The following is a 144,179-nucleotide window of genomic DNA, read 5'->3' as shown; positions in this document are numbered from 1 at the left end:
GATGATGAAGTTTTTCGGGAACAAATCAATTAAGATTGAATTTCCTTGTTGATTCGGTAGGATCGCGCGCGTCTTTATTTGTTCCCGTCGCATTTGAGGCAGGAAATTTGAATTAAATGGCGAGGGGATGAAGATGGAATGAAAAGCGTAGGATGAAAAGATCGCTACATCATCCATGTTATCAAAAGAAAGCGTAGGGAGCCAAACCAAGATGTGATACCCATTTTTTTTTCGTTCCTTTTCATTTCCAGTGTGGTAAGTATATCTCTAATTAAGAATGTTTTACAAGATCCTTCATGATTCAAATAATCTTTTGTCTGACCAAAAATACAACAGCAAAGAATTTTTTCTTTCATACTGGCAAACAGGCGTATTCGAAAACTGGAGCCCCTCCCCCCAAATGAAATACTTTTTGTTCAATCGATGTATTGTATATTCATATCTATCGAATTTGACGTCTTGATTGGATTTCATCATGTTCATCATGCCTTATCAATTTACAATATTATTACTACAGCATATCCGTAAGTACAAGCACCCTCTTTTCCCCTTTTTACGCCACTGGCAACCTTGCATAATGTCATACAAGAAATATAATAAATATAATATAAAATAAATGCAAATCAATGATAACAAAACATGCATCTTGTAATTCTGATTATTTTATACATGTATAAAAGTGTCAAAACTTTGAACAAGAATGAAAACAAAATTAGTCAAACAATTAAAAGGATTAAACGTGTGTGTCATCAATTTGATATCAATCTTGCATGATAGATCTAATTAACTAGCACGCTCACATAACTAGTATGTATAATAAAGCAAACACGTTATTAAAAATCCAAAACCAACATGATTTGATGAAATAACTGTATGTCTGTATGCTAATATTTAATGTGCAAGTGGGATTCTACAATTGATCTCTATTACTTCGAAATAGGACTTACACAAAAAATATAAATCAAAGCTTTACTGCATGCTATTTGTTAATTGTTATATTTATGATTTTTGATACCAATGAATAAAAGTTGACCGAAGACGGAATGTAATACTTTACAATTTCAAATAAATTTACCCCCGTATTTCTTATGCTGATAGCTTGCAAATGAGAATTTTCTTGCGATAAACTATAGCAAATTATTTTTTGATTGATTTAATTAGGCATGCATTCGAAAGAGTATACTTGACTACTTGAAAATGGCGACGTCACTGCTTGGAAACAAGTAATCGAAACATCACAGTGTTTACTGACATGCTTGATGAAAGCGACGATTTCATCGTTAGTCTCGAGCCATCGATCAAGTACAATAATCGTGGTTCTATGGAATGATTCAATTAAAAAAAAAATCATCTTCCGTCATTTATCTGATGTTGACGCAATTGAGTTTTTGCTTTCCGATTTTAGACTTTCCAAGCAGTGTTTGAGCGATCGAGGGTAAGCAGAACTGAAATTCCAAATTATAAGAGCTCCACATTTCGTTAAAAATATCAAAATTAAAGTTTCGTTTTCTGAAGATACGTAATGACTCTAAACACATTTATCTCCATTTGTTTTGATGTCAATCTCTTCCCCCTTTTTTTTCTTACATTAATCATCATCATCATCATCTTCAACATCATCATCATCATCATCATCATCATCACCATGCACCGACATTACCACTATCGCCAATACCGTCATTACCATCATCACCACCGTCATCACTACCACCACCACCAGCCAGAACCACCACTACCATCATCACCACCACTACACCACCATCATTATCATCATCATCATCATTATCATCATCACCATCATCATCATCATCATCACCTCCGCCACCATCATCATCATCATCACCATCGTCATCATCATCACCATCATCATCATCATCATCATCACCACCACCATCATCATCATCATCATCATCATCATCATCATCATCACCATCATCATCATCATCATCATCAACATCATCCCATGACCACCAACACCACCACTATTACCCCATCCTCTTCCTTACCACCAGCATCACAAATCTGTGTATCATCTATGCCGCCTTCTCCTCCAAACAATACATGTCTCCCCAATGACAACCGTCACCAATCACTAATCTATATTGAGGCATCACATTATCAACCCAAACTGCAACCAAATGAATTCTAAAAATCACACCCTCGTTTAAAACTGTCACTTCAAGTTTTCTTCCACAAACAAACGAAGCTCATCAATTTTCGAGTTTATACGCTCCTTCACTCTGCGAACAAAAGAAAACGATCTATTAATTGCACATGACCGTGTTGAAAACGTTCAGGTTACCCGAAGGCTCGAACCAAGTCTACGGCTCGACAAGAAAGGGCCGCCGCCTATTATATGCTTTTTGAAAGAATTAAGAAAAAGTGAAGTGTTTGTAAGGACCCCCTGTAACGCTCATGAAAGTCAATTTCTTTTCTCACAATTCACTACGACTTGGTTGACGGGAGCGGTGGATGACGCGTGCACGACTGTCTAGAGACCTGCCCGAACACGTGGGCTCCTTTCCTTCTTCATCCCGTAGAGCTGCACACAAAATGATGAACCGAAATTTTTATTGAGACATTATAGCGGACTAAACACACGTGGTATCAATTCGCATGGGAATCTGGTTACTGTTCTTTAATTAGTGTATTCATCCTTTCATTTCAACTACACCACAATTTTTCTATTTTTTATTTCATTTTTTTACAATAATATTCAATACTCTGCTGGAAATCGTTATTTCTTCGTTTCATTTCACTTTTTCCTCATGAGGATGTAAAATTCTTTCTGTATATTTCCCCTGGTTTTTGAAGTAAGATGATGATGATATTGATGATGATGGTGGTGGTGATGATGATGATAATGATAATGATGGTGATGATGATGGGGATGGTGATGATGGTGACGACGACGATGATGAAGATGATGATGATGATGAGGAATATGGCGATGATACGATGATGACGTAATAAAATTAATATTGTGAACCTGAGCCAGAACTATGCGCGTATCTTTTCACCATGCTGTCTGGGGGCGTTTCATCAATATTTTCGTCCGACAAGTTGTCAGATCTGACAACTTTCCTGGATTCTGATTGATTGAGAAGCACTGTTACTATAGTAACTGTCGGATAAAACAGTACTTGTCGGATGAAACGTCTGACAAGTCCTTTCATGAAACTCTCCCCTGATTGAGATTTTATTCCTCCAAAGATAATTGTCCAAACTTTGGAAGGAAAGAAGATGTTGAGTGATGAATTCGAAGTTCTTGTTGTTCAAGTCGAGTTTATGTTCAATTTTGTTTTTCAATTGAATGGGCAAGTGTCGCAGTGAGGCAAAACTTTGAAGAGGCAGCGGCTACAAACATTGCTTTTCATATTCGTATTTATGAATCTCCGCAGAAAATGATACAAAATGCTCAATTTAGCATAAATTCGATAGCATTACTGATAATAAATAGGTGTAAAAACGTGATTATTCTATTGTTCTTTTTAAGAATGTAATACGCAATGTAAAATTAAGATGGACATGGCAGTGGAAAAGGGGGATTCTACTGGAAGCGTGGAGCGTTGTGGCCCAGTGGATAAGTCTCCGGACTCTGAAACAGAGGGTCGTGGGTTCGAATCCCAACCATGGCGTAATTTCCTTCAGCAAGAAATTGATCCACAATGTGCTGCACTCAACCCAGGTGAGGTAAATGGGTACCTGGCAGGAATTTATTCCTTGAAACGCAGCGCGCGTAACAGCTGCACTGCTACCAGGGTAATTATGCTGCATATACTGTAGAGCGCTTAGAGACTTCTGACAAAGTAAGTATTAAGCGCTATATAAGCAAGTATAATTACTGGAAAGCATATAATGAGAATCCCACAGATATGAGGATATTTTGGATATAATCAATTGATTCTGAAAAAATCAAGAGCGAACCAAGCAAGCAAAGCGGGAAAATTACATTTTTTATAGTATGAATATAAATACTAATTGGCAAGAATTAGAGGAAAACCGATGAAAAACTATAATATTGAAAAAGAATTTTATTTCGCGAAATTTCAAATACACCTTTTGCGTGCGTGGGTGTGTGTGTTTTTTTTTTTTTTTTGGGGGGGGGGGGGGTGGGGGTGTTGTTGGTGGACTCGAGGGACTCCAGCTTTCTGTTACCCCCTATGTGGTATGCCTATAACAATCAAGTCTTATTGGAAAGCTCCCTAGCGAGTGGAGAAAGTGAAAAAATGCATGTGGGTATATCAGGGTCCGATTCATTAGGGGTTATAATGTCCGTCTGTAAAGCGCTTAAAAGATACATCGTTCCGATGTAATAAGCGCTTTATAGAGAATGATGATGATTATTATTATCAGTGAACCTACGCCAATATCACTGAGATAATGAAGAAGTGAATTATGATAATAAATTACAATATTATTCTTGCTAACAAGTAATGGGGATATAAAGTCTCGGCAGTTGAGAACAAAGCAGTGTTGATGTTATTATGTTTGGGAAATAATGCACGATAGAGATGTTCGATACGTTTACGTGCGAATTACGCAGGGTAATTTGTTCAGATTTTTTGTATTGACAAAAGAGATCGTTTTAATTCCGGTCACTTCCAAAACTGAAAACAGAAAAATTAGGCGTTATTTTTTTTGTCCAGAAATTACCGTCGTATAGCAATTGTAGTAGGTAAGATATTTCACGAGTCACAATCACTTGTTGTACTATAACACCCCCTACTGAGCGAGTTTGAGCAGTCAGACAGAGATATTTACAAGCAATAATTTGCAAGGGAAAAAAGTCATTTCTAGAAATATCTAGACCTTCCCATTTTGTCAGGTTAATATCCTCTTTTATACTTTTCAGCTGAAGCATTGGTTTGATGGAGATAACTCAATGAAGCCCCCTGTAGGGAGATGCATGCCGTGGAGCCCGGGAATCTCTAGGCGATGACCCGACCAAACTTCCGTCGACGTGGCTGAGGTTTCGACAATGAATACCGAAGATACGAAATAATTTTCTGCAGCTATATAGCTATCTTGTCTGAATAAGCATCACACACTCAAAATTCCGACATGATTTTATTCTAACCATTAGTCTTTTAAATGATTATTCTTTTAGTAAAGCAGAATATCGTAGACTGCAAATTAAGTTATGCAATATATTTCCATGCATTTTTCAAAATATCAATATATACTACCTAACTAAATTTAAACCTTCTCATCATACCTTTGATTAAGCATTCAATTTTCATTCACTCAGTAATATCGTCTAGATATTTCAGTCAACTCCTCAATGATTCCTTGAAAAACAACCGCCCATTTCCTTTAATACTTTGAACAGTTAAACAAAACACGTATCTGGAGGCAATCAGATGATTTATTTTCTCCCCATCGTTCTCTGAGCTGTTATGAAAACTGAATATACAAACACAGACATTTTTAAATATCCTTTAGTGTAGTCCAAAGATAGGAATCTGCAGGACTATAAGTGCGGAGTTTTTTTTAGAGGGAGGGGGGGGGGGGGGGTGAGCTCATTCAAAATTATTCCGTAAATTATATAGAAACTAATCCCTAGATGCCATATTTCCAATTCTGTCATTGCAATTATTGTTGTCGAGTTTCCTTGTAATTACGACAGATCTCTATTATTTTGGGCTCGATCCTATGTTTTTTTTTTTTAAATAGAAGTGCATTGTGTTCCCCAATCATCTCATCTTTGTCTCTCTCTAAAATAGGAACCGATAGATTCTTGTATTCAATAAGAGTCTCAATTTGCTTTTATTTATTTATTTATTTATTTATTCATTCATTATTTATCTATATCTTTCTTTCTTTCTTTCTTTTTTCATTTATTTATTTGTCGTTTTATTTTACCAGGGTGGTCATTTCAGTTATAACAACTGCTCGACCAAGGGGCTCTGTATATGTGATCGAGCGAAACGCGCGGGAAAATAAACTTTGCAAAACAAAAAAAAAATTTTGTGAAAAATTATGACATAATTTGTAGAGAAATTTCATAATTCAGTCTTTATTTTTCCTTTCAGTTTCTCTTTTTTTCCTACTTTAGGCCATGTAAATTCAGTGCATTTAATATTGTTTTATCCAATATCAACTATAGTTGCTAGGTTCATATTCAAACAAAGTTTATAAGTTGGTTAAAAAGACTGAAAGAGACTGAAAGTGCATACTAAGGAAAAATTGAACTTTTGTTTTCAACACATAAATAAAAAAAAATCCCCGTATACTGTATACACCGTCATATTTATCACCAAGGCAATGATGCGTGTTAACGGAAAGAAATGATTTGGAAAGGTTTATTCTTTGCTATATACTTAACAAAATTTCGAAGTAGAGGTACAATATGATATTCTAATGAACACATGTACGATGAGATTACTTCAAACTATTGAAGTATATTAATAGGAATGGGACAACGAAATTTAACGTTTGTCATGATGTGTCCGCAGCGGTATGTGAAAGAACAGAATGAGTAATTCAGGACTCAAGAGGACGCTATCACGATGGATGTGATGTTACAGCTTTGATCTTTGGATTTTTTTTTGCATAGTTAATCGATTCGTGGTCTTTCAAAACAAACACTGAAATAGATGAAACAGAATATACATTCAGTATTCCGTCTCACCAATGTGGATATTGCAAGGAAAATGAATTCTGATTGTACGATTTTAGTATACACCTGAGGCAGCGGGCCTAATTACGGTAACCTTACCAACAATCTTGTACGAGTACGAATTACTTTGATATGCCCCCCCCAAAAAAAAAGAGAGAAATGAATAAAAAAAAACCCTCACGCGTTTCATATGTGTTATTCTGTTAAATTACACCTGAAATGTACATAATATTGACTATGATTTAACAGTAAATTAACACATTTTCATGACAAAGCATATCCCTGTTTTTTTAATGAATTATCCAGCAATATGTTGCTGCTATGTCAGGACAAATTGTAAGCTCGTATATGAGTAATTCATATTCAAGTCGTTTAAAAAGTATCGCGTAAGTTAACTCAAAGCTTTATAGGAAATCACAACATACGTTAATGATGGATCAGTGATAACATTACTACCCCTTCACATTAAAACATGGTGCGATCAAATCTCTTTTACGATAATGAAGCAGAGCGCCCCCATACTATAGTTGCCTAAAAAATAAGCCGAATGGTATCCTGGGTACCGCTTCATGAAAGTTGTCAGCACTAAAGGCATGCACACCGGCCGAGGTTGTTGGAGCGGTCGTGGAGCGGAGAGAAAAAAATCATCACCGCTCGCTACCGTTTACCATTTTCGATTTCGATTGTTGTTGTCTTTCGATTTATGTTTTCAATTTTTTCCCCAATTTTGTGAGCGAAGTTCGACCCTCTCTCCTTCAGTATCGCTCCACGACCGCTCCATCAGCTCTGACAACTTCAAAGGACAAGTCCTCCCCAACAAAAAGTGGATTTGAAAAGCACAACACAGAAAATTTCATCAAAATCGGATGTGAAATAAGAAAGTTATGACAGTTATATTCACATGCTGGTCAGTATGCAAATGAGGGAACTGATGACATCACTCACTCTCTATTTCTTTTGTATTTTATTATATGAAACATTCTAATTTTCTCCTCATTGTCCTGTGAAACAAAGTTTTATTTCGCCCTGAATATGTGGAACTACCATTGTTTAACATATTATGTTTCAGTCAAGTTTCAGTTGTCTTTATTGTAAAATCTGTAAAAATTGAAATATTGTATAATTCAAACAATAAAAAAAAAATAGTGAGGGACATAATCCATTCTCTCATTTGCATGTGACTAAATTGTGCATATAACTATTTTGTGAAAAATAAGCGAAATTTTAAATTGTCATAACTTTCTTATTTTACATTCGATTTTGATGAAATTTTCAGCATTATGCTTGTCTTATTTTTCTCTATTGATTCAAATCAACATTTTCTAAGGTGGACTTGACCTTTATTGAAATACCAACCAGTTTCCCCGGCTCTATCTTATTCTCCCCTCTCTAATTTTCTTCCTTATCTCCTCTCTCCCATTCGTACGCACATTAACCTAACAGCTCATCACACATGCTCACAGACACTCTCACTCACATCAAAACCTCACTACCACCATGACCACCAACACCATCACCTCCTATACCCGTACGACCCCAACTTTCTCCGTCCAAAGCAGTCATGCGAATTCTAGAAGTATATGATTCAGCACAATTATACAACACGTAGCGATTGCTTTTTATCAATTACTTTAAGACACGATTTAGATCATTTCTTGTTTAGCCTTTTTTCTCATGTTGTTACAGAGCTGTATGATTTCAGAAAGAAGAGAAAATGAACGGCGATAGACTGGTATACACGGAAAGGTACGAAAAAGTTTCCTCTCTATCGCCGGTGTATTTTCATTCTTAAATGAAATTGAGAACATCTAATTTTGGATCAGAAAGTACTTTAAAGTATTATTCGAACATAAAGGTGGAGGAATACGCCCAATGTATTGTGTACACAATACCGGGACCAAAGGGAGATGCAAAAAGACAGAGGTGGGGCGGGGCGGGGTTGGGGGTAAATATAGGCTGACAGTTTGGTTGCAGACACAGAGAGTGAGTTCACTATCTATCAAGTCATTTATTAAATTATATTTCAGAAGCATTTGTCTATTAAACAACATCGAACATAATATAGGCCTCTCTTACATGTACAGGCTTAATTGTTCCATTTTCGACTCTCTGCGTGGAATGCCACCCTAGAGAGTGTAATGTTGCAATAAAAGGCCTAAATTATGTACAAGAACAAGTTTTATATTTCAGAATATCATGAATTATATATGATAAACGCCATCATCATCAATGTTGTATTTGGATTTTCTGTCCGAGAAAGACAAAAGTAGGTCTACATTCAAATGTACATTTTCAAAAAGCAAAGTACAGAAAAATGGCATGTCTACATAATTTTGATTTATGACATAATGGTTAGTCGCGTGCTTTGTGGTCCGAAAGTCCACACACACAGCTTCAACACAGGGAACAGTCGTTTTTACGAGCGTATTGCAAAAATTCGGGTATATCTTTATAACTATTAATAATGCCACACCAGATTGATAATAGTGTAAAAAATCTAATTCAATAAACTTGATGTAAATATTATTACAATTAATTCACTATTTACGTCTCTCTGTTCATTTGAAATGTCCATGTTCACAGCTCTTGCTATGGCAAACGGTCCGAAACCACCCATATTTTCGAGACACTGGCATCTTTGTTTTCCCACTGAAATATCCGTAAAGGTAAAAAAGGTCGAGATTAATTGTCATCTCAATGCTAAATAGATTACCTACGTGTTGATGTATAACACTTTATGACTGGTATGATGGTTACATCTCATTTTTCTCCCAAACTTTGAGATCAAGCAGGCAGAACATTGCATATTTCTGTGTACAACGTCACGTGACTGACGTATGATAGTTTCCGTTCCTAGACACTTTTTATTTGGAACAATATTAATACAATCCAAACAAGACTAACTAAAACACATTTAATGTTGAAAGTAACAATGTTCTTGCACTAAACAACTTTTTTTAATGATATTTATAATATAACTACAGTTTGAGAGGGCAAATAGTATCGAGTCTGGAACAGATTTTGATTTGCAATAGGGTCTGCTTACATATAGTATAAACTATTCAATTCAATTCTTTTATTTCATTTCCATTCAAAACATAATACAAGGTAAAATAAAATAATACAAATCAAGTACAATTTTACAGAAAGGCATTCTTACTTCGTAAAAAAACACAACAGTATATAGAGCATAAATGGAAATGGAAATGAGGGGATCCACTAAAAAGCACTAGCAAGCTGCAAGCTGCATCGTCTGCTACGTAAAACCAAAATGAGCAAACATGACCAAAACTAACCATTATGATAATTTCTTCGAGAAAGAGAATATAATCTTACCTTACTACAATTTATTGAAATGTTAGGGGACGACACACAAAAAGAAATACAAAACGAAACAAAGCAAAACGAACTTAGCACAACGATACAAAGTAAAACAAAATAAATTGAATTAAAACATTTCACATGTTTAAAGCCTTTTGTAAGTTGGTAAACCCCCTAAAGTGCTTGTCACCTTTCACATTTGATACTACATTATTTGGATGTTTATATCCTAAAACGATAAATTTTGAAAATTAACATGAGAATATATTCTAATTTGGTGTCCGTTAAAAAATAAAACATCTGCGTACTTTGTCCTTTTTTATATTAAAATCTTGTGATATGAATCTACTTCCCAAGCATGGAATGGACATAAAGTTTCAGGATATGACATTTTGTTGGTATAGTACCGATTTCCAATCAGCAAATCTGTAATTTAAGTGCTCATACTGCCCTTTTGTTAATAAGAATTTAAAATGGCAGAGAGATTGTGATAGATAATTATCTGCAATATTTCACACGGAATCGGCGATTGCAAAAAAGATACACAATTACACTTCCGTAAGATCGGTATGTTATTTGATACTCGAGTACTATTCACATTATACACAGCAAAAACTGTGGTGTTAACCGGTGTACATAGAGGACCACACCAGTTATTTTACACCGGTGTTAAATTGGTGGTGTTAGTTTTACACCTATGGGTGTTATTACAACACCTACGGTTGTTACATTTACACTCTTTGGTGTTATGTTCAATCTCTAGGGTGTTATTTTAACACTTCAGGGTGTGGTCCTCTATTAACACCAATTGGTGTCAGTTTTAGTTTTAACACCACAGTTTTTACAGTGTACATGTTATACGGATCCTACTAACCTTTAGACGGGCTTAAAGTAATTCCTTGAATGCTCGAGCGTCCGATCAGGATATCCGCGCTAAAGCCGGGGTAATACTATGTATCGCTCAGAAACATTTCTATGAAGTGCTACAAAAATTTTGCATATTATTATTAATATTATCATAATTATTATCAAGTAAAGAGTAGAAGACATATTCAAAGACTTGATATATAGCAGAATAAGTTACCATAATAGCGAGGTTTTGCAATTGCAGCGGAGATGGATTCTACAACATCGCAAATGCATTGAAAATACCCGTCATATCATAATGAACAGCTGAGAGGTCTTTGTCGAATATTGGTGACCCAGGACAACAGACCGTCCTAAGATTCTGAACTGACCAATAATTGCAAATATGCCGTTTGTCCAGAGTCCTGGAGAGCGTTTCATCAATATTTTCATCCGACAAGTTGTCAGATCTGACATCTTTCCATGATTTTGATTGGCTGAGAGGCACTGTTCCTATGGTAACTGTCGGATAAAATGGGACTTGTCGGATAAAACGTCCGACAAGTCCTTTCATGAAACGCCCCCTAGGACGACAATGCTGTTTTGATTCACCAACTATCGACAAAGGCTGCTTCGTAATTAAAGGCCTTTGACAATAGATTCTCTACGTTCCAGAAAGCGTGTCCGTGGCGGTTGCAAAAACTCGCCAATATCACCCTGCTCCTGAATCTATAATCTGAACAAATTCAAGAAAAAGATCTTAAAAAAGCAGATTAATCATATGGGTCCATGGTTTCATTGTTAGACTACTTCAAATCTACTTCCTCATGGAGAAACCTAATCGTATTTAAAGCCCGAATAAAGCTTCGTTTACGTGAATAATACTAGTACTTGAGTATCCTCTAACACGTCAATCTTACGGAAGTGTAGTAGCTCCTGATTTTTTTTTTCAACCTTCAATTCTCTTTAAAAATGTCAAATATTCAAATCTTGGATATCTAGCGCCATCTCTCGGTGAGGTTTTAATTTTCTATGACAGAGGCTTTTGACACGTATCTTACAAATTTAGTGATTGGACATCAGAAACATACATACTAGATTCCCATCCCATCACATGCGTTGGAACAAATGTCCATGTAAAACCATAAGATTAATCCTGTTAAAAACAATTTCATACAATATTTTCCGCGAAAGAATCTGTTTTTTTAGGACATGAATTGGAAAGTGATATACCCATGCACGCATTGGGGCGTTGGATTTATCATGTGCACAAAGTGACGGTCAATGTTAAAGTTAATGAAAAGTTCCTGATTATCTCCTGTTGCGTGTTCTAGCTTGTTAGTATATATATGGTTTTAGGAAGAGAGGAAGAATACAGCCGGATCATAATTATGAAGACAACGAAACAATACACCCATGTTATTATACCAGAGTTTACCATTCCAAAGCAGGAAACGTAAAATCACGATGGATCTGGAATCAAATGAAATAAACAGTTACATCAATTACACCAAGAAAACGGAAATAAAAGAAAAAAAGAGAATGAAATAAAGACAAGTCACATGGTAATGAACACGCAACAAAACTACTTTGAGATTTGTTTTATAGCGTAGGTAGGTTCAGGGGCCACGGAAACAGGGGGGAGGGGCTGCGGGTGCTTCAGCCCATATACTTTAATCTAAAACCGTTTACAAATAGGCAAAAATGATTCGGATTATGATTTTTGGCATGGTCAGCCCCCCACTTTCAAAACCGTTCCGCGACCCCTAAAGGTTGATGTTAGTTGCACTTTACCAGGCATGTATAATGGATTGAAAGTTAAAGAACTGCAAATATTGTAATCCAATTTCAAGTTTTTGATCTGCACTATTATAAAAAAATCTGCGAACTGGAACCCTTTTGTCCCGTTTTTGGAACCCTCGATAAAAATGGTTTCCCAAAAGATTCTACGTGCTCAAGAGCCTTAAATGGTTTTATAAAAACCTAAAAAAGTGGCTGTTCAAAGTTATTCAGAAACGAAATGTTCTTGTTGGGGACAATTAACCTCGAACCCCTTTTTGACGAGTCTTGATCTTAATGATACTTCTGTCATACAGACTAAAAATAAGTTACTTTGCATAGGCCAGCTACTTAAAGATAATACAGAAGCCTAAAAACTCAGCTCGTCTTCCCATTACGTACTTTATTTTCTCCCTCCATACTAGTTTGCGAGATGTGCAATTCTAACAGGGTGGGGGGGATGCTTTAGAGGCTGCAGCTCCCCCATCAAATTGTCCAAGCCCCCTCAATTTGTTGAAGGTCTTGTGTAACTCAATTTTCCTAAAATGAACATTGCAGTTGTCCTGGTGGTGGTATTTAATGTATTGAGAGATAAATAAAATCGTAATTAAAGAAATGTCACAATAATCCAGGATATCATCTTGATTATAATTTACAACCGTGAATCAAATGCATCAACGTTAATAACAGGTTCTGCACCTTCAGAATGTGACGTCAATCCAGCATGTGATTCATCACGTGATTCGAGAGGAGCTCCTTCTCGTTCAGTTGATAGACCTCCACTATCATCCTCCTTTCCGACATCTCTATTTTGAAAAGAGTCATCAATATTTTCAAGCTCTAAGTAATCATTTTCTACGCGCTCAGGAATGCCTTGATCATCAGACTCTGACTGGTCACGTGATTCGAGAGGAGTGTTTTCATTCGCCATGCCGATGTTTGTATGTTCTCCTTCTCGTTCAATTGCTGGATCTCCACTATCATCCTTCCTTCCGACATCTCTATTTTGAAAAGAGTCATCAATATTTTCAAGCTCTAAGTAATCATTTTCTACGCGCTTGGGAATGCCTTGATCATCAGACTCTGACTGGTCACGTGATTCGAGAGGAGTGTTTTCATTCGCCATGCCGATGTTTGTATGTTCTCCTTCTCGTTCAATTGCTGGATCTCCACTATCATCCTTCCTTCCGACATCTCTATTTTGAAAAGAGTCATCAATATTTTCAAGCTCTAAGTAATCATTTTCTACGCGCTTGGGAATGCCTTGATCATCAGACTCTGACTGGTCACGTGATTCGAGAGGTGTGTCTTCATTTGTCATGCTGATGTTAACTTGTTCTCCTGCTTGTTGTTCCATTGATACGCCCTCATCCTCTTTTCCCACATCTCCATTTTGAAAAGAGTCGCCAATGTCCTCAAGTTCTAGGTAATTGTTTTCTACTTGCTCGGTGTTGCCGTGGTCATGATTTTTCTTTGCAAAATGAGCATCTCCCTGTAAATCAATTGTTACCGTTTCGCTCTCATTCTCGGCATTGTCCGGGCCTTTAACTCGAGCCACGTAATCGTACTCGTGGGTGTTTTCATCGGTTGTCATGGTTACATCATCTCCCGCCTTGGAAGTCTTCTGCTCATCTCTTATGGTGTGGTAAATGGGATCGTCTTTTTTATCGGATTCGGTTACTTCTCTATCCGGTTCTTTTGTTTCATCAATGTTTGAAAGCACGTTATTAGATTCACCGGTACCAGACGACGCACCGAACCCAGCAGGGGGAACGAAGACGAACATGTTTGGATCAATGTCTGAGATGGAATCATTGCGGTTATCGGTGTCACTCTTGAGCTGTGAATCAAGCAAAAAGCATAAAACAAAATTAAACATCGTATTGTAGTGAGTGCCACCTTTTAAAAAAGTTTAAAAAAGTAAAAAAAAAAACGATAAGTGGCTGAAGGTACAAGCTTAACTAATATTTCTTTAGAGATAAACGAACAGTGGTGAGCCTACAATGGAATTGAAATGTAGAAAGATTAAAACAGGGATGTCTAACATTAACATTTCCAAATCAAAGCAACAACGATGATTCTAAAGCATACATCATGCAAAATATTACTCCAGCTCAGCAGGGGAACCCTTTTCAATATCATACCCACTTTCACTCCGGTGGAGCCTGTGGTGCCAATGCTTGAATATCCCGCCAAAATTCCAATTAAATACCCCATAATTCCAATTACAACTAAGTGAGCCTACATCAGTCACGCGTCACTCTAGACCAAAAGCTTTGGTCTCTGTTATGTTGGTTGTTCAGCTGAACTCCGTTGGCTTCACTCACCACATACAGAGGAGAAATAAAAAAAAAATAAAAAAAAATCCTCGAAACAGAAGGCTGCTAGTTGTCTAGCGTCACTCAAGCCCTAAACAGCTAAATGAAATGATTAAAATATCAGTGGCTACTCACGTTGGATGTGGTACTGAACACTTTGCTATCTGCATTGCTGGCTGTGTTACACTGATACACGTCTGTGTCATCCAATTCACCTCTCCTACAGCAATCTTTACATTTACAGTTTAGACTGAAGATACAACAGACTACGATGACCAGACCAAATCCAACACTGATCCCGGCAATGGCCCCCGTGGATAACTGTTCAGTTACCACTGAAAATGAAATAACAATAATAATGAAAACAAATCGCGATTCAGAACAAACTAATAATTATGGACGTGGGGAGTCTAACAGTTAGACATGGAAGGATAATGGTCATCAATCAAGACCTTTCAAAATGGACAAATTTTTGATGTTACTATGCAATTGATTTCTATAATATGCAACCCTAAGAAACCTTTGAAACAAGTACAACATCATTAAACATTGCATAACCAGGGTCCCGTAACACAAAGGAAAGCGATTAATGACACGGTAGTCAATGCAATCAATTGTAGAAAAATGTTCTACAATCATTGCTAAGCTTTTGTGCTACGGGCCCCGGGGCTCCATAACACAAAGGTTTGCAATCAATCGCTAAATACCAATGACCAATCAAGATCATCGTTGTACGCGCACTCTGTTTGAAATACTGACCGGGAACCAGTGAGTGCGGTTCTTTCATATTTGCAATACATCGCCAATTTTTGTGTTACGAAGTCCAGGAGCCCGTAACACAAAACTTATCAATGATCGTAGGACATTATTTCTACGACTGATTCCATTGACTACAATGAACAATCCATCGTAAAAATCAAGCGTACAATCAATCGCTATAACCTTTGTGTTACGGTACCCATAATATAAAAAACTAACAGAGGTGCTCTGGTAAAAACGCACCAGAAAAAAATTGTTTATAAAGGTCAGAACTTTAACTTCCAATCAGGCATGTCAGGGATGTCACTACTAACGTGCCATTCTTTCACAGCCCTACCTTCTGGATTCGGATTGCAAATAACCGTTGCGTCTTCCAAACCATCTGGACAAGATTGCGGGGCGTCGGGACCGCTTACAGAAGAACTGCATGCCATCACAGTATTTTCTGTCCCAGCACACATCAGGTTAACAAGGAACACAGCGCCACTGCCGCTCCCGAAACTACCCCTCGGTTCCTGGGCAACGGTCGGATATCCGACTACTCGACAAACGACGTCAGCTTCCCTTTTGTCCCAAGACGAACCAGCACAAACCCGGCCCCAGTTACCCCTGTAGTAAACTTCTACTCGACCTTCGTTTGGTGCTGATCCACCGGATAAGCGAAGATCAAGCTCTGAAAAGTATGCACAAACATTGAATTATTGTAAATCTTACTACAATCGTACAAGATGCTGGTTATTTAATCATTTTTAAAAATCATTTTGTAAAATTCTCAGGCATCTATTTGAGGGTGATATTTTTAAGTACCAATCCAAACATCGAAGAACGAAACACATACATTATAACACAATACACAGCATTTGGTGTGTATTTGATGATAACATTGATGATGACATTATTATAAAACATGTCCACTTTACTCACCTTTGGCGGAGCATTGAACCCCTGCATCTTGGGAATGCTGGCAGACATCCAAGGAAGAATCCGTTTTTGAACAATCCTGCAGCCGTTGTTCTCCACCTGTACACATGACGTTAGAATAGAAGATAGGTCCCACTCCTTCACCGTACATCACATCGTGTCTGATGGCTGTTCTGTTATCAAGCTCCCGACATAGCACCGAAGCATCTTGGGAATCCCAGGTGTCGTTACAGACTGTGCCCCAACGACCATTGACTCTGACTTCGACCCGTCCTTCGTAGCTCCCCCTTCCTCCAAAAAGACGAATGTCACGCTCTGATTGATGACCAGAAGAAACGAAATGAGAGAATAATCATTACAATTAGACGTTAAGAACACATTTTTCTTGATAATGAATTGGAAGAAAAGTACAGTATAGGGAATAGCATCCAAGCTAAAACGTAAGATAAGCGATGAATTTATGTCGATTGAAAGTATAAAAGTACGCGTTAGTGTAAAAGCACACGCAGCAGCAGTTTAGTAGTAAATAGTAGTACCGTAAAAGTATAAACAGCTGAAGACATAGAAATAGAAGTAGAAGTAAACGTAGAAGTAACTATTGAAGTAGAAGTGGAAGCAGACGCAGAATTGCAAGTAAACCTACATCATAATAAAAGTACAATAAGTAGATGCAGAATCAGTATTAGTAGTCGTCTTAGAAGTAGAAGTAGACTAAGAAGTAGAAGTAGAAATAGACGTAAAATGCATAGACGTTGTCGTAGAAGACGTAGATGTCGAAGTAGAAGTACACGTAGAGGGGGACATAGAAGCAGTCGTAGACGTCGAAGTACTAGTAAAAGTATATGAGAGTAGAAGTTGAAGAGGAAGTCGAAGTAGATTTAGAAGTAGACGTAGATGTAGATGTAGTAGTAGAAGTCGAAGTAGACATAGAAGCAGAAGTAGGCGTAGAAGTAGACGAAGCAGTAGAAGTAGACGTAAACATAGACGTAGCAGTTGAAGTAAAAGTGGATGTAGACGTAGACATAGACGTCGAAGTGAAAGTAAAGGTAGAAGAAGTAGACATAGCAGTAGAAGTATAAGTATAAGTAAAAATAGATACAGAAGCATAATTTGACGTAGATAATTATAGAAGTAGAAATAGAAATAGACGTAAAAGACATAGATGTATTCGTAGAAGTAGACGTAGAAGTCGAAGTAGGAGTAGACGTAGAAGTAGACGTAGAAGCAATCGTAGACGTCAAAGTCGAAGTATAGACGTAGAAGTACCAGTAAAAGTATATGTGAGTAGAAATAGAAGTAGATTTAGATGTAGACGTAGAAATACACGCAGAATGAAAAGAAGACTTAGAAGAATTATAAGAAGAGGCAGTCGTAGCAGTAGAAGTAAAAGTAGACGTAGAGGAAGTAGACATAGACGTAGCAGTAGAAGCAAAAGTGCGTTTCAGAAAAAAAGGTAATCCACATCTAGAGGGCTGATATTCGGATCATTTTTAATATTGTGAAATTATTTTGCATGGATATAAATGGGAAACTTATCAGCTTTCCATTGATACCCTATTTGAACAATTTGTGACACGCATGACCAAATCAATCGCTGTTGAAGACAACAGGTGCAGAGACCACTTTTTCCAAGTTTTGGTAAAGTGGGTAAAATGTGCACTTGATAGAATAAAATGTTTTCAAAAGTAATTTTTGGAATGAAGTTTTACCTGAGAAATTTCTCTGAAATGATGAGTGAAAAGTTTATGTCTTATCATGGACCTGGTCTTATTGACCCACACCTTCAACATGTCCTCCTCTCCTTTGAAAACAAAGACAGAAGCGTGGAAGGATATCCTGGACAGCTAGTCTTACCATGGCAAGCCGGATCATTGCGCAAAGCATCCACCTCATATTGAATTCGGCCCTGCAAGTCATCAAATACTTGGGGAAGAGTTGCAATAACCTTACTTTTAAGTGTCCCTAAAGGAAATAATCACAGGGCTTGTGGTCAGGCGCTCTTGGTGGCCTTTCAATACCATGGTTGAGGGCAAAAAAGGAATGTACAAAGAGTTTTCTGAGTCTATCAAGAATGAAGTGGAACGATGGGCAGGAGCGCCGTCCTAAGCCACCTAACTGACCTAAGATGCCTGCACACTCCTCACAACTGCGCGTCTCTCAAAATGTTGGTCCAACTGGGGTATGATCTCCTCGTTAATGGTGCGCAAGTACATTCACTTATTAACACTCTTTTGGAAGAAAAAGGGTTCAATCAAAAGATTTTTGCCAGCTCAGACATCGATGAAAGTATTTACATCAATATCCGCATTTTCATCAAGTTTTCAAAAACTTGGAAAAAGTGGTCTCTGCACCTTTTGTCGTCAACATCAATTAATTCGGTCATGCATAGCGCAAATGGCACAAATAGGGTATCAATGGAAAGCTGACGAGTTTCTCCTTTACATTCATGCACAATATAATGTCACAAAGTTAAATATGCTTCGAATATCACCCCTTTAGATCTGGATTACCTTTTGTCTGAAACGCACTGTAGACGTAGACATAGACGTAGAAGTGAAAGTAAAGGTAAAAATAGAAGTAGACAAAGCAGTAGTTGTAGAAGTAGAAATAGATGCAAAAGTAGATGTATAAGCAGAATTTGACGTAGATAATTATAGAAGTAGAAGTAGACGTAACGGTAGAAATAGACGTAGAATTATAGTAGCAGAAAGAGACGTAGAAGTAGATATAGAAGTAGAGTGGACGTATAGATGTAGACGTAGAAGTCAGAAATAGACGTAGAAGTAGATGTAGTCGTAGAATGAGAAGTAGACGTAGAATTAGAAGTAGACGTAGAATTGGAAATAGACGTAGGATTAGAAGTAGACGTAGAATTAGAAGTAGACGTAGAATTAGAAGTAGACGTAGGATTAGAAATAGACGTAGATGTAGCAGTAGAAGTAGACGTATAAGACGTGGAAATAAAAGTAGATATAGACATAGATATAGGCGTACGTAGAAGTAAAAGTAGATGTAGAAGTAGACGTAGAAATAAACGTAATGGTAGAAGTTGACGTCAATATAGAAGAAGTAGACGTAGCAGTTGAAGTACACGTAGACGTAGCAGAAGTAAAAGTAGAAGTGGAAGTAAAAGTAGACATAGAAGTAAAAGTGAATAGACATAGACGTAGCAGAAGTAAAAGTAGAAGTAAAATAGACGTAGAAGTAGAAGTAAACGTAGAAGTACGTGTAAAGTAGACCATGGACCTATGAGTAGACGTAGATGTAGACGTAGAAGTAAAAGTAGACGTCGAAGTACAAGGAGACGTAGAAGTACACGTAGAAGAAGAAGTACAGAAGACGTAGAAGTAGACGTAGCAGTTGAAGTACACATTGACGTAGCAGAAGTAAAAGTAGAAGTAAAAGTAGACGTAGAAGAAGACGTAGAAGTAAATGTAAATGTAGACGTAAAAGTAGATGTCGAAGTAGAAGTAGACGCAGAATTAGAATTAGAAGTAGAAGTGGACGTATACGTAGATGTAGAAGTAGACATAGGTATAACTAGATGTAGATGACGTAGAAGTAGAAGTGCTCATAAGGGGGGGGGGTGTATGTGGGATATATCCCTCCCCGATATTCAGGAGGGGTGTATGGCCTATGCTATCGTCCCCCAATAATTTACGGTCGGTCAACATAATATTCATGATGAATCATAATCGTAACAAGTATGATTATGATGATTATAAAGAGGGGGTACAAGACAATCGTGATCACGATGGTAGTAGTACACTGTAAAAACTGTGGTGTTAAAACTGACACCAATTGGTGTTAATAGAGGACCACACCCTGAGGTGTTAAAATAACACCCTAGAGATTGAACATAACACCAAAGAGTGTAAATGTAACAACCATAGGTGCTGTAATAACACCTATAGGTGTAAAACTAACACCACCAATTTAACACCGGTGTAAAATAACTGGTGTGGTCCTCTATGTACACCGGTAAACAACACAGTTTTTGCTGTGTACTGATACACATGATGACCGTCAATGTTTTTCTGTTTCTCAGATTTTTATTTCATGTTTATTGTTATTGAATGAAAACTTTCCTTTCAGAAATTGTTAGATATAGAAACAGATAGGTGGAGAAAGAATGAATTTCCTGATGAAATAGAATAACATGTTCGTATTTATGTTGTTACACATTACATTATATTTTAGTTTAAATTTGCCCCTCCCCTCAACAAAGAACGTGAGGTATACCCATTTACTTATCACCCTTTGAAAGTCAATTTGTTTTTGTCAGTAGTATTATTAGGTTTATGATTTAAAATAAGTGGAGAACATAACATGGAAATGGGAATTGAAATGAAAAAAAGTGTATAAAAAGGAGAAAACCATGAAAATCGAAAAGAGTCCTCAAAATGACTCATTTTCAGGTAAAGTTTTCAAACATTTCAGCTTGCGCATTGCGCTCGAATTATCGACCTAGTCATAAATGCATAGTCTTGAAGAAATAAAACTAACATAACACTAAAACAAACTTCAGTCTTAAGGGCTACCCCCCCTCCCCGCTGGCGTACAGATATGGGGCTAGGGGTCAAAGACCCCTTTCCCCCATCCCCTCCACCCCCAAAAAAATCAAGACAAAGAAAGAAGGAAAAAGGAAAAGAAATGAAAATAAAAAAGGGTGGTATGTGTAATATTAAAAAAAATGTCAAATGTATCACAAATTGGATTCTTGTAATAAAAAAGGCAAGGATATTTGCCCTTTACGCGATGCTCGCTCGCAGCATTTTATAAATCTTGACATTTTCGCAACGCAATGTCTGGCCCCCTAAAAATTTTAGACTCGATACGCCACTGACTCCCCCACCCCCAGAGAAAAGGAAAAGATAATCTCGAACATAGAAGTTTGCTTGTGTCATTCATTCCGATCATGGTCAAGTAAACGTGTTATATAATGAAAAGTATGGAGGAATAAGAAGTAGATGCATACAATATAAAAAAAGAAGTGGACTAATAAATGAAGAACTCACTTGCAAAAGGGGTAAGGTCCATTTTTCAACAAATTTGATTTTTATGTCTTAATGTATAGATTTTTAGTAGCTCTATAAGATGATATCAAAGAAAAGTTGAAAAAATTCCTATTGAAAAGTGAACTAAAATGGCTAAGAAAAATCACTTTTTTTTAAAGGGGTTAAGTCTACACAGATTTTTTTGGAAAAGAATAATTATTTTAAAAATATGAAGACTGGTAGATTTCCCCTATACCCAATTTTATGTTCAATTTCGCATAAGAATATTGCAAGATGGGAGAATAAAAAAATATTTTCTTGGAGTCGACCTAACCCTTTTTGCAACTAAACTCTTCTGAAGAACTCATTTTTCAAAAGGGGTTAGGTCCATTTTTCATAAATTTTATTGTTTTCTGTCTCTACACCTCTAAATTTTTAGTCACTCTAATGATACCAAAGATAATTTGAGATTCAAATGAAAACGTGAATGAAAGTGGCAAAGAAAATCACTTTTTTAATGAAAAGAGATTGGATTCATTTCAGTTTACTTGCAAAATGGATGAGGTCCACAATGATAATTAAAAAGAAAATATATAGAAAAAAATTGAAGACAGGTAGAATTCTTTTATACCCAATGTTATGTTCACATGATAGGGTAGTACATCATGAAAATTTAGTTTTTCATGAGAATATTGCAATAAGTAAAAATATAAAAACATGTTTTTCTTGGAATGGTCCAAAATGGACCTAACCCCTTTTGTAACTAAACTCTTCAAATAGAAGAAGTACATTTGGGCGTGGGAGTAGGATAAGCAGTGATTTTTTTACATAAAAATGTGATACTTGGTTGGTATCATACAAATGTAAACATCCCGTGAAGGATGCATGCTTCATAAAATGTTTATAAAATAACTGGTGTGGTCCTCTATGTACACCGGTTAACAACACAGTTTTTGCTGTGTACTGATACACATGATGACCGTCAATGTTTTTCTGTTTCTCAGATTTTTATTTCATGTTTATTGTTATTGAATGAAAACTTTCCTTTCAGAAATTGTTAGATATAGAAACAGATAGGTGGAGAAAGAATGAATTTCCTGATGAAATAGAATAACATGTTCGTATTTATGTTGTTACACATTACATTTTAGTTTAAATTTGCCCCTCCCCTCAACAAAGAACGTGAGGTATACCCATTTACTTATCACCCTTTGAAAGTCAATTTGTTTTTGTCAGTAGTATTATTAGGTTTATGATTTAAAATAAGTGGAGAACATAACATGGAAATGGGAATTGAAATGAAAAAAAGTGTATAAAAAGGAGAAAACCATGAAAATCGAAAAGAGTCCTCAAAATGACCCATTTTCAGGTAAAGTTTTCAAACATTTCAGCTTGCGCATTGCGCTCGAATTATCGACCTAGTCATAAATGCATAGTCTTGAAGAAATAAAGCTAACATAACACTAAAACAAACTGAAGTCTTAAGGGCTACCTCCCCCTCCCCCGCTGGCGTACAGATATGGGGCTTGGGGTCAAAGACCCCTCCCCCCCATCCCCTCCACCCCCCAAAAAATCAAGACAAAGAAAGAAGGAAAAAGGAAAAGAAATGAAAAAAAAGGTGGTATGTGTTATATTAAAAAAACATGTCAAAATGTATCACAAATTGGATTCTTGTAATAAAAAAAGGCAAGGATATTTACCCTTTACGCGATGCTCGCTCGCAGCATTTTATAAATCTTGACATTTTCGCAACGCAATGTCTGGCCCCCTAAAACTTTAGACTCGATACGCCACTGACTCCCCCACCCCCAGAGAGAAGGAAAAGATAATCTCGAACATAGAAGTTTACTTGTGTCATTCATTCCGATAATGGTCAAGTAAACGTGTTATATATTGAAAAGTATGGAGGAATAAGAAGTAGATGCATACAATATAAAAAAGAAGTGGACCAATAAATGAAGAACTCACTTGCAAAAGGGGTAAGGTGCATTTTTCATCAAATTTGATTTTTATGTCTTAATGTATAGATTTTTAGTAGCTCTATAAGACGATATCAAAGAAAAGTTGAAACAAATTCCTATTAAAAAGTGAACTAAAATGGCTAAGAAAAATCACTTTTTTTAAAGGGGTTAAGTCTACACAGATTTTTTTTGGAAAAGAATAATTATTTTAAAAATATGAAGACTGGTAGAATTCTCCTATACCCAATTTTTGTTCAATTTCGCATAAGAACATTGCAAGATGGGAGAATAAAAAAAATATTTTCTTGGAGTCGACCTAACCCTTTTTGCAACTAAACTCTTCTGAAGAACTCATTTTTCAAAAGGGGTTAGGTCCATTTTTCATAATTTTTTTTTTGTTTTCTGTCTCTAAACCTCTAAATTTTTAGTCACTCTAATGATACCAACATGACCAAAGATAATTTGAGATTCAAATGAAAACGTGAATGAAAGTGGCAAAGAAAATCATTTTTTTATTCAAAAGAGGTAGGATTCATTTCAGTTTTCTTGCAAAAGGGGTTAGGTCCACAATGATAATTAAAAACAAATACATAGAAAAAAAATTGAAGACAGGTAAATTTCTTTTATACCAAATTTTATGTTTACATGATATGGTAGTACATCATGACAATTTAGTTTTTCATAAGAATATTGCAATAAGTGAGAATAAAAAACATGTTTTTTCTTGGAATGGTCCAAGGTGGACCTAACCCCTTTTGTATCTAAACTCTTCAAATAGAAGAAGACGTACATTTTGGCGTGGGAGTAGGATAAGCAGTGATTTCTTTTTATATGAAAATGTGATACTTGATTGGTATGTGAACATCCCGTGAAGGATTGCATGCTTCATAAAATGTTTATAATGTGGCTTTGATGATAGTGGTCATGGTGGTAGATTGCCAATCTCCTTTGCAATCATTCATGAATTTTCGAATGCAGATTTAACTTTCAAAAGGACATTGTTTCTGTCAGACATCTACTAACTCAAGTGTCTTTGAGTTCACTTGATTTTCTTGGTGCAGTATATTTTTTTAGAAATTCCATTTAATTATAACTTTCTTCTATTCGATAGATTTAACCTCGATGAAGTAAAGTAATTATTGACTAACTACCTAAAAAAGGATCATGTTGAACATGATTAATGTACGTATATACTTCAATTAACACCTAATACGTAGGAATATTCATTAAGATCAGGTAAATAACCATTAACCTAACTGTTATTGTGTGAAATTGTTAGGGATTTAGATGTGTAAAATTGTTTAATTTTGAAGCAACGAAAATGCAACGCTAGTGCTTAATTCAAAATCATCAGGAAAATGTTTTCACCGTTTTACCTTACTAAATACCGGTAAGTGACAAAATGAAATCTATGATATTTGGTTTAGATAACACTTGATTAAATGATATATGATGTAAATGAAAGTCGAGTGGTGGAATTTCGTGCTAAGAGGGTCTCCTCCCCAATTATTGCCTAAAATATATTACAGTTTGTTTCATTCTTTTGAATGAAGTTGATGTAACACAATTTACTTGAGTAAAACGGCTGGAAGCTACGTAAGATTATTTTAATATAACTTATTATCATATCATTCATTTCAACATGTTAATTGGAACGAGGAAACAGTATAAGTTGTCATTTTTAATCATAATGATCATAATGACAACATACAAGACGGCTATACTGAACACTTCTTCTGGACATGACCCAACGCAGGAAGGATACTCAGGGCCTATATAATTTTCGAATCTGAAATAAAACAACGGGCTTGAATTTCCTTGATGACAGGAAATAAAATGGCAGTATACATGGAGATAGAATAACAATATCCTTATTGAGAGAGCACAAGAATATTGATCTGTTATCATAACCGAGTTGCGCTGCAGTGGAAGGCGTTGATTGACATAAGACAATCATGTATGAGGATACATGATTAATATATCACGTGTAAAGAACATATCAAATAAGGAATTCATAATCGAATACGTAGGCCTATATATACTGAACCTAACGTCTTCAGAAAAAAAATCATCATGTTAATGATTAAATAGATGATGATTATAATGATGAAAATTTTGTAACAATGATAATATGATACGAATAAAGATAACAAGCGTAACGCTAAAACTAATGAAGGGGATAATAATATTCCAGAAAAAACGACAAAAGTTGACTGCTACATGTGGTTCCTCAGTTGAGTTACATACAAATGTTATATTATAGTATTGGCAAGTGCAATTGTGAGACGAAGGTGGGATTCGAACACCAAATTTTCTGGTCCATTAGACAAAGACAAATCTAATATATTATACTAATACTATACTATATGCAAATCTAATATACAAGTACATTACCTTCGAATATCAAGATATTTTGAAAAAAGATGGTTTAATGAGAACTGAACTCCACAGAGCTCCCGCAAATTGTGTCACAGGAAATCTTCTGCCACAAGATCATGTCCATTATGATAAGTGGAATAAATATACACTCATGATACTAATAAAAATGAGGTTCTATTGATAATTATTTTAAACCAAAGAAAGCTTGGAAGCATAATTCATGTCTGAAAATATGAATATTGTACAGAATGACGGAAAGTCATATTATCTATAAAATGTTGCACCGTTGGTACACTGTAAAAAATATTGGGCAAAATTTTAACCAGCACGAGGGTAGTTATGTATCCAACCAATTTTGGGCGGTATTTTACCCAATGCGGGAAGCATATTGTCCAGTAAGGTTAAAAAATAAGCAGAAATTACTTAAGAATGAGCAAAATTTCATCACACTGGATAAATAATAATGCCCAAAAGAAATGCCCAATGTTGGTTGGATACATAATTACCATCATGGAGCATTTTTACCCAATACTTTTAAGAGTGTAATGATACATGAACTTTATAAATATTATAATATTTATAATTTTTAATATTATAATATTTATAAATATTGCTGGTACTGTTCGATGTGGCTGTGGTAGTGTGGTTATACTGGTTCTGCACTCTAAATTGTACAGGGGTTTAAAAATAAATCGAGATAGACTGTAGTGAAAGACCAATCGAATTCTGGATTCAGTTTTAATCCTAGAATTCATTTTTAAAACTGGAGGGATCTTGTAAAAATCAAGAATCTTTAGGATTTAAACTAAATCCAGGATTCGATTGGATTGGTCCCTATAACTACGCTCTACCGGGATTTGTTTTAAATCCCTGCAATTGAGAGTGCAATTGATACTGAGCGGTAAACTTCTTTATATGGCCTGTTACTTTAAATTCATTATTCGTTTTTTCTCTCTGTAGAGTGCAAATCAGTGCGTATTATCAACGTGTAATGGACAATAGTAACATGTAAAATCGCACACTCATTTTTTTATTATTTATTTTCCACTATTCACTTCCCGATTTTCTAAAAGGAACTGCCAGATAAGCTAAACTCAAATATTAGTGTTCGAATATTAACATGAAAAGATATCAACCAATCCATCACAATTAAACTAATCAGGAGTTGTGATCAGCATTCGTAAGGACTGAAATCGTGTTGTAAAAAGCGCCGATGGACCAGAACGCAGAATAATCTATACATTTTTAATTACCTTGGAATATATAGGAAGTCATTTTATTTGCTACAACGTGAGTTTCAATTGTTAAATCAAATTAATCCCACTGGTTGCATTTTTTTTCTTATGATTTTCATTACAGATCGAGCATGCGAACCTAAACACATAGGAGAAAGGAGTAATGCCGAAAATTATTAATGAGTCATAAAGAAGAGGATCAAGGATATTTGAATTCCAGATCATCGTGAGTTAGCCGTGAACCAGAATATAGCCTGGCGGTTGAGTCGCTGCCTGGCAAGCAGTAGATGGCAGGTCCGAATCCCATCAATGGTTCAATTTTTTTTTTACTTATGATTTTCATTACATATCGAGCATAATAGAGTAATGCCGGAAATTTGTTTAAAAATCATATTAATTCATTCCGTAGAAACAGGAAAATAGAATGTCAATTAATCTTTATAATATTATAAGGATATCAAGGTTAGAAAATTTGTGTTTACACATTTGTTTCATTTCTGGCAATGTGGAATTAAGACGAGGATACCAGTCTCACTAATGTCTAAATAACTTCCATATTCATCCTAACATGACCATGGGCTTAAGCTATTAACAGAACAGGCAATCATTACACAGTCTGCTTCAAAATATGATATTGTATATTGTATATTGTAATAGGTTAATGATATGATAACGAGGAACGAGTGGCCTTCACTTTTTAATCTCGTAATAATCAGTCTGAAAGCATCGTTTAATTTACAATCAATTTTCGCCACCATTGCTAGATTGCTACCTCATAAATAACAGTCTGGTATATATTCCAGGGCCAGACAGAATAATGACTTGATCCTATCCTTGATCTATCTATCTATCCATCCATCCAAACACATATCTAGTATCTATCTATCTATCTATCTATCTATCCATCCATCCATCCAAACACATATCTAGTATCTATCTATCTATCTATCCATCCATCCATCCAAACACATATCTAGTATCTATCTATCTATCTATCCATCCATCCATCCAAACACATATCTAGTATCTTATCTATCTATCCATCCATCCATCCAAACACATATCTAGTATCTATCTATCTATCTATCCATCCATCCATCCATCCAAACACATATCTAGTATCTATCTATCTATCTATCTATCCATCCATCCAAACACATATCTAGTATCTATCTATCTATCTATCTATCTATCTATCTATCCATCCATCCATCCAAACACTTATCTATCTATCTATTTATCTATCTATCTATCTATCTATCTTTCTATCTATCTATCTATCTATTTATCTATATCTACTAATTCATTCATTCATCCATCCATTCCTTCCTTCATCCATTCCTTTGTTTATCTTTTATTTGAAGTTGAATTCTGAGAAAACTGAGATTTTGCATATAAAATCTCTTCACATAAACTCAGATAATGTTTCAACTCTGAACAATATTGTTGGTTTCTATCATTTAACCAGTCCCCAGGGGACAGGAACTTGGGGGTAATAGTCGAGAATGAAGTAGGAACAAAGTCCCATAGGGCCGCAGCAATTGGCCTACACAACATTTGAAAAACTAGAAAATATCTTGAGAGGAAAACAACAGAAAAGTTGAGACATGCCTTTTTCTTCCTTTCATAGAAATATCTTATTCAAAATCAAACACGAAAACAATTCAATCTACAGAAAAGTCAAGAGGCAAGCATGTTTACAACAACTGTACGTGCGTACTATCATGACTAAATTATCTAATGATAAAAAATATGTTTTTGACTGAGAACCCTTTCATATTCACAATAGCGACAAGTTGTAAGGGTGATCGGTTGTCTTTTAGTTAAAACAAGTGGAATGCCTCTGGCCGTCTCACCTGCATCACGCGGTTCAATATAGCAGCAGTGCTGACTTTGAATACTACTCTAACTCGCACAAGATGTTCAGTGATACATGGTTACTCTTATGTCCACTTTTTATGAACTAGACCAATAAACTTACAGAGATATGATGGTTATTCAACAAAAAACCCCAACATGGCCAAAGTTCACTGACCTTACATGACCTCTGACCTTGATCATGTGACCTGAAACTCGAACAGGATGTTCAGTGATACTTGATTACTCTTATGTACAAGTTTCATGAATCAGATCCATAAACTTTCAAAGTTATGATGGTAATTCAACAGATACACCCAATTCGGCCAAAGTTCATTGACCTTTGACCTTGGACATGTGACCTGAAACGCGCACAGGATGTTCAGTGATACTTGATTACTCTAATGTCCAAGTTTAATGAACTAGACCAATAAACTTTCAAAGTTATGATGGTAATTCAACAGATACCCCCGATTCGGCCAAAGTTCATTGACCCTAAATGACCTTTGACCTTAATCATGAGACCTGAAACTTGCACAAAATGTTCAGTGATGCTTGATTACTATTATGTCCAAGTTTCATGAATCAGATCCATTAACTTTCAAAGTTATGATGGGAATTCAACAGATATCCCCAATTCGGCCAAAGTTCATTGACCCTAAATGACCTTTGACCTTGGTCATGTGACGTGAAACTCATGCAGGATGTTCAGTGATACTTGACTAACCTTATGTCCAAGTTTCATGAACTAGGTCCATATATTATCTAAGTTATGATGACATTTCAAAAACTTAACCTCAGGTTAAGATTTCGATGTTGATTCCTCCAAAATGGTCTAAGTTCATTGACCCTAAATGACCTTTGACCTTGGTCATGTGACATGAAACTCTAATAGGATGTTCAGTAATACTTGATTAACCTTATGGCCAAGTTTTATTAACTAGGTCCATATACTTTCTAAGTTATGATGTCATTTCAAAAACTTAACCTCAGGTTAAGATTTTATGTTGACGCCGCCGCCGCCACCGCCGCCGTCGGAAAAGCGGCGCCTATAGTCTCACTTTGCTTCGCAGGTGAGACAAAAAATAAGAGACAACCGATCACCCTTACAACTTGTCGAAAAGCTTTAAACAAATATCACACTATAGTGACCTGCTATTATAATTGGAGAAACTGGAGGATTTACAATACATCACAATGACGTATCAGCCTAGATGCAGACAAACCGAATTCCCGACAAGGTATTCATATTTACATCTTTGTAACTGATAATGTTTTTTAAACTTACACAAATCTTATTTTCTTACATCCGTCTTGGATTGTGGTCTCTTTTGATATATGCGAGGTTATGTTTTATTGAGGGACCGTCGAAAATGAATATCCCATAAACAGTTATTATGGTATTAAATTTTCACAAGGAGTCTCGGACACCGTTCCCGCAAAAAAAATGAATTTCGGATTCGATACCCTAGTGGAAGTACGACACTCATTAATTTACATATTGGTACATTGAATGACCTGGCAACCCCCTGAACATGCTGACCAAAATTCACAGAAATATATCTAAAATAATTTACATGCTGTCAGGCGATTGGAAGGGGGTCTACTGTACGTATTTTAGGGCTATTATTGGCGTGATGATTTGAAGGATTGTTGCACATCAAACCTTTGTTCTCCACTGATATGCATGACAAGAGATGCACAAAGCATGGCGTGTACACTAAAGATCATGTTGAATAAGCTGCAAGTCAATTTTGAGCCTGGAAATTTGTATAGCAAAGCACTGTAGAACTTCAACCGACTGCGCCGCAATTCCATGTCTTATAACTACGTTTAAAAGAAATCAGCAAACACTTACCTTGCGCGTAACAACTCGTCTGAAGAAGGGTAGTCATGAGCGCCAGTTTCCAGGCGTTTACAACACTTCGAGACACCATCTTCGAATATGTTAATGTAATTTTATGAGAGAACAAGAACTGCCAGTGAAGGTCAACCCAACATGACGACTATAGAAATCTATGTATATATCGCTGATCTCATTCTTAGGGAGAAAGGTGTAGAGTTGGCTTACATCGTCACTTGAGCAATCCACAGACTTCTGATACTGATAAACGTATCTTTGCAAAAACATAATAATGATGTTTACTTCCTCAACAACGCAAACCGCGCGGTCTGCTGCAGGTTTCCCGGGTTTCAGGTCATCGGGGGTGGGTGTGTGCCGGGGGTGTCTGATACCATCTACGTCATCATGTATTTGAGAGTCACTGTACCGTCTAGCCTTCGATCAAAATACAAAGAGGATTTAATAACAAACCGATATGATTCATGACAATAGTATATTGGGGACGTTGGTTTATTCTACGTATGAATACATTCAGTTGTTCCGCACAGGCAGAAACCGTGAAAGTTCCTCAAATACTCCAAACAGTTAATAGTTCCGTTTTGAATAGAATAGGATTATTCAGTCATGTCAGTAAACATGCTGATTTCAAATTAAGAAATCTAACTTCCTTAGTGACATAGTGGAGCTCTGTCAACAAACTGATGAAACCAAAATCGGCAAAATGAATATATTGGACCGAAATGTGACACAATTATACAATAACAGCCCATCAATGGAATGAAATATCCAGGGCACTGAGAACGATTTTTTTACTGGGGTGCTGATGTAAATTTGAAAAGAAGAAGAAAAAAGGTTTTCAGTCGAAAATGGAGTCATTTTAGTGACACCCCCGCTTCCCAGCGCCATTGAAATACCACACTACAATCAGATATCTGTTTCATTATGTTTATAATTATATACTATATATATCATTTGCTTATATCTGTTATTAATACCATGGTCACATTTGTTTTACGGCGGCCGTACGGCGAGTCGAAACCAGCCGTTTTAACATTTTGTACCAGCTAAATATATAGGTGGTTTGAATAAAAATGAATGAAACGGCTGTTTTCGACTCGCCGTACGGCCGCCATAGAGCAAATGTGACCAAGGTATAAGGATGAGCAGGACGAGGTCGCTCCATTTTCCCTGCTCTTCTAGAGCCGCCATTTCTTTGGCAGGAATGTCGTGATTTATCACAGATAAAAACCTCGATGATTTCTACCAAATATCCCATTTTCACCGAGAACATCCACATAGTATGGAAGCTTAAAAGTGCCACCGAGATGTTGAGATAATTATCTCGGGAAGTCGACATCTTGATAGCAAAGGATAAGATGACGAGATCCCAGATCTCATCATGTCGACATCATTAAGAAGAGATGATGAGATGACAAGATCCTGGATCTCATCATGTCAACATCTTTAAGAAGAGATGTTGAGATGACAAGATCCCGGATCTCATCATGTCAACATCTTTTAGAAGAGATGATGAGATGACAAGATCTCGGATCTCATCATGTTGACATCTTTTAGAAGAGATGTTGAGATGACAAGATCCCGGATCTCGTCATGTCGTCATCTTTTAGTAGAGATGATGAGATGACAAGATCTCGGATCTCGTCATGTCGACATCTTTTAGAAGAAATGGTCAGATGACAAGATCTTCGATCCATGATCATGTCATCTAATCATCTCTTCTACAAGATGTCGACATGACGAGATCCGAGATCTTGTCATCTCATCATCTCTACTAAAAGATGACGACATGACGAGATCCCGGGATCTTGTCATCTCAACATCTTTTCTTAAAGATGTAGACATGACGAGATCCAAGATCTTGTCATCTCATCATCTCTTCTAAAAGATGTTGACATGATGAGTTCCGGGATCTTGTCATCTCATCATCTCTTCTAAAAGATGTTGACATGATGAGATCCGGGATCTTGTCATCTCATCATCTCTTCTAAAAGATGTTGACATGATGAGATCCGGGATCTTGTCATCTCATCATCTCTTCTACAAGATGTTGACATGATGAGATCCTGGATCTTGTCATCTCATCATCTCTTCTACAAGATGTCAACATGATGAGATCCGGGATCTTGTCATCTCATCATCTCTTCTACAAGATGTCAACATGATGAGATCCGGGATCTTGTCATCTCATCATCTCTTCTACAAGATGTCAACATGTTGAGATAATTATCTCAACATCTCGGTGGCACTTTTAAGCTTCCATAACATGGTGTTGACAAAAAACGGGTCCTATAAAGAAAATTTCCGCCCGGTCTGGGCGAACTTGCCCCACCCCGAGGCAAGTTCGATCGCCAGTTGGGCAGGCGAATTAGCCCATGGGGAAAACAGTGATAACGAATGATGGGTTCAAAGGCATAAAACATTCATTTATGGATTATCCATTGATAGTTGTATCAACATAAATAAATGTGTTGTGCCTTTGAACATATTATGTTCGTATTGATACTGCTTTTCTGTAGGTTGTCATTACATCATCAACAAAACTTACATCCAATCACAGCAAAGGGGGGAATCACGTGGGCGGAATCGTCTCGCTATCCCATATCATTATCTTGCTCTTAAGGGCCAATAATTATATTCTTCTCTTTATAGATATCATTCATAAAGGGACTGGAAAGAGGGTAGAGAAGGGGGCTGAGACGAATCATCAAATTATTGTCAAAGTACTGTAGATTTTTTTCGGTTGCAAGTGAACAACTTTTCAATACATAATCTCAGTAATTTGTAAATGTTGTATTTTATTATTATAATTTGGTTTGATTTTTTTTCTTCAATAAACGCTTCAATATACAAAAATTTGAATTCATGAGTTTTTCTTCTAAATTTTGATTTTTTTTGTGGTGATAATCACAAAATTACTCGAAAGGCGATCGTCATGCTGGCGCATGATGGCGCTGTAATCGAAATTCCTGGTCCTGAATTAATTTTTTTATTGTCCTAAAGTTAAGCGATTATGGGAAGAGATGAGTAAAATATTTCAACTGAATGAACTTGGCACTGACAATGTAAAACAATTTTCATGGGGATATCTGGAAATACTACAAGAGTAGCTTTAATAAACTGTATTATATTCTTAATCAAATATATTATTTTTAGTTCAAGAAAACAGGGAATATTGCCAACCGTACAGAAAGTGACACATTTGGTTAAAGAGTATAGAGATACGGAATACCAAATAGCGTTTAAAAAGGGGAAGCTGGGGATGCACTTTAGGAAATGGGAACAAATAAATGCACATCTTTCTTAATACTCTGGATATAATGGTTGCTTCATTTTGTTTCTGTTTTGTTTTGTTTATTTGTTCAAATACAGATAGTTGTACCAGAGCAGGATGCATCGTGTGTGGGTGTACGTGTGTAGATGGATGTGTGAGTTCTGTGACGGGGAAAGGGGGGGGGGGGAGCTGTGGGTGGTGGTGAGTTGAAGTGAGCTTGTGTGAGTGTTTGGGGAGAGAGATGAGGGGGAGGGGGTATGGGGGTTTAGGTGAGTGTGTGGGATGTTTTATGATAATAATCTTCCTCTAATTAACCTTTGAAATAATCTTTTATCCCTTTTAAAATCTATTTCTTGTACAATTATTATGTGCAAAATTTTCTATTCTATTCAGGGAAAAAAGTCATCCTTTACAAAGTTTTTTTTTTTTATTTTGTCGATTGATATGGGTTTTTTCTCTGCTTTCACATTGTTATAGAAGAGAAATTTGGCAGATTAATTGCATTTGTAATCATTTAAAAAATATTTGTAATCTCATTGATATTGATATATTTATTTGTTTGATTGTTTATTGATTGTATACATGCAAAGAATCATTATTTATATGAATTGTGATTGTAAACTTATTGATTTGAAAGAGGAAGAAAATAAAATATTATTCAAAACAATAAAATGAATTGATAAGTATGTTGCTGCCTTCAGGTAAGTTGTCATTACCCCTCCAGTGGAGGTGCCGTGGCCGAGTGGTCTAAGGCGCCTGGCTACACATAGAAAGTCAGGGGTTCGATCATCGGCCGCGGCAATTGTGTCCGTGAGCAAAGCATTTAATGTATAATCCTGCTTTCAAATAAATCGAAATGCTTTATGCATTATTGATAACTTGGTGTGCACTTGTTAAAAAAATGAATTGATAAGGAAAGTGGTCGACCCATTTTGGATTGAATTACTTTGGCGGATGCTTCCATGTATGTACAAAATAAAAGAACATTCATCATGTTGTGACCGACGATATATATAGAATTAATAAATGGATACAGTAGTGTGCGCAGGATTTTTGAAAGGGGGGGGGCTTCTTGCTGAATGAAAAGTTGACAAGCCCCAAAAAAAAAACATCGTCAACAAAAATGTGAGGTCGTTACCACTGGCAGATCTAGGGTTTGACCCCACATTCGTTTTGCTCGTTAATTTTTTTCATGGACGAAATCCCCTTATTTTTTGGTTAAAACAATTTTTTTTTTTTTTTGGGGGGGGTTGTCAAACTTTTTCCTCCGGAAAATGTGCCCCTCTTTCGAAAAATCCTGGATGAGCCCTAGTCGTTTCGTACCCAAAACAATTATTGGGAGGGGGGATTGGTATCCATGTGACCACCTCCCTGCGTACAAAATGGTGGGGTTTTTTTAAACTAAGGGGGGGGGGGGTAAACCCTTGTCCACCCCGCACACGCTACCGGATGAATCTAATCCGAAACGAAGTCATTGATAAAGCCAAGCACCCGAGTGAAAATGTTGAAAAGGAAAAATCAAACAAGCATGCACCGAAAACAACGAAATAAATTTCATCAATTTGATTCTATGCCTTTTGAGACGATGACAGGTAATTTTTTTTTCAACGGTTGTACTTGTTTTTTTTTTTAAATCCAAACCAAATAATGATTTTATTGGCAAATCTGCACATTTAACATGTTTAAAGAAAATTATACAATACGCCAAGGATAAAATTCATTCAAAAGAAACAAAATCTTAAAACATAATATAATACCTTTTATGGACAATAAGAAGAAAAAAATGCAAAAGCGGTGCTAATAGCTAAAAACACAAGCCGTGAAAACCCCATAAAATTATCTTAAAGGAGAATGAAACCATTGGAACAAGATAGCTTGTGTGAAAACAGAAAAATCAAAGAAACAGATCAACGAAAGTTTGAGAAAAATCGGACAAATAATGAGAAAGTTATGAGCATTTGAATATTGCGATCACTAATGCTATGGAGATAGCAAATTGGCAATGCGACAAAGATGTGTGATGTCACTTGTGAACAACTCTCCCCATTACTCTAGTATATATTTCACTAGAATTGCCTTTTTTATCACATCTATCCATAAATCACGTGTTCTGTCTACATGAGGGCATGTAATGCATATTTTTTAAGAATACATCATGGATAAAGAGTTTGTATCATCATAAGAAAAAGCAAAAAGAGACATTTTGAGGGTATTTTATAGTCCACCAAAGGGAAAGTTGTTCATCAGTGACATCACACATCCTTGTCGCATTGCCAATGTGAGGATCTCCATAGCATTAGTGATTGCAATATTCAAATGCTCATAACTTTCTCATTATTTGTCCGATTTTTCTCAAACTTTCTTTATTCTTATTCTTTGATTTTTCTGTTTCTACACAAGCCTTTTTGTTCCAAAGGTTTCATTCCCCTTTAACGAATTTCTGCATAACCAAATCAACTAGGACTATGATTGATTAGTTCGCTTCTTTAAATAAACCGGAATAATCCACTTCAAATTACTTTCAGTTATCCTTTTCACTGTTTATCACTCTTATTTCATTATCTAAAGCAGCTGATATTTTAAGAGGATACGGCGTAGCATAGTAATGCATCATCGAAACTTTTATCACCTTTGAGTGAAATAATTCACAAGCATATCTTCTGTATTCTGTTTCTTGAATACGTTATCAGAATGATCAGGAATATTTCTATATTGTAATTTAAGAAATCACAGCGATGAAGTTTTGTCATTGTTTACTTGTATCAAATGTCTGCATCATTAATTCCTCTCATTTTTACTTTTACGCTTTTAACAGTTGAAAATTTTGTAATTTGTAAAGAGTGCGTTGTAAATTGTGTGCATAATCATCCTTATTAATTCGCAGTCAAATAATTTCGAGGGAGACTTGATTTTATTGAGAGTGGAGTGGAGGGGTGGGGGAGGGGGCTTCAAATCCCCTCCCCTCCCTGTAGAACGGCGCATGCACTAATCCTGATGTTAATTATACACGGTGCCAATGTTTGTATTGTATTCATAATAATGTTTTACTCTTGATTGGTCGTTAATCATGTTTATTACTTTTGTTCAAAACTTTGGTTTTGAACAAGTTTGTTATTAATAATGGCATGACTTTAAATACATGTCTTTTGACTTGTGCGTTGTAAACACAGGATACTCTACTAACCATAGTTTCGATTAAAGTATATACCGATACTTGGTATTTAAGCATGGTAAGGCAGTGCACCCTTGCAGACGAATATTTCTCTCATATAGCTACCAGATCTAGCTCTCCAAAATAGACTAATTGCTCCAAACAGTTCAAGCGTAAACGCTGTAAAACTGTGTTGACACCAGTTGGTGTTAATAGAGGACCACACCCAACGAGGTTTGATTTCAGTATATAGGTAAGTACAACCTTAATGATTGGGTTAAAATGGAAAATTAAACATACGTCGATATTTCAAATGCTTTTCATCTTTGTTTGCGAATGAGGGTATTTTCTTCAGACGAGGATGTTTGTAATTTATATCAATATGGTAAGGGATCGTTCGATTTCTATACGATTTTACATCGTATTCCTTGGACATTAAAAGAGAAGAAGAGGAGGAGAAGGAGGAGGAGGAGGAGGAAGAAGAAGAGGAAGAAGACAAAGAAGATGATGATGAAGAAGAAGATGAAGAAGAATAAAAAAAAGAAAAAGAAGAGATGCCTCAAATGTTACCCCAAAGTGGGATTTTTTTTATTCAAAATATTATAGTGAAGGCAAAAAAAAATCCCATCGAATCTTTTGGTACATCTGGCCCATTTGACATGCCATATCTATTACAGACATTATAAATATCATTTGAAAAATGTCAAATTTCAAAATGATGTGCACCATATATCTAAACCTCGTGGCTCGTAAAATTCTACCGGTTAATAAATCCTGGTTAACCGATCCTAGTTGGAATAGACCCTACAGGGGTAACCAGCCCATTTTGTATACATGTGCAATTCAATGCAGCGAATATTGAGGATAATTTCATCATTATTTATATATCTATTTATTCATTGTTTTTGTACTTGACAGATAGCTGAACTCCAATACTTGTCAATTGCAGTTTTGCCCTGTCTTCTTCAATACTTGTCAATTCAAGGGACGTCATGTCGACTTTTGAAGATCACACCGTTTCTTCAAGTAACCCTGATCATAGAAGGGATGGCAATGTCTTGTCATCAATGGGTGAAAACAGTGAGATGGACAGAAGCGAATTCTCATCAGGCGAGGACCGAAGCACGAGGGATGCGGATACTGATGGGCACCAACATGGCGATGACCCTGGTGATGTTCCTACGCCTAAGGCCTGGCAGGAGTCCTACACTTGCATTGTCCTAGTCTGTCTTTTTATAGCCATAGGACTCCTAGTAATGTGCATCCCAATATTACCAAGTCGAATCAATTCTGATTACGCGTTCATCTCCGAGTTGATCGTTATTAGGAACTTTGTACTGATTATTGTTATAGTGTCAACCTTTGCTGTGATGGTGTGGTTGAGTCTTAGAGTAGTGCAACTGCATAATAAAGGTTTGGTCCTCTGGCCTCGCCAATGCAAACACTGTGCTTTTGCACTGATCCAGATTAAACTTCTCGAAAAGGCTCTAGAAAAACGGCAGACCTTTAAGCTGGACAAGATGAAAAAAATACAACGAGAAAATGGGGAAGTGCCAACAGTAAGCAACGTCACGCAAAATATAGTTTACATATTTTCAGGCCTAGCATTCTTATATATATTCACGGAATTAGTGAATGTATATTTATGTTTTGATAAATATTCAATGAACAGCCCCGCTAATGCCACAAACACTGAACTTATTAGTGTATTTGTCAGCTATTCGTGCATCTTTGCAGTTGTCTACTGCTTAAGTTTCCACCTAATTCCTAACTATTGTGACGCTTTCATTATTGCAGTGCCACGGATGCGTTGGACCTCTCTTTTGTTGATTGAAATGGGAATATGGATATGTATACAAAGATTGGTCGCGCCGTTCACCTTCGATTTCGAAGATTCCTCTGATAAGCAGCGCGCAGTATATCTATGTTTGAGGAACGACTCTGCAGGAGAATTTGTGACTGGCGTTTTGTCCATCTTTCAACCATTTACGATAGAACTTCCCATCATGATTACTTGGTTGTTCATTGAAATGAGATCACAATTCCTTCCACAACAAGCCTATGACATCATGAAAACCTTCCATACAGAAAACGGTATTTCTATCATTGGTCATGACTTAGTTCGCCGATCGAATTGGAGCAGTCTTCGAAGGATCCTCTATAATTCTTCAGCAGTCCGTAGGAAGATATCGAACCCGAATGAATCTGACGTACGTCGGTTCCGAAGTTCTCAATCAAATGGAGGGATCAGTTATGAAAGCATCGAAATGCGGTCATTTGGGGCTCATGAGGACTCACTTGGTTGCCGATGTCCTGAATGCGTAAACTTATCACGAAACTCAAAGACAAGTAACAGGGTGTCAGCAGGAGCTCTATCTAATAACATAGAAAAGATAGTAGCAGTAACATTATTGATATGTGTTGTGTACCTTGGGTTGAGTAACCTTGTTCTAGCGGGAAACTACCCAAAGCTTCGTGGTCGCTACCTTCAATGGTTTTTGAGGATGACATTCTTCACACCCATGATTATAATTATTGTCTGGCATAGAAACTTAATCCGAGGGGATGATGGAAGCCATGTGGCCAGGGTAGAGGGCGTCATATCTCAGGAAAATAACATAATGTTACTCATCACAGTGACTGGAGCCTTCCTGTTTGAAACGATCTGTTTTATTTCTTCTGTTGGTAACCTTTGTACAGTGATAGGATTATCTGAAGATGAAATTGCGATGAACATTGTCAGCGTTTTTGCCAGCTTGTTTGGCGTTTGCCGAAAATACTACCAATCTATTTTTCTTCTCTGCGTACAGCGCCTCCAACCAAGAGATGATCGCGAGAAAAAGTGGACCTTACTTTGTTTAATCGTTGTTGGAATGACCAACGTAACTCAATGGATGTATGACAGTCTGGTTCACGAAGTAGGGTCGTCTGTAGCATGGCCGTCTTTAAGTATGTTTTTTGATGGCAAGATCGGAGCGGTCATCGGGATGCTATGTGTTCCTTTCCTTCATTTGTACGAGCTTCATGCGGCAACCATTGCATATGAAATGTATAAGGTTATTTGGAGGCTGTAGAAATCATTGAAGGAATCTCATAAAGGCACAGATGAATACATTTAAAAATGCAGAAGGAAATAATATCATAACAATCACCGTTATAGAAAGCATATTTTTTGTTGATACTTTCGAACGCAGTCAGATTTGGATCACTGAGAAGGATCTTAATGGTCGAAGCTAGACAAGGGGAGCAAGTAAATACAGGCCATTGCTTTCAGTGGGCCTGTCAATTTTTACAGAATGTAAAATTATTTAGTGTCATACTTTATTTGTTATTGATTGTAATGAGTATAACCAGGCGCGCCGGAACACTTACAGTTTTGGGGGGGCAAAATCCCGAAGGGGGCACAATATTTTTGACAGCGTGAGATACCGAAGCGATCGAGCGGGAGAGGCTGTGGACGCCCCCCCGGTAAGGACTTTGTGTAAAAATGGAGTATAAAAGTTGCATTTCTAACAGCATCCAAAAAAAAATTTCTTGAGAATTAAACAGTCTTGGATTTTTTTTTGCTCCTTCTGTTTCCTCCCTTCTGACCCAGAATGGTGTTTCTTCATGATCAGGGTCCCAGTTCCAGCAAATGACGAGCCTTATTGCAAACGAAATTGTTTCATACCACTGTAATATAGGCCTTTTAAAGACTTTTAGAAAATGCAAAAGCTCCCCCATCACAAACCCCCTCGCTCTTAAGTTTCTTCGAAAATTTAGGTCTTTCAGCCCCACCCACGCCCGGATTGTTTTTTTATGTTTGCAAACGTCCATGAATAACAAAAGCTGGGATGAACCAGAGAACATAGCTGCCATCTCGATTTGATTAGTAACAGGCAATGGGAAGAAGTTTTGGAATCTAAAATATATAAGTGCTATATCATATGAGCTGAAATATATCAGACAAAACGCTTTCCAATCATGCCAATGAAAAGGAATAGAGGAAAATACGGGGCTGTGAAAATATCTTAAGATATTTTTTATAGTATTTTATTCATGTCTTCATGTCTAAACATTATGTCAAAGTTGCTTTGGAGTGGGATTCACCATTTTCACAAATAATAAATTATAATCCTCTACACATGATTATTCTGTGTGTAATTTTGTGATAGCATGTCTATATTGAGTTGAAATGACCTTGATATTTTCTTTAGGGCACTGACTTGTTATCACTGTATTAATAAAATATTTGAAACAAGTTTCTCGAGATGTTATGGTTTCTGGGCTTGACAGCTATGACATATGGAGGCGCGATAGCTCAGTCGGTAGAGCGGGGGATTCGTATTCCGGTGACCCGGTTCGATTCCCACTTGGTGCGCTAGTGCCCTTTGGTAAGGCATTAATCCTCAGTACCAGGTCCTTCGGAGAAGACCTTAAGCCGTCGGTCCTCTGGTTGCTTGCTTACAAGCATTCATGCTTTCTTAGCAATTAGGTAAAAAATCACCACCAATCAATCAATCAACCAATCACCAATCACATAGATTCTATATGTTGCTCGAGTAAATAGTGTTCACGCGCGTTAGTGATATCGGGTCCGGTCTGAGCGTTTCTGGGCGACCGCGCGTTTGTTAGACGACACAGCCAGCATCATAGAGTTATAAACCTTATAATTGGTGGACCACTATTAATTGGCCATTCGCTTTTAGTCTGAAATTTATTCATTAAAAGGTTAAACGTTTTCACACTGTAATAAGATGGAAAAGGGGCTTATCAAAGGTATGTTTCACAGAGGAACTGTTCGTCAAAAGACGCGAGGCTTACTATGATAATGTATTTGCCCCGTCAGGGGCAAATTTTTTTTTATTTTTGACAATGGAAATGACAATTTTCAGGCAGAAAAGTGCCTTCGTTTACTTTTTGTCCTTAAATAATTTATCATTTTTCTACTTTCAGGGGGGCACATTGGGGGGGGGGGGGGGCAAAACGAGATTTTGCCCCCAAAATTTTATTTGGGGGGGGGGAGGGCAGTGCCCCCTGCCCCCCCCCCGCTTCCGGCGCCCTTGAGTATAACGCCATTTAGCTATTTCAAGTGTAATAACGATACATAATATTGCATTGACTTATTATCATATTTTTTTTTTACAAAATTGTATTTTCCTAATTTCTATTTTGTTGGAAATGAAATAAATACAATGAAAATGAGAATGAAATAAAGTTAGTAATAATAGGTAAGGCCAGGCTAAAGAAATGGACATCATGAAAACTGAAACAGACATGAGTATAAGTGAAACGTTAAAGTATTTTTAGACAATTCTTACTAAGAACTTTTTTCAATTCGTTTTATTTCGTGTTTTGGGATTAAGTCTTCCTAGGGTAGAGGCAAATATTTGTTCTGATACGTCTGGTGCGGAAAAAGTATTATTTCAGATAGTGCCTTGTCGTGTAAAGAGCATGAAATATAAACTGTTGTATTGAAAAGATAATTTGTATCTACAAGCGTCTACCAAGATGGGAATTCGGCGATTGGCGACCGCCGAAATATGATGCGCGTGGAAATTGCTTATCTTTGAGAGACGGTTACGCTTTGAAAAATAAGAAAAAAAAAAGAAAAAAAGTAGGTGTCCTAGCCTGATAGATCAGTTGCTGATTCAATCGATTAGAGATACAACGAACATTTTAAATATTCTGGCAATGATAGTTTGTTAATCAAAGTCATATAAAATTGTCATATTCAGGTATTTTCTTGATGAAACGACTGACTCAAATTCACAGAAAGCCTCGCATCATGGTCGAGAGCAACGAAAATTTATGTAGATTAATCATCTTATTTAAGAAATCTTATAGATATAGTCTCATTGTAATTAAAACCATTCCTATAAAAATATAGCTTTGACCATTGTAAGATATTTTTATTGTAACTAACTACCACCATTTCTTTAATCAGTTGAGAGATTTCATTTTTGCATATTGTACATTGTCATTGTCTACAACCTTTACTTATCAGTTTTGCGATTCGATACCTTTTTTCATTATAATAACAACAACATTTTCTTTATCATGTTTATAATTATGCATAATTGATTTTTAGGTTTCATTGCAGTATATACCGTTGTTAGATTTCGTATTAAAAAAAATTATTCGTATATTTTACTGTGACGATTGCACGATCTTATTTATCGTATTAATTTGTATGGGCTCGAATGTCTTTATACTTGATTTGTATTTTATTGAAATAAAGGAAATGAATAGAATGAAGTTTCGTGTAATATCTATGCGGTCCATCAATAATTAGTCAATATGATAAAGATAACTGCTCACGAACCAAAAGAGCAAAATAGAAAGGGAAGTTAGGCCATTATAAATGGTCATAGGAATACATGACTATAGTGAGTAAAGGACCGCGATGGTTGGACCAAACAATAATCGGACCAAATTGATATTGGTAAGATAGATCCTATATAGCTTTTATACGATCCAAGAATACTGAGAATAAGAGCATTATTGTTTTTATTACTTTTTAATTTTTATATTATTTTACATTAATGTAACAAGTCAAAAATGATGTATAGGTCCTGCGGGGTACATTTTCTAAATAGGCCTATTTACGAACGAGAGATCAGAGTTATTAAAAATGACCTTTTAAAAATGAGAATCTATATTTTTTGACAGATCATTTTAACTTTATACAGAGAGTCATATTTAAACCTTCTCATTTTTCTTTCCCCCTTTTGTTCTCGGTAATGATATTTGTACTTGGAGAGGCGACATCCCCAAGCCCCTGTACCCCCAGTACGACAACGATAATCATGATAGTGGCTATGGGGATGATTTTGGCCCGGGTTTGGGTAAATAAAACGTTTTGAAATAAGATCGGTAGCCCAATAGGCCCCATTGTTCACTTGTTTCTCTTGTTTGGTAAATATTTCGATTGATTGTTTAACGAACATAGTTAATTGATTGTTTGGTTGATTCATTTTTCTTTCACGTTACTGTTGCATTATGATTAATCATACAAAAATGTTAGAGATTAGGAGTGGGAGAAAATGAAGAGGGAGCAAGGTTTATATATTTTCGGTAGTTTTTACAGGCCATCCGCCCCCGGCATTCGCCCTCGCCAGTTCTTTAATTCTCCTAGTCGTTCTGTGACGCTCCAGAGCCTGGAGTCCAAACTCCATTTAGAGGTTGAACTAAAAGTTGAACAATCACGTTAGAGTTCAGCCAAGCCTGAGCCCGGGTTTTCAACAAGGGGGTTCGATTGGACTTCTAAAAAAAAAAAAAAAATGGGGGGGGGGACAGCTGTCAAAACTATTGGCCATTTAGTTAAGACAAGCCCCCCCCAAAAAAAGTGACTTATCGTTGGGCATCGTGTTGTCCCCCTATACTGTTTTCCTTCCTAATTTTTTCTTGCTTTTGATTTTTTGGGGAGGGAAGGGGGTCGATCGAACCCCCGAATGCCCCCTTCTACTAGCTTGAGGTTATAGAAGTTGGGCACGGCCAGTCACTGTTGCATGTATAATGCAAGTTGAAATTAACTAATTGTGTTATACAGGCCTTTAGTAAATATTCCTTCTCCTCTTTCTTTCTTTCTTTCTTTCTTTCTTCCTGTCTTTCTTTCTTTCTTTCTTTTTTTCTTTTCTTTTCTTTTCTTTCTTTCTTTTTTTTCTTTTCTTTCTTTCTTTCTTTCTTTCTGTCTCTCTGTCTGTCTTTCTATCTATCTATCTATTTATTTTATTATTTATGGGGGGGGGGGGGCGGAGCGCGCACAATTTCTCCCCATCCCGATGCTTGCCCCCCCCCCCCCCCCGGTGCCCCTTTACACGCCGCAGCGCTCACTTATTATACCAGAGTTTTGAAGAAGGGTCTCCGGACTTCTGAGCGCGCGAGCTTGCTGGAGCTACGCATTAGACCGCCTGGCCCTCTCTGGACCTTTGGCCGCACAGTACAGTACCATGGACTCTCTCACACAGTTTATGTTTGACCCCTTATTCAGCATCAAATCAATATTTGTTGAATCTAATTTACATCAAGGACAATTTGACAAAGCAAACGATTGATAGTTGATTAACTGTCATCATGACTAGCAGGACATAAAGGTAAAATAAATCTATATTTCGGTACCGTTTTTATTATTCGACTGGTATGCGAAGAGTAAAGTGACATCGATCGGCGGACATGCATTCATTTGTGGGAGAGCGTCGGGCTGCAGGTACAGGTTCAACCAGAAAGGCAGAAACTCGCATTCTTTGACGTTGAGATCATGAATTGGCAGTGGTGCTAACAACAACAGTAGAGGATTTTCGTCCCCTGGAGGCTTGCTCCAGACATTATAGCGAGTATCGTACGCTCTTCTGTTGCCGGTAATCATTAACCTTGCCTTGACAAGACATTTTGATGATATCATATAGAGAGAGAGGAGTCAGTAGCTGGGAAATGAGACCATGATGAAGATCGGTGCACTTATCAATATTATGGAGTCGTTATTGCTACTTGTTTTCTATGTGCTTCTAGTTAATCTGACACCTGTCGTCTCGCAAGGGCAAGGTATGTATATAATCATACAGGGTTGTGCAATTTAATTGGCAGTCTACCAGTACTAGTTAGATTACTATTATAATCTATCATCTGCATTATACATTCTGTGGGTAGTACCCAATTGTTTCTCTATCTTTCTGACAGTATTATTGTGAACTTTAATGATGTTCAGTTCTTTTTCATTTTCTTCTGCCTTTTTTTCAATTGCACTATTTTCAGTTTTCTTCTTTTTTCTCATCCGCCAAGCTAGTACCATACCCATAAAGGGCCTTCAGGTATGTCATTTAGTTATTTATCTAGATGGTCACAGGGAAAGTCACCATCATTGTTACTTTGCTTAGTGTTTTAAATGGTTATGATTCATATTTATTTCATGATTGTTGTTTGAATTATTATATTTTGCTGAATTATTATCCATAAATTGATAATAGGCATAGGTCCTATTTCTTCGAAAAAAAAGCAGTCTCATATCTTCTGTGGAATTTCTTTTCAATCTACTACTTATAATACTTCTACTATTACTACTACCACTACTACTACTTCTACTTCTACTACTACCTCTTCTTCTGCTACTGCTACTTCTACTACTACTACTACTACTACTACTACTACTACTACTACTACTACTACTACTACTACTACTACTACTACTACTACTACTACTACTACTACTACTTCTACTACTACTACTTCTACTACTACTACTACTACTACTACTACTACTTCTACTACTATGACTACTGCTGCTGCTACTACCACCAACATTGCTACAACTTACATGTATATATCTGCTTTTTTTAAAGTCTATGTAAGTAAGTATTACTACACGTGACATGTCTATACTGCTGCTGCTAATAGTAATACTGTCTACATATTAATCTAATAGTTTTGAATTCCAAATATTCAGGGAATACATTTTTAAACTGCATCTGCATTTAAATTCACGCTCATAAATCTTAATACGAATTGTAGCCTAAGAACAAAAATGTACAAGTTTATACAGCACTATTTAGGGTGGATAAGACAAATTAGTATACAAAAAAAAAGAAAAAAAAAACTGAAAAACATGAAAAATATACACCAAGAGAATTGAGTATATCCTTTAATGTATTATCAGTATGGCACCTGCAAAATGTTGTTGTATTGAGGAAACAACCCATCCATGAACTTGTATTGATTCATCCATTCTTGTGGAGTAATCCATAGGGCATACTCTTGTGCTTCTATTATACCGACCCCTGTGCTCAAGTTCCAACTGTAATGTGGTTCTTTTATAGCATCTGAAGGGCCTTAACTGTTTTGTAGGAAAGAGGATTAAACTTTCCCTTTATCCAAGTTCATCTCTTATTCCCATTTGGAGCTAAGTAATGCAGGTTATAGAGAGTTACATCATGGAGTATTTTAACAACTTAGAAATGAAAACTGGCAAATATACAAATGGGCTAATAATTGTCATAGGCCTATAGGCCTAAAGGTGCCAGTTCACTTTGTACCCTGTGGTACTTTCATTTCTCATTATTTAAGAATATCCAATCCAACGCAGTGCTCAGTGGGGTCAATTTTATGAATTATAAATAGGATATTTCATAACACTTTGATTTATTTTCTGTCTCTAGTTTAGACTAAATAAAATAAATTTAGAATTTATTTGTTTTTAAAAAATAAAATTTGTGGCCCACAATGCTGCTCAGGAGAATCTAAATCATGCCATTTTGGGACTAACAACTCACAGTTTTTACACTTTGGTAGACAATTGTTGCAGTGCCTGTTGTATAGTTTTTTTTCTTTTTCAGTAAGATAATGTAAAGATCATTATTTTACAGCTTATTAAAAGTGAATTTACATTCCAAAATAAGTTGTGAAAAAGACAGGAATCATTAGATATCTTGTGCTGGAGCAATGTAACATGATCGATCATGTTTTTGTAATTAGATACATGTAGCATAAAGCTATTCCTAAACAATATATAATATTACCTTCATTTTGTTTGAACACAGTTTGAGGAAGCTTTTGAGATTTAAATGTCCAAAGTTTTCATGTCATTGTTTCATAACAAATTAGTTCTCATTACTCCTTACTGAAATGTGCCACAGCTATTACATTGAAGTAGATTTTGTCAAGAAGTATCAACACTTCAAAAAAAGAACAAAAATATAAAAGAATACATTATGGAGATGCCCAGTAGCATATATTACTTATGATTTTGAATCAAACATACACAATTTAGAGTAGACTGTGTAGACATAGATTGTGAGAAGAAAATTGTTAGCGTGATCTTATCCAATGGGCAGAACAGTGGATTGTGCCATATCATGTTAGCCTACATCCAGTGTACATGCAAACAGTTCTTATCTCTTCCACAAATAATACTCATTGATCAAGGAAGGACATCAGCTTGCTTCCTCCAAAATTGGGGGGGGGGGGGGAGGGAAAGCCCAGGGAGGGGAACATGGTTACAAGGTTGACCTTATTACGCTTACATAAAAATGTGAAAAGTATTGCTTTCATGAATCGATGATATAGGTGCACAATGTGTGGAAATTGAACAAGATTTCAGAATTGCTTAAAAGCATGATAAAATGTATCTATATACCTACTTTTCAAGTTTCAACAGGCCTTGATAGGTGATCATTATAGTATACTTAATACTTTATTTTTAAGGATAGAATATCATATTAGAATATGTGATATGATAATATATATTAAGTATGTATTATGTTATAATAGAATGTTTTAGGCATTATTCCTGCTAATCCTGCTAATTGAATTTCTGAATGCATAGATTTAGATTCAATTATTTTGTGTGTTTATTCTGCTTAATACCCATTGGTTGTGTTTTCTTTTGTTTGTGACAAGTTTAGTGATGTGAGCAAATGTGTTACCATGTCATATCACAAAGAGGGGCTTGCGCAGTGTTCCTATACGTTTGTTTCAAAAGAAATCTGCGAATCAAAATAGTTTTGGAGTCAAAAAGAGAAGGACTGCCTATAATTAGCTGTAGCTGTGCATGTTGACCACTATTCATTATTTACACAGTTTCTTTTCTTTTTCTGCTCAGAGTGTTGTAACATCCGATTGTCAGGTGGCATGTTTGATGCTGAAGGGAGAGTAGAGATCTTCTACTCCAATGCCTGGGGTACAGTATGTGATGATGACTTTGGTATCCCGGACGCCAACGTGGTGTGTCGGCAGTTGGGCTATGTGGGAGCCATAGAAGTCTTGCCAGAAGCTTACTTTGGAGCCGGGACAGGGTCTATCTGGCTTGACGGAGTGGGTTGTAGTGGCAACGAGGAGAGTTTGGTATCGTGTCCGAATAACGGATGGAGGGAGCATGACTGCAGCCACAGTGAAGATGTTGGTGTCTCCTGCTATTCAAGTGGTAAGGTTCCTTCCTTTATTTCAAAGATACAAAATAAAGTTTGCTTCATTACCATTTTTTTCTCATGTTTATGGGAACAATGGGAAAAGTTTTGACAAGGGGCTCAGATGAATTAATTCCATTTGTTCAACAATTACTAGTATGATGAATGAGGTTTGATAAAAAATTCTTGGCTTCTGACATGACTGTTCAAACATTCCATTCCAGTTCTTAAATTTTAAAGAAATGGTCCTGAGAAGAATTGCTTGTAAAGATAAGAATTCTCAGCTCTTGTGATGATTTAATGCAGAGCTCTCTTAAAAATGTTTCATTTCAGTCCTTGTTAAAGGTCAAGTCCACCCTAGAAAACCGTTGATTTGAAAAAATCAAACTAACGTAATATTCGAAATTTCATCAAAATTGGGTGTAAAATAAGAAAGTTATGTCATTTAATTTCGCTTATTTTTCACAAAGAGTGATATGCACAACTCAGTGACATGCAAAGTGACAGTCGATGATGTCCCTCACTCACTATTTCTTTCGTTTTTATTGTTTGATTTATACAACGTTTCATTTTTTACAGATTTGACAATAAGGGCCAACTTGACTGAACCATATTTAGTATTAAACAGTGTTAATTCAACATGTTCAGGGAGGAATTAATTGTTGTTTCACTTGTCAATGAGGAGAAAACTAGAAAAGTTCATATACCGGTAATAAAGTATTAAGCGAAACTTTGAATTGTCATAAGTTTCTTACTATACATCTGATTTTGATGAAATTGTCAGTGTTATGCTTGTTGGATTTTTCTTTTTTTATTCAAATAAACCCTTTGTTGGGGTGGACTTCTTTAGATGTAGTGTTGTTGAGGCTAAATGCTAGAATTGTGTAGAAGATCAAAATCAGACATTGGTGTCTTTGTTTTCTATTTCAGACCAGTATAAGGTTCGATTAGTCGGTGGCGAGACCGACTATGAGGGTCGGGTCGAGATCAATTATAAAGGAGCCTGGGGATCGATTTGTGATGATTCTTGGGATATCAGTGAAGCTACAGTGGTCTGTAAGCAGCTAGGATACACGGGGGCGCTCCAGGCAGTGGGGGATGCTGTCTTCGGGACAGGGGATGGTGTTATCATGCTGGATGATGTGAATTGTGTAGGGAATGAAGGTACGCTGGATATGTGCTTGCATCGTGAATGGACAGAACATGACTGCACTGGGGTGGAGGTCGCTGGTGTCCGCTGTGATATTGAAGGTAGGTGTAGAAGCTGGAAAATTGTCTGGATGAATCCTTTAGTTAAAAGTTTTGGTTGTGTTTTAGTTAAAAAAAAAACTTTGTAGAAAGGGAAGCTTTGAACAGGATGATACTGGTAATGATAAGTGTAGGATTACTGGTAATGATACAGTAATGGTCACGATATGATGAAATAGTAATGACAATTTAGCCATGGTATGGTGGAACAATGATAAGAATGATGATGACAATGATGACGATGATGATGGCGATGATGATGATTAATAATAATAATGGCATTTTTACCCAGGGTAGCCACTTCAGTTCCGAAAACTGTTCTCCCAGCGGACCCTGCTATTTTTACTACCCTGGCTTTAGCACTGCTACCTTGATTGGGCGCTCGAGCATTCAAGGAACTTCTTCCTACCGGATACGCATTCACCTCACCTTGGTCGAGTGCAGCACAATGTGGATAAATTTCTTGCTGAAGGAAATTACGCCATGGCTGGGATTCGAACCCACGACCCTCTGTTTCAAAGTTGGGAGGCTAATCCAATGATTACAATGATGATGTTGATGATAATGATGATGATGAAGATGGTGGTGATGATGATGACGCTGCTGCTGAAGTGCTAATGATTACGATGATTATGATGATTATGATGATGATGACAATTATGAAAATGGTGATTATGATGACAGATTTGAGGTTTGGTGGTAATACCACATGTGATCATCATTAAGATTGTGTTTCTTCTTGCATGCAGATCACATAGTCCGACTCGTCGATGGTGGAGCCCCGAATCAGGGTCGCGTGGAGGTCATCTTCAACGGAACATGGGCCACCATCTGTAACGAGCAGTGGGACATCCAGGATGCTAATGTGATCTGCCGCCAGCTTGGGTACATTGGAGCGTCTGAGGCTGCCATGGAAGGAGAATTCAGCCCGGGATCCGGTAGCATAGCTCTGAGTGAAGTGCGTTGTGAAGGATGGGAGCAAGAGATCAATGACTGCTACCATGGCCTGTGGGGTACATCCGGAGCCACCTGTTCACATGAAATGGATGCTGGGGTCAAGTGTGCTAATCAAACAGAATGTAAGTAGGATGATTCATTACACACTCTGAATGGAATTCACCATATATGTTCCAATACCAATGTCTTCACAATATCAACTTCAATAACCTGCCTACTCAAAATATGTAGGCATAATTTCATTTGATTATTTCATTTTTATTTGTTATATTCTTTTCATTTTGATATGTTTACTGTTTTGTAAAATCGTTGAATGAATAAATGAAAATAAAAAGTTGTATTGCAAGTATACATGCATAGACATTATTCATTAAATGCTATGATATTGATTTGTAGGTTGTAAATTGAAGAATTGTAGATCTTATAAGGAAAACTTTTAATCTTACATGATTCTCAAAAGTTAGTGAACCCCTCCAGAAAATGAACATATTTAAAGGGGTGGTCCAGGCTGAAAGTATTTATAGCTTAATAAATAGAGTAGAATTCACTGAGCAAAATGCCGAAAATTTCGTCAAAATCGGACAACAAATAGCAAAGTTATTGAATTTTAAAGTTTAGAAATATTTTGTAAAAACAGTCGTCATGAATATTCATTAGGTGGGCTGATGATGTCACGTCTCCACTTGTTCTTTTGTATTTTATTATATGAAATTAGGTTTATTCAAATTTTTTCCTCCAAGAACTAGAAAAATTGGATTGACAACTGATTTAGTGCATTAGATATTTATTGCTGCAACTTATTTCATTATAAGGGAGACATTTTATTCACACAAGTATGAAATAATGAAAAAAATATGATTTTATGTAATAACATAAGAAAACGGAAAGTGGAGATGTGACATCATCAGCTCGCCTAATGAATATTCATGACGACTGTTTTCACAAAATATTGCTAAACTTTAAACTTCAATAACTTTATTATTTGTTATCCGATTTTGATGAAATTTTCAGCGTTTTGCTCAGTGAGTTCTACTCTGTGTATTAAGCTATAAATATTTTCAGCCTGGACCACCCCTTTAAAGTGTTCTCATGTATCTATGACTCATGTCATCCTCAGCTGTCCTGGCAAAATTACTACGTTAGCTTGGGGCTTCGCCCTTGGGGGAAAAATAAGAATGCCAGTCCAACCTCGGATGAATAATTCCCGCTATACTTACTCAAAGCCTGGTATATTTGTACACTATATGTTTATGATTGATAGGACTTTCATCTGTCCGTTTTACTTATTATAACATAACCAAAAAAAGGGGATAGGCCTACTTTCAGGATCATATTGAAATTTGTACAAAGCCTTAACTTGACAGAAAAAGAAAAAAAAATACATGATTTGTCTTTCTATAGATGAAAGTGCATCTCTCATTTCTATATGATCTCCTGATCGGTTTCCGAGTCCTTACTATATTCTTTTGCTAGTGATAAATTTGATATAAATTTCAATGCTTATAATTATTCATTCAAACTCAAGTACCGCTGAAATTTGTCTATAACCTAAACCTTAACCTTGCTTGATTTCAGTTAATATTCGTCTTGTTGGAGGAGATGTAGAATCAACAGGACGAGTAGAGGTGTTTTATGATGGAGTTTGGGGTACAGTCTGTGATGATCTGTGGGATTTGGCAGATGCAAGGGTGAGTTTATACTTTATAATCCAAACTAATACATGTATGCCTCTCTTGTTCCCATTTTTATACATTCTTTCCCTTGCTCTCTCTTTATCTGTTGTGTAATTTGTATTTTTGTTGTGTAATTACCATTTAAAATGTTGAAGGATAGCTCCCTTCTTGTTTTTTTTTTCAAATGACTTATTGATAAAATAGTGTAAATATTCAGTGGATATTTATAGTGTTATAATGTACAATTACCTTGTTTAAATAATTTTGTATTTCTTGGGGGCCAATAATGTGAAGTTTGTTGCTTTCTATGCATCCTGCCAAACAATTGAACATGATTAGCAAAAAAAGAAGAAATTCAAGTAAGGAGAGGGGAGAAAGAGAGAGAGAGAAAAAAAATAATATAAAGGAGATGGGGAAACAGAGACATGGGTTATGAAGTGGGTAGATGGATTAGAAATAGAATATTTCATTTATTCTTGAAACAGGGATAAATTACAAATGAGGGATGTGTTTCATAAAGCTGTTCGTAAGTTAAGAGGGACTTAAAGAACGACTGGTGATCCTTTCTTGTGGTAAATGGTATGTGCCATTAAATATTCATTGGTGATTATTTAGTAAGATTAAGAAGCAAAGTGGGACAAAGGATGGAAGTGTGTGATGACATTTGAAGAGTTGGTAAGTAGAAAGTGGAACTTACTGTTATCCAGTCATTTTTAAGACTTCCTTTCGTTGAACCATAAACATGGATCTTCAAAACAATACTCCAGGCAGCCATCCAATCTCAATGTATGATCTCTTCTCCCCCCCTCCACCATCAGGTTGTTTGTCGACAGCTTGGTTACCGAGATGCCTTGGAAGCAACGGTCTCGGCTGCTCATGGTATAGGTGATGGTCACATCGTTCTTGATAACGTCCAGTGCATGGGAACGGAAGTAAATCTAACTGATTGTCTTCATGATGGGTTCTTGATACATAACTGCCAACCAAACGAAGATGCCGGAGTGGTGTGCCAAACGGCAGGTAAGCTCTAATCCATGAGGGGTCCTGTCAGGTGTTTTTTCACTGGTAAATTTGCTCTTTGTCAATGAGAACCAATGGACTCCGTACTTGTATCATTTGATGGTGATGATTTAAGTGATGAGACATTTCATGAAATACTTTTATGGTTTTCTGAGAACGTTTCTTGTGAATATTAAGGAATACAGATTACTGTATCAATGATGAGATAAAAAGTACTGGTATGGACGGATTGTGTGAGGTTTATCACTCAAATTTTTTTCAATAGATTTGTTCCAGATTCAGGTTGGTGTTGTACGGTACTTGTACCAGTGGTGTACCTAGGATTTTTCAAGGGGGGGGGGGCAAATTCGTCTGCCAAAAATATTGACAAGCAAAAAAAAAAGGTCTTCAACCACAAATAAAGGATTTCGGACCAGAAAAAAATTTGACAAGGAAAAAAAAGGTCTTCAACCACAAATAAAGGATTTTGTACCAGAAAAAAAATTGGCAAGTAAAAAAAAAGAAAAAAAAAGGTCTTCAACCACAAATAAACGATTTCGGATCAGAAAAAATTTTGACAAGAAAAAAAAAGGTCTTCAACCACAAATAAAGGATTTTGTACCAGAAAAAAATTTGACAAGCAATAAAAAAAAAATGGTCTTCAACCACAAATAATGGATTTTGGACCAGAAAAAATTTTGACAAGAAAACAAAAAGGTCTTCAACCTCTCGTCGGGGGGGGGGGGGGGGCAGGGATACATCCCTTGCATGGGTTGTGACTCGTCAAGGGGGGCAGTCTGCCCCTCTCTGCCCCCCTCCAGTAGGTACGCTAATGTGTTGTATGTGTTGTACACACTAATATTAATATAGTTCTTTATAATCCATTCTTATTATTTCTTTTGCTTTAGATAACAATATGTGTGTATACTCTTGTTTATTTGAGGTATTACGAATATGTATCCCATGAGTCTTTCCATTTCTTCTCATAAAGTTAATGTCATTTCTGACCATTTTATATTTTATTACGGGTATATGAAGTAACTTGAATTGCAAAATTGATCGCAAGGAAATAGATTGCCCTTGTTTGCAATGCCACATGTTCAGAAAGGAATCCAACCTTCTTTTACATTGTAATGTGGAAAAATCAAGTACATGTATATCATATTTCATACAATGAAATAAAAATAGTGAGTGGCTGATGTCGTTTGTTCCCTCATTTGCATACTGACCTGGATAACTGTATTCTGAAAGTATAAAAAATTTAATATCATAATTCTAATTATGCTTTTTTGAATTTGTCTCTTTTTTAAAATTCAAATCAATTTTCGACAGGGGGGGGGGGGAGAACTTGACATTTGATGAATTGTTAAATTTGATCAATCTTGGCTATCTTTGTCAGGCATGATATTCTCCTGACTAAAATCAGAATTTTTTATAATTCTTTTTCAGATTTTTTTTACGTGAAATCCTTTTCCCCAAAACATTCTCATGGTTTTTTTTTGCTGGTGTCTTTAGTCAAATGATAAAGCTATCATGCAGACTCACCTTGAAAAATCACTTTCGATTTCTTTACCATGCAAGAGTTTGTAACCCAGACAGGGGCACCTCTCGGTCTTTGGCAGTGACTTAGCGACCCTTGGCTATTTTTCAGAGGGGAATATCAATCATGCCTGCTTTGTTGAAATCTGTAGGATCATTGCAAAAATTGAAATCTTCCATTATGATGTTGTCTAAGAATAGATTCATTTAGAGAATAAAAGCATTAATTTGTTATTGTAATTGTGAGCCAGGTTAATGAAAGATTACCCTGATAGTTTCATTTTGCATTGAAACCAAGTTCTTTCTTCAAATTTGAACCAAAAAAAAAAAAAAAAACCATAAGTCTTATGAATTGTACTGAACAAACATGACTGATATATCAAGGCTTGACAGTGTATTTTCTATTGATGTGACCTTATGAATTCTTGTTCTTTAGTCAGGCGTGGAGTAAAAATATGTGTTTCTATTCATAGTGTTTGAAGTGGGTGGCCTAGCTGTTGCTGTCTGGTTGATATCATTCTGGTTGAACTCACTCATTGTAATTCAAGATGAATTAAAGAAGATAATATGAGTGATATGCTAGTTCTGTTATGTTTATATTTTATTAACATGATACAGCAATTTTATAGTAATCCCCATATAACTGAGATTGCTTGCACTTGCAGTATTTTTTAAGCCAGAGATAGTAGCATTGTGCCCTTTCAGTTATTACAACTTATGGTTGGTAATGCAAAATCAGAAAGTTTGATTTTATTTCTTACATGTATGTATTAAGAGCAAGTTATTTAGCAAAGAGACCTAAGATTGGAACAGCAATTTTTCGACCAAACAAATTATTATAGATTTTCATCTGATTATATTTGTTTATTAAATGATATTTACTTAGCCATTAAAATGTAGACCTATCAGTTTAATGAATATAGATAAATCATACACTACATGTACAAAGTAAAAATGTAAAAAGTTCTTCTGTGAATTTTGTTAAAAGACTACATACATGTGTATGTTTCTATCAATTCTATGTATTCATTTTTTGTAATGGATTACAGTGTATGTTGAATCATTTATTTGGACAGTTGTTTTTTTATGCTGGAAAAATAATTGATTCTGAGAAAGTGATGTTGCCATCTGAAAACTATGTAAAGTTTAGAGCTCTAAATTGAATAGCCTAACAAGTTATCAAAAGTGCTTTGTATTAATAGACATTTAGCTTCAATTTCTTTTAAATTATTTTCTTATATCCATTTCTTTGTAGATAATTCATACACTATACGTCTCGTGGGTGGCAATGTAGCTTCTGAAGGTCGTGTGGAGGTCGTCTACAACGATGAATGGGGAACGATATGCGACGATGACTGGGACATTGATGATGCTAGAGTGATCTGTAGACAGCTGGGTTATACCAACGCAGAGAAGGCAACGAGTGGCGCCAGCTTTGGAGAAGGGACAGGGGTCATCTGGCTTGATGATGTGATGTGTGACGGATCGGAGGATTTGATCTTCACATGTCCTAGCAGCGAGTGGGGTGACCATAACTGCGAACATGCAGAAGATGCAGGGGTTATCTGCACTGATGATGGTAAGTAACTGCAAGAACCAGGCATGATATTCCCCTCTGAAAAAAAAGTCACCTCTGAAGTCCGAGGCACCCCGGTAGGGGTTAAAAGCTCTTGCATAGTAAAGAAATTGAAAGTGATTTGTCAGGATGAGTCTGCATGATAGTTTTATCATTTGACTTTAAAAAAGCATTAAAAAACAGCATGAGAATGTTCTTGGGCAAAGAAATTCACATAAGAAAAAACAATACATTTATATATTTATATTTAAATATTTAAAATAAAAAAATGACAAAAGAATCAGAATTCTGATTTTAATCAGGAGAATATCATGCCTGAAGAACTATGATATTGACTATTGTAGAACATTTTGATCTGTTAGATTTGGAGCAGGTATTGGAACCTGAACAGTTACATGTTTAGTTTATTTTATTTTTTTCGGGGGGGGGGGGTGGGGTAGGCTTGGAACACTAATGGAGTGTCAAAAACGCGAAAAAAGATAAAAGGTCCCCATTAAAGTCATAATACCTAAAAGCGAAAAGGTTATGTAATTTTCATTGACTGTGAGATACTGTAACAAGATCCATGAATGGAAAATCCTTAAAAACCTCACTAAAAATTTGATAAGAAGTCCGAATTTGAAATTGAATTACTAACCCTGTATCTCAGACCTGAACCTGAGTCCTCAGTAGGCCTACTATTTACACAGTGCATAGTGTTTGCATATTTTAGTAGCTCCATGGTGTTTGTGTGAAAATGGGAGGATATACATGCAATGAAGGTCAAAGGTCATTTTGAGGTCAACGTTAAAGTTTACGTGCAAGACTCTCGTATGACATATACGGTAACTCCGCAACCGAAAGTCACTTTTCAACCAAACTTGGATGGTAGATGGACTTGGGAGACCTGCATGTTAGGCTGCAGTTGGAGGTCACATGGTAAGGTTAAGGTAATTTTGAGGTCAACGTTAATGTTTATGTGCAAGACTTTCTTATAACAAATGTTATTCCATCCAAGTTATTTCACAATGAACTTTTGACACAATTCTGTTGCCTGCTGTCTGGTTATTTTCACAAGTGGAAGCGGGACACAACATCGCTTGTGCCTTGTTTTTTGGCATGTTGTCTGACTGCAAAGGATGTCAATAACTGTACATTTGACTATACAATGGCAGATATGGAAAGAATGTGCAGATTTTCTAGCGAGTATCTCTGAGAGCTGTTGATTAAACAATAATAGTCGAATGTCTTCTGTATTCTTTTCAGGTTCTTCCCAGATCCGTCTTGTCGACGGCAGCGATTCACGTGGTGGTCGTCTGGAGATCTACTTTGAGGGCACATGGGGGACTGTCTGTGATGATAACTGGGATGATGTTGACGCTGAAGTGGCATGCCAGGAACTTGGTTTTCCAGGAGTTGAGAAGTCCAAGGCTAGTTATCCTGTAGGTGAAGGAAAGATCTGGTTAGATGATGTCAACTGCGATGGTAGCGAGAGTTCTATCAGATACTGCAAACATAATGGCTGGGGAGAACATAACTGCGCCCACCAGGAGGACGTAGGGATAGTCTGCAGAAGGCTCGGCACTGGTGAGTGTCATCTACTCCATAACATCCATTTTCTTTCAAAAGATTGTCTCTCAAAATGTAAAGCATACTTAAGTACCTTGGTACTAAACAAATGTAGGTGCTAACAATAAAGATCTTATTTCTGATTAAATGTAATTTGTCTATATTGTAGGATTTTGATTGCTTCTTTTGTTTTATTGCTTAGTTATATTTGTTGCAAGGCAGTGGCGTATCTAGGATTTTCCACGGGGGGGCAAATTCGTCCGCCCAAAAATTTGGCAAGCAAAAAAAAGGTCAACCACAAATATAGGATTTCGTAACAGAGAAAAAATTGACAGGAAGAAAAAAAGGTCTTCAAGCTCGTCAGAGGGGGCAGGAATACGTCCTTTGCATGGGTTGTGACTCGCCGGGGGGGGGGGCAGACTGCCCCCCTGCCTCCCCCATATGTACGCTAGTGTTCCAAGGTCATTCTTGTTCCATGCTCAAACTGACTTTATTTGTCCTTTTTCTTCCCAGAGAGCGGCTTGTCTCGAGGTGCTATAGTTGCCATAGCAACAGGATGTGTTGCAGTGGCCGTTCTCCTCATGGTGGCAATAACGTTGTGCTACAGCAGGACACGTAAGTCAGAGACGAGAGAGCCACGGTCTACACGATCACGAGTTAGCTCACCATCCACCAGCTCAAGGCCACCGCAGGTGTATTCCATTAATCAGAATGTGTTCTACAACAGCTACGGTCAAACCATGCATATCAACTCACCTCCACCACGACTTGCCTCGCCAGGACCATCCAATGAATATCCTCAAGCTCCTTTTCCTTTGCCTGCAGAACCACCACCTCAGTATGAGATGATCTCAAGTTACACTCCTCAATCTGTCTTCCATGGTAATGTGGCAAGGGAACCCGTACCAATTAATCTAAACCAAGCCTTGCCCCCGATTGCAGGAGCTGGAGCTGATGGTGCGGTAGCAGGACCATCAACGTCCTCATCAGAGGTTGCGCACACCCCTGGCCCTTCCGCAGCCACACCCTTCCCTGCTGGCCATCAGCAAGCGGAAGGGTATCTCCCTTCCCCTGTTCCAGACCTGGTGTCTTCCGGGTTTAGACTGCCATCTGAACCTCCAAGTTATTCTGCTGCTTCCCAGAGCAGCAGCGACCTTCCGTCAAGGGGGCCTGCTCCACAGTATTCAAGGAGGAATGATGCTCCACAGTATTCCAGAGAGAATGATGCTCCACGATATTCAAGAGATAATAACACCACATCTCCTCAGCGGACATACAGTTCTAGAAACAATCACGGTGCTGTAGGGCGGGATCCTCAAAGTGGTGATAATTTTTATTCAAATGCAGCTTTTAGTGGAGATGTAGCTGATGATGGTGAAACTATGGAGATATGAGGAAGGAATCTGAAAACAATGTTGATCTGCTTAAATGTACAATATTTTTAATAAAGTGCACCCAACCCATGTTTATATACTATGCATAACTATTATTTATTTGCATTGCACTTTGTACCTTGTCTTCCATTTTCAACATGTTATTGTTGAAGTTTAGTTTTGCACGTGTATTTCGGCAGCCTTTCATATTTATTAATCTTAGTTTATGAATTATGATCTTTCAAAAATCAAGGTATACTCTAGGTACATGTATTACCTAAGTGTATTTACCTCTGATGTATGAATAGTTGCTTGCTTTGCAAATTGAATATGAAGCAATACTTTCTGAGAGAAGAAAAAGTTTTTTTTACACTTCAATGTTGTTCATCTTGAGGTTAACATATTCTGAAATATTATATTACCTCTATGGACACTTTCAAATGCCAAAGATAATGGATGGTATATTGATTGCCATGATGTAGTTAAACTTGGGATAACTTGACCACAGCTTTATGAAATGCCAGTTGTCAACTCATTCCCAAATTCCTGCTGCAAAAAGTTGTCAAAAAATTAAACGAGTCCCAAAATGGGAAGAATAGTAAAATTCAAAATTATAATCAATTTTGATGAATAAATTAATACATTTAATGTCATGAATATGAAAGAAATGTGAAGCCGGCATTCTATAGAGGTGTGGTTTAAAATTCTAGTTTAAACTAGGGTTAAACCTTGGTTTAATTATATCAGATTTCCACCCAGTGAGTTCTTTTGGGTTCATGTTAATTATGTGTTGCTATTAAAGTAGATCATAATTGAATGATTGGTTGTGTGTGACCAAGCATTCATTTTGCCTAACTCATAATTGACTATTAAATGAGCGATGAGCAGTTATAAGGCAAGTATATATGATCAGTCATGGTTTTGAGTTGGGAATGGGAATATCAAGAAAGATTGGATCCACATCACTATTCTATACAGTGCGTCCCACAAAAAACGAAACCGAGATTTATCGATGATTTATCATAACTTAATCACAAATACAATAGACAAATTACCTTCCATTTTAAAGCTTAGAATCTGCTCTTTCATCTGGTATTACTTAGATAATTCCTCATTCACGCATGAGTGAGCAAAAACAATTTGAAGAAAGGATACCAAAAACTCATTTGGTGGGCCGTATCTGGGTTTTAAAAAGAAAACCACATGACTAAAAAGTTCAATATCTGCTTTTCAATTTGATACCTCAATTACAGAAAATGGTCAAGAAATAACAAAGTTCTGGTTATTTGAAATAAGGAATTCATGGAAACGGCTTTTTGGAAGAGGCTTTTCAAATGGAAAATCACAGAAAATGTATTTTCCCTCAAAATGCACAGAACAGCACCAGAAATTAATCCAAAATCTCAACAAAATATGAATACTTACTAGCCACAAAGCCACAAACTTTGCTATAATCATGACAGTCCAAACATCGTTACTGCGCTCGTATTGAAAACATTCACAAGCGCAAGCTCAATTTTAGCGAAGTACCAACTAACGTAGAAGGCAGCACACGGCCATGTGTTGTTGCCCTCATGTTTGAAGATGTGCAGCACGATATCAAAATGGCGGATAGGTGATAGACGTTGACTCCTCAGAACAATGTCCAAAAAGCCCCAACGCGAGTATGTGACATCGCTAAAATGCATAAAAAATGTGTATTGATTATGTTCTTTCGTCGATAGTTATCGATGTCGGTAAGATATTTTTAGCGATAGATCGGCAGCATTTTCTAAACGGTAACAGCTAATGCAGAAGAAAGCTCTGTTAACGCTTGCCTACCTGTAGTTTAGCAAAACAGCGATGGCCAGTTTGCTAATGAGTTGGTTTATGAGATCAAGATAATTCTTATTGTATCATAATTGAAATTTCATGAAATGAATTTTGAGAAATATTGAACAACCCCATTGGCTCTCATATTTATTCAGCTAAATTCTGCATGAGCCACTGTTTTGATTACCAAAATTGTCATTTTCCTTGTTTACTATGGAACTTGAATATTTTGTATGACATTTGTCAAGGTTATGCTTGTTTGAATTTTGTGTAATTATTCATAATCTTCCCAAGTTAATTGGATATGGTCTATGAAAGTAGACATGTAAAAAATGTATTCATTTTATATTGGAATGTTAATATGTAAGTTATTCCTATCGTACTATGCATTTGTGAAGGCCCTATTTCATGTATTCTATGCAAATAATCAGTACTAAAGTAGTTCATCAAATACTTTTAAACCAATGTAGATTTTCATAACTTTGGTTTGTCTTATGAAGCCAAACTCAAATACCTTGATATTGAAATATAAACTTAGCAATGAAATATTTAGTTCGGTTACATTTGTTAAACTTTGATTTATCTGAATGTGTTTTTTTCTTGGGTTTTTTATTTATTGAGAGAGGAGGCTCATTTGCAGAATTAATGTAAATGGCCCAAATTTTCCCCATAAAAGTATATTTTCTGTAGGGCAATATTGGCCTTTGGTGCTCATTTTATTATGGCTGATTTAATATCTTTGTGAATTTGGGCCAATATCTAGTTGAGAAAATGTGATCATCTTGAAACATTGAAAGCCATTTTAAAATCTTCTTTTGGAATGCATATTTAGGCTGCACAAACTTTTTATGCTGACTTTTTATTTAAACATTTTCATGAAGGCAAGATATAAATTAAATCATGTAAATAAATCTTAACTTTTTATCTTAAGGCTTATTAGTACTTTATACCAATCATTTGTTAACAGTACTCTCCATTTTTTTTTACAATTTTTAAGAAGGAAATACCCTGAATTGTATTAATATGATTGTTCAGAAGTATGAATGAGATGTTTTGTTTCTACCTCTCTTTTTTACCCTTTTTATATGCATTTATAGACCTAGATCCATTTAATAATACAATTGATGAAAGAGAAATGGAAATATCATTCTTTACAAAATAGAGAAGATTGCCAAATTGATTTTTTGTTGAAAATAGATTTTGGTATAGATATATTCAGTTACATTTCAAGGTTTAGTATTTTGTAGTTATTACGTAGAAGGTTATCAGGGTAATATATGACTGTAAAAAAATACCTATCTAACTATTGATTTTTTTACATTATGTGATTGATAGTCCCACAATGTGTATCGCTCCTTGTACCATTTCAAGAAAAAAGTGGACTCCAGTTATGGTGACCAAAATAAGCATGGAATTGTGAATCATCTGATTCCAAAGGCAATGATTGCTTACATGAGCAAACTGTAAATGACATTCAAGCTCTTTTGCTCTTTACTCTACTTTAAAAAGTAATTTCAAGTCTTTCCTATATTTTGGGAAGAAATAGTATCTAACATGAAACGTAGAGGCTGATACTGAGTTTTAATGAGACCTTAATAGAGATAGTATATATGTATTGTCCAAGTTAGATCACCAGTTACTATCACCCGGGTTTTCTACAAGGGTAAAAACGAATCTACCGATGTCGGTGGCAGGCAATTTTATATCATTTATACATAAAAGGCAATTTCAGCATGTTCATAGAAACAAGGAATTAGAACAAAACAGGGTAGTATTTCTTAAGGCTGTTCGTAAGTTACATTAACGAATGTACAATTGACTGGTGAGACCTTCTGTGGTAACTTGTAAATGAATGAGAAAATGATTTGCACCCAGTAACGTGTCACTAATTGTTCTTAAAGGTAAAAGACAGTATAGTGCCAGCAAACAATCATTTCATGATAAAGTCTTTAAAATCAAGGTTGTGTCAAAATATTATCATACATCTAGATCTGGTATATTAATATAACCTTATCTTTGTAAAATCATGAAATCTTAGTTCATTCTGATGACTTCAAAGACAGGAAAGCATATGTGGGACAGCTGGTGTATTAATATTGTCAAAAAAATACCCAACATTTGATGGAATTCTGTGCTTAATTTGCTCATTTCTCAGCAATTACGTATTTTCTTCCAGAGCTATTTGACACATATATATTTTTTTATTTACACATACAAACACTTTTGTGGTAATTTAATTGGATTCTATTCAAACTCATTTTTAAATTGTTACCACAACTGGTATTTATCTTTAAAGTTGTTTGTAACTTAGGAACAACTTTATGAAGCATCCTTCTGAATGCACAGAATGTAATCATCATTGCTTTGCATGAGGCTATGATATTCCTGTATATATCATTTCACGTGTGATGTCAGAATCCCAAGTTTTATTGGTTTTCTCTTTATCCAATCAGTCTGCCAATCAAAAAGAGGCAGGATATTATGAACTGATTATATGATTCAGATATTGGTGCCTTTTCAAAATGTGTAAATATAGTCAATATGCTCAGATGTGTCTTCGGCAGTTGAAGAAGAATCCAGCATTAGTAATAAATATGTGAAATAAAAAAAAAAAAGAAAAGGAAAAAGAAGAAACCGAATGGAGAATATTTTTAGAGAAATCAGTCAAGGAATAAGACAGTTATGACTCTTTAAAAATGAGATCACTAGAGCTATGTAACTCCCAAATTGGCAATGTGGTGTGTAGATTGTGTCAAGCAGTAGGGTCTATTCTCCCAATAATTGTGTAAGTAATTATCAGGAATGTATGCATGGGTTTCTACTTGGCACCATTACCCTTGGGTGGTAATAAAAATATAACATAGCATATTGCTATCTTTATAAAAAAACAGCACAAAAAAGAATAAAGTGATTAATAACTTTTTGAAAAGATGACATTTTAGTCATCTCGCGTATTATAACAAAATGGAGGTGTTCCCACCTTACAACTCAATAACATCATCTATGTGGCCAGAGTGTCGTTTCATAAAGCTGTTCGTAACTTAAGAGCAACTTGAAATACGACTGGTGAACCTTTCTTACACGCTAAACCATCGCCAATGAACAGTTTGGTATATACCATTTACCACAAGAAAGGATTACCAGTCATTCTTAAAGTCACTCTTAACTTACGAACAGCTTTATGAAACACCCATTTGTTTAGATTCCCATGGGTATGGGGATTACAATTTTTTTTTAAGTCAAGAAAATAGTTTCTCCAAAACTTGTTTATGTTCTCACTTATCTGCTGCTTTTTTCTTCTGTTTTTAATTAATTTGGTTGGATTTCCTTCAAACCAAATTCTGTATACATGGACCACCATATGGAAGAATCTTCTAGTCTTGTGAATCCAATAGTATTTGGCATGATTTAACACATTCCTCTGTATTTTTTGACACTGTGACTTTTTATATACATTAAATGAAATGTATTACATTGTATGATGATTCCTATCCGTCTGTTATATTTGCATGGTGTGACCGTTATCCTTGACTGATTTGATTACTGACTTGGAAAGTATTGGGGAGTTTTATATTTACTTGATATTCATTATATTAGATGCGATCGGGCATTATTCAGATATCATGTAGACAGTAGATAAGGCAAATGTTTATCTTATTTATGTAATTTATCAAGAGAATAAGAAACGGAATGGGAGGAAGAGGTATGGCATTTTGAAGAGGAAAGTAGGAAAGACGAGCGGGCTGGCGGAAGAGGGTAAAAGGGGAACAGAGGGAAGAATAGGAAAGGGAGGGGAAAAGAGAGGATGGGGAAAAAGAGGGGATATGGATAGAACGTAAGGGGATCATTAAATGTGACAATCTTGATTAAAAAAAAATCACAACAGAAGCATACTTGGTAAATTTAATATATTTATTTGCAAAATACATGTATATGCATAATTTACAACGAATACTAAAATCTAGGTAGTCTGGGAGCCAAAAAATTAAGTGATTTGACTCCCATTCAACTGGGGATGTAATTGTTTTATTTATCAATCATAGTCATGATAGTTACATCTTCCTCTGATTTATGTAAAATAGGTTCATGATAATGTAAAAAATATATATATTTTTGCGGAACACGCAAATAATATTGTGTATGTGCTATAATAAGCAAAACCATTGCCAACTCCTTTTATACATTAGACCTTCGGCAACTACAGGCAAACTGATATTTGACAAATAAAATAGTGAAAAAATCAGAGACTTAATAATTACACCTTTAGTATTTAAGTCAAGAAAACCTGAAGGGTGTTATTCCATTATTCATGTTTAAATTGAATAAAAAACAAACAACTAAATAAAACAATTCCCGAAGGCTTATATAGGGAAGAAATTACTTATTGTGTCACAGGCTGTGGAACGTCCACTGTATGTTGGCCTATAAAAAGTTTTATTCATTTGATCTATATAACAAAAACACAAATAATGAACATTAAAGCTATGCAAAAGCAACATTCATCTTTGCATGAAAACGTTCTATAAACTTAAATGCAACTCACCAAAGAATAATGTTTACTTTGGATTTCACCTGATGTAGATGTAAGGATATGTTTAAACGTATTAGGCACTTGATTCTGATTTTGATTTATTCCTTGGTGTGGATGTCATGATGAAGCATCGTCATCAATTGTGAAAATCACTTTCTGGAATGATCCTCGATAGTAAAATCTTCCTTTGATGCCCTGGCCGAAAATATGAGATTTTGATTCTCCATTCAAAAATTACTATTCAAATTGGCTCTATTTTTTTTTAGACCACAAATGATATTCCTTTCCGAAAAGGTACATAATATCGGCAGCTGTCACTTTTGTGCAAGTGCTTGCGCTTGGTATCTTCAGAAATTCCTTGACGAGTCTGGCCCCTGGGGTCTGACCCCGCCTACTCTACAAATAAACACATATTTCAATAAACTAATTGCGTAACCCTATTTCATACTTGACGGAAGTCCGTTGAAGTCTAACAATATTCGAATTTTTGTAGAATACTATCCGTTTACAGGAGTCAAGCCCCTGTCGGGAGCAGAATCTGAATGCGGATAATAGTTCGTCGAACCACTCGCGAGAGATTCTGCAGCGGTGGACGATGGGGGCAAGTATGGTGGTGGAGGGGAACGCGTGCCGCCCTCTGGAGAGAATACGGCAGGATCCGGTGGTGGAGGTGGATGATAGGTGGAGTATTTAAAGATGGAGTCGTAGGATGGGGGAGCGGTGTCTGGACGAGAGAAATAATTGCCACTGAAACCAGGACCGTCATCTCGTGTCACCCGGTGATGATTGGATGAGGGTGGGGGAGCAGAGACTGGTGTTGTGGAAGTCGAGGAATGGTTACAGCATCGGCTTTTTTGGTAGGCAGCTTTGATATATTGGCCCAGGACAACGAGGAAAACGGTCCCTCCAAGGATCCCGACGATATGACCCGTTTTAAAATGGCTGTAATCTGTGAAGGAAAACATACACAATTGAATCGATTTATGATTCCGAAAAATAGGGCCATTATATAAATATGATAGATGCAGTGGCGTAAGCAGGATTTTTTAAGGGGGGGGGGTTCAAGCTGAATGAAATGTTTTGACAACCAAGAAAAAAAGTCTTCACCAAAAATTTTATGTCGTTTCGTTCCTCAAATAATAATTGGACAAGCAAAAAAAAGGTCTTAATTTTCTTTAGGGGTGGGTGGGTACAAAAACACTTTAGGGGGGGGGGGTTAACCCCTGTAACTATCCCCCGCGTACGCCACTGGAAAGATGGAATAAGTATTATAGGAATGAAACAGGGAAAGAAAAGGGGGAATGAAATTAATGTGATCGCCAAGCATCAAGAGCACGCCGAGCAGTTCTCGGAAGGGCGAGAAATCCACCTGGGCATGCTTGAAGCGACATCAAAATGTGCAACTAAAGATCCAAATTGTACTTTATTTTAGTGATTTCCAATAAATGGGAAATAAATAAAGAAAACTGTGAAAGAGGCAATTAATAGAAGGAAATATAGAAAGCTCGCAGGACATCGACAAGTTTCATATTTCCATTACTAAATAAATGGTATCAGCAATTACTCTAGTTGTTCCATAAATCTCTTCTTGACTCGCCGACAAAAAAGGTGTTTTTTCTGAAGTTCAAGCCAGTCTTATTTACTCAAGTAATGGTACTATTGCACCCTTCCCTAAAGCCGAAACTCGTTAAATGGCCGCGGTTTCTCGAAATATACTTACTGTAACAGCTGATTGCGACATCTTGGGTGTGGTCACAGCGATGGACACCCCATCCTGCATGGGTGCAATAGACCAATGAACTTTCTGTGCCATCGCAGTGAACGTTGTCCAACCATATAGGACCTTCGGTAGGTTCGGCACTCATCTTCCACTTGTCGACGTCATCGAAACCCAGTGAGTTACACACTACCCTGGCTTCGTTCAGACTCCAAAGGGTGTCGCATACTGTTCCCCATGTGTTGTTGTAGTAGATCTGAACACGTCCGTACCAGTTTCGACCTTGGCTGTTTACCAAGGCGACAGCTCCTTTTGTGTTTCCTGAAACCAATGAAATAGACATGAAAGGGTGTTGAATGAAGGTAGGGGAGGCAGGTTGTATACGGAGGGAAGAAGCCCAGGAGTCTGACTCATTCCTCGGCGCCAATGTAGTTGTAGATGTCATACCGGGGTGTTAGTTGGCTCAGCTGGTAGAGCGTCCGCCTCACAACCGGGAGGTCGGGAACCCCGGTCGCGTCTGACCAAAATGACGTTAAAAGATAGGGGTACTGCTACCCTGTTTGACGTTTAGCAATTTTAGGAATATAGCAAAGTCGATTAGGCCGCTCCTGAACGATGGCTGTCGGGCCTACGATCAATATTTGGTCCAAATGAATTTCCGGGGTATTTTCATTTCATATTTTTATTCAAAATAAATAAGATAGGTAAAATTAATTATATTTTCATTTATTTCTTTTCATGTTCATATTGTTATATTTCCTCTTAAAGCCTAAATATAATTTTCCGTAATAAATAACGTATTGGCATTACTTAGGGGAACTGCATATGTCTACATATGACACTGGCCAGTTTAAAATCCATATAGTCGTAGTGACTGCAATTTGATATTAGTTTAAAAACATGAACAACAACAAAAAACTTTTTGCTAGTACGCTTCTCCAAATGTTCAACTTTTCTTTAAGAACATCTTTCTTCATGACCCCAAACCCTTATGTGGCAAGTGTTACTGCTACTTTTTGCACTTTTACCCACCTTCAGCAGCTTCCTGGCACGTGACACCAGCATCTTCACCATGATGGCAATTATGGCTACCCCATCCATTATGACGACAACCAGAGAGTCGGCTTTCTGTTCCTATACAATCCACGTTATCAAGCCAGATCTGATCCGTACCTTCACCGAAGTGTGCTTCACTGTGGGAGCTGACCGCTCCAGGGAACCCTAACTGACGACATACGATCCTTGCCTGAGGTAGATCCCAGCCATCATCACACACAGTACCCCATTCACCGCCGTGGTATATCTCTACACGACCTGATGATATGCCATGGCCATCAGTCAAACGAAGGCTGTTCTCGGCTGTGTCAAAGGAAGATTGCATACTTTACGTTATTAGCAATTTCTTTCATTTGACATTCGACATTTAGTTAGTTCCACATGACACGCAAAGAACTACAAATTTGTTCTCAGGGTCACATAAGCGTTCCCCGAAGGATCTCGAAAACTGAGGTAAAATTCCATATCCACATGGCTCCAAACGTTTGCCATGACTAGTGGATGGATTTCTGTAAAATAATAAAAAAAGGAATAAGAAAAGCTTAACTAGCATGGGCCTATACTTGGAAAAAATTAAGAAAAAATGGGGATGATATCGGTAGGTGAAAGACTTACCTATCCCCGGTGTACAACGAACCCCAGCATCCTGCTCGTGAGTGCAGTCACCACCTCCCCATCCACTGTGGGTACATTCATCCAGTCTAGGTTCTGATCCAGTACAGTCTACATCATGGAGCCAGATCACTCCTGATCCACTACCAAAGTATGCCTCGGGGTGAACCGATATGGCCGAACTGTACCCCAGTTGTTGGCACACTGTGATCCCGTCCTCGATGTCCCAGCCATCATCACAGATAGTACCCCATTCCGAATATTTGTAGATCTCAACTCTACCCTCATGGCTGGAAGATCCACCGACTAATCTCACCTCGCCTTCATTAGGTCCATCTGCAGATAAGATACAGGGATAATGAAGGATCTTATATGTACTCTGCACTCTAAACTACCAATCATGTACCCCGATGACTATACTGCAGATAGATATCCTTTTCACCGCGGTATTCACGCCCAAAGAGCAGTAGCATTTGCCCTAGTTGAGATATGAACCCAAACCTAGTTGATATGTCAATGTGTCACTATCCAATTCAAATCAAATGCTTATATATCTTTTTTCCAGAAACATAAATAGAGCAATTAGTCTTTGGAATTTATTATGCTCAAAATATGCAAAAGCGATAAAAAAAGAATTTAATGATTTGATACAGCTGCTAAACTACTTGGTTATGATAACTACACGGTGTTTAAGTTTTGGAATGTTCAAATGATACGATGTTATTAAATTGTATAAAATAGCCAAACTCAATGTACGAAAGAATGGTTGACAAAAAAGTTATATATTTGATGAATAAAAAAAAGACGCTTTTCATACACAGGAAAAAATATACGAGCACTAAACTGCTAAACGGGGCCACAATGGAAAAAGAATTTCTTTACGATATCTTGAAAACAATCATATCACGCAAAAATTGAATTATGTAGTATAATGTAGAGCAGCAAATGCGACGCAGGGTAGAATGTTTTTTTTATACAAGGCAAGCCAATTCATTAGTAGACCTACTTCGAAGTTTGCAACAATAGTTTGGTAAAATGGGAAGGTCAGAAAGAAGTCAATATCTTACCGTTATAACATCTTACTCCAGCATCCTCGCTATGAACACAGTTATGAGAGCCCCACCCGCCATGATGGCAATCTTCGATATCACCTTCTAGTCCTGAACAAGATAGGTCATCCAGCCAGATCTGACCACTGCCTTGACCAAAGTGAGCATTTCCTACTGCTTCGATGGCTCTGGAATAACCAAGTTGATGACAGACTACGTTGGCTTCTTCTTGGCCCCAGGAATCATCGCAGATCGTCCCCCATTGTCCGTTGTAGAAGATTTCAACACGCCCTTCTGATGAGCTGCTTCCTCCTATTAGACGCACCGTATCAGTCCCTGAGTCAGCGCCTCCAAGTAATTTTGGAAGAAAATGAATAATAATATATCATATACGAAGGAATAACAATACATGTTTTCATAATTATTAAAGTACCAACAATGTAAACAAATCTTCTACCGTGTAGCATTATTTCTTGTCAATGTGGTGACCTGGCATCAATCAGTCACTACACAACCTATTTTTCTCCAAAAGAATCTGCATCGTGACAGTGTTTTCAAAGCTTATCGATACTTAAGTAAATTAAACTGAATCGATACTGCAGTAAATTAAACTGAATCAGTATGTTAAGGAAGCTTCAAAGTGTCACCCAGATGTAAATCATCTCGTCATGTCTACATCTCTTCGGGAAAAGGATAAGATGACGAGATCTCGGATCTCGTACTTCCCGTGTGAGAGATGATCAGATGACAAAATTGTCATTTTTTTCAAGCAATGTGCTTATAATGACAGTCCTTCTCCTGCAAATGTTATAATCCAAGATCTTGCCATCTGATCACCTCTTCTAAAAGATGTAGACATGTCGAGATCCAGGATATTGTAATCTGAGCATCTCTCCCATGGGATGTAGTAGACTGACAAGATCCAAAATGTCGTCGGCCACGCATCACATCCTTTTCCCTAAGAGCTGTAGACATGACGAGATCCGATCGAGATCTCGTCATCTTATCCTTATGCCCAAGACATGACGAGATGATTTAAATGAACATCTGGGTGGCACTTTTAAGTTTCCATAGCATGGTGATATCTAATTGTTCGTAATATTATTAATTTGTTTTGTTTTTCTTCGAAAATCGTGCCCCAAAATGGAAAATAAATCTGATTGTAATTTTTTTTGCCTGGTCAGACGCCCCCCATTCGTCTCAGCCCCCACTTTCAAAACAGATCCGCAGCCCTGAGAATACAGAATCTCCACATGGTTTCAATTCATTCTCGCACAGTGGACTCTGAAAAAAAAGTAATGTTATCTGCATTTAGAAGACAGTTAATGCAATTTTCCCTTACCATCGTAGCATACCACTCCTGCATCCTGGCTATGAACGCAGTCATGGGAGCCCCACCCGCCATGATGACAATCTCCGATAGCATCTTCTAGTCCTGAACAAGATAGGTCATCCAGCCAGATCTGACCACTACCTTCACCAAAGTGAGCATTGCCTACTGCTTCGACGGCTCTGGAATAACCAAGTTGTTGACAGACGACGTCGGCTTCTTCTTGACCCCAGGAATCATCGCAGATCGTCCCCCATTGTCCGTTGTAGGAGATTTCAACGCGCCCTTCTGATGAAACGTCTCCACCTGTCAGACGCACCCTATTAGTCCCTGAGTCAAAGAAAAAATATTTTTATTAAATAATTGTTTCTGAAATAAATACATATATAAACAAGTATTCGAAAGAAGCTACTTTTGAAATAATAACCTACACGGTGGAGATCTCTTTGTGTGACTGAACCTCAGTCTGACCCCCACCTATTTTTAATCCTTCCTTTTTTCTTTCCTATTTTATACACATGTACCTAGTTATTTAAATATTTTCAAGAGGGATCCACACTTTACAAACATTGCTTGTAGTGGACTCCTTACCATAATGTTTAAGGGACATTTTTTTTTACTTAGGGCCTACCTTCGCTACATATAACTCCGACATCCTCGTAATGGCCACAGTTGTGAATGCCCCATCCCAGATGAATACAATCCTCCAAGGAACTCTCAGTTCCTACACATTGAACATTGTCCAGCCAGATCCTTCCGGTACCCTGACCATAGAACGCCCCTCCCACGTAAGACGACTCCCCTCTGAAGCCCAACTGACTGCACACCACAGCGGTCTCGCGGTCACCCCAGAGATCGTCACATACAGTACCCCATTCACCATCGTAGAACACCTCAACCCTACCCTCTGTGTCACTGCCGCTTCCAGATAATCGTACACCTGTGGCATTGTGAAAATGTGACCGCGGTTAATATTGTCAAAGCCCTAACTCAAAAGAATAAATGTGCTTTAGAAGAGAGAGAGAGAGAAAAAAAAGAGACAGATGTCGAAATAAAATTGATGGATTAGCCAGAATTAGGATGGTGGAGGGCGAAGAGAGACACCGGAAAGGGGCGGGGGATCTTTAAAGAAAGAAGGGCGTGGACCCTCCTGACAAGGGGACAAAGAGATGGTCTCAACCTGAGGACATATATAGAGACATGACGATCAGTCGCACACTTTTTGATATGTCCAAGACTTTGTTATGGGACAATTTGTTTTAAATATAAGCAAAACTTGTGTAGTTTGACCTTCCGAAAGACGATAAACATACTAGGGAAAAATACGTTTGTTTTGGAATGATCCTTCACTTAAAAAGAAAAGACAAATCTATACCAAATCATAACCGATTGTATTTGATTGATATATGAGTTAATTGCGATTAAACGTGTACATTTGATTTGATTTTGATTTTATTGTTTACATCTGCAATTACATCATTCGTATATAATACATTTTCCATAACATAACAAACACAGCATATTGAGAACTTTATTGCCATGAATCATAACTAAGTGTACTAAAATTATCATTACAACCAAAACTGATCTCATACCAAATTAGTTAACATTTACAATTTGCAGGAGGATTGTCATCATAAGCAGATTGCTTGAAAAAATGGATATAAGATGCGTCTTTATTCTTATAAAATGATTGCAACAGTTCAGTATTTACCTGATGATTTAGAACTTTGGACAGTACGTAGTATGCTCCATGTTCGATTATTACGTGAATTTTTGAAACGTTTTATTACAAATCAGGTTGTAGAATAATAAGGTATGCCGTTGTCTTCAGGAACACTTGGTTAATTCCATGGGCGGAAATCCCAGGGGGACAGGGGGGGGGGGGGACGTGTCCCCCCTACTCAAAATAGAAGGGGGACGCAATATCAAATCTCACCCTACTATTTGTGATCTTTTATGATGGTAAGAAATACATCAATCATTCAAAATCGAAATTAAACATGTATTTTAGGACGAGATGACCTTACTTTTGGGATGAGAACCTTTTTTTTTGCTTGTCAAATTTTCCAGTCCCTTGTCTCCCTGCCTTTTGGGTGAGATTTCCTCCCCTAGTTAATTCAAATATCTCGGTCCACTTTGTAGGATATATTTTTTCATATACACACTCAGGATTTGCCAAAGTCACGAATCCGCTGGTGAATAATGAATCCGACAAAAAAAATCATTACAAATCAATCAATTTGCTGGTATATTCTAACCCATTAATTTGTTAATTTTGATCATTTTAGCCGGTCGGACACAATATTCATCAACAGGTTGGTTACTTAGACCAATCATTTTAAAGTGTGTTTTAATAAACTATACATTAAACAATTTTGATGAGTCAAAGCGGAATGCACATACAAGCATTTGGCTTCATAATAATTGAAATAGTCGTCATTGGTACCGCTTTTAACTTGTGAACATGCATTTTCTTTACAAAATTAAATATTGATACGAGTTAGTTGTCATCGTCTCATTATCAAATCATTTAAAGGGGGCCTTGCAAGAAACATATTCGCAAGTGATTAAAACTTCCAGTTTTAAATTAACCGTTAGTTCATTAGTCTGAATCGTAGCAAATAAAAATGTCAGTATTGACTCCGAATAGACGATTACTGTATATCAGTTTACTGCAAATTTGCAATTATGATGAAAATTTAGAGACCGGGAATTGGCTTGCAATTTTTGTGAAGCTCTTGCAATACATCCAAGGGATGCAAAGAGAATAAAACATTAATAAAATTTTAATAATAATAATTGATATCTAGGACTGTAAAAAAGGTCTTAATGATTCAAGTGAATAAACATTAAATACTTACTTATAGCAGCTGCATCCCGGCGAACGATAAAGTTACAGATGAACCAATAAACGAGGGCCCGCAAAACTTTCTGCATACTTTGACCAACTTTCAACTTTTCTTGAAAGCCTCAATCATTTTCCCCGTTTGATATATCATCCTCGATTTTACTCTAAACTGATAACATTGCGTATCCAAGTCATATCATATTGCCGATGTTAAAGTGCGATCACACCTCCAATATGGGGGACACTTCTTGTCCTGGGTATTATGTTCTCTTTACTATAATACTCACTATATACGAAGATTATATACATTAAAAAAATCGCCCTCAGCAATTCACTGCCATTGAAGATTCGGCCCATTTAAAAACTGTCGATAGTTCATAATTATAAATTACCTCTCTAAATAGCGGAAAGTAAACAGGAAGTTGCCGTAAAAACACTAAGAAGTGAAAAAATGGTTTGGGGTGACTCTGCACAAATAGAGAGTTTTAACGAAACACGCGTTTTTTTTTCAAACAACTGTAAATTTATCAATGATTACGCTAATACACACTGAATCAAACTATATTCGAATATCTGCCTTTCTTTTTTTTACCCCTCCCTTTTTCCTTTCTAGGCCTACTCTCATCTGTTTCCTCCCTTTTTAAAGGTCAATTCCACCTCAGAAAAATGTTGATTTGAATCAATAGAGAAAAATCAGACAAGCACAATGCTGAAAATTTCATCAAAATCGGATGTAAAATAAGAAAGTTATGACATTTCAAAGTTTCACTTATTTTCAACAAAATAGTTATATGAACGAGCCAGTTACATCCAAATGAGAGAGTCGATGATGTCACTCACTCACTATTTCTTTTGTTTTTTATTGTTTGAATTATACAATATTTCAATTTTTACAAATTTGACGATTAGGACCTCCTTGCCAGAAGCACAAAATGTTAAAATAATGGAATTGCATGTGTTCAGGGAGGAATGAAACTTCATTTCACATGACAATGACGAGAAAATAAAAATATTTCATATTTCATATAATAAAATACAAAAGAAATAGTGAGTGGGTGATGTCATCAACTCTCTCATTAGGATGTAACTGGCTCGTTCATATAACTATATTTTTGAAAATAAGCGAAACTTTAAAATGCCATAACTTTCTTATTTTACATCCGATTTTGATGAAATTTTTAGTGATATGCTTGTTGAATTTTTCTCTTTTTATTCAAATCAAGTTTCTGTTGGGGTGGACTTGTCCTTTAAATTTAATCCCCTCATACGTGACCATTACATATGCCTATACCATTTTTCCGTTTCGATAGCGACCGGCCCGATGGGGTCGAAACTCTATATGGTCGCATAATTATATTGGTTGGCTTGATATACTTATATATACATGTACCTTGTACAACCCTCTCCCACGGACTTCAGACAATAGGAGAAGGTCCTTATACCTTTTGAGTTCTTATTATGACGTATATGGGATAACAAAAGAATGTATACAACCATAGTCAATAAAGCAAGAGTATCCGCATTTACTGTTGTAGCGTCGCCAGGCCGTGATTACGTAATCGGTCTTTAGTCGTTGGTATTAAGACCAGTTATACTCAACGAAATGTAACGTCGAGTTTTGTGGTTACGAACTACACTGATAGATGAAAAAGGCAAACGGAGGGCAAATCGTTTGTGAAGGAACATGCAGGCCTAGTATTATGCATTGAAAACTAATTTATCTTTCCAAACAAACCAATTAAGACAAAATTAGTAAAATGACTAAAACTACTGTTTAGTAATTTGGGCATAAGTCAAACTTGAACAGAACAAACGATTGGAAATATGTATCTTAAAAAGGCACCAGAAACTGTTTAAAGTTGAATCATGTTATAAATTTCTAGCCATCGGAAATATGAGTAGATCTTTAAACATCAGCCTGAGATACACGAAGGTGAAACAAAGTAATGAATGAATACGTTGTGATCGTGAATTTTAAACATATGACATAAAGAAAGACAATTACATTCAACATGGAAAACAACAAAATGCAATACTCAGTAATATAATTTAAGGTGCTTTTATTATACTTGAGGTATATCATTTAAGATACGATAACCTGTCAACATAACTTTGTCTTTATAAACAGTTTTGGTTAATGATTTCACCAATGATGGACAGAAATGAATAGCGTCAGTGAAAAATCTTATCAATATTAAGTTTTTTAATAGCATATTAGGTGGTAAAATTTTAAAAACCTTGCATTTTTTATAAAAGGAATTTTGTCTATCAAAGGGGAAGTTTACACTGACGAAAATGTGATTGTTGGAATTGCAGAGAAATGTTTTAACAAACATTCGCGAAGGTTTGAAAAAAAGTATCAACAGAGTTATTAGAATCTCATTTTTCTTTTTATTTGCGATGTAATATAGGCGAGCAGCTTTCCAAATTCGTGTTTGTAGTAATTAAAAGACCAAAAAAAAAATGAAATTAAATTTTCTGGAAAATTGGAAATCAATTCATTGTACCTTCAGAATATCAACCTACATTCACAGGCATAATCAGAGTAAAACAAACATTAGTCACCATGAACCGTGACAAAATTAAAATTTATGTTGACATATAGGGCAGCTGACGTCACAAATACAAACGTCACATTCAAATAACTTTCTAAATCTGTTATGAGTTTTCCTCAAACCCTCACCAATTTGATCTTTTCCGGGGTTCAAATCCCATCACAGCAGTAGCGTCCTTTGGCAAGGCGTTTATCTACATTTGCCACTCTCGACCCAGGTGTAGTAAATGGGTACCCGGTAGAAAGGAATTCCTTGAATGCTTGATGCGCCCGATAAGGGTAGCCGTTCTAAAGCCGGGGTAATAGTATGCAGCGCTTGGAAACATTTGTATTAAGCGCCTTATAAAAAGTTGCATATTGTTATTATTATTATATTTTGAAAACAAGCTCTTTGACAGGGTGAACTTCCCCTAAAGCAATATCGTGTCTATTACAATGGTTACCCCCCAAATCCAGGCGTGCCAGATGTTAGATTAAATATTGATACACTGAAATAAATTAGCCAAACAAATACTTTTGTTATTTTTTTTAATTTGTCAGTATTTCTCTACTCTTTTTTAATTTGTCAGTATTTCTCTACTCTTCTGCTTCATATAGTAACTAAACCGTTTGCCTACGTTAAGTATTAACTGCAAATAGATTTGGCAAAATAGCAAGACAGACATCGATATAATCTTCATTAAAAATATTTATACAGTATATACATGCACTATTCAATAACAGAACAAAATATTTTGTTTATATTATTGCGACAAGCTTCTACTTTGAAATTATGATATGGGATATAACATTAAAAACTATTTGTTTGATTGATATCATCAAAAGTTTCAGCATCAGGAATAACTATATTGACAATATATAGGTTTCTGTTATATATAATACAAACACAAATCTACTTTGAAAAGGTCCAAAAAATATATCACTAGAATTAAACAATAGTCATTAATGTGGTGGACGGAATGAACACAATTTCCTTTTACTTTTTTTCAATCCATTGATTAATTGGATTTTTTTAAATTTCATTTTATATATACACTGAAATTTCATATAAGCACTAAAAATGTCACCCATTCATAATTTTATTTATTCAGCCATCATTTGCTATGGCTACAGACGTCTATTCATCAAACAATCCATATTCATTTTATAACTTAACAATCCACCTACTCATATTATGATAGGGAGTTTAAGCTACACGACGCACGACAAATTCAAGAACATAAAAATATATTGCCAAATGCTCTCCATGACAATGAAGAACCAAAAAGTCTTTGTCGAAAATTGGCGAATCAAAGCAGCATTTTCGTCCTGGATAAACAACATATTTGCAATTTTTCGTCAGCTCCGAAACTTAAAACTAATACACTGTAAAAACTGCGGTGTTAAAACTAACACCAATTGGTGTTAATAGAGGACCACACCCTGAGGTGTTAAAATTACACCCTAGAGATTAAACATAACACCAAAGAGTGCAAATGTAACAGCAATAGGTGTTGTAATAACACCCACAGGTGTAAAACTAACACCACCAATTTAACACCGGTGTAAAATAACTGGTGTGGTCCTCTATGTACACCGGTTAACACCACAGTTTTTGATGTGTACTGTTCCGGTTCACCAAATTTTCGACAAAGCCCTCCATGCTGTTCATTGTAATTTGACGGGCGTTTTCAATACATTTACTGAGTTCTCGAATTTGTCGTGCGTCGCGGAACTAAAGCTCCCTATTAATAGCCGAACGACGATTTTTCATTCCATGGGTGGATTTAATTTGTCCATATAATGTGATTTCATTTGATGGCTAAATCTGAAGGCCTATATTATTTCAAATCTTTTCGTGAACCAAATACATTTCAGCATATACTTACAACAACACCAACAACAAAATAAATTGGCATATACTGTAAAACGTCAAGAAAATGGATGCTAACAGAAATTGAAGAAAATATACAGCGACTAGCTTCTTCATGTATTTAAAAAAAAAAAATTCAGCCAATTCTCAATATATAAAGTAATTTAGACATGTTAGATGAAACAATTGTTTTTTTATTTGTTTTCATAAAAATGTGTTCATTCATGTACATAACAGGAAAGCGGTCATATGAAACTTTGAAAGTCTAAAGTAACCATCAACTTGAAATTATTTGACGATCGTATCATCCGCTCATAAATGTCGATATCACTAATCAAGTTTACACAATAACGATCAAGAAGACAAAACGCGGTATAAACATTATGAACATGAAAATGTATCACTAACCACAAACAACTGCAAAATGTCGACCAAACATCTCTTTAGAACCCCGACATTTTCTATCAAGTATACCAGAGAGTAGAAAATGAAATAATTACAATACAAAAAGATAAAATTAATTTATGAAATAAATATATACAGAGAGTTGTGAAAATTGTCGTGACATTATGTTCAAAAGAGAATGTAAAACATGGAAGACTCTGAAGATATTGCCAACTGTACCATGTGTACCATGGACGACTAACAGTAAATATATTACACAATGCTAATTGTTTTATGTTGAATCTGTTAATTCATTTTGAAATCAAACTGGTTTGAAATGCATTTATCTAATACTCTCAAAATGCCCTGTAATTGGGATATGATACTAACGTGATTAATGTAGACAGAAGGCAAGACGTTAAACACGGAGACCAAACGTGACATTATCCAGTACCAATAAAATCTTTATATATCATAATGCTTTGAGGGAAAGTGCGTGCTTAACTGATTAATATTGATTCATTTTTTAATGCTGGGGATAATTATATTGTCAATTGATAATCTACTGTAGATAGCTTAGTATAACTGAATCGTCAAAAATTCGTGTTGATTAACTACATCTATCATCAGTACAATTGTTGGGGTGGCGGAACATGGGTTGGTGGAGGGACGTAAGCTTGGGGTACGGGGGCAGGTTGGGCTAAAGGTGGTAGATCGGCATAGGGGTTGTATTGGTCCCCCGTTCCACTGGGAGCCATGGGAGGGGGGTAAGACGAAGGAGGTGCACCTGCTGGAGGAGCTTGCCATGCGTTGTTGGGGTACGTACTACCAGATTGAACCGGGGCTGGATGGGTGTGGCCTCCAACGGGGTTGAACGTGTCCGGGGGTGGTGGTGGGGGTGGGTGTTGGACCCCATGGGGGTTGGCATAGGCTGTGGGTTTGTTGATCTCATCGTATGAAGGTGGAGGTCTGTTAATGACGTCATGTGGTCCCGGGTTATCATATGAATTATAGGTGGGGGCTGAAGTTGGATGACGCGTAGGGGCAACATCAACCGGCGTTGTACATGAAGATGACTTACAGACAGCGTAAACAAGGCCTATTAGTAGAGCAGGGGCTATGATAGACCCCACCGCAATACCAGCGATTACCGCAATTCCAAAACCATATGAACCAGTGTCTTCACCTTGAAAAATACAAAAGAAAAGGATTTGTTGTAAAAAAAAAGTTGCTTTTCCCAGATCAATTGGTAATATTGGAACAATTGGATCACTATGAGTGGATAAATCAGTTTTAATTTCTTTAATTACCGGATGCTTGAAAAGTTATAGCTATCAAAACCATGAATGCTTGGATTTTATAACTCATTTTGATGATAGCGCCAATTGGGGGTAAGGCTTTTCTTTCTCTCCCTCCCTCTCTCTCTTGCAGGAAATGTAAATTAAAAAATATATCTGCGGGGATTGATCATTCCTCCGTAATTCCATCTAAACAAACGTTTGAAATTAATTTTGATATTTCAAACCAAAGTCGTTTACTCACCGTCGTAGCATCTGACTCCAGCATCTTCCGAATGATGACAGTTATGAGTACCCCATCCATCGTGTGAGCATTCATCGATACTGCCTTCTAGTCCTGAACAAGATACATCATCCAACCAGATCTGACCACTACCTTGACCAAAGTAAGCATTGCCTACTGCTTCGATGGCTCTGGAATAACCAAGTTGCTGACAGACGACGTCGGCTTCTTCTCGGCCCCAGGAATCATCGCAGATCGTCCCCCATTGTCCGTTGTAGAGGATCTCTACTCTTCCTTCAGATGAGACGTCACCATCCGAAAGGCGCACATCAGTATCATCATAATAATAGTCTGTATAAGCGACAATTAAAAATATTTTTACGACATGTATTTTATCATGCCTCAATTATACTCTATACAAAGTTGACAATAGAGACAGAAAATATATATTCGATCTTTGCACTAGATTTCTAAAACATACCGGGGCGATTGCCCCGGTATGCCCCCCCCTAAAAAATGGGCGGGGGCAAACATATCGATTCCCCCCAATGACTTTGACAAATTAAGCATAATGAAATGCCAATGTCTGGATCGGAAAGCACTATTAAACCAGCAAATTGGCATAAAAATTGCCGTGCGCGCAAATCCTGTATTAGAAGTAAGTGCGCCAAAAAGATTGTTGAAATTTTTACTTCCACTTCTGCATCCCGCGACGGGAGGTACTAACGTTTAGAACACAAATAACTGTCCAGATATTTTCCGCAATCCATTGCCATAGAGCAGAACCCAACTGACATTTCGAAAAATGTGACTTCCTAATATCTTCATTTCGAGAATAATGCCTGTGCCAAGTCGCATGATAGCCATGATAGCATTGGGCAAAAAGTGAGGAAGTATGGTTTGATGAGGAACGCATCAACTACCACAATATACGCCAAACAATTGACTCTGATTCCTATATAAATGCCCCCTTTAAACGTCGTTTGTCAGGGTATGTCTTCTTTCTTCCATGGATAATTATTTTAATTAATACCTAGATATTGTATCTTCGTAAATTATCGACCTCCTCAATCCTCATACTTACCACTTACGTAACACTCTACCCCGACATCTTCGCCGTGGTAGCAATTATGAACGCCCCATCCATCATGATCACAATCTGCTAGTTCGTACTCATTCCCTGTGCAGTCAACATCATCCAGCCAAATATTGCCGGATCCCTCCCCGAAGTAGGCGCTGGTGTAGTATGTGTTGGCGGACTCGTAACCTAGTTGTTGACAGATGATGTCGGCTTCAGTATATCCAAACCCGTCATCGCACACCGTGCCCCAGGTTCCAAAGTAGTAGATTTCTACCCTGCCCGCGTTAGCCGAGGATCCACCAACTAGTCTGACATCTGAACATAACAACAAAATCATGTATATCAAAGTTTTTATTAACCTAGATAAATCAGATATGAGTATTAAGTTAAATAAAATGAATGGATAATATTGTTCTACTTTTTAAATACACTTCATATATCTAACCGATTTACAGGCATGTTAAGATTTCGGTCATGTTGATAATTAAATTGGTAGAAAAATAAACATTCAATGAGAATTGATATTTGACATTAACATGATTAATAAGATTAGATGGGTATCTATCCCATCCATGATGATCATGGGCTATAATCCATGACGTCATACTATTCAGGGGAGGGGGGGGGGGGGAGGGTGAGAAAATAGTTCACTCCCCCTGAACAATACACCGTATAAAACACTGTTTAAAATTTGAAGCAGGTTAATTGTGTAAGTCCGTCACTCTAACATTAGTTGTTTAAAGTGTGAAACAAGTAGTTTAGATTTTTTAACAAGATTCTGAACAAGTTTAAACAATTGTGTAAAAGTTTAAACAACTTGTTGTTAAAGTGACTTGTTAAATGACGGGTTTTAAATATCGTGATATTCATTGTTACTGCGTAGGTTCTTCGCCTGGATTTAGGCCAGTGTCCATGATTATCAAAGCCATCGGATCACAAAAAAAAGCATCACCAATGCCCCAATACGCAACAGACAAAACATTATTTATCACTTATCGACTGATCAATATTTGTCCAAACCACTGAAAACATCGTTATTCAATTCATCGGTATATTTGAGTTTTCACGTTAATAATTGATTCATATATATACTCACCATACCAGCTCTGTCCGTCACTTATCCAGGCAAAATTAAAGAGAAATGCACAAAATATCCAAAAATGGACTCGAGATATTCTGGAGGCAACCATTTTTAACCTCGCAGTTTAACGAATGGCGTCCATTATCCTTTACCACGCAGTATGCAGGTGTGTGGATGATATTGGTGAAATGGCGCACGAAAAGTTGACCATTGTTCGTGGCGTCCTGTTGTCAGGCATAGGTCCATGGGCACACAATGTCCCGCATTAAAGATTGTTGTAGTCTTAACGTTGAGACCCTTTGTAGTATTCATGAGGCATATCCCCCTATTGACAAGGCCCTGGGAAGCGGGGGGGGGGGGGGGGTGGGCCCGGGGGTGCTGTGTATGTCATTCTCAATTGGCAGCACCCCTGGATATTTTCTAGGTATGCTAAATAGCAGAAATTGACCCCTTTTTGTTTTTCAAATTTAAACCAGCAATTCCTGTATATTGCCTGTAATCGTATCTATATTGTCGTACTTTTAAAGTATTCTTATTTTTTTTTTCAATATCTTGTTCTGTTTTCCTGAAAGATAATAGGCCTATATTTCATACATTCAAGTGTTCTATCCTTCATCGTATTTTTTGAGAAAGATTGAATGATCATTTATCACTATGCAGGGCCCGCTGGTAGAGCAGTTTCCTAATTGAGGTGGCTGCTATGGAAGCTTAAAAGTGCCACCGAGATGTTGAGATAATTATCTCGGGAAGTCGACATCTTGATAGCAAAAGATAAGATGACGAGATCCTGGATCTCATCATGTCGACATCTTTTAGAAGAGATGATGAGATGACAAGATCCCGGATCTCATCATGTCAACATCTTTTAGAAGAGATGTTGAGATGACAAGATCCCGGATCTCATCATGTTGACATCTTTTAGAAGAGATGATGAGATGACAAGATCCTGGATCTCATCATGTCAACATCTTTAGAAGAGATGTTGAGATGACAAGATCATCTCATCATCTCATCATCTCTTCTACAAGATGTCAACATGATGAGATCCAGGATCTTGTCATCTCATCATCTCTTCTACAAGATGTCAACATGATGAGATCCAGGATCTTGTCATCTCATCATCTCTTCTACAAGATGTCAACATGATGAGATCCGGGATCTTGTCATCTCAACATCTCTTCTAAAAGATGTTGACATGATGAGATCCGGGATCTTGTCATCTCATCATCTCTTCTAAAAGATGTCGACATGATGAGATCCAGGATCTCGTCATCTTATCTTTTGCTATCAAGATGTCGACTTCCCGAGATAATTATCTCAACATCTCGGTGGCACTTTTAAGCCTCCATAGGCTGCCCTGGGTAAATGAACCATTATCATTATCATCAGTCTTCTTCTTCTTCTTCTTATCGTCATTATTGTTATAAGATCATTATCACAGTATATATTATCATATTATCATATTTGGGGGGGGGGCGGGGGCGAGTGTATGCCCTTTCTATGTAACGATTTCTATTTATTTATTTATTCAATTATTCATGTCATTTTTTTTGCTTTTCATAACATAGGAGTGATCGTTGGCTCCAATTGCCAACTACTCTTACTCATAGAAAAGGGGTTCTTAGACGGTTAAATGATTGTCCTGTATTTGGATCCTTTAAAAGTTCCCAGAAGGTTCTCAACTTTGCTACGTTTTTAGGCTCTATACATGTACATAAATCCATGTAAGGTTTTGAGCAAGAATCGGTTTGTGAACCATTATTTTCTTGAGGGTTCCAAATAGGGACAAATCACTGAACCAGGAATACGTATTCCTAATTCAGTGTATCCGATTCGCACTTTATATTTCTCAGAGTGGGGCATTATGTTACAATGATTAAAAAGATATGGAGTTGAACTTTAGTTAGTTATCGATTCAAATTCAATAATCGATGACCAGCTTTCTCCGAAATCACTCGCCCGATTTATGAAATCCATTGATCCACTCATGGGAGAGGGAGGTTACCATCACGAGACAATTTCTTTTTATTGAAATAAAATTACACGTTCATGAAAGCACATGTTTGACTTTTACAAGTTGTGCAAGGAAAGGCCGCATGCGAATAACCAATCATAATTCACATGAAGTACTAGTAATGAGAAGTTAATATCATGTTTAATTCAATCTAGATTTTCATTTATTGCTCTACAAAGTATTTATACGTATAACACGTGTTACAATAATAATCATTGCTTAACATGAGACGAGTGCATGCTCGCAAAACATGTTCTCATATAAAGCTAAATTCATATTTTGCTTTCAAAATAGGCTTATTCACCATCCGCTTATAGAATAAAACAATAATGCATTAGATATGTACATAACGATATCGCATACTTACTAGACATGTTCATGACATGGCCTATATAATATGAATGACATTACGATCTATAAGAAAAAAATATATAAGATAAGGCCTTTATGGCCAAAGGACGAAAAGAAGGACTTGAAATAAAGCCAACTTGAAGGTGGATTAATCGGCAAGATATTAAAGAAAATTCAGTAGACATCATTATGCTTTATGAAAAAAGCATAATCAAAAATGAAATAATGAATGAATAAATAGATAATTTATCTATTTATTCATTCATTATTTCATTTTTGGCAAAAGGAATACAAGAAATTACAAACACACAAAAATTGAAAAACCAATTGACAAGTGGCCAGGGATAGCCAAAAGGAAACTAGCTCGAAAGTCATTTGTTGTGGTAGTATAGCGAGTAAACAACATATTTTAATCTCTCAGAAGTGGTGTGCACTTTTCTGACTTTGCAGTAAGTAAAATATGTGCATTTAAACATAATTGATAGACATTGGTATTTGCCTACATGTAGTCATCAAGTTATATTGAATAAATTACATATACGATTTATAACAACAGTCACAACGCTGTGTAGATATAAACATCGCAGTTTAATACTGCATGTCTCATTCCAAAGAACGCCAAGTTATCCTGGTTGATAAATATTCAGATAGAGCGGAGGGGAGAGTCTTCCTCACTTTTTTTTAATATACAAAAGGATGTTCAGAACTTTCACAGAGTAGAAGGGTAGTTGTTATCTTGTTGATGAGGAGGGATATACATAACATATGCTTGAGGGACAGGAGCTGGTTGAGCAAGAAGCACAGGAGCGGGATCCGAAATGGATGTATGGCCAGATCCTGCAGTTCCTCCTTGTATGCCTGGTGGTGGAGGTGGTGGATAAGGTGAAGGATGCGCTCCGATGGGTGAAGATGGCCATGCAGGATAATGCGACCCATGAGGAGCATTAGCTCTATGTTCCTCTACCCCAGTAGAATACGGGATTGGTCCTGGAGGTTCTAGAGATTGCCCTGATGAGGGGTAATATCCTGGTGTTTGTTGCGGGCGTGGTGGGTAAGAGCCACTGGTGACGTGGCCCCCTACAGGGTCGAATGCCTGTTGTGGTGGTGGTGCATTATGGTGATCGGGATAGGATGAGTATTTGTCACGCTGGTCATATGATGGTGGAGGAGGGGCACTCTGTTCGGATGGTTCCGCATGGAGGGTGGATGGGTTGTGGTATGTTATAGGAGTAATGTTGTTGATTGGTCGATTCGTGGGAGGTCTGCCTTGGGAGTCTTTGCAAGAAGTTGCGATGACGCACACGAGTACACAAAATCCAACAATGGATCCTACTGCTATACCTGCAATCTCTGCTGCATTCAAACCACCATTCCTACCGCCTCCTTCACCTTCATAAAGAATAAATGTTATAGAATAACGTGTTACATTATTTTATAATCAATTCATGCCATAATGAAAATTTTATCACATTTTACTGATTAGGACATTATCAAGATCAATCCAATGAAAACGGTTAACAGCGGTTGAAATGATAACCATTTTAACCGAAAATTAAACATTCATCTCTCCTTAATAACGTTTGACTTCTTTAAAAGATAGATATCTCTCTTACCATCATAACATATGACACTTGCATCTTCGTGGTGTCCGCAATTCTCATTACCCCAGCCGGCATGGTGACAATCCTCAATGCGACTTTCACCTCCAAAGCACGAGACATCATCCAGCCAGATCGATCCTGTACCTTCACCGAAATAGGCATTCCCTGGTGCTTCAGACGCCCCCGAGAAGTTAAGTTGTTGACACACTACTCGAGCTTCATCACGACCCCAGGAATCATCACAAATCGTACCCCATTCTCCGTCATGGAGGATTTCGACCCGTCCCTCTGAAGACGTGTCCCCGCCGATAAGCCTCAAAGCTGTTGAATTGGATAAGATAGACCACTTTACAATCATGTTAGGCGGCATAATCAATACATATTTCAAGTAAAGAATGCATGGTCATCATATTGTTCCCATATTTTTTATCAAGCGTGTCAAACTATGGGGTCAGATGCATAAAAAGTAGAAAAAAACTAGCAAGCAATTGCTAGCCAAGCAGACCGTGCCTTGATTACCAATTGCTTAATTTCGCATGCATAACCATTTGCTTGGGCTTAAACCATTGCCTTCAGAAAGCAATTGCTAGCGGTGTGAAGAATGTGTCAGATGCACAAAAAGAATCAATTGCTTTTGCTAGGCTTTTGCTTGATTCCGGTTTTTTTTAAATCACGTTAATGCACCTAAGAGCAAACCCCAGGTGTACCATAGCCTACATGTACAAGCTTTCTTCCTATATAATAAATGCAAACCAAATGCCAAGACCATACATCAGAAATAAATTAAAGGAATTGTTTGATACCACGTCTAAGGAAAAGATGTTACAAGGGATTAATGGTATTATGCACCGCCACACCTCTGCATTGGAGCCAAGGGGCCCGTTTCATAAAGGACTTGCAACTGTTGTAACTTTGTCATTATGGCAACTACCATGGAGACATTGATTCTGATTGGCTGCTGAGCCCTGTTACCATGGTAGTTGCCATTAAGGAAAAGTTACAATTAACAATTGTAAGTCCTTTATGAAACGGGCCCTAGTTCTGTGAGTCGTAATCGCACCAGCGCACAGCGTGACCTCGCTATTGTCCAAACCGCTAGCAATTGCTTTCTGAAGGCAAGACAAATGTTAAAGCACAAGCAAATGGTTATGCATTCGAAAAAAAGCAATTGCTTGTGCTTGAAGCAATTGCTTTCCAGCAGATGCTACTTTCTATGCATTTGATCCAATAAGAAACAACATTAGAAGTATCTGAAACAATCGTACCTAATACATAGGGATCACCATCCTTATACTCATTTGGTCAGATGCATAAAAAGTAGTATTTGCTGGCAAGCAAATGCTTTAAGCACAAGAAGTGATAGCCAAGCAGAAATCAAACGTGATGCATGGATACTCACTCGCATCCGGGTCAGTACATCTCACCCCGACGTCCTCAGAATGAGGACATACATATAAAGACGGTTCCCAATAAAGGTCGCAGTGAACCAACTTTGCTTCATAGCCACGGCATAAGAGATTAGCTATCCACACGCGACCCGAACCTTCTCCAAACTCAGCGTTGTAGTAGGCTCGTTGTAGACCACCGTAACCAAGTTGTCTGCATGCTACATCTGCATCGTTGGGATCAAAGGCGTCATGGCAGATGGTTCCCCATTCACCATTGTGATAGATCTCTAGACGTCCTTCGTAGGGTGTGCTACCATTTACCAACCGAAGACTGTTCGCAGGAGGGGCTAATGGGTCTGGAGTAGGGCTTTGAGCTAACCACGCCCATGTTTGTGAGAGATAACAGAAGGTGAATATAATAAATAGATATAGGAAAAAGAGATTTTTTATTGATAAAAACTTCAAATCGAAAAATTGATGTGTTATTATAGTAGAACACACAATTTTAATACAAAGCTCAGATGGCTAAACAGTATCATAATTATGATTCCTCTTTACATTGTGAACGGGTATCGCATCATTATCAGGCAATATGCAGCCACTGATCTGTATAATGGCTATATCCAGTCGTTGTTTAGTGAAGAGAGCATGTTTAATCTGCAAATATAGCGATTGTGACTTTGCCAATGTGAATAACCATTTGATACTGGAGACGGGGGAGGGGCGTGATATACTTTACCTTTATAGGGCGTGTCATTTTCTCTGAACATAAGCCTGTCATTTGCTGAGTCCCGCAGGGCAGCTGCATGGGCCCGTCTTAATTGCTCGTGTTGTTTTTTGTTTTGTTTTTTCACATAAACGACACTGAATATAATATACTTTTAACCCCATGCTTTCAATATTTTTTTGCACAGTGAAGTTGTGTTCCAAAGCAAATTTTAAACAGCGAACTCGGAAATAGTTCCAAATTAGATAAAGCAAACAAACTCTCTCTTAGAAACTCGTAACAAACGATTGATACTTTGTAAACAGTCTCCCCAATATATACGTGCGTAGTAATGACGCAGCAATTAAGGACCTCCTTAGTACCGACTAACAGCTCCAACGACGTAGCATAGTGGTGGAACGGAAAGAACGAGCAACTATGTCCATGTCTACTAAGCGACTGCCAAGCACATTCAGTTGTTGCTACGTCCGTTACATCAGGTGAAGTTCCCGCTATACTATGTTGAAATTCCGAAGCACCCGGCGTAAGCTTCATTTAACTTTTATTTCTAAAAAACGTGAAGTTGTCAAGAGAGTCGGTATGCTTCGTGTGCACCATGTCCTTGTGAAGTTCCTAATATGTCTATTCTGCGGGCAAAAGCGGACTAAGCTGCGTCGAAGCGGTTCCCGCTACGTTCTACATTCTAAATCCAGCATTTTCCTTTGACGCAGAGAGAACTGCATTGAGGTAGCGTTTGCGTAATAGGGGTATTAACTGGCGATATTCGTCCACATAGACGAGACAAAGCAAGTCGCGCAATCTGCTTGATGAAGTCAGAACGTTGCGGGAACCGCTTCGACGCAGCATGGACCGGTTCTGCGCGCAGAATAAACTTAGTGGGAACATCGGACACGCAACATAACCTCACAATGACGTTGCGCGGACGTAGCACGCACGTGAAAATTTCACATCTTTCGAGAAAATCAAACGAAATTGGTGACACGTCCTAGGGTTTCTTCTGACTTCAAAAAGATAGCGGGAACTTCATTTGGTGTAGGGGGGCTGGGTATAAGTTTCTGCACAAATCGTTTCCGATATGCTTTAATATAGTATTTCTATTCAACCATGCGTGAACGATTTGCTAAGCTGTTGGTATAAAATGAGAGATGAGATTCCATTCTGGCCATGAGTATCAAACTTATAGCAAAAACGTACACGTTTTAAATAATTTTGAAATCTATCTCTAAAAACGCGTTTTCCTTTTTTTGTGGGACGCACGGTATTTCCAATTCGCTGAAATTTCATCACTCACTAATATTATGCTTCGCTACGAGTACCTAGAAATCGTCACAGGGTGTTTTTATAGAAATGATTCCACTTACGATAGCATTCGACGCTAACATCCTCATGATGGCCACAATTGTGGTTTCCAACACCTGAACTCCAGCACTCCAGAAGCTGACTTTCATAGCCCCAGCAGCTGACATCATCCAAGACGATATTACCGCTTCCTTCTCCGAAGTAGGCATTGGAGTGGTAGGTCAATGCATAGTCGTATCCGAGTTGTCTGCATGCAACATCGGCTTCGTCAGAACCCCACCCATCATCACAGATTGTACCCCATGAACCAGAGTAGAATATCTCTACTCGGCCTTCACTATCCCGAGAGCCACCAACCAGCCGTAGATCTGTAAAGAGATTAGCATTAATTTTGCGCATATTATTGGCGCACCCAGGCTGATGATGGAAGAGGATTTGGGCTGGAGCCCATTTTCACCCTTTAATTAACATCACAAAAACACATGTACTTTTCAACATATTACCATAGAGTTTCCTTGAATATTCTATCTGATCGCGTTTTAAAAACCAAGTGAAAAAATGGATAGATTTCTTTCTTCATTGTTTCACTTGCTCTCAAGCATTTAGAAAATTAATGCACCGTAAAAAAAAATATCAGTACTCGGCCCTTTTTGTCCCATTACGCCACTGTTAGGTGGCACCCATGGCAACCTATTCTATACCCTGATAGAGGGCTCTTTTATTATTACTATTGTTAAATTTTGGATCCCTCCTTTTTTTCCTTGAACACGCTGAGGCAGCCACAGCGTTTTGAAGAAAAGGGAGAGAACCAAAAAAAAAATATAACTGTAAAAATGAAGATAATATCTTTAAAAAAAAAACAGTACCTCGTCAGCCGCCACGGGTGCCGCAGCCGCAAAAGAGCGTTTTGAAGAAAAGGGAAAGAACAAAAGTGAAAACAAAAGTAAAAAAAAACAAAACAAAACAAAGAAAAAAAAACAACTCTATCGGGGAGTTTTGAAGTGAAGGATGAAGGGAGAGAACAAAAATGTAACAACAAAAGGAAAAAAATCTCTATCGGTGTGGAACAGGGTTTTAAAACTAAGTACCTCTTCAGCCTCTACAGCGTTTTGAATAAAAAAGGGGAGAACATAGATTAAAAAAGAATATGTAACTGATAAAAAAACGCTCTATCGGGATCGAACAGTTTTTTTTTAATCTAAGTACCTCTTTAGCCGCCACAAGGTTTTTGAATAAAAGCAGTGAACAAAAATATAGCATCATGAAAAAAGAAAATGTTTTAGATATTCAGGAATTAAAGTCTCGTGCTTAAATCGTGCAGCCTTATGGAGTTCGTGCCTGCTGACCCTTTCTTCTCACCTTGATTAAACAGGCTGGAATCAGGTCACATATTGTCCCATGCCAACTTGAATATTTTGCTCCTGTTTATAATCTATATTTTCCGTGCCTGCTTGCATACGCATGCTTATGTATATTGCCGTGCCTACTTGCCTATATGCTTGCTTTCTATATTAATTTTTTTCGTCACTGCCTACTTGCAAGTTCTGTGTCTGCTTTTACATGAATATGTGAACAAATAAAGGAATAAATAAGAAATATCTTTCTGTACGACGAGCCGCCTTGCAAATTTCGTAACTGCTTACACCAAGGGGGATCAGTCAAGACAATGCGTTGAATAAGTTTGAATACACCAAAAATGGGGGGGGGGGGTGTTACACCCACAAATGTAATAATCGCCCACAAATGTAATAACGCCCACAAATGTAATAACACTTTACCCACAAATGTAATAACGCCCACAAATGTAATAACACTTTACCCACAAATGTAATAATTTTTGATCGCCCACAAATGTAATAACACTTTACCCACAAATGTAATAACGCCCACAAATGTAATAACACTTTACCCACAAATGTAATAATGCACTTTACCCACAAATGTAATAATGACTTTACCTACAAATGTAATAAACTTGAAGTGATTTTTGGCGAATTCGTTCTAAACTAATATCCTATAGTAATGAGTTCATATAGCACAAAAGTTCAAAGTCTTTTTTCCAGACCCGGTTAATGAAATATTACAGTACAAGTCCAAGTCTTTTTCCAGACCCGGTTTTTCAAAATTATAATATACGTCCAAAGTCTTTTTTCCAGACCCGGTTAATTCAAAAATTATAATGCAAGTCCAAAGTCTTTTTTTTTCAGACCCGGTCGTTTCAAAGGTTATAATATACGTCGATGAGGGGTAAAGACAACACTCTAAGCCCAAGCATTTTAAGTGGGTTTAATTTTGAAGATTGGTCTCAGCTGTCAATTTTTTTTCAATATTTCTTTATCTTTTAAATAACCGGGTCCAGACGAAAGACTAAGCATAATACTCGTATTATTCCACAAGAATAAGAATTTGAGTCTTTTGTTTTTAGGATTGCTTAAATCATTTTTAAATCACCGGGTCTGGAATAAAGACAACGCTCTAAACGTGTGCTTTTCTACATGCATGGTCTTAATTTGGAGGATTGTTGGTTCTTAGATTCGTTGTTGGGGGTTGAGTTTTATTGATTTTTTATTCCTGAAATAATTATGTCTGGAGGAAAGTCGATCTTCGATAATCGGTCTTCATGTTGTTCCACAGTAATTAGATTATTGGATATTCGTTTTAGAATATTTGTAAAAACTATTTTATTTTTCAAATAGTAACCAAGTCTGGAGAAAGGATGTCTGCTTTACCCACGCGTTATTACAATGTTTTGTAGGGGTAGTAGTATTATTTTTAAAAAAGACATATTTTTACTGGGTGAAACTTTGGAAATTTGGTCTTAGATTCGAAGTTTTTCAGTTACTTTTTTTTAATAGCCGGGTCTGGAGGAAAGAGTACGTTTTAAACCTCGTGTTATTCCACGAGAATAAGAATATAAGGTCTTATGTTAGAATATTTTTTTTCGTAACTGTTTTAGGTCTGGAATAAAGACAACACTCTAAACCTCTTTTAAAACAGGTTCTTAGGTTGAAGGTTTGTTTGGTCTTAAACTTTGATTTTTTTTAATTCTTACTATTAGCGTTTTTAAGAAAAAAATGGTCGGGCTGAAAGACTACGCTATATATCCAGCATTAATAAGATTATGGGGTCTTTATACTGTTTTTAAACTGTTATTCATAATGTTTAAATAACAGGTAACCGGGTCTGGAGAAAAGACTACGCTTGATTCTCAATTTACTCTTAGTGCATATATTCACAATATACACAGTATAAGTTGAAACAACAACAAAGACATTTATTCCACCAGTTTTAATTATCTGGGTCTGGAGAAAAGACTAAGCTCGATTCCCATTTTTTTTCCACAGGAATATCATTATCGTATCTTAGTTTGGACTTATATTATAAATTTTGAAATAACTGGGTCAGGAAAAAGACTTTGCACTTATTAAAATTCTTGAAACAACCGGGTCTGGAAAAAAGACTTTGGGTTTATATTATAATTTTTGAAACAACCGGGTCTGGAAAAAAGACTTTGGATTTATATTATAATTTTTTAAACAACCGGGTCTGGAAAAAAGACTTTGGATTTATATCACAATTTTTTAAACAACCGGGTCTGGAAAAAAAGACTTTGGACTTTTATTATATTTTTTTAAACAACCGGGTCTGGAAAAAAGACTTGGGATTTATATTATAATTTTTGAAACAACCGGGTCTGGAAAAAAGACTTTGGATTTATATCACAATTTTTTAAACAACCGGGTCTGGAAAAAAGACTTTGGATTAACCGGGTCTGGAAGAAAGACTTTGGACTTGTACTTTGATGTTTTATTAACCCGGTCTGAAAAAAAGACTTTGCACTTTTGTGCTATATGATTACTATAGGATTTTAGTTTAGAACGGATTCGCCAAAAATCCCTTAAAATTTATTACATTTGTGGGTAAAGTCATTATTACATTTGTGGGCGATCAAAAATTATTACATTTGTGGGTAAAGTGTTATTACATTTGTGGGCGTTATTACATTTGTGGGTAAAGTGTTATTACATTTGTGGGCGTTATTACATTTGTGGGCGTTATTACATTTGTGGGTGCAACAGGGGGTGGTAATCACTATTACTTTTGGGGTTCTAAATTGCCAGAATAGAATAGGGGGCTAAACTGCATTAGATAAAATCTCACATTTGCTTCAATACAGGATGGTTATCAAGTCAGTGTTTAAAGGTCCACCTCCCCATATTTAATATGATAAAATAGAAAAAAAGAAGAAACCAACCAAATGATCCAACTATAACAGTGAAGATGGCATCGAAAACTGATTGATAATAAAAAAATTGTCATACATGTATTATTAATTACCGCATCATTTTCATATAGGCGGTGGAACTATGCAAACGAGTGAACCGATGATAATTTATTACTCACTCACATCTGTGTTATATTTTATGAATTATGACATATTTCATTAATCTACTCCATTGACACTAAACTTGTTTAATTCCTAATGGGAAATTGAAGATCACCATTATCATATTATATTATGATTTTTGTGGACTATCAAACATAAAAACTAAAAATGCATTGTGACATTATAACCGGGCATCACCATCTTCCTTATATACTGACGATATATAGCAACTGCTTGATGAAAAAAGTGAAACGTAAAGGACATAATTTACTTATTTTGTCCCGATTTTTATTACATTTTCCTTGTCTAATTTCATCCAGATCATCTTGTTGAGAGGGTGAACAGTGAACGTGACCTTACCGAATTATGATTTCGCTTATATTTACAAACCAACGAACAACAAAAAAGAGTCCTGTGATTTAAAATGAACAATAATTGGGCTTACAATGAATGGGTAACCATAGAAAGTCTCTTAAATTTTATATCAAATAATACACTATGCATTCATGGAAAATACAGTAGGAAAAAATGAAATGTTTGGGATGTACGCTTGCATCTGCGATAATCGACAGGCTAGAACGATTTGAAACGTCATTCCTAACATCAAGTTTATTTTCTGCAACCGCCGTTCGAGGAAACCTTTTTCTCAGACATTGATTCCCATGTATTGTGCTAATGATACTTTTAAATTGTGTCTAACAATGGCGGAATAAGAGGGGGCGGAAGCAGTCAAGCGTAGGTCTTCCCCCAAAAGTAAATCACTGCAGTGGATGGTTTACGTCTATGTGCCTTCAATACTAACTTACCGTACCAATTCTGTCCTTTTACCACCAATAAAATATTCATGAAAATAAATGCCAGAGTGTAGAAGCTTGGCTTCCAACGCCAGAATGTAGCCATGTTTCATGTATTAAACGGAACATCATAGTCGCATCAGAATGATCATGCCAGGGATCATACAGGCAATCTTAGTAAGACGTCATTCGACGAGTGAAAGCAGCATTCCGTTGCCATGCACTTAAGATTACATAATCCTAGTCTTGGTTTCCAGCCCTATTCCAAAATATCAATGGTCTTGGTTCAATTACCATTTCGTCATAACACTATAACTAAACATCAATGTTGATTTTCTGTTTCGTTGAATCCAATATTAACTGAGACAAAACTTTCATGTCAAAGTGCTTGTTGCCAGAACCTTTACTCACAAAATTAAGATTGCCTTGTAGTGAAAATATTCAAGGATTGTTTGTATTGCAATGAAATAAAAAAAAATTCTATGAAGTTTGAATTATTTTAGCAATTGTCTGGAATAGACTAATTTTTTAACTAGGGTTGGCAAATGGAGGCATATATGATACGTGTATTTTTCATTATTAATATTATTATTATATTTTTTAACACCACAGTATCAAAGACATTATTTCATTCTGAGGCCTCTCCAACTCACCTCCCTTTAGTTTTCTCCTTAGTTATCTCTTCCTCTTTTCTCTAGCTCCCTCCTCATACCGGCTCTCTCCCCCCTCTTTCTCTCTCTCCCCCTCTCAAGTTTGCCTTTAACTTTTAAGAGTACAGCAACATATAATAATTATAGAGTATAATTATTTGCTAATGAAATTATTCATCAAAATGGTGATGCTTCACCTATCACCGTCGTCTCTATCATGGTAACTAGGGCCTATAATCATTCTAATAAGAATTAATTATTTCATAGCTGTATTTAGTGATAGAGCCATTGATTGTGAGTATAAAAGCCTAATGCACCTCCGTATATCGTGCTGAAAAATAGAATGTCAAACACACGTAGTCAATGGCATTGAATATTGTAACGAACTCTCAAATGCAAACTAAAAAACAATTTATATTTATTCTATTAGAATTACAGCAGCTTCACGATTTGATACTTTTTATTTTACCATCAAAGATAACAAATTATGTGGCCTGGGAGGCTCCGCTTCCTCAAGCAACTGAAACATGTGTATTTTTTTCCTAAGGTGGGAGCTGTCAAGAGTGCAATGATGAGACAAGTGGAATGCCTCTGGCCGTCTCACCTGCATCACGCGGTTCAATATAGCAGCAGTGCTGACTTTGAATACTACTCTAACTCACACAAGATGTTCAGTGATACATGGTTACTCTTATGTCCACTTTTTATGAACGAGACCAATAAACTTACAGAGATATGATGGTTATTCAACAAAAAACCCCAACATAGCCAAAGTTCATTGACCTTACATGACCTTTGACCTTGATCATGTGACCTGAAACTCGCACAGGATGTTCAGTGATACTTGATTACTCTTATGTACAAGTTTCATGAATCAGATCCATAAACTTTTAAAGTTATGATGGTAATTCAACAGATACACCCAATTCGGCCAAAGTTCATTGACCTTTGACCTTGGTCATGTGACCTGAAACGTGCACAGGATGTTCAGTGATATTTGATTACTCATATGTCCAAGTTTAATGAACTAGACTAATAAACTTTCAAAGTTATGATGGTAATTCAACAGATACCCCCGATTCGGCCAAAGTTCATTGACCCTAAATGACCTTTGACCTTAATCATGAGACCTGAAATTTGCACAAAATATTCAGTGATGCTTGATTACTATTATGTCCAAGTTTCATGAATCAGATCCATAAACTTTCAAAGTTATGATGGGAATTCAACAGATATCCCCAATTCGGCCAAAGTTCATTGACCCTAAATGACCTTGGTCATGTGACGTGAAACTCATGCAGGATGTTCAGTGATACTTGATTAACCTTATGTCCAAGTTTCATGAACTAGGTCTATATATTTTCTAAGTTATGATGACATTTCAAAAACTTAACCTCAGGTTAAGATTTCGATGTTGATTCCTCCAACATGGTCTAAGTTCATTGACCCTAAATGACCTTTGACCTTGGTCATGTGACATGAAACTCTAATAGGATGTTCAGTAATACTTGATTAACCTTATGGCCAAGTTTCATGAACTAGATCCATATACTTTCTAAGTTATGATGTCATTTCAAAAACTTAACCTCAGGTTAAGATTTGATGTTGACGCCGCCGCCGCAGTCGGAAAAGCGGCGCCTATAGTCTCACTCTGCTTCGCAGGTGAGACAAAAACTAAGTTTCCATCTTTATTTTGGCTTCTGTTTTCCTTTTTTTAAGGGCGGTCTTTTTTTGTTTCTATCTCGGCGCTTCCCTCTTGAAAACTTTTAGACAATTATAATCTTATATCTGCCTCTTTTTTTATTGTAATGTTTCATGATTTTGTGCTTTTCCATCATGCTAATCATTTATAAATATTGATTGTTATGATTTATTTCAATAAAAACTTAAATAAATATAAAAAAAGTTACCATCAAGGGGAGGGGGGAGGGGGAGACAATGTGGGCCACTCATTCATCATTTGCCTCCCAAGATACTGACACACACTTAGCCCCCCCCCAAGAAGATTAACACATAACACATCTCAAGATACTACCTCCTATTTAGTTTCATTTATTTTCACAATAACGTCAAAAATAAATACAGTTTTCATATCTCAAAATCATTACTGACAGTGTAATTCAAAGTGCATGCTATGCTTATTCGCATTAAGACAAACATTTTCCCACAAGCGGACTTAAAAAGAAAATAGGAAAGAACCGTTCGTTTCGCCACTCCCTCCCTACCCAGGTGATGTCACAGAACAAACCCGGTATTACTTAGGCATTACATAATGCCATAAAAAAAACGAGAATTAAAATATTAGCTTTGTTGCAAATGATATGATTCTCGGCTCACATGACTTTCATCAATGAACAAATAACGTTCTTCGTCATAATTACTTTTATTATTAACGTATCTTGATTCATCCAAAATCAATTTGTCATAAAGAATCAATTTGAACAAACACAAGTTATGTTTATGACGAAGAAGGCGTAAGTCCCTGGGAGCAAAAGCTTGTGGCTGGATAGGCCTGTAGATATACTGTTGTTACAGTACAAAATGCAATTCAAAGAAAAGAAGAAAATGCGGAGGAGAAAAGTATACATACAATCGACAACCCCCAAAACAACAACAAAAAAACTACTGTATATATTAAAGGTCAAGTCCACCCCAGAAAAACGTTGATTTGAATAGAGAAAAATCAAACTATAGCATAACGCTGAAAATTTCATCAAAATCGGATGTAAAATAAGAAAGTTATTACACTTTAAAGGTTTAATTATTTTTCACAAAACAGTGATATATATGATTATCTTATACAGTGATTATATATAATTATATTGATTTAAACTTGAGATGCATGTTAATTTATATTTGAATAACTTACTGAATATGTATATCATTTATTCAATGTTGATTGTTCATGCTTTTATTTAAATTGAATCAATTTATCTTGTACTTATTTGTATTATGGTGAAGAATGAAAAATAAAACTGAATTCAAAAATTGAATTGAAATGTACAACTCAGTTACATGCAAACGAGACGGTCAATGATGTCCGTCACTCACTATTTCTTTTGTTTTTTATTGTTTGAATAATACAATATTTCATTTTTTTACAGATTTGACAATATAGGGACCAACTTGACTGAATCATATAGTTATAAGCAATGCTAGTTCCACATGTACATGGAAGAATCAAGCGTTGTTTCACTTTACAATGAGGAGAACAGTAGAAAATTTCATATTTCATAATAATAGAATACACAAGAAATAGTGAGCGGATGACATCATCAGTCTCCTCCTTTGCATACCGACCAGAATGTGGGTATAAGTGTTTTGTGAATTTGAGCAAAACTTAAATATGTCATAACTTTCTTATTTTACATCCGATTTTATGAAGTTTTCAGTGTTTTGCCTGTTGGGTTTTTCCCTTTTTATTAAGAAAAAAAAAAACAAATCAATTTTATTGGGGTGGATTTGTCGTTTAAGTAAATCAGGCGCTACAGACATGACGGAATCGGAGGGTTGGTTCATTTGAATAGCCCTCCCCCACCGACCGGTCTAACTTTTCAATAAACGTGTACAAAAACTAAACCAACCAGCTGGATTGCGTTTCATGAGCATTCAACATTTTTGTCCGACAACATGGACAAGTTATCGGAACTGACAACTTTTCTTGATTTTGATTAGCTGCTGTAACTGTCTGATAAAACGCCCGATAGGTATTTCATGAAACGCTCCCCTCGGTCCAGTCCCACAAATATTTGCAATGGATTCAAATAACACTCAAATTACGATTGATCTAAAATTCTCATCTATTTACTATACGAATTTAGATCAAACCCTTTGTCAGACCCCCCCCCCCCCCCTTCTCTCCTACCTTCGGCTGAGCCTCCACTTTCAAGACCTCTCCACAGCCCTTGTACTTAAATCGAATGACACTTTTCTGCAGTGGCTATACATGTATGAAAAAAATGTATGAAGTTGTTGAAGTTATGAAGTGTAAAACAGTGACAGAGGTATCCCGAACAATCGGCATACTAAGCCTACACTAGATGATGGCGACGATGATGTAAACTTTTGATCATCTGAGCTCCGTGACACAAAGATTAGCGACTTATTGCTAAATGGACTGACCAATCTAGATCAATTTACGTGCGCATTTGGCGCAAAATACTGACCAGGAACCAATCACAAGCGTTCTGTCATGATTGCTATTCATCGCTAAGCTTTGTGTTATTACGGGGACCTGGTTCGCAGTATTGGAGTTGGATCCATTTCAGATCGGTTAATCATCATTATTTTATAATCAATGTTTAAAAAACGGTCACATTTATCTTCGTTATGCACTACCAGTTCCATGGGCAGCGATCCCTCGAAATTCTATTTTTTGTAAATATACGACAGTCCTTGGGAGAGAGTTGTCTTGTAATCATACTCCGAGAGGAGTGCACGACTTTTTCCATCTGGGAATGCTGGAGGAGATGAGACGGAAGTACATGGATGTCTTTAATATCTTTGGCTAACCTTGGTGGAGATGAAAGCATCGTCTTTGACGCAATTCCTTACTTTATAACTATGGATGCTTTGTCTGCTGGGTGATGGTATAGACTTGGGGAGGAGCAGCAGGTTGAACTGTATACACGGGTGGTGAACCGTCAGCAGACACACCATAACTGGCAATGCCATGTGAGGGCGCAGGTGGGTTGACGAGTCCGGGAGACACTGGTCTCATGGACGCTTGAGGAGGTAGACCAAGACCTTGATGGGCTGGGGATCCAGACGATGGAGTAGCTAGGTGATAAGTTGCGGTTGATGTCAATTGTTCCTGCGGTACTACAGGAGCCCCTGGGTATCCCTGCGAATAGCCTCCTCCTGCGGGTCCAGAATGTCCTCCAAGATGTGGCATACCTTGCATACCATAAGAGGCAGAAGCAGGATATGAGCCACTGTGAGGTTGACTTCCGGTCGGATCGTGGGCCGGTTGGAATGGTTGTTGCACCCCTTGTGGATTAACGTACTTATGAACAGTGATATCTGTGGCTTGGTTGGTTGGCTCTCCTGCTGTCGTCCGTCTAGATGAGGCATTGGATTTCTTAAACGATTTGATGACCAATGAGATGACGAAGATTCCTGCAAAGGTCCCTCCTGCTATCCCTGCTATGAGTTCGTTACCAGGACCGTCATTCTCATCAGCAGGACCTATAAGGAGAGGACATATTAATATTTTTGGGGGTTAAATTTGATTTTACCTTTTTTTATTGTTTCATGTGAAAAAGGAATTGGAAAATAGGATTCATATTGGAATACTTTCTTGCTGTGACATTCTAACTCTATTACATAACGCTTGCACTTTATAAGATTTACTCTGTCATTTTTTTTTCTCTTCCACAATTTCATAAATCCATTCAATTATTACGAACTCATGAACATAGCAAAAGTATAACTATAAACGCATAGGAAGGAGGGAGTGGGGTTAATCGGGGATATATTAGTGACCAACTCACGTGAGCACCTGACGACCACTTCACCCGAGTTTCCACAGTTATAATTATGAATCTGTCGAGCTTGACAATACAAAACGGAGCTCTCGCTTCCATCGCAATCCAAATGTTCCAAATAAATGTTGTCGATTCCAGAAGGGATAGATTCCTTTCCATAACTCTCGACATCAGGAAAGCCCAGTGATCTACAGACAACATAGCCTTCTTCGTATTTGAAGTCATCATCATTGCAAATCGTTCCCCACTTATTCTCTAGATAGATCTCTACTCGCCCATGGGTGAAATCCTCTCCATCAACCAACCGTATCTTGCCTCTGTAGATTGAGCTCCCTGGATGAAATTTCATAATAAAATGTGGAAGATATGCTGAATGCAATCTTCAAGTATATAAGTGGAGAAATAATCCACGTGATAGGCCTTAAATATTTTTCAAACAACAAATGCTCATTAAAATTTCAATATAATCTATGCTAAGAACAAATTTGACTTCATGGCCAGTGAGCGTCGTTCGATGTTTTTTTAATGATTTCTAGGATATCGATAATAGCGTTGGTCCGGCTTCGACATCTGTGTTCAAATCATTTATGGGCATCTCATGATTTCTTGCCCAGTCTTAAAGACCGGAGCCTAAAAGTGAAATTGACAAATGCCTTTTAGCATGTCGACATAACGGCGTTATTATGTCAACATGGTTAAATAGCTTAATATGTTGACACTGCGAAATATGTTACCACGCTAAGCTGAAAAGGTTGAATATTGACTGGGCAAACGTAGGCATGTCTTGCCAATTTGACTTGTGGGGAGGGGGACTTTGCAAGATAACGTATCTGGCCATCATGGCCATATTGACATAATAACATATTACGTCGACATATATTTCGTCATCCCGTCAAGTCTATGGAACTTTGAAGCATCTGTAAATTTCGCAAGGGAGATACGAAAAGGTGATTCTACGGCAATAGATCCTATCTTCTTTAAGCTCCGTCTCCAAGCAAAGACTAGCACATAAAAAACTTGCTATTTCAATTCAATACACAAGGCATGGGTAGGCTGCAATTCAAACCCTTTACTCAAGTGAAGGGTTTGCACAGCAGACTACCGAGACAGCTTCATCCAAATAGTTACGGAAATGATAGTTTATCTCACCTCCTTAACCAACAGTACTTTTTATTTGACGGCAATTGTTGGGTCTATACCGTTTTTAAACTAAAAACATCAAGTAGATCGACAATCTTATCTCTGAACTCAACAATTTCGTCATACTTTGTTATATGATTGGTACAGTAGTATTCTCACCATCAACATCGCAAACTACCCCATTGAGTGCTTCGGCTGGCACCTCATACGCCTGAAAAACGATGTTGCAATCGGTCAAGCGACCCTCACTTCCATCACAGTCCACGGAATTGGTCCAAGCAAAGATGTCGTCATGTGATTCATAAAAGTACAACCTGAAGGGGGCATCACCATCGTAGTATTCTACCGCTCCCCCTTTGAATCCAAGCTGATTACAAACCGTTCTGGCTTCGTTAGCTCCGAAGTGGCTATCAACGACAGCACCCCAGCTGCCCCAGATCCCGTGGTAGATCTCGACAAATCCCTCATGGATGCCCATACCGCCTCGGAGACGAAGATCCCCTTTCACTGATGGATTAAAACAAAATGAGAGACTATCATGTACTTGACAAATAAAATAGATTTATGATTACACATTATATTATAAAAATGATGTCTATATTCTGAGGAGGTCGATGGTGTTCAGTTTTGATGAAATTGTTATCTTCGTCATATTTCATTAAAATCGACTTGTAGTTTGGAAGATATGAAACTGACCTTCAACGCCTAGATAATCGCACCTCTTCCGTCATAAGTAGCTTGACTCGTCAAGAAAAAAATATATAACCTAGTCATTATTTTGTATCTATACGTTCCCACAAATCTTTTGGTTAGGACCTTTCAAATTCACCAGCCTAATATGAGCTTAATCGATTTCAAAGTCTCCTGCAACTCTTCCTCAGGAAAACTTTGAAAGGAGGTGTGGGTTTGTCGTCTCCGTTGGTCAAAGACTAGAAGTGATTGGTGAATACTGTATTTGACTTTGAGTGCATGCTTACCGAAACCAGTAGCCAGACACCTGACCCCGATATCTTCCGAATGGTCACAGTCTGGAAAGCCCCAATAGTAATGGAGGCAATCTACAAGCTCACTCTCGTAGCCGGTACAGTAGAAACCACCAAGATAAATGGTCCCCGATCCTTCACCAAAGTGAGCATCGCTGAAAACGACATCAACTCCTACATATCCGAGCTGCCTGCAGATTACCTGGCCATCGTCATTGGACAGGCCGGTATCACAGACGCTACTCCATTCACCGGCATGGTATATCTCAACACCACCTTCGTAACTTGTACTACCGCCAACTAGTCGGAGACTGTATTCTGCTATATCTGTTTGATCAAGAAAGGGGGTCAGAGAAGACGAAATAGAACGAGAAGAAAAAAAAGAAGAAGAGGAAGGAGAAGAAGAGGAAGAAAGAGGAGGAGAGGTGAGAAAGAGGAGAAGAACAAGAACAAGAACAAGAAAAAGAAAAGACGAATTAAGAAGAAGAGGGAGGATGAGGAGGAAGGAATGGGAAAGATCGATTTAAACTAACAAAGTCTAAAACAATACGTTTTCTCAAGGACTCAAATTACCCTATCACTCTTTTTGGATGATGATGAATATCATATCAATGACTAGATCTTGTTATATTTTTGTGACAGTGAAATCCAGTGTCCCAAAAAATCTTTCTTCAATCTCTCCCAGCCCTTCAACATGTCCGAGCGGACCGTTTCGAGAAAAGAACCGTGCCTTATGCAACCAACCCAACTTTCCAACATATTTCTTGACCTAGAGCCTTAATTCACTTGATTCGGCACCCTCATAAAATTTGGAAACTGCTGACGGAGAAAGCCTCGAACTGATGAGATTGTGATTGGCGTCTTGTAAAATATATTCATTGGAGATCGACTTTCTGCAAACTTGCGAGAGAAATTAGAAAATCGCCTGCACGATCAATTCCAATTCCCAATTTTGCTGAATTTTAAAGACATTCATGTTTTATCTTAAGTTTCATACCGGTACATGAAGTTAAAAAAAAAGTCGCATTAAATGTGCGTCAGATATTTCTTTTCTTAATGCAAAGCTCCGTCGATTCTCTAATTCCTCGACGCTGAGTGTGCCTATGTTGTCTGAATGTTTTTATTCTTGCCTCTGACACCGGGCCCTGGAGAAACAAATAGATCCAGATCTAATGTACTCAGATCTAACGTTAGATCCACCGATTTGTCGTCCTAAGTCGACATCTAACTTAGATCTATCAATACCGGGAAGTTAAATTCCTTAGCAAAACAATGGTTTCATGACATTTACTGTTACTCCCCGGCGCGACAATATTGCTTTGATGGAAAATCCGCATGTTAAGCCAAACATAAAATCTACCCTCCAACACGAAATAAACCCTAATCTTAATATGTTTACATTATTCTGAACCGAAACTCTATAATAACCATATGTCCTCTGAAAATAAGATCGGATCAACTGTCACAGTTACGCAGGAGAAAATTTCGTGTCACCCCTACATTCTACAATATCCCCCCCCCCCCGTGGCGTCACTGCTACTCGACGTGAACGGAAAAAAGTAACTTACCATTGTTTTGTCCAACAATTAAAGTTATTTCAACGATGACTATAGAAATGAAATAAAAGAAGAACATGTTATTTAAGATGAGAATTTATTCTGCGAATGTCAGAATTTCTAGATTTGATCACCGGATCAGGCTCGGATATGGATTTGAACAAAGGCCAAAATAAATTTGTGTAAATTAATGCGCGTGTTATAGGCAATGCGCGCCCACGTGTCCTCAAGCGCGCGATCGTCGTTGTATTTTTCAGCCGGCCTTCCGAGGCCGGGCTGACGGCCTCTCATTTTCAAATAATTGATCAAAATTCTAAATTTCATACAATGATCCGGTAGCCACGTTGATGACTACAACGTTAAGTAAACCCATAAATTAATTTAAAGGGCAGTAGTGAAATGCCATCCAAAGTGCATTAATTATCTATAGGCCTATTTCTATGAATATTAATTCATACATTCATTCATTGGTCCGTTCGTTCATTCATTTATAAAAAATCTGTTACCCGGTATTCAGTCATTCATCCAAATGTTACCCCTTCTTTCCTTCCGACCAACACTCATCCACTCACTTGTCTCGTTACAAGTTTAATGTAACTGGTATAATTCTGCGTGATTGTGAAAATATGTATTCTCTTCTTCCACTCTCTTTCTAATGCTCTCTCTCTCCCCCTCTCTGTGCCTCCCCTATCTACGTCCCCTCCCTCTTTCCCTCACCCTCTACTCTGTACATTTCCTAGGTGGAGAAATAGGGGATGGGGAGGGGTAACTTAAGATGGATAGTATATACACAGATTTAGGGATGGATGAAAGACAGTAAACTATGAAAAGAGGGTTATCGAAAAGCATCATTGCTTTATATGCTGCAGTCACATTTCCCCAACGGCGGCCGTACGGCGGGTCGAAAACAGCCGTTCTATCTGGGGGGGGGGGGGTGTTTCACAAAGATTTAAGTATGACTTAAGTGTCTAGTTGCGCGCAGTATAAAAGGCATGACAGCATTGGTCAGATCATGCCAAGAGGACGCGCACTACTGCGTATTGATCAATAAGATTGCGCGTTGCATATCTTGTACGCGTCGACATTTAAGTGCGACCTAAGTCATACTTAAATCTTTGTGAAACACCCCCCAGGTTTTATTCAAACCACCCATACGTAGCTGGTACAAACAAAATACGGCCCTTTTCGACTCACCGTACGGCCACAGTAGGGGAAATGTGACTGCACCATTAAGTAAAATGATATGACACAGATAGGTATTAAAAGGGAGGAGGGGATATTTCTTAATTTAAGAAAACATGAAAGCGAAAATAAACCAGATAATACACTGCATTACAAGATTGGTAGATTTTTATCATTATTGCATTAAACACATCATACCAAGAATATTCCGATGAATTAAATACTTCACTGGAATGCATATCAAATCTGCATAATTTACATTCATATTTCAATTAATTATTTTAGCATGTATTAATTGATTTTTGATAAATTCCTTCCAAGTTATACAGTGTACCTCAATCACATTTGTTAACGGTGGTCGTACGGCGAGTCGAAAACAGCTGTTTTATTCATTTTTATTCAAACTACCCATTACAGTGTTAAAACGACTGCTTTCGACTCACCGTAGAGCAAATGTGACCGAGGTATAAATACACAACATATCAACTAATATTTTTCCTGGATAACCAATTATTCAAACCTGTTAAATTTCAAGATATATACAATACACTACATTAGTTTTTATCATAAATAGAAAAAGTTTTCGATATCAATCTTGATGACGATTTAATAATGCTCATCATTATAATGTCCACATGAAAATATATTTTGCAAATGCCACTAGAACAAATGCATATCAATATTGTTATCATTAATGCAACCCAAATAGAAAAAGAAATGGACAATTCTGAATTCTATGGACAACGATGATGATGAGACTTACCATTATACATGTATATCTGCTTCAAAACATTAAAAAAAATATTCAAAAACGTGTATGGTATTCCTCAAATTAAAACAAAATCAGGAAAATGGAAAGACACTTTTAGGGTTGCAAAATTCCCGGGAATTTCCACGGTGGAAACTTTCCATGGAAATAAATGGGAATTTATTGGGAATTTTGGGAATTTTCTGCAATTTTTAAGATATGTTGGGAGTTTTCAATAAATGTGAATTTAAAAAAGTAGCAATTTACTGATTTTTATATACATGAATTGAAAGGATTACCCTGGCAGATAATGAATGATTGTGCTTTGTCAGCAAGTTTCAAGCCAAATATTATGCTAAGAGTATTAGAGACAGTCAGAAAAGGTAGAATTTCAATGAATTTCATGAAAAAGTTGATGTAACAGTGGTTGAATGGTATATGGTCATTTCCCAAAATTCCCGGCAGCTGAAAATTCCCGAAACTTTCCGTGGAAATTTTCCAAAATTTCCGGTAAGTTTCCAGCCCTTTGCAACCCTAGACACTTTCCACTTAATGTCAAATCAAAATGTAGAAAACTTTCAAAGATTAATTTTGAAAATACACTGTGCATATCTTTACATGTAGAACTGTAAATGAAACGATGTACTATCTGAACCCCACAAGGCAGTGGAAAATAGAATGCCATGACACTTTGCAGCAAAATTATAAATACAAGGATTTTCAGAATACGGATTTTATTGTAACTCTGAAGATACAAGAATATATTAAGACAAATTTTCAGAATACAGCCCCTGGATTAGCTTTACACAATGGGCAGTATTCAGAATAGAAATTCATACCCCATTTTGTTTTGAATTTTGATAAATTGAAAGAGGCACATACACTAATTGAACATGGTTAGGTGAACATGAAGAATAGTCATACACACAAGAAATAATGTTCATGATAAACACAATATTAACTGGTGAATATAATTATAAATAAAAAGAAGAGGTGGGTAAGGATGGACCATAATCAGCAAAATTTATCATTCCCTGAAAAAAAAGGTCTCTCAGAACTAATATCAAATTTGAAATTGCAGGCACAAAATTATTAAACAAAAATCAAATGAGGTTTACATGTAGAACTCAAATATTGCTTTTCAAAACATTAATGGTGATGATGAATGATAATGATGATGAAGAAAATCACTTTATGTTGATAGATGTGATACACAATGCAATACATAAATCAAATAGAAAATATACCAACAGTGAGTGATGTTGAGAATATATTCAACACCATGATAAACATGAAATGATAAATCATTGGCATAGTTGGTCTCTATTTCAAACAATGGCTCAGATTTTCACTAACAATGCATCGTGAGGAAATTAAAACTTTATACAATTCAAATTTGACTTTAAATTTTTGTTTTCCAAATCTAACAATGCATCCTGAGGAAATTAAAACTTTATACAATTCAGATTTGACTTTAAATTTTTGTTTTCCAAATCTAACAATGAAGAAAATTAATACAGCCTACCGTACACAAGAATATCATTTCAGAAGGGCTTGAGAGAAAAGTTATTATAGAAAAATTTATTCAAATTAACCTTCTTAATAGCTGAAGTGCATGTGCTTTTCATGATTTAAGGCCACCTTCTTTCACATAATTTTTTTATTTTTTACATTTTTGCACAAAGTCATTTTTCAAGAATATTTTATAAGCATGTGGTGCTCACTCAAACAGAAACTTTTGTCAACAGACTTGTGCCAAAAATCATATAAATGTGGAAAAAGCTTCAGGATATTACAAATATCTAATCGGATTGTCAAAGTATAAACTTTTTTATGCACACCGTACATTGATTGTATCATATCAATTCCCATTTCATCCCATGATTGACAAGTGCTTTGATGAAGACACACTAAACTTGAATAAATATATGGCAAACTGTCTGGGACCCATTAAAACCAGAGTTCAGATCACAGCGGTCTTTTACACAAGATGCACTTTGATAAATTTCTTCATTCTATCTGACAATGAAGTTATGAACTCATAATCTGAAAATAAATAATGTAGTAATGATTCAAAATCAATGATAGAACCCAAACAACCTATGTATACTGTTACAAAAACCTAATTTTACAGAAAAAACAAGATTATGCAGAAAGCAACAGAATCATTCTGTAAATTCATTAAACAGGAATTTTTCTACAATTTAACAGAACAGGTCTGTTTAAAAAGGGGAAGATGGTGTTTTATTTAAGGAAATTTGTAAGGTTCCATACACCAAATACCAATTTCCTGTAAGTTTACATGATATAATGTAAGATTACGCAATCTGGAATGATTACAGGTGTTCTTGAGACTCTGCTGCATGAACTTCTTTTAGTTTAAGGATAAATTTTCTAACAGTATAGGGCTTTAACAAATTTTCAAAGTGTCGGCTTTTGTTATAGCACACATGAATTGGTAAAATACAGTCACTTCACCACACCTAAATTTGTGCAACCAGTGTCCAAATCAAAACATATGCCATCTACATTTTTTTGTACATGTTCTTTGGTTTATGTCAATTATAACGCCCACTGGGTCTGTGGATGTACAATATTAAGAGGTAGGATTTTAACACCTTGTGGCTAGACCAATTTCATGGTTCGCAATACATCTTACATCCAATAGAATACCTTGACAGAACTCAACAACTTTTCACTACAGAGATTACCTTGGGGATCCCCAGACTCAAGAGTTTATTTTGGAACATTTTGTACCATTTGACCATTTCAAATACTTATCAGTTGTTTATATACATGTAACTGTTAAATATTTGACATTTGGCTTTGAGCATTTCTTGGAACAGATGCAAAAGAATTCGCGGCCTGCATATATGTCCATCCAATCCCTAAAGATTAGAATGTAAGAAGAAATGTAGGAACACTGTACATGTACCTAGTACTGATAAATATAAACAAAATTAAAACATTAAAAACAAAGATAAAAATACATATCTCCGAAATTTGGGTCAAAGAATATATAACATGAACATAAAATAACTTAAAAGTGGAAATTTTCACAAGATAAAATTTGCATGTTAAGCAGAGGTAAACACAGTGGCTCGTATTCTGAAGTCGGGTTCAACTTAAACTCTGGCTTAAAGTTGTGGGTTAAGTATGGATAGCCAAATGTTACATAAATCACTAACAGTAGAGACACCATATTTCAGCTCATTTGGCTCTCAAATCATTCATAATTGTCTAGGAAGTATAAATAGATGACTGTCTTCACCTTTGATGAATCAGGAAAGAGCACAGTAAACATAAGAAACATATAACTTAATAAAATATTTTGTACTTTCGGCTTCCCATACTTAAACCTAACTTTAAACCTGAGTTTAAGTTAAACCCGACTTCACAATACGGGCCACCAACATCTTAAAATTTGCATGAACAATTAAGGTGGGGAAATGCATGTTTGTGTGTAACCCAGGCTGGAACCTCAAAAAAACGAAAAGTTCTCTCCTTCTAATCTACCCCAGTCTCAATCGGCCATTTAGATATGAATTTTGAAAGAATTAGGAGAGGTATCGAGACAGAACTTTTGTTTTTTTGAGGTTCCAGTCTGTGCCTCCATGTCAGGATACTGCCACATGATAGACCTTCATCCATATTATCATGGTAAGTGCATAATTTCTGTTTTCACAATTTTCTTTCCAAGTTATTGTGACCACAATCTACCCTAGTCATGTGAGTATGAATAAATGCACGGTGAGCTCCCTGGGTTAGTTTGTGTGGTTGTATTGCAACTGTAATCCTGCGCAAAATGGGATACACCTCTGGATATTCCAGGTTCACAGAACATTACAAATAAAATTCCTTGAAAGATAATTGCTACAAAAGATGATGGCAGTAACTGAAATAAATAAATTACACAGAACAAGTCCAATATGATACAGGGTAAATCCAAAACTTCAATTTGTGATTCAAGCAAAGTTTAGTTCAATGGTGAGCACTTAAATAATAATCATCTAAAAGTATGCATATGTTTTTTACCAACCCAACTACAAGTAACAAGCATATTTCAATGATATCTAGCTAATAATCCTAATTACTGCTAAGTATTTTCTGAACTGGAAAAAAAGTATCCTAAAACTATTCTTACTGACTATCAGGCCACGTGCGTGTGACCTAATTTTGGATCATAAAAAAATGTGAGGAAACAAAAATTACATATCATAGATTATACAGTCCCTCACACAAACATTACTCTTTGGTCTTCAATTTCAGATCGTATTCATTTGAAATTCCCCATTTCCAATGCAATGGGCAAATCCTGACACAGCATTTGAACTAAGACTTTGTTTCATATCACTTATTTAGATACCGGTAAGTAAAATAATTGTTATTTTTTTCATTTTTACCAGAATCTGAGATATGATTTTTTTTCTGGACTAACTGGTGTAATATTATTTCATAATAGTATATATTTACCTACGTATATAATTTTGACCGGCCTTGAGAGGAACATCAAATATGTCGCCCGCAACAAAATCATATTGACCTGAGTCTTCACACAAGGGCAATATGGTTCTTTTAAGGGCAATATATTTGATGTTTCCTGAAAGAAGAGCAAGTCAGTATCATTATTGTTACCTAAAGCTGTACAATGTGTAATTTACGCTATTATTTGGAACAATTTATATGCCTGTTTGCTTATCACTACTTCTGATTTCAGGTTATTCAAAAAACGAAGCGAAGTAATCCTTGCTAAGCAATTGTGACGTAAATTGTTACCTTGCAGTCGCGCATCACGCATGGCGCGCTCATACACTTCACGCATATAAATCTTGCTCTTGGATTTGTGCATGCACTGGCCGCGCCTCACATTATCTACACTGAGTTGGTTCACAAACTGGTTCCAGCCACATTTCTCATATACTGAAATTAGCGATCAAAATCGGCCCCTCCTGCGCAAGCGCACTAGCAGAAATACAGCTAATGTTGCCCTCTGTTTTTGGACAGGATTCATATGTGCAAAGCCCGGGAGAGCAACACGGCAAATGTTTACCCTTTTGGTCTCGGATTGAAAGTGGCGAGCAAATTATGACATTTATTTATCTGCTAAAATGCCTTGTACGGGTAATAATATTTCATAATACATATTCATTAACATTTCTCATTATCATAGTAAGTATCCTAATACGATAAGTAATATGTTTACCTAGCTATCAATAGGAAGAAGACATTTGAAAAGCAGCTGCAGTGTCTACTCACATGCACTGTCATGTCAGCTTTGGACTCTTTCTATGACCGTCTTTGTTTCTTTTCCTGGACGTTGTAGAATTTGTCTTGATGAAAGGAAACAAGACTTCATTGATGATGAATCTAAAAACTGATTTCTCTGTTAAGATAGCAGTGTGTTCTCCAGTTGGCCCTCTGACTTCATACCACATCACTGTTGGATATTGCTCGTTACGCCATCTTTATGGTGAAAATGGTAAAAGAAAAAGCAGAGTTACTCGATTAGAAAAGGTTCTAGCAATCTCGAACAATCTGAAGGTCAGTATTTCTTAGAAAGCATTGAAAATGGATCTCAAATTTGCTGCTTCAAATGCTGAATAATAGCTTTTCTGCATAAAACTTACTGCTTGGCACTTATTTAATATTTCAGCAAAGGAAAAACGCAGAGAAAGGACAAAGAAGAGAGAAGATGAAAGAAAAGGAAATAAATAGAAGGGAGAAGACAATTGAAAAGTGTGCAGGGTCTTGTATGCAAATCACAGGTACCCCCTTTTTCAAAACTGGAGAAAAATAAACTTGGGGGGTCTCCTTCAAGTCTCCTTTAAGCAACCCTCACCCCTATTAGAAAACCCTGACACCATCCCTTATAAAAAAAAACAACATATATCATTACTAGTCTTAGAAGTAATTGATTTGAATCAACAAGTTGGCCTTGAGTCTGACATCCTCAATATTTAATCCCACAGGCACTGACATCAAGCGACGCTACAAGCTACGATCCGTTTGCATGGAATCATTCACTTTACTCACTTTTTAAATGCTCTTAGACTGCGCAGATTTACGGTTCCATCACCCAGGCCCAGTGATATCGTTGGTTGTGTATCAGGGAATGTTGTTCCTGTGTATGTGTAGTTATCCTCAGTAGCTACATCTACACCATATGCAGCGTATACAGGTACATCTGAGGATGACAGCAAACAACAATTAGAAGACAACATCATCCAATGCAAACTACGAAAATTAAATTGGTGATTTCAAGTTCAGTGTTGACCTTTTGGTGTTGGTGTATGGTCAATTTTTACACGATTATAACACCAAAGGGCAATTCCATAAAATATGTACTTCCGACCCCCTATATTTGAGACTTTCATGAAATTTTCTGTCTCTGATTTTTGGTTCTTTTGAGTCTGTAATGCTGTCAAATGACCATGACTTGGCCAGTTTATCAAGTGAAGTAAGACTTTAGAAAAATGGTGGTCGGATGTACAAAAAGGTTGATCATTTTATGGAATTGCCCCAAACATAAAATGAAGATGGTCCCAAAAAGTCACTCACTAGTTGTTGAGATGTCAATAATGTGATCTGGATCAGTTTTACAAACACCGTATAGGTTTGGGCACTAGGGGAGCAATCCAAATTTCAACACCAACACCAAGGGCGGCACCTGACTTGAAATCACGCAATGTGCTTATCCAGCATGGATCAAAGGGATCAGACAGTGGCACAAGAGAAAGGCTATTTTGAAGAAGATTTCAGCAACCGAGTTCGTAAGTCAGAACCTGAAATTTTAGTGTTCAGTTTAACCCTAAACAGGCCGGGGGGGGGGGGGTGACCCCTGCTCAACATTTTCAGCGATCATTCAGTCGTGCAAATTTTTTGACCACGCCACTCACAGAGTTTATACTTTTAAGTCTTGTGCATCTTTTGAGACCAAATTTACGATGCCAGGGTATGCAGCTCCGAAATTACGCAACATTTTGTAAGTGCTGTCAGACCAAAAATTGTTCCAAAATGTGATTTTGTGTACTAAGTCAATGCAAATTGAGTTTTCTCATCTTATTCATAAAGATATGATTATTTTTACTCTAAAGAGCTGAAATCAATTGATTTTAGCATAATTATGCTTCAAAAAGGTTGTGCAATAAATCTGGTGATAAAAAACAAAGAAAAACAAAAGGTTGAAAAACAAAGAAATACATATGCAATTCATGAAACTATAAAATACATAAGAAATTAATTCCTAAACCAAAGTTTTTTTTCAATTGTGATTGTTAAGAATGCTACTAAGAATATTTTTACCAAAAATTAGCATTCTAGGAGCTTCATTGAGTGAATTAGAGCAAAAAGTATGATTTATGCATAATTAATTCATATGAAATAAAATCTCATTATTTTGGAAAATGTTACCATACAGCCTTGTAGATTACATCGTACACTACGAGCATGCAAATTTTTGCAGCGCTCGCGCGATCGGCCGCCGAGATCTCAGGGGGGGGTGAATCAACCCCCCCCCCGGCCACAGAACAGCAAAAAAAGCCAGGCCTAGTTAGTGTTAAGAAGCAGAAAGCGCATTTAGAGAACTTCTTGGACAAATAACGTGAAATGGCCATGAAGAACATTTCAGCAGAAGAGTTCATAAGTCAGCGCTTGAAAATGTCCTTCAGTTCAAAAGCAGACAGCACATTTGAAGAACTTCTTGGAAAAAGAGTGTCCTAAGTTGGTCATACAGGAACAAACAGCACTGAACAACAAGAAGTCTGTGTGTATCCTGTTGGATATTGCTGAACTATGCTTACCTATCAGAGGTTGTTGCTCAACTTTAGGTAAGGGAGAACTAAATGGTCACCAGATAGCTCAGTTACTAAGTTGGTTAGTGATGAGGAGTGGCTGGAGGAAGAACAGCTTAGATCATATTACACAACATACATGAGCCCTATGTTTCCACCTAGCCGACAACAATCATTTAAAAACATAAATGGCTGTGAAAGATACGGTTATGTACTCAGTTATGACAGACACTTCTCCAAATAGGTCATACAAGGACAGACTGGGCATTGTTAGTATGATTTATAGACAAAGATGATAAAACAAAGGAACATATTCTTCAGCTGAAAGAAACAAGAGACAAAACAGGTCATGGGCAAGCCAGAGACATCATCAAATTGCTAGAAGAATGTGATCTTGATCCAAATGAATGGGTTTTCCAGTCATAGGATTATGAATAAAATGTGTGTAGATCAAGATTCAGTACCCAGGCAGCGTTGGCAGAGGACTTGACAGGAAATCCTGTGTATTCATTGCCAAATACACAGATGTAATACTGTGGTGGAACACATGCAGTCCTCTCATCACAGAAATTTTCTCTGTCATAGCAGAACTCTATGGCCCGAATTCACAAAGGTGGTTTTGAAAATGCATGGTTGAATTCATGGTTTATGCAGATTTTCTTTATAAATTACAGTTAATTTAGCGCGTACATGAAACATTCCAATGCTGATGCGCGCTTTTGTCACAGTGCGCCAAATTGACGCCTGTTACCATGATTAGATATGCTATTTTATTCACGAGTCCACTGTTTGAAGAGTGGATTCATTATTAAAAACAGTGGACTCATGAATAAGATTATTAAAATAGCGTGGATAACCATGGCAACAGGCGTCAATTTGGCGCACTGTGACAAAAGCGTGCATCAGCATTGGACATTTTTTCAAATACGCGGTAAAATAAGCGTAATTAATTCAGGAAATCTGCATAAACCATGGACTCAACTGTGGGTTTTAAAAACCACCTTTGTGAATTCGGGCCAATGTCTTCTTTACAAGCAACACTAGGAGGCATGCTACTGTATGTTGACGTACAGAAGGGATCACCAAAGCATTCCAACTATAGATTCTCTCAAAAACATGTTGGACAGCCAGAGCTGAATCCATAAAGCAGTTGGGTCATTGTATAATGGCATCACTGCTGCACTGAAGAAAGCAATCTCATTCATTTCCAATGTGAAGGTTCAGGCCCAGGCTTTTTGAAAAAGTTGTTTCTCTGTTTCATTGTAGCTATCAGTATCATGTTCATAAAGAATGTCTATCCTGTCCAAGATAAAAATCCTTCTTGAGCTTCACAAAAGAGATGATCTACAGTGTAAATATCCTGGACACACTCGAAGATACAATCCAAAATACAATCAAATGATGATAGAGTATGATGATAGAGTTTGCAAAGAAGTACAACATTGATCGAGAGAAAGAATTTTGGAAGAACCACGTGCCACGTAAACTTCCTTCTAGGCTTGACGACGATCCTGGGGTGGTATTCTAGAAAACTGTCGTAACTTTTATCATTTATTCCCGAGATGTGACACAGCTATGATTGTCACAAAGTGGCATTCTAAAGATTGGCTTTTTATTTTCAGTACATTTTGTTTTCAAAGCATATTCCATGGATATGTAATTATGAGCATTAAGACAAAAAGGAATAACAGGTGTCTTATCATCGAGACAAGCACAGGTTCATACTCTCAACATCAAACACTAAATCACCCAGAAGATTAATTAATCAAACACATCATTTCCTACCTGGTGCTTTGATATCCTTCACTAGCCCTTGTGTGTCTTGTAGAAGATCCAACCCGACAGTATAATTCAAATCTTTGAATAGCTGTGTGTAATTTCTTGTAGTGTAGTTGGCTTTAGGCGTAGTAATGATGATTTCTTCAGGGCTCCAGTAGTCTGTGTTTGGCAGTAGGAAGACGGAACTGGGATAGGAGCGCTGAGCATTACGGGCAGTCAGTGCTGATATCACATACTCATTCAAATTATCACCTGAAAAGAAATATAAATAAAATGTATAGTGAGACCACCTCTTTTGAAACCGACCACCTTGCGCGCATTAAAATTATTGCTTTTTCAAACGATACGCACGGGAGAGTAGGTGCAGTGTCCATAGGAACGGTAAAATCGATTTTACGAGAAGAAAAATAAGGGAAAAGGGAAACATCTGGTAGAATTTATAAAAATTGTTTTGACTAGACCCAAACCCCGCGGAAAAACAGTAGTTTATACCAATAAATCCGATAGGAAATGGCTTTAGAACAATATCGGTCGTCAATTGGCGAATCATGTGCTGGGGCTCGCAGCGGAAGTAGTGAGATGATTATTTAGCATGTTGACATAGAACTGATTTGGAAGAGTAAAAATATTTTGCAACCGCGACAAGAATCGTACGTGTATCACTGGTGGTCGGTTTCAAAAGGGTGGAAATGAGCTAATGTAAGATCATCATATTAGTTGTTCGCCGATGTATACGTGGATTGAATCGGAGTCGCCGATCAAAACATGGAAATCTGATCTGCTCAATTTTCTGCACTGAGACAAAAACTTGGTAAAACTGAGATACGATACTTGATAAATTAGGTGGTCGATAAGGGGTAGTTCCAACCATGCATCATTAATATTACTGTCACATTGCAGTATTGGTGTATTTGAACAGGGAATTACTGCCTGCCTGCCTGAGCTAAAGGGACTCATCCTAACTATAATCTCCCCTTATTTTGAGCTGGGGCATTGTCATGACCAAAGGACAGCTATAACAAAGAGCAACAATCCCTCACCTGATGATATAACCCGCATGACTTTGGTTGTGCCGGCGTACGGACCCGAGATTGGAACCCACGCCCTGATATAACGGCTCTTCCAGGAGTTTGGTTGCTGATTGAGGAAGTACAGAGTATAGAGACACCCTAGGCTGTGTGATATTAGCACCACTGGCTCATGACCATTCTCCTTGTAGGTTTCTTCTATAAGCTGCTGTAACCTCCAGAAATATGAGCCGCCTTCATCTGCATAATACCAGATATATAAACAAATACATAACATAAATCACTCTACACATTCAAAATTATGTTAGTAATTTTTTTTAAATGGCACTTAACTCAGAACACAATGAATAAACTATCAGAGGCCTATGTACACTGGTGCTCAAAAGTTAGAGAAACCCACCAGAAAATGAACATAATTACAGTGTTTATGTTCTGCCATATTTGAGATATTGTGAAGTCGGGTGATAAAATATTACATTCAGTAAAGTTTGTATCACTGGGCTCGTCGGACATGGTTGTGTCGTTGTCTACTACTGTACATTAGGATGGCTCTGGTATACACATATACCCTTTCATCAAACAATCATACATTTATTGTAAATTTGATTTTTTGACAAAACATGATGGTCATTTTATCTCTGGAAGCAAACCAAAATCGTTTTATTTCTTGGTAAATATTGTCCAAACATGGTAAATATAATAGGAAATTATTCAACATTCTGGTATCATCAAGGTATATATCAGGGATTCTCAAATGGTGGCGCGCGCGCCACTTGTGGCGCACCGAGCCTTCCGGAGTGGCGCGTGGTAGCTGGTATAGAACAAGAAAAAAACATAAGAAAATAAAAGGTTGATCTACTATTAATCTGGACTGAAGTTTGATCATTTAATTACAAAGGGAAAATAAAAACTCAGCTCTTTTTGAAATCTAAATGCTATTTGATTTCCTCTGATTTTGTGTAATCTAGCATTCGATAACCCCTATTATGGAGGATCTATTTAATGTATTCATCTACGATTGGTACAAAGACTATGTACATAATATGTGAACATAGGTTTGTGAACAGTGCTTTTAATAACAATAATAATCATAATTACGTTTCATCTACTCAGGGTAGCCGTTTCGGTTAGGGAACTGCAGCGGGCCCTGCATTTCCATGTATGTTATTACTATCCTTCTCCAATCTAAATGCTGAGCACCAAGCAAGAAGGCAGAAGGTTCCATTCCTATATATATATATATTTTGTGACTCTGTTGGGGATCGAACCCACGGCATCCCGTTCATGAGGCTGACGCTCTACCACTGATCAACATACCCGGTTTGCCTTTATACACGACCCTCATCAAGAACAAAATTTAATACAGAAACCTAACAATCAACACTAATTTGAGCAAAGTCACTTATCATGTTTTAAATAAATTGTGTAGTATGTTGGTATTTTCAAATCTTCTGTTGATTGAGAACCCATCTCGGCCATTTAAAAGGCTTTCTGCTCTTCAGGTGGTCCTGCACCCCCCCATACCACAATATTTCTCTCTTTGCGTGTTGGATAGAGCAGTCCGGATTCTCAACAAGAAATTTGGCACTTCAACAAAATTAGTTGAGAATGGCTGGTATATCAAAATGTTTTATGCTAGATAAAATTGATGGGTTGATGTGAGGTAATTCAAGGTCTTCAGATGGGGGCTCTTCAAAGTTTGTATGGCATAGTGTCTATCAAAAAAGATACTTCCATTTTTAACAAGGTGCCTTGAGTTCAAAATTTACTAACAGATCAATGAATGGAATAGATTATAATAGACTATACCCAAAAATCAACTTTATATAAATCTCAAAACAAACATTTTCTTAACAGACAAATCCTCATCAAGTTAACTTTGACATTTGTAACCACTTGCCTATATCACTGCTCTATTTGAAAAGATTTGCAATACCGGTAACTAATTTCAAACATTATTCAAATGAATCTTTACCTAAATGATTTATTTCACTGACTTGTTTAAATATTATCAATAAAAAAATCAGTTTTACTTAACCCAGTTCACATTAATATGTTTCAGTTTAACATCATTCTGGCTCCAAAGAAATATTTTGCAATGCCTTTCCCAACACTTAAAAAAGGCTGTATTTATCAACTCATCACATCATCATAAAGCTGCATTGCATCATTCTGAGGGGGGGGGGGGAGGTCATGGAATGCCCACACTCTTTGTTTTTTAGACTGGCTCTATACCATGGCCCACACATTTTCTTTCAAACGTTCATGATTCAAAGAGTCTATCTCAACCCCCATAATAAAAAAAAGTTTGTGCAAAAATACCCCAATTCTACCCCAGAAATTAGTTGATTAACACAGCCATTAAGAATGTTCCACAATGAGAGTGAAATCAATGTCATATTCATCAAATTTTGCACAGATTTACTTTAGCACCTAAACATTCCCAAAATGCAAAAATTAACATGGGTTCATGTGCTTGATTTTTTTGCTCTGGAGCGTAAAATTTCAGCCATTTGAAAGGTCTTGAGAAATAGGCAATACAAATAATTTCGTACTTTTAGACCTCAAGAGATCACAACGTTGAGTTTATACCTCTATTACTCAGTCAAAATCCATCTAAATTTCACAACAATTTACATCATAAATCAGAATTATATGGTACTTAAGAATCAACTCATATTGCTATTAGTCTGCTCTTTAAAGAGAAGCAGCATCTTCAATTTTGAAAATATGGTGTAACAGACACCAAAAACAAATCTAAATAATTCAAAATTTATATAACAAATTTAAAAAGTAAAATAAATGCTGCACTTTTTTCAAAAACCAAGTCATTTCCACCAGATTTTGCATGGTTGTAGAGAAATGTATACTAAAGAGGTGAGAACAGTACAAATTTTTGGCTCATGTTCTTGTTTTATATCTATCAGCACCTTTGTTGGAGCAAATGTGAATTTAAAAAGACAACAACCTGTCAAATGGCTTGTATCTACATAAAGGAAAATTCTACACCACTTTCCCGTAAGTCAAACTCATCAAGGTCATACTCGTCTCAATTACTACAGAGTATTTTTTTTGAAAAGGTAGAGGCGTCAACAATTTTTTGGTTCATACTCCTAGATTATTTTCAGCTACTACATGTAGCTTCATAAAATAACACATCAAGATTTGCTTTTAGAGTGCCGATGACTGGAAAAATCAGCTGATACCTCCCCTGTCCACTTATTGTCAAATAAAATATGCGCAGATAGTGATGTGCACAAACATAACTGGGGAATGTCCTTAAAGGGGCCATTCCACGATCATGATCTAAAACCCCGATCATTAGATTGTTGGAGAGTGGAACAGGAATTGGTTGAAATCGGGGCAGCATAACAACGTTGTGACGACGGGGTAACAGTGGGCCTAATATTCAGATCAGCGAGATCGGCAAAAAATTTGAACACATTCAAAATTTCATGCCAATCTCCCCGATTGAAACATGTCCATTTTGAATCGTGGGGGGAGCGGGAAAAGTGTAGACGACACGGCGCGCAGTCGTGGGATGAGTGTAATCGGGTCTTTCCTGGCACGTGGACATAATCAATCCCACTTCCTTAGGAAAATTCTTATTAACTGCATTTTTCTTGATTCCTACCCGATCTGAATGTTTGTTGAATCGTAGCAACATCTGCATAGTGGAACCCAGGGCTTAAGATGTATACTTACTGGGGGCTTTCCTGAAGTCATAAGGGGCTCCTCGTATATTGACATTTCTTTTGTAACCCTGAGCAACCAGTGAATCCACAAGATGAGTGTAGTATGAACCTACATCAAAAGAAAATAAGAGTAAATTTATGAGGATGAGGTTTTACAGGAAAATAGTTTACGAGATAGATGACATATATTTTAATTTTTTTAAAAATAAAAATACATAGAATACATGCAAATAGCAGGAAGATCATTACTGAGATGTTTGTGGAAAGGTCAAGGGGAACCTTAATTAAGAACTGTATATGGTTTATTTAATCATTATGCATGTACAGAATACAAGGTTTTTATTAACACAAAACCTGGGTCAGTATTCCGAAAAATATTCAATTATTTCATGATCATAAATGAGGTGTGCCATTAGCTCAACATAGAGCACCTTTGACATACAGTGGTGGACATAAGTCTTTCATCGCAGGTGATTCTGACGAAGTAAACACTTTTTTCTAACTTTACTGAAAATCCTCTGATCTTTGATAAATATCATTCAAATTAATTCTAATGATTCAAATATTTGGTAGCTGTGATATAACATTTAATCAAACCTTATTAGAACAGTGACATAATAAAGGTAAAATATGCCTATTTTTAGCTGGACAAAAGTCATGTCGCACTTTACAAATCATTCAGACTGAATCAACAAATGTCATATCTGACATCATATCAACAACAAACTGACTGCAACTCCAGGAATTAAAACTGTAGTATCTGCTGTGACTTCTTTTGGCCTTGATAACAGTTGTCATATGTCTTGGGAAGTTTGTTGTACAACTGGTTGATGTACATGTACAGGCATCAGGAATGGCAAAAAGGTCAGCCACACAAACCTTTCCACAACTCCCCCACATTCTTTGGCTTCGTTTTCCATGTGTCCTCCTCCTTCCTGCTCCATACATGCTCAATAATAATCATGTCTGGAGACTGTGGTGGCAAATTTTCAAGACATTTGACCTTTGTGAGCTTAAGAAACTTCTTGGTGGAAGCTAAAGTGTGACAAGGAGCTCCGTCCTACTGGGAAATCTGTTCTTTCTTGTAGGTGGGAATGTAGATGGAGGTCAGAATCTTTAATACTCCTGTTGATGTGCAGATCTTTCTTACACATCTGAATGATCTGATGTAGCCCACACCATTATTTTCCCACCTCCAAATTTAATGGTCTTTTGGGTGTATCTCGCATCTAGACGCATCATTTTCTTTGATGACAAGTTGAATATTAACATACCACCTTTATGAAGTTTCTCAACTCAAATGAAATCAATGATATTAATGATTATTTACCGTAAGAAACCTTGCTCGGGTCTAGCCACTCCACAGTGCTTGTATTTCCAAAACCCGGTATGTAGACATGGACACCCTCTGTATCTTGACTCGTTCTTGTCTTCGGATCATAGATTAGTCTGAAAAATGTATTCAATAAAGTAGAACAAGGTCTTCAAGGTGAATACTGGGTACCGGTACTTAATATGAAGAATTTTACATACTGGGAGAACAAGCATAGCACACAGTATGGAGACCGTTAACATGCAGTACAATCTCCACAAAGTGACAACATCTGATAATCTGATTGTATGATTTTGTTTGATAAATTGATCAAATGTTCAGGATTCAATCAGAATTTTTTTTTAGAAACCTGAACTCCGAAGCCAATTTAGTAGAGATGCCAACCTCATCGAGAACATTTCACTATTTCAAATGCTGAAAATCTGTATTTTCATGAAGAAATCAGCATTTTCACAGAAATGCCAGCATTCTTTCTCATTTCTTAGTATTTATTACTGAAAACCAGTACTACTTGGCAACTCTGCAACAGTTCATAGACCTGTCATATATATAGCAATGCACAATCCAATAGAAAGTACTAAATATTGAGCAATTTCTGTACAAATGTTGGGTAGAGTGTGAGAGGACTGTTAGGCAACTGCATTGGTATTACACTCTCTTTACACTATCTCTGCACAGCCTAGCATGACTGATATGGTCAATACATTGCACTGAAAATTGCATAATGCTCGTAGATAATATGAACATGTGTTGCACTGTAGACTGTCCTAATATGCTCTGCCTCAAAAATGTAAAAAAAAATCTTAGAAAATTGTTCATACAAGATAGCATAAAATTTTTTGAAGCATTATATCCACCAGGCTACCAACCAGTTTTGGGGGTCCTAAAAGTTTACTATTAAACATTTTAATTAATTCAATTATTATTCTGAAAATAATTAGAAAGCAGAGCACAGTGACATCATATAATAGTTATAAAGAAGAAATCAAACTCTTACTTCATATTATCAATGAAACAGTCAAAGTAGTAGGGTACAAACTCATCTAGATTGAGCCATAGAGTGAAAAGGCCACTCTTTTTTTGGCAGATATATGGGTGAAGAGTTGTTGACCTGTTCAAGGTTGCCTCAAGTTGACAACCGCCATCTCCTGGGACTGCAGAGGGGAAAAAAATAATGACAATTGTAAATGCTGCAAATAAAATGCCTGTGAAGTTTCTGAACAAACTGAACCACTATACAGTGCGTATCAAAAAAAAGTTTACACTTTAAAAAAGCCCTGTGAATTAAAAAGTATACAATATCTGGGTAATTTTTCACATATAATCTTGGGTTTGGGTCTCATCTATCCAATAAACTTAAAAGTTTTGACAGAATGTTACACTTGAGTGAGCACAGTCAATTTTTGTAAAGCTCGCAGAAATCTGTTTGCGCAGAAATGCTTGTTTCACGCTGTGTCAATGGAAATGGCGAAATCAAACTTACCCTGCGAAACATTTCTCATACATTTCCCTTGCACTTTTAGTCAATTGAAAACAGATACTTTCAAGCATTTTGTAACAATTTTGCAACCCAAAATGAAATTTCAACACTTAGTAAGGACAACCTTTACCCTTTTTGTGCCACCTGGATCTGAGGACATAACTGAATCTGAACAAAATCTCCAGCATTTTTCAAACAAATTATGGATGTAGATCTACAGCATACCATGCACTACAAATATATAGAAGGCGGGGTAAGTTGAGCATAGTTGAGCCACCAGCCCCAGGCCAATAACAAATGAGTCAGAAATTGTGGTGGTGTCATGTATTGATGAGCCACTGCATAACCCCTAACCCCACCACATTGTTTTTAATTTTGAAACAAAAAGTACTTTTTTTAGAGGGAAAATGCAATTGTCAGCAAAAAAGTAAAAAAAATTAAGGTGTGAAATAAATAAGTGCTTTGTACTCACACACACACACACACACACATCTTTAAACATAATAAAAGGCCAGATGTGCCCCCGCCACTGTCCACCAGACTCCACTTTATCTGTATCATATCACACGATTTACATCTTGTACTTAAAAACATCTTTAAAACCAAATTCAAATATGAATAAAATAATAACATGATTGATTTTGAGAGAGTAAGTGTACATTCTGTGTCATAAACAAAAAAAATACTAATTGGTTGATATACATATGTATAAATATATATATATATATGCTGGCCCTTAAAATTGAAAAAATGCAGACCTACATGTATAGTTGAGGCCAAGAATATACATACACCCATGGAATTCAGTGACTGAAATTTGTTCGCTTGCTAAACATTGTACAATTTTCTGTATCTTCAGAGATATAAATTATGAGGAATTTGTAATAAAATGAAAGAGCTTTTTATTTCATTAGGACACCATTGCCTAGGGATTAAAGTATATTTCAGGGGGAATTTTCTTTGAAGAATAAAAGTAATACTCAATCAATACAACAAAACTTGAAGTTGAACTGGTGAGTAATGATTAAACATGTTAAACATTAATATTAATTTATTATTAGAGTACCGTATATACCGGTAGGCCTTTACGTAGAAGATGAAATAAAAATTGTGATATTCCTAGATCTAGTTCTAACTTAGTCACTCAGCCGCAGAGGGGGACACGTATGACCGTTACCACAAATGCAAGTGACCCCCTATTGCAGTGAATTTCAAGGACATTTTGTGAAATTTACCCCCCTATTTTCACGCAAAACAAGGACAAAATTGCGGTAAAATGATACCTTGAAACACCCCTAATTATAAGATTGTAAGGACACTTTTGCCCATTTCCCAAATTTACCCCTATTTACCGTATTTCAAGGACAGGGCATTTAACACCCTTTCCTCATTAGAGGAAATTGCAACACAGGCGTCAGAGTGCTCAGTCCTTAAAGATGACCAAGAGCCAAGTCATACTGATACAATAATCCAAAAGAACTTTATTTTTCTTGAAAAATAAGAAAAGTAACGGTAGAATTCTTTGTAAAAATAAATGTAGAGTTGTCCATATAAAGATACAGAGCATGATGCGCGCGCCCTCTGCGGCTGGTGACTCGGCGACGGATTTTACTTCCCGTAATCGTTCTCCCCTTTTTCCTGACCCCTATTTCCATCAGATCGAGGACGGTGAGCACCCCTATTTTCACTACTTCAAGGAGTGTTCTGTCCGCGGACGTTCCTTGAAATTGACCCCTTTTCCCGCGATTTTGGCAACGGTCATGCGGTCCCTAAGTCATATTGAGTGACCCCACCGGGGCTGGCAGCCGTCTGTTTCGAGGATTTTTTAAACATTTTTCTTTGGACTTACTCACACCTACTTCCCTTTGTGTCTACCCACTCCTTTTCTTTCTTCCCCTTCATTAACCTGATTGGTCATCTCTTCTCACTAATGCCCCTTTTGTCTCCTTGTTTCTAGCGTTGCTGTTGGATGTTTGTGGTCTATATCATGGTTGTTTCACTTTATATGTTTGTCATTTTGCCTCCGACGAAGATTCTGCTAGGATCGAAAGCTTAGGCCCCTTTTGACTCTGATTTTTTTAACATTCTTTTTTTATATCTCCTCGTAACAGACGGCTCGCTATCGTGCAGCCACCATTAGGGGACTTGCAATGCAAAATCCCCCCGTCGGGGCTCTTCAATTTTTGTCTTTAATGAATAAAAAAATCAAAAATTAATGCAACCAAAATGCAAATTAATATTCCCTCTTGGCATTAATTGCCAAAAAACGGAGAAAAATCAAGTTCAAAGGAACAAAAACAGTGACTTATCTCGGCTGTCACGCAAATTCACTTCCCTGTTTTGTCCGATCTTAAGTACATAAACATATGGCCATTGAGTCCCCTGTACAGATCGCGCTAGAACTTCGGTCTCTGTATTTGGTGAGTGAAGCCAACGGAGTTCAGCTGAACAACCAACATTAACAGAGACCGAAGCTTTTGGTCTAGTTCTAACTAAGCTAGGCCTAGGGTAGACCAAAAGCTTTGGTCTCTGTTTTGATGGTTGTTCAGCTGAACTCTGTTGGCTTCACTCACCAAATACAGAGACCAAAGTTCTAGCACGATCTGTACAGGGGACTCAATGGCCATATGTTTATGTACTTAAGATCGGATAAAACGGGGAAGTGAATTTGCGCGACAGCCGAGGTAAGACACTGTTTTTGTTCCTTTTAACTTCATTTTTCTCCGTTTTGGGGCAATTAATGCCAAGAGGGAATATAAATTTGCATTTTGGTCGCATTAATTTTCAAAATTTTTATTCATTAAAGACAAAAATTGAAGAGCCCCGACGGGGGGATTTTGCATTGCAAGTCCCCTAATGGTGGCTGCACGATAGCGAGCTGTCTATGTGTACGAGGAGAAAAAAAAATAAAAAAACTCCTCGAAACAGACGGCTGCCAGCTGTCTAGGCCTAGGGTGGCCAAAATGGGTGTGAGTGGGGTCACAGCCCGGGTGGGGGGGGGGTTCTCGACTTAAAACGTGGTATGTGCCGCCGGTGAGACAAAAACCGGGGGCTTTGCCTTTGGAAGTTTGGTTTGGAGTAGGCCTATTCCTCGTGTCGGAACAGGCTTCGGAACTAAAAATGTTCATCAAAACAGGGGTCTTTGTCACTCTTTGGAACCGGTTCGTTTTGTTATCGATCAGCCAAGGAGAACCAACAAGACAGAAGTTTTCCTTTTTTGAGGGTTCAGTTTGTGCCTCGATGTCAGGATTTTGTGTCACGATACTTCGATAGGCCTAGGCCAGGGTTAGCGTAGGCCTAGCCGGCTAGCCCTAGCTGGCAGGTGTCCAAGACCGAGTCACGAGATGCGCCGCGCCCTGGTCGTCATGGTCGTACACATGTAAGAGCACACGGTCCGTCCGATGAAACAGGCAAAAATAGTAAGTGCCGATACGGTAATTAGGCCTAGTAATTTATGCAAGAAATTAGTGTTCAAGCTTACTCAATATCACTGGAGGCCCCTCAAATACTGCCGAAGCGGTATGAGTGTGAGTTGAGACTAACACAAGGAGAGTTATTACTGAAAGAAATGTAATCATGATTTCAAGTTCAACTGCTCGTCGTCGGAGTCGAACCGAGTCGTACCGTCGTTTTGTTATGGTACCGTAGTGTTGCTTTTCAAATGAGAAAAGAAAATTGTTCAAGTTCTTTTTCTGACATCGCCAATACGTCTGTTTAGGGTCGGGGGGGGGGGGGGGGGGGCACTTCCATTGACGAATGGATAGGCCTACCATGCGTTACTATTAAAAAAAGCCCCAAACATACACGTAAAAAGGATCTCCTTTTCAAGATATGGCACTTTAAGTACGTAACGTAATAAGGTTGTCAAAACACTAAGACAAAAAAAAGGTACCGGTATAGATAGGAGAAAATCTACGTGTTTATACGGTCCATATTTTGCGAGGGTAAAATACTTGTTTAAAAAAGATGAACTTTCCCCCCAACACTATATGTTTAGGGTCCAATTTGAGGGATCACTTGTCACGGGTACTGTTTTGTTTCCAATATTTGTTAAAGGTAGGGTTTCACATGCCAAATTTGTTAAGGGGGGGGGGTACAAGGGTGCATTTTCAGAACATGGAAAATACTTGTTTGGGAAGCTTTTCCAAAACCCCATGGTCACACATATGGTATCCATTCGTCAATGGAAGTGCTCTCCCCCCCCCCTCCCGGGCATACACAACAGGCTGCATGGGAGGCTGCTGTTGTTTGGACTATTTTTGCCTGCTAAATTTCTTTCTGGCTTTTCATAAAAATGTATTTGTTGATTTGGTCTAACTTTTAGTTCAGAGAAGTAAAGGTTGTTGAAGGCAGCAGCTAGTGGTGTATAATGATAATGTGGATTATCGAAATCAGTTACAATTTTCCCTAACTTTTGATAAACCGCAGGATTATTTTCGCTTGGTTCTTCTTCTTCTCCTCCTCCTCCTTCTTCTTCTTCTTCTTCTCCTCCTTTCTTCTTCTTCTTCTTCGTCTTCTACCTTCTTGTCGCGCCGTTGCATGACTTCATCTAAAGATTTCTCACTTCTCATTACATATAATTCATTATTATTATTACCAAGTATATTTTGCATCATTTCAATGTTAAAAAGGAAATGATTCACAATGAAGTTAGTTCTTCTTTGGATAATAGTGTTATATACCTAGAATATATAGTTCCCAGTTACAAATCAGGCTGTTCTGTCTTGTATAGCTTCAATTTGATTTGATAGTGTTTATGTTGGTCCAAGACAAATGAGCAATATAGTCTATAGGGTCGGTCTTACCAGTTGTTGATTATAAATTCTTTTGTCTAAATTGGCATTACAGAAATCTGAACAAGTCACTTGATTTCCAGCCCGAATAGTTGCAGTATATAAATACGCTCGCCGTATCGGTAAATTATTGCCAGTTCGTCCATACCGCCATAAAACTTGAATATACTATGGGCACACGTTCTACCTTCATTTTGTGTAGAAACCACTTTTGGTCCAATATCACTCCGTCTTATCACCAGTTTGTCTGTTTGTCATCGTCTCATATTGGTCTTTACTCGAAGAAAAAAATTTCTTTGCGTCCTTACCAGATTGGCACTAAGAGTGTTTTTATAGGACTCGGGATATCCCCCGATTACAATAATTTTCATTTACGATATATAGAATATTATATTTTCCTGTATAGCAGTCTAATTAGATGATTTAATCGCTTTCTCATATTCATTCATCGGGAAAGGATCATAAATAACATTTCCCTTTTGGTAGAAAGAAATGTTTATTTTATTTTTTGTTTTATTTTTCTATCCTAAGGATTAGAAAACATTTTCCGAAAATCTCTTCTCTCTCGGCTGGTATAAGGAAGTAATGACTTAACCTTTTCAATAAATATATGCGTGTTTTTTTTACAGATACGTCATTTATACTTTCCAAATCTTTGTTTATGGCATGAATCTGTCTAATCATCTGCAAAGAGCTTGCCAATATTCTCTTTCCGCTTTCAGCAAAACTCGTTTGGTTTCTGCCTTCTTTTTTGTACATTTGCTAACATTTAACATGTACAATTCTTTAGTAATGTGTTTCAAATTGATTCGTTTAGTATTTTGCATGTATACAAAAAAAATGATGATATGAAATTATTTTCATTAGCGACATAGATGTCAACTTGTAATTTTAGACTTGAATCAATTAGTGGAGATTTCAACTTGTAATTTTAGACTTGAATCAATGAGTGGATCTTTTTATTTAATCCTACCTGCTACCTGTCAATATATAATGCACAACCCCCTCTACGTTGACCTTCCCTATTGCTTAGAAAGCATTAAATCATATTCATATTCCTGTTTGTAAATGATCGAAAAGCACTTGCCTATGCCATAGTAAGCCTCGGGAACTCCATTAAAGAGTGCTGGAAAGAAGTGCAAAGATAGCGTAAGTTCCTCCTTTTTTTTTTTTACAATGGAATTGAATATAAATTGATCATGAATATACAAACATTACAAAGCATAAAGATGAGACGTTGTCAGGGGCGGATCCAGCTTTCGCCAATGGTGGGGGGGGGGGGGGCGAAAAATATTTTCTCGATTGGCCGCTATAATCTGATTTTTTTGTTGGTTTTTCAGGGGGTGGTCCTAACTAAAGACTGAAGTTTTAAGTATAATTATGTTAGCTTTCATTGTTATAAACAAGATAAGGTATCTCATGTGGTCTTAATATATAATGCGAGCGCGAAGCGCGAGCTAAAATTCTTTGATATTTTATGTCCTTAGAACTGAAGATTCTGAGCAGTTTTTATAATCATGAACAAAGATAAGTATCCAACTAAACAATGCGAGCGCGAAGCGCGAGCCGAAATTTTATGATAGCTACGTGAAAAGGGACTAAATTAGGACTGTTTTTAGTGATTAATGAAGAGGACACAAGTATCACCAATTAAATGATGAGAGTGCGAAGCGCGAGCTCAAAATTTTTGATATTGGAAAACTGGACAGTTAAGCGCGTTTTTATTTAAAGGACAAGTCCACCCCAACAAAAAGTTGATTTGAATAAAAGAGAAAAATCCAACAAACATAACACTGAAAATTTCATCAAAATCGGATGTAAAATAAAAAAGTTATGACATTTTAAAGTTTTGCTTAATCTCACAAAATAGTTATATGCTCATCCTGGCTGGTATGCAAATGAGGAGACTGATGATGTCATCCACTCACTATTTCTTTGATTGATTGATTTTATTTGTCAGGTAACTGTGAACAAGTACATGAAAATATGAACAGTAGTGTATACCTTGACAGGATTGCCCATGAAAGCCGAGATGGCTTATTTCCAATGGGGTCCTTACATCAGTAATTGACAACAATGTACATCTATGAAAAACACCTAAAGAAATCTACAAACTACATCAATTAAGTCTAGACCACTAAAATTACACGAAGAATTGTAAAACTTAATATATAAAAAGACAAAAACAAATAAGTTTGCCATGAAAACCATTTACGCAAAATATTATTAAAATAATTGTAAAACAGGTTGAGTAAACGATCATTACTTTTAGGTTACATATGAAAATTAAACAATAATCAGTTTTTAAATAGCGCTAAATGCATCGTAACTAATACAAGATTCATGAATCGTAAAACCTAAGATATGAAAAAGTACAAATAAGTTTGACATCAAACTTTCACGCAAACAACAAAGGATGATGAAAAAATGTAAAACAAGTTGATTATCAAAATAAATCGTAACTAGATAGTTTATATAAGACTACATGATACACATGAAATTAGAAAGAATATTTAACATTACAGAGTGGGGACATTTTTTAAGTGTTGTTTCAATACTCTTTTAAATTGTATTAAAGTCTTAACCGATTTAACATGATTAGGGAGGGAATTCCAAAAATGTATACCATTATAATAAAATGTGTTGCCAATTTGACCTTTTCTCATAGGTACAACAAAGTTAAACAGACTATTTCTTGTTTCATGCCCGTGAATATTAGATGACCGTGTAAAGTTTTTTGAGATGTAATGATATTCGTTTGAATAGAAAATCCTATGAACATGGTGAAGTATAAGTTGTTGCGACCTCAAGTCTATGCGAAGAAGGCAAGCTTTTTCGATTTCATTCTTCCCAACATGTGTTCTTGGGTGTAAGCAAGTAATAAATCTAACAATCTTATTTTGAATAACTCTAAACTTTTTTTGATCAACCTTTCCAAGACTGCAGTACCATGCTGCATTAGCATAATCAAATAAACACTGTATTAATGAAAAGCTTAAAATGCGTCTGGATTTCGTATTCATGCAATTTTGATACCGGTATAGAAATTTCAAGCGAGCATTAGCTTTTTTGACAATAGAGTCAACCATAGATGTACATGAGAGATCACTATTTAATATCAGGCCTAAATACTTCACGGAATTCTGTCTCTTAATTAATTGATTGTTATAGTACATATTGAAATCATCTGTATGCTTAGACCTAGCCCGCGAACAAAACAAAATACTTTCGGTCTTATATACCAACATGTAAGCTAAGCTTATTATCTGTCATCCATTTAACACAATTTGATAATTCTAAGCTAAGTTTTTCACCGATCAGCTTAGGACTTGTATCAGAATAGAGTAAAACACTGTCGTCTGCATATAAAAGTAATTTACTTTCATTAACACAAATACACATATCATTGATATAGAACATAAAAAGAATGGGACATAATATGCTCCCCTGAGGAACTCCACACTTTATAGGCATAGAATATGAGAGTACATTTTGCATGGATACCACTTGGCGGCGATTTTTCAAGTAAGACCTAAACCAATTTAAACATGCTAAATTCAAACCCATCACTTCTAATTTCTTTAAGAGTATTTCATGATTAACCGTATATCGAATGCTTTTTGTAAGTCAAGAAGAACCATTCCAACATAACGGCCTTCGGAAATTTCATTCCTAACATAATCCAACAATTGAATTAAACATGTTTCAGTCGAATAACCATTCCTAAAACCAGACTGAAATTCATAAATGATTATGTATTCTTTAAAGTATTTCTCAATTTGAGAATACACGCATTTCTCCAGAATTTTCGACACTATGCTTAACACACTAATAGGTCTATAATTCCCAACATGAGTTTTGTCTTTCTTTTTGTGTAATGGTGTCACTTTAGCGATTTGCATTTCATCAGGGAAGGTACAAGTTGAAATAGATAGGTTAATAATGTAAGTTAAAGGAATAAAGATGTTTTTTGCACCATCCTTTAAAAATCTAGCAGGAACCAAGTCAAGTCCGGTACTTTTTGATGTTTTCAACTTGGATAATTCATTTGATACAAACTTTTCTGTGACAGGAGAAAAATTAAAACAGCCTTTTTGTACACCTTTATTGCCGTAAAGTTTTTTTAAATTAGGACTGTCGGCCCCAAACTCACTTCTGTCCGTAATGGGGAGCTCACAAGCTAATTTATCGGCCACTGTTGTGAAATAATTGGCTATCTTTAGATTATCATGACATAGTTCCCCTTTAATATTAATAACACTTTTCTGAATATTTTTTTGTTTGTTTTTTAAACCTAACTCTTTTGTATTTAATTATATAAAATAGGGAATATCCTCTTTTTCTTCTCCTTTTCAAGTGAAACAACGATTAATTCCTCCCTGAACATGTTAAATGGGCATTGTTTAATACTATATGATTCAGTCAAGTTTGTCCTTATTGTCAAATAAAACAAAATGAAATATTGTATAATTCAAACAATAAAAAACAAAAGAAAAAGTGAGGGACATCATAGACTGTCTCACTTGAGTTGTGCATATTACTGTTTTGTGAAAAATAAGCAAAATTTTAATATGTCATAACTTTCTTATTTTACATCCGATTTTGATGAAATTTTCAGCATTTTGCTATTTTGATTCTTGTCTATTTATTCAAATCAACAATTCTGTGGGGGTGGACTTGACCTTTAAATAAAGAACGAGCTGTGTGTCTCAAACAATTAAATGCGAGCGCGAAGCACGAGCTTAATTTTTTGATATACTGACATGATCAAGGAGCATTTTGACAAATTTTGGAAAGAATTTCCAAAGAGGATAGGTATTTCACGCTGCGAGCTAAAAATTTTGATATAACAATTTTTGTAAATCAAACAAAATAACGAAAGCTTGATGTGCGAGCTAGAATATTGTGTGCAAATTGATTTCAGATCTGGATATATGAAGTGTCATTTAATCCTCTTGAATGGGATTCATTACACGGGCAATGCGAGCGCGAAGTGAGAGCGAAATTTTTTATATAAAGTCTATTTTCCCATTCTTCTCCTCACCTTTTTCTTGTTTCCTTTCGGGGTATATAGGGCCGGCCGTTACGAGGCTGTAAATTACACATCATGGGTATAATACCTATTTCTTACTTTTCTTTTTTCTGTTTTTCGTATAGTTTCTATCAAATAAAGAGTACACTTTTTTCTGCAGGTTGTCAAAAGAATAGGAGCCGGGGCCGGCTCGGCCCCCTCCTGGATCCGCGCCTGATTATACAGATAATGTATCATACTTAACAAAGGCACAATAGTTCGTTTTATAATTATGCGGAAAATAAAAAAATGGATGTCTATAAAAAAAATGTGCTTGTTAAGTTAATTGGGTCACCAAGAAAATATGAATCAATGAATAATGACGGAATATATAAAATAATTGTATAGAATATTAAAGGGAAAAAACATTCATCAATGATAATAAAATATTACAAGTACATCAACCCACCATGCCTATGTACATAATAAGCTTTCATGAGTTGCCTTTTTTTTACTGCTGTATAATAATGAGGAGTTTCTAACATCCGTTGGCAAAGAATGATTAATGTCTGGACTTGTGTGGCGAATAGATTTATGCTGTGGTTGTGTTTGTATTTTCTAAATGAAAATTTAGTGAACTGATCACGATTTTGTGTAAACATGTGAAAATAGCTTAGGTAACATACTTTGTGTTAGTTTACAGGTTTATATATGAGTATCCCGATTCGCAATTATTTATTAATATCGTGATTTCTTAAAATTTCAAGATTTTTTAATCTAGGATTTGTGTGTGCTAGATAATGAGATTCTGTGCATAGACTAAAAGCTTTATTTTGGAGTAACAATATCACGTCTGTGTGTTTTGTTCCCAGTTCCCCAAAGCGATGTTGCCATATAGTTATGATGAAATAAGTAATCTATATAAAATTTGTAAAATATTTAGCGGGAGAACGTCTCGTATTTCTATTATTCTTACTGCTGTTACTGATCTCTCAAATCTTTTGATGTTTCAGGTAGGACACGTACGCATATCACACCTTTAATTCCTGACCTATGTTTCGAATCTGTGAGATAGATTCATCTGCTTTAACAAACATGTGCTAATGGGTTTGATAAATTCTACTGGTTGTAAACTCACATCTCTAATCGCTTCCTTTATTATAAGGAATCGGTATTCCTTAAATTCAATTTCTTCTGTCTATCTATATCGGTGCTATAAATAGCTCGAAATCAGTTGATCGTTTGGTGCTGAAAAGCCCACCATGTTCGCTAAAACCTTGGTCGCATTTGCTTCACGGCGGCCGTATATACGGCGAGTCGAAAACAGCCGTTTTAACATTTTTTTGTACCAACTAGGTGGTTTGAATTAAAATTAATAAAATGGCGGTTTTCGACTAGCCGTTTAGAGCAAATGTGACAATCGATCATAGAAAGGATATTCCGAATGCAAAATGTAGTCTTGCAAAAACAAGGTTTAAAAACAATATTGTTATTTTAAAGAATTTTCCTGGTAATTTCAGAGAGTGAGTTGCACGTCCTATTGCCACGTCATCAGTCGAATATTGTGATATATTATAATTCATATATTTCCTGGAATTTTCAAATTTTATTTTTCAAAAATAATAGGAAAATAACAAAGCGAGTCTACTACTTAGACCAAGTGACCAAAATCGAATGCACTTTTTGAAAATAGCGACAAAATTGCAAAATGAGAGCGCCATTTAAACACTGTCCGGGGGTGTAAAAGGGGAAAGATAAAATATAAATAAGGAGGAAATGAAAAGAGAAAAGCGCAGAAAAGGAAAAGGAAAATGCTATAAACATATGATTAAAAGTAATAAATATTACTCTGCCTTGATGTAATGTAAATTCTGCAAAATCTGCTATTTTTTCGTTTTGCAGATCTTAACTTTGCAAGAACTTTTGTTTTCATTGTTTTTCAAAACTTGATGCTTTCTTCAAAAGTGTATATTATTTCTGAAGATGGCGCTTGCGACTTAAACTGAGTAATTCATTGAACAAATCAACGACATTCGACAATCAATCAGAACGAGGCTGAGACTGCCTAACAGGTGAATTTCACATCTAATGAAGACAGACAATGTAAGTGTGATTACGACACCTTACTCTACAGTAAAGTATATATCAAATTGGCAATAGCAAGTTTTTGCTCAGCGACGTGAAATGAATTCTACACACTTTAAATGTTGGGCAACATACTGTCCACTATGCTGGGTAATATGTTGGTCAAATATATATGTATATATATATATATAGGCGTAAATAATTCAAGCATTGATGCAAGACGTAGCTTCCAGGTATCTCTTTATTGGGCTAGCTTTCGACCAAAACGGCCTTCATCAGGCCTATAATGCATTGAAACAAACAGAGTGGAACAAAACCATACAAATAAAATCGTAATACCAACAAAGTAACTAATGGGTAATCAAGGGTACAGAACAGAATGATTATACTAAGATAACAAAAATAACAACAGAGGGGATTGAGTACATAACAAAAGGATTACAATAAGCTAACAAAAGTAACAACAGAGGGGATAATGGCTTAAACGAGATGGTGGAATACAATAGAAACGATTGGGAAACTTAAGTTGTGTGGAGGACAAGGTATTTACCGGCAATGAGATTAACTGTGCATGGATTCTGTTCATCTGAAGTAGTAGTAGATCTTGTGGAGGTAATACTGTGAAAAGGAGGATAATGTTTCAAGTAAAATGACAATTCGTTTCAATATTATTCTATATCTTGTATTTGAGTACATTCGTATATTTCGGGATTATACTGATCCGTTAACATAGTATTCAAGTAACTGTTGATACGAGTTATATTTGAGTTAAAACATTGTAAAGTTATATGCTGATAATACGCCATGATACGATAATTAATTGTTCAAAGGCCCCGCTGAAATATGTTGTAAGATAAATGAAGACCTAGTAAAAATAAGGGAAATGTATGATTAAAATTAAACTACATTTAAATATTGATAATACCGAGTGCATAGTTCAAGATACTAAACAAGGGCTCTATGAAATCAAAATGGTAATGTTCAGAAATTACTTCATTATTCAAGGTAGATAAATTCAAAATATTTCGGTGTTATTCTTGATTCCAAATAAACATGGAAAAATCGTGTTAATTATGTGTAGAATATTGTGAAAGGTGGCTTATTTGAAGTCTATCAAGAATTTTGACGACGAAAAAGATTAGTTTGTAATTCTCTGACTATGCAAAATGTTAACTACTGTGATGCTCTACACTGGCGGCGGAAGCCAATAAATTTAGGGGGTGTCCACCTGAAATTTTGGGATGGACACATGTAAAAAATAGGACAAGCGCCCCAAAAATTTTTGACAAGCAAAAAAAAAAAAAAAAAAAAAAAAAGGTCATCAACCTAAATTTTAGGGGGGGACAACACACGTTTGAGGGGGGGCCACGTGAATTTAGGGGGGGACGCAGGAAAAAAAATTGACAAGCAAAAAAAAAAAAAAAAAAAAAAAAAAAAAAAAAAAAAAAAAAAAAGTATCAAAATAAAATTTAGGGGGGACCGTCCCCCCACCTTAATTTTAGGGGGGGGACACGTCCCCCCCGCTTCCGCCGCCTATGATGCTCTATACTGCAGGTTATCAAAGAGTTCTTCAAAAGCTTCAAAATATGGTTGCCTGAATAATAAGTCGATCTCTATAAGGAATTCATCTTCCAAAGGAAGAAACTGATGGGTAAACTGGATAACACTAGTACAAGAAAACAGGAAAGGAAACTTTTCTACAATTAAGGGATGTGCCGGGCTGAAAATATTTCTGAATAAATAGAGTAAAATTCACACAGAAAAATGCTGAAAATTTCATCAAATCGGATAACAAAAAACGAAGTAATTGAATTTTAAAGATTCGCATTATTCCGATAAACAGTTCTAGGCATGTCTTCATGAATATTTATTACGTGGGCTGATGATGTCGCATCCCCACTTTCTTTTTCCTTATGCTACATGAATTCACGATTATTTCATAAGTGATGTGTCTTCATTATTATGAAATAAGTTGCAGCAAAAATAACTAAAGCACTTAATCAGTTGTCGATTCAATAATTGTTTTAGTTCTTGGTTAAAAATTTTTGAATAAACATAATTTCATATAATAAAATACGGGGATATGAAATCGTTAGCGTACCTAATGAATATTCATGAAGACATGAGAACTGTTTCAGCGGATGAATCATGCAAATCTTTGAAATTCAATAACTTTGTTATTTGTTATCCCATTTTTATCAAATCTTTTGCATTTTTACTCTATTTAATGAGAAATAAATATCCTCAGCCCGGTGCATCCCTTTGAGGCGATAACAGGACAGACATCGACATACCTTACTGACAAACTTTCAGTTTATAGACATACATAATAATGCAGGGTCAGGTATATATTCAGGGATAGTCCGTAAGCCAAAACTAAAGCTGGTTAGAAAACTTCTATATTCAGGGGGTCTTCATGTTGGGCTCACTGATTTTCAGAGCAATTACAACAATGTAATACTACTACCAGTTTAAAACGGCTTTAGCCAATAAAAGAAAATGAAGGGCAACTGGACAGGGGGTGGGGGTATCCCGCCTTAGTTTGCTTTTTTTTTGTCTGCATTGTTCCTTAACAGGTTTATATCATTTTCTACCTAATATTCCTATAGATGCACATCATAACACAGGGGTTAATTTGGCTTGTTGAGGCCGGGTGTCGGAAATGTGTGTGAGTCTGTAGTGCCGTATACAGGGATTATTTTAATGTTGGTGTATATGCATTAATACCGAACGTATTTTGTGCGCTTTTAACCATCTATCTATCTATCTATCTATCTATAGATCTATCTATCAATCAATCTATCTATCTATCTATCTATCCATCCATCCATCCATCCATCCATCTATCCATCCATCCATCTATCTATCTATCTATATATATATCTATGTATATTATCTATTGATTATTTACTCGATCTGTCTTCCTTTCCAACCTCACTTTAGTGTTTATTACACTAGTGTTTATCACTTTTTACCGCCCTCTGATGGACAAAAAAAATCATTAAACACATCAGATCTATACAACGGCCCAATGAATGCAGTTCATTTACTGCAGTCGTTTGTGTCCATCCAACTTACCTATTTACTTTTCAAACTATACGGACTTAACAGGCCTGAATACCAATAGGCCGACTGATGGCCGTGCTATACAAGAAGATGATGGTACAATCACACCGCTGAGCTAAACTGAACGGTTAATACTTCGGCCTATATCATATCGGCAGTCGTTATTCACCTATCAATTGTAAGACGCACCCCTCGACCCCCGGGAATGGTGCGTCATGGGTGGGTCATTTACCAACAAATTCGTGACTCAGGGTACCGTCATGGAGGCAATTGGTCAGTCAGAGCATGGAGAATAGGTGCGTCGTAGTCGGTCATTTTACCGGGGTGCGTCATAAAGCCTCAGCATGGTACGAACGGGTCTGTCCGCGCACTTTACTCACGTCGTCGGGCGTTCATATTTAAACCCTGCATGCTCATCCTTGGATTAAAATCTTGTCTTGAATTTTCTGTCACCTTGCATAAGAAGTTATTTCACTTTTCTTTAGATCCATTTTTATATATCCAGCCCGCAAGCCCGCACGGTGGCTCAGGATGAAAAACAAGTTTTTCTTGCAGCGCGCTTCTCGTACGCGATACGTCGCACAGTGGGCCAGAATGAACCCAAAGTGCGACAAAACCCTTTTTTCACATATTTATACGATTAAATTTGGTAGATAGGGGTAATTTCACCCGTAGAATTCAATAAAAGTATTTTCAAATATTGATGACGTCATTAAAATACTGTTTTCTGATTGGCTGTTAACATTTGAGAAGAAATTACATGTTTCTAATTCTACAATAATTTTCAAATTTTCAGAAACTAGTTTTAGAGAAATTTCAGCAATAAGGAAGCATATTAGCAAACAGCAAACACATAAACAGGCAAACAAAAAAAAAGTCTGTGCTCGGGGTACAAACAATTCAATTTGTGACTTGAGTATCGCTTAACCCTGAAAAGACTGGGGGCTGATTCAGCCCCCCTCGACATTTTTCGCGATAAATCCGCCGCGCAAAATTTTTTGACCGCGTCGCTCACTGACTTTTTACTTTTAAGTCTCGGGCAACTTTTGAGACCAAAATTGTGACCCCCGGGTACTCGGTTTTGAAATTACGCAACATTTTGTAAGTGCATGCAGACCCCAAATTACTCAAAAACGTGAATTTGTGTACAAATCCAATGCAAATAGTGTTTTCAGCCAAAATTCATAAATGTATCATTATTTTTCCTTTTACTGCTTAAAATCAATTAATTAAGCCCCTGACAATTTACATTGAAAAAACAATAAAAAAAAGAAAAACAAAGAAATACATAAGAAATTTAGAAAACAATAGAAAACATAAGAAAATAAATGTGATGTTGAAATTTTTAAAAAATAAATTTGATCAGATGCCTATCTAGAGTATGTGAAACAAAAATAAGCAATTCAGGGGCATTATTTTATTAATTAGAGCAAACTTATGGTTTTACGCATAAATTAGCATCATTAATGAGACATGAGAATTTTTGAAGAATTTGATGTTATAGTTTTGTAGGTAATGCCAAGGGTAATGCGTGTGCCAATTTTCGTCGCGATCGCGCGATCGACGGCCGAGATCATAAGGGGGGGGGGGGCTGAATCAGCCCCCCCCCGTCTTCTTAGGCGTCGAAATAGCCCAGTATATTTAGGGTTAAAGAGGGCGCCCTACCATGAATCCGGAATTGTAAAATTCAAAGTGAAATTGTAAAAAAAAATGCAAAGGGGTATTTTTATTCAATGGGTACAATGATTAACCACACCTACATGAATTAAAATGGAATGATGCCAGTATTGGACAGTGAAATCTTTAAAATAATTATCCCAATGATAAATAATAGAGGCCGGGTCCTCTGCAGGTTAATCGGTACAAGGCCTACCTATATATTTCACCAAGAACAGCGTATGCAAAGTTATTCCGAAACAGAGTCTCTCTCTGTTATCTCAACAACCATTATGTCTTTGGTGAGAGGATCTTTTAGCATACATGTACTTTGAACATCAGGAGGAAGAGGCTGTGCTTGTTGTACTCTTAAAAATTTGCTACTCATCACAATGTCACTTGTTACCATTAGTCTGTGGAATATTATAAAGTCAATAAGAGTCATAGACCAATCAATCCTTGAAATGATAATATGCACTTCCTTCTTGATTGATTTTAACAATAATTTATAGCAAATTTAGAATGAGCCAAGAGATAAACGAATTCATACGTGTATGTGAAGTTACAAACCCTTCATTTTTTTTTCTTCTTTTTTTTTAGGGGGGGATAAATAACTAATAATGATAATGCAACTTTATACATGTATAGATCCCACGTATCTGTCATTTTCATTTTTTGGCAGAAAACCGAGTGAAACCAATCACATCCCTAGTCATGTGTGTTATAGCGATATACAGTAGGACTTGCTTTATGATAGCGATATACAGTAGGACTTGGTTTATAAACAACAAAACAAATTAATAATCTTACCCGGGAATCTTACCTTAAGAATTAATCTTCTCAGAATGACAGCATATATGCAACACGGGATGGAACAGTTTGACATCAAAATGAAGTTGTTTTACATGTATTACTATATAGTTAGTGGAAGTGGAAATGACAGCTTGTCTTAACGTATGTTTAACTAAAATATTTTAGGAAGATACCAGTCTAAAGAACCAGAAACCTGAGCCAGACACCCCCCCCCCCCTCTCTCTCTCTCTCCCACCACGCGACGGTGAGTTTCACAGAGATACGGTCTTATACGGTCCCGAAGGGAGCGGGGAGTTTGTTTAATACAAAGACCTTATAATATATTACTAGACCGAAAGCTGCGCGCGCGTTCAACACAAAACAAATGAGATTAGGCTCCGCCTACCGCGATCATTTGAAGACAAAAATAAGCCCCCATTGACATTCATGAGCGTAAATATATTCATAATCCACCCTTTTAATTGGCTAAGAGCGTCATTAATACGCGATTTCCCCGATTCTTTGTCATCGATACTAGTGGTATCGTGTTACAGAATTAATTATTCATTTGACCTCATTACGTCATCTAATTTATTCATTCTGAAACTTTTCTTTCCACACAAAAAAGGACCTACGAACACTCCGGTGAGTACGTATAAACTGATATAACCACATGAATTCAGTGGACTATTTACAAATTTCACACTGTATTTTGTGATCATAGGTTATTTCTCTACCAAATTAGAGAGTTTGCTATCATTCTTCTGTTAAAGGAAAGCAGAATTTGGTCTTTGAAATTGAAGTTAGATTGTCATCGTCGCCCAGTGCAGCCTGTAGGTTGCTTGCAGTGTTGCGGTTATGCCGCTGTGTTAACCACATGTATTTTGTACGGGCTCCTAGCCGATTGGGCATCGAGAGAAATTCGGGCCGGTTTGGTTCACCTCCAATTAACAAGGACCAACCCACGATTGATTAAAACAAGAAGAATGAAGCTTCTTTTTGTACACTGTAACGTTAGATCTAGAGGGAGATGGAGGGAGATCTGCATCTATCTTCAGTAGATCGAGACCCAGTCAGGAATAAACTGTGAAGTGGAGTGTGGATGAAGATATATTGCCTGTCATTGTGTCAATCCTCACTTTTACTAGTTTCAGATAATTCAAATTTATTTTGCATAACTTCAGGCTTCTGCATTAAGCCCCCACCCATTTTAACTTATTGTTATTTATAAATATAGTTAGACTCTGTCTTAGAAATAACTAGACCAAAAGCTTCAGTCTCTCTATTTTGGTTGTTCCGCTGAACCTAGTAAAATGTCAAAAATTGTTGAATAAATCCCCAGAAACGACGGTTATTCCTGTCTAAGAAATAATATGCTGCAGCTCTGCAAGTTTGTCTTATTATCAATAGATCTAGGACCTAGATCTAGATAGGCCTAACGTTAGATCTAATTTCTAACTTGGTTAACAGAGGATCTTGTGTTGCTTATTATTTTAGACTTATGCCGTTACGGTACTTTACTTTTATTCATCGATGCTTTCTATTTATTCTAGGCCAACCTAATTCATATCTAGTCATCTAAATTATACTTTCCCAACCCGCGACACTTACCCCCAGGGCTTATGATCTAGGTCTGTAATTTAGGCCTAGATCTAGGTCTGGGCCTAAACGACTCCATTTACGTGTACGAGTAGGCCTATGCCTGTCAGTGGACCAAGGACTAGATCTAATCTTGGTCAATAATGGCAATGAAGTTTAAACTTTTAGCCTGTAATAAAAGTCAGAGTCAGACATCAAATCCATATACCGTAGGCCTAGATCTCGGTTTAGAACCAAAGCTTTACTTTGTAGGTCTAGATAGATC

General features: G+C 36.7%; 7 protein-coding genes across 7 annotated transcripts; 2 read left to right on the top strand and 5 right to left on the bottom strand.

The window, feature by feature from the left end:
- Nucleotides 1-11,747: 11,747 nt before the first annotated feature.
- Nucleotides 11,748-31,708, bottom strand: LOC121408252. The gene is made up of 5 exons (XM_041599648.1): nucleotides 30,854-31,708; nucleotides 16,570-16,881; nucleotides 15,983-16,318; nucleotides 15,022-15,221; nucleotides 11,748-14,408 (listed from the first exon to the last, which is right to left on the bottom strand). The coding sequence occupies exons 1-5, from the start codon at nucleotides 30,930-30,932 to the stop codon at nucleotides 13,221-13,223; spliced, it is 2,115 nt and encodes a 704-aa protein (XP_041455582.1). The 5' UTR covers nucleotides 30,933-31,708; the 3' UTR covers nucleotides 11,748-13,220.
- Nucleotides 31,709-37,379: 5,671 nt separating this feature from the next.
- Nucleotides 37,380-40,393, top strand: LOC121409497. The gene is made up of 2 exons (XM_041601416.1): nucleotides 37,380-37,534; nucleotides 38,200-40,393. Exon 2 carries the CDS (start codon nucleotides 38,274-38,276, stop codon nucleotides 40,353-40,355), a length of 2,082 nt encoding a protein of 693 aa, XP_041457350.1. The 5' UTR covers nucleotides 37,380-37,534; nucleotides 38,200-38,273; the 3' UTR covers nucleotides 40,356-40,393.
- A 4,777-nt stretch (nucleotides 40,394-45,170) lies between these two features.
- Nucleotides 45,171-61,113, top strand: LOC121408251 (deleted in malignant brain tumors 1 protein-like). The gene is made up of 9 exons (XM_041599647.1): nucleotides 45,171-45,804; nucleotides 48,854-49,174; nucleotides 50,088-50,408; nucleotides 51,155-51,484; nucleotides 52,938-53,050; nucleotides 53,854-54,055; nucleotides 56,829-57,152; nucleotides 58,395-58,715; nucleotides 59,211-61,113. The coding sequence occupies exons 1-9, from the start codon at nucleotides 45,702-45,704 to the stop codon at nucleotides 60,089-60,091; spliced, it is 2,916 nt and encodes a 971-aa protein (XP_041455581.1). The 5' UTR covers nucleotides 45,171-45,701; the 3' UTR covers nucleotides 60,092-61,113.
- Nucleotides 61,114-65,782: 4,669 nt separating this feature from the next.
- LOC121406844 (deleted in malignant brain tumors 1 protein-like) lies at nucleotides 65,783-83,732 on the bottom strand. Its single transcript, XM_041597715.1, has 12 exons — nucleotides 83,517-83,732; nucleotides 82,424-82,735; nucleotides 81,361-81,690; nucleotides 80,447-81,004; nucleotides 75,042-75,149; nucleotides 72,809-73,117; nucleotides 72,190-72,507; nucleotides 70,866-71,195; nucleotides 69,802-70,134; nucleotides 69,163-69,489; nucleotides 68,134-68,451; nucleotides 65,783-67,362 (listed from the first exon to the last, which is right to left on the bottom strand). The coding sequence occupies exons 1-12, from the start codon at nucleotides 83,608-83,610 to the stop codon at nucleotides 66,911-66,913; spliced, it is 3,789 nt and encodes a 1,262-aa protein (XP_041453649.1). The 5' UTR covers nucleotides 83,611-83,732; the 3' UTR covers nucleotides 65,783-66,910.
- Nucleotides 83,733-86,349: 2,617 nt separating this feature from the next.
- On the bottom strand, nucleotides 86,350-96,294 carry LOC121408249 (deleted in malignant brain tumors 1 protein-like). Its single transcript, XM_041599646.1, has 5 exons — nucleotides 96,075-96,294; nucleotides 90,944-91,249; nucleotides 88,867-89,229; nucleotides 87,480-87,788; nucleotides 86,350-87,255 (listed from the first exon to the last, which is right to left on the bottom strand). The coding sequence occupies exons 1-5, from the start codon at nucleotides 96,166-96,168 to the stop codon at nucleotides 86,576-86,578; spliced, it is 1,752 nt and encodes a 583-aa protein (XP_041455580.1). The 5' UTR covers nucleotides 96,169-96,294; the 3' UTR covers nucleotides 86,350-86,575.
- A 4,378-nt stretch (nucleotides 96,295-100,672) lies between these two features.
- LOC121409496 (soluble scavenger receptor cysteine-rich domain-containing protein SSC5D-like) lies at nucleotides 100,673-103,831 on the bottom strand. The gene is made up of 3 exons (XM_041601415.1): nucleotides 103,498-103,831; nucleotides 102,205-102,531; nucleotides 100,673-101,899 (listed from the first exon to the last, which is right to left on the bottom strand). Exons 1-3 carry the CDS (start codon nucleotides 103,814-103,816, stop codon nucleotides 101,274-101,276), a joined length of 1,272 nt encoding a protein of 423 aa, XP_041457349.1. The 5' UTR covers nucleotides 103,817-103,831; the 3' UTR covers nucleotides 100,673-101,273.
- An 8,891-nt stretch (nucleotides 103,832-112,722) lies between these two features.
- Nucleotides 112,723-128,558, bottom strand: LOC121408248 (phospholipase A2 group XV-like). The gene is made up of 8 exons (XM_041599645.1): nucleotides 128,394-128,558; nucleotides 124,430-124,586; nucleotides 123,430-123,548; nucleotides 122,110-122,208; nucleotides 118,417-118,644; nucleotides 117,383-117,628; nucleotides 113,841-113,991; nucleotides 112,723-113,270 (listed from the first exon to the last, which is right to left on the bottom strand). Exons 1-8 carry the CDS (start codon nucleotides 128,488-128,490, stop codon nucleotides 113,072-113,074), a joined length of 1,296 nt encoding a protein of 431 aa, XP_041455579.1. The 5' UTR covers nucleotides 128,491-128,558; the 3' UTR covers nucleotides 112,723-113,071.
- Between the last annotated feature and the right edge of the window lie 15,621 nt (nucleotides 128,559-144,179).

The sequence above is a fragment of the Lytechinus variegatus genome, chromosome 2 (assembly GCF_018143015.1).
Source record: "Lytechinus variegatus isolate NC3 chromosome 2, Lvar_3.0, whole genome shotgun sequence".
Lineage (NCBI taxonomy): Eukaryota > Metazoa > Echinodermata > Echinoidea > Temnopleuroida > Toxopneustidae > Lytechinus > Lytechinus variegatus.
Note: the sequence above shows the minus strand (reverse complement) of the source record. Positions and strands in the feature narration are given on the sequence as shown.

Bases quoted from the DNA above. Each gene is read 5' to 3' on its own strand.
- LOC121408248 (XM_041599645.1), bottom strand. From the start codon at position 128,490: ATGATTACATTTCTTTCAGTAATAACTCTCCTTGTGTTAGTCTCAACT. The intron at 122,209-123,429 runs GTAAATAATCAT...CTTTTGATGTAG, and splicing joins CCCGAGCAAGGTTTCTTACG to GTTCATACTACACTCATCTT. The intron at 118,645-122,109 runs GTAAGTATACAT...GGTATTATGCAG, and splicing joins TGACTTCAGGAAAGCCCCCA to ATGAAGGCGGCTCATATTTC.
- LOC121406844 (XM_041597715.1), bottom strand. From the start codon at position 83,610: ATGGTTGCCTCCAGAATATCTCGAGTCCATTTTTGGATATTTTGTGCA. The intron at 71,196-72,189 runs GTAAGGGAAAAT...AATTACTTGGAG, and splicing joins AGGAGTGGTATGCTACGATG to GCGCTGACTCAGGGACTGAT. The intron at 67,363-68,133 runs GTAAGTATATTT...TTTCCTTCACAG, and splicing joins TGTCGCAATCAGCTGTTACA to ATTACAGCCATTTTAAAACG.
- LOC121408249 (XM_041599646.1), bottom strand. From the start codon at position 96,168: ATGGCTACATTCTGGCGTTGGAAGCCAAGCTTCTACACTCTGGCATTT. The intron at 87,789-88,866 runs GTGAGTATCCAT...CCAATTCAACAG, and splicing joins ATGTACTGACCCGGATGCGA to CTTTGAGGCTTATCGGCGGG. The intron at 87,256-87,479 runs GTAAGAGAGATA...TTCTTTATGAAG, and splicing joins AAGTGTCATATGTTATGATG to GTGAAGGAGGCGGTAGGAAT.
- LOC121409497 (XM_041601416.1), top strand. From the start codon at position 38,274: ATGTCGACTTTTGAAGATCACACCGTTTCTTCAAGTAACCCTGATCAT.
- LOC121408252 (XM_041599648.1), bottom strand. From the start codon at position 30,932: ATGGTGTCTCGAAGTGTTGTAAACGCCTGGAAACTGGCGCTCATGACT. The intron at 16,319-16,569 runs GTGAGTAAAGTG...CATACTTTTCAG, and splicing joins GGTTCAATGCTCCGCCAAAG to AGCTTGATCTTCGCTTATCC. The intron at 15,222-15,982 runs GTAGGGCTGTGA...TTTCATTTTCAG, and splicing joins TTGCAATCCGAATCCAGAAG to TGGTAACTGAACAGTTATCC.
- LOC121409496 (XM_041601415.1), bottom strand. From the start codon at position 103,816: ATGGGCATCCATGAGGGATTTGTCGAGATCTACCACGGGATCTGGGGC. The intron at 102,532-103,497 runs GTGAGAATACTA...AATTTCATCCAG, and splicing joins GGTAGTTTGCGATGTTGATG to GGAGCTCAATCTACAGAGGC. The intron at 101,900-102,204 runs GTGAGTTGGTCA...CTCTCCTTATAG, and splicing joins AGTGGTCGTCAGGTGCTCAC to GTCCTGCTGATGAGAATGAC.
- LOC121408251 (XM_041599647.1), top strand. From the start codon at position 45,702: ATGATGAAGATCGGTGCACTTATCAATATTATGGAGTCGTTATTGCTA. The intron at 57,153-58,394 runs GTAAGTAACTGC...TATTCTTTTCAG, and splicing joins GGTTATCTGCACTGATGATG to GTTCTTCCCAGATCCGTCTT. The intron at 58,716-59,210 runs GTGAGTGTCATC...TTTTCTTCCCAG, and splicing joins CTGCAGAAGGCTCGGCACTG to AGAGCGGCTTGTCTCGAGGT.